The following is a 107,927-nucleotide window of genomic DNA, read 5'->3' as shown; positions in this document are numbered from 1 at the left end:
TTGGATTCTGTCATCACTCAGGCGTCTTTGGCCAGGCTCCAAAATGTGGCCCAAGTATTTAACAGTGGATTTACAAAACTGAAGCTTATTTGGTGATACCTTGTGGCCTTTGGCGGCTAGTGCAGAGAGTAAAATGATGGTGTCTTGAATACATGCTTCTGATGAGGCAGAGCATAAGAGTAAATCATCCACGTATATTAGAAGGGATGAAGAGTTAGGAAAAGTAACATCTTGCAAATCTTTGTGAAGAATTTGAGAAAAAATGCTGGGAGATTCTACATATCCTTGGGGTAACCTCGTCCAGGGTAGTTGAGAAGAACCCCAGGTGAAGGCAAAAAGATATTGGGATTCAGGGTGGATGGGGATGCTGAAGAAAGCAGAACAGAGGTCTATTACGGTATAAAAAGCAGTGTCAGGGGGTATTGCAGTTAAAATAGTATTGGGGTTAGGAACAACCGGGTGTCGAGGAATGACATACTTATTAATTTGTCTGAGATCTTGAACCAGACGATACACAGGTTTCCCGTCTGGACCAGGCTTGGGTTTCTTTACTGGAAGTATAGGTGTGTTACAGGGGGACTGACAGGGAATTAAAATTCCTTGTTTAGAAAAATCTTCAATTAAAGGCTTGAGTCCCTCAATAGCTTCTGCTTTCAAAGGATACTGGGGTACTTTAGGTGGCTCAAGATTGGTACGAATTAGAATTTTGACAGGATGTGCAGATTTTAGGAGTCCCACCGAGCTGGAGGTGAGGCCCCAAAGCTCTGGGGGTACCCTTTCTTTTAGAACAAGGGGAAGAGACTGCAAGCTCGAGTCTTCTGTAACTGCAAGTACTGTGGCTATCATTGGGACCAGGGAGGACGGAAACGTTAGAATAATTCCGTCAGGTGAGCACTGTATGGTGGCTTGTAGTTTGCAAAGAAGATCCCGTCCAAGAAGGTTAACAGGGCCAGTTGCTAGAAGAAAAGAGTGTTCTGCTGAGAGGGGGCCAATTTTTACATTCGTGGGTTGTGAAAATGAGCAACGGAAGGGTTTTCCCTCAATTCCCATAACAGTGACTTGTTTTTCACTTGGTGAAAGATGTCCTTTGGAAATACTGGAAAATGTTGCCCCTGTGTCTAGCAGGCACTTGTAGACGTGTTCTCCTATCTTTAAGGGTATTAGGGGATCTTGAGCACTGCAGTTTAGGGTGACTTCTTTAGGTTGGACAGAGGATAGTTGCAGAAAGTGGCATGTAGAATCTCCCTCATCACGTCAGTCGTCACATTGGTTTTGAGCAAGATCTGGGGTAACAGTAGAGAACTGAGGGTTCTTGAATTTTTGATTTTCAGGGTTATCACTTGGGGATCTTTTTGGTCTTAACTTGCACTCTCTTTTCCAGTGTCCTTCCTGTTTACAGTAATGACATACGTTGGGCCCATATGGTTGGTAGGTACGGCCCAGTTGCCTAGGCACAAAGGGCCTCGGGCCACGGGGCAGATTGGTTCTATAGGCATTTGTGGGCTGTATTACTGCTGCCAACATGCGAATGTTGGACTGATCTTCTTTTTGTTTTTCTTTCTTCTTTTTTTCTTCCCTTCCATTAAAAGTTTTAGTAGCAATGGCTAAGATTTCTGCCATGGATTTGCCCTCAACACCCTCAGTGTTATGTTGAAGCTTTTTTCTAATATCTTCGCTAGCCTGACTTATGAACACAAGTCTTAACACAGGCAAAGTGGCAGGTGTCTCGGGGTCCATGTTTCCATACTGACGTATAGCTTTACAGAGTCTTTCAAAATAGTCTGAAGGGTGTTCTTCGGGACCCTGAACAGTAGCTGTCACTTTGGACCAGTTTGTAGTTTTGTCTCCTGCTTTCTTTAATCCTTCTAAAATGCTGTCTTTCAGCATTCGTATTGAATTTTGCCCCCTTTCCTGATTGTAATTCCAATTCGGATTTTGCCTGGGCACGCCATTAGGCATGGGGTGGTTTTCATGGGGCTGATCGGCTAGAAATTGGTCAGCATGGTGTAGTACTTGAGTCTTCTCGTCCATAGTTAAGAGGCTTTCGAGAAGCTGCATGACATCTGACCAGGAGGGGTTATGAGTCATGAAAATGGTTTTGAAGCATCTTAGAACTACTTCGGGATCATCTCTGAGCCTGGGGGTGTTTTCTTGCCAGTTTAAGAGGTCTGTGGTGGAGAACGGAGCATGTGTCCAGTGACTGATAACTTCTCCACCCTCGCCAGGCACAGGGTATTCTCTTAGAGGTAACTGAAGTTCAGGCTTAGACAATTTTTGACGAGTGCGATTTGAAATCGGAGTAGAACTGGAATCTGGAGAGGGATCTCTGGACCCATCTCCAGATCCGGGACTCGGGGATTCTGAGAGAGACAATCGAGGTGATGCCTCCCGAAGACTTCCCAGTCCCTCGGCCGGCCCAGGGGCAATGTTTTGGGGTTCAAACATTTGGGGTGGTATCAATGGTAGGTTAGGGGGCCTAGGCATGGGTCTGTAATCATCTTCTGAATATGACGGTGGTACAGCAGGTTTTGGATATAGAAGGGGAGCTAACAGATTTGGAAAAGGTGCAGGGGTTTGGGAAGCTAAAGGTTTTAATTGCTTGCTAGCAACGTTGTCCCATAAATACCAATAACTAATTTGACCAGGGTGGAGGTCCTCCAAGATCTTTCGTAAGGCAGCCAGACGATTTAGGTCAAATGATCCATTTTCTGGCCATTGTCTTCCCAAATCTAACTGGGATGTATAAGACGTCCAATTAGTTAAACAGAGTTCTGCCATACGAGACTTGGACAGTTCCGCCCATCCCTCCAAATGTTTCCAATTCTTAATCATAAAATCAAGGGGTGAATCAGGAATAACTTTCCCTAGACCGGAACCCATGATTATATCCAAGCACAAGCAGTCTTATTTCCCTAAGTTCTACCTGCCTAGAAGCTGTTTCGTCCACGTACAACAACCGGTGTTCTCGGACCCCACTGGCTTTCTCCGTGAGGAGGGGCGTCTTGTGTCCGAGACCCTAGTCATTGGCCGTTATAACAGCATTTCTACCTTATATCTGTGTCTTTTGCCTTTCGGCGAGGCTGCTGGCTCTATCAGCGTTTAGATCAGCAGACAGATACCCTCAAAGACTGCTTCCAGAGACCTCTAGAGGTAAAACCAGAAAACCAGAAACCAGATAGAAACCAAAAACATACCTGACCTGAGGTACTCGCCGGTACCGTTCCTTTACCCGACTTGAGGATCCCGCCTTATTGGTCCTGAGGGGACCGTCCACCTCCCGAGACTAACCCAATAGGTGAACTCACCTGGTGCGCGCTGGGGTGTCGGGGGATGGAGGTCTCCAAAGGCGTCAAGCTAGACGGGTCCCATCTGGGGTGCCAAATTGTGGTGGGAGAAACCTCCCTAAGGTCCGTTGTCTAGCTGTAATTTGATTGACAGACAACGCGGGTAAAGAAAGACAGCTGTTTATTTGCTCGAGCAAAGACCATAAAGCCAGCAAAAGGCAAAATGGCCCCCCCTCAAGGGTGAGGCGATCTTTTATGCTTCTTACAACAAAGCAAGACTATATGGTTAACAAAAAGCAATACTTGGGGCGGTGCTCTACAAATCTTTGTAACAGCATATTTCTATTAAGCTGAACTAGCACTTTTTAAAAGCTAAAAGTTAAGTAACAGTAACATTATGTTAGCAAAACCTTACACAGTAGAAGATACTTCTCAAGGACACAACCAGTAAGCTCAAACAATGGTTTCTCTGTCTTATCTTACTTCTAGCTGTAGCTGATTTTTTTTTTAGCACACAGACACAGATTCACTTTTTAACTCAGAAAATGCTTGTTGCAGTTAAAATGATTACTTGACACAAGCAAAGGCCTAGCTATCATTCTGCCTTGTGGTCAGCTGCATTACTAGGCCACAGGTCATGCCTTGTATTCAGCTGTAAAGCTAATACTTCTTAAAAATCCAAATTATTGTAAACCTAACAGTATGCTTTCAGAAAACTATTCTATTTCAGGGCAATGACAAACCTGCGGACTACATCTGACTTGCTTGATGAGATTAAATTAAATATTTTGTACTGATTTATTTCAGAATGTGGTAATGCCTTGTCTGGGGAGATACAGGAAAGAGTTTATATTCAGGGCCAAATGCACCACACACATCTTTCTTTCTTTTATCCTTTTTCTTTCTAAACATGAGCCCAGACACGTTCTTTCTAAACAGGAGCTCTGTCTTTTTCCCAGTCTTGCCCAAATGAAATGTAGACAGGCCAGTCTCAAGATAAAAGTGAGATTTAATTCAAGATGAGCATAACCTACAAAACTCCACCTGGATCAACACAGTCCCAAGACTGAGGCTTTCCTCATTAGGGGATGGCAGACCTGGATCTGAGCTTTCTCAGAATTTTACAACCATTTGTAAAGCACTGATTCAAAGCTTTTCAGTCCTATGTGTCCAGCATGAGGGAGGTTGGTTTGGTTTATTAAGGGGAGAAGGGCTGGATGTAATCTGAATGGATCGGGTATATTTTATATTTGAATCCAGAGTTTTGGTGTAACTTCATCTTAGTCTTTCCCAGTAAGGCATAGAAGGGAAGACAGCAGAGACTCCCCATGCCTGAAGAAGGGGGATTGCACCCAAAAGCTTGCTAAGAACTTTTCACCCAACTATTCAGCTGGTCTAATAAAAGATCTACTCAAAGAACCTTGCCTGTAAATAGTTATAGCACCGAGTCCGTAGTATGAGTCAAACTGTAGTTTTGTAATTGGTCAGAAATGCAGTCGTTTTACCAAGTTACAAATCAGGCGGGTAAATTTGTGTACAGAGCGAATTTCATAGAATTGCAGAGAAGCCTGGCTGGAAGGGACCTCTAGGGGCCATCAAGTCCAACCCTGTCTGAGGCAGGATCATCCCTGTCCAAACCATCATAGTTCTGCCAGCGTCATCTCGATGGCAAGGCAGCACCTACTTGCTGCCTGCGTTTGTATTGCTGCATCCTGGGGAAATCAAGGCCACTGCTCCATGGCGATCCAGAAAGGGGATAAAGGGTCAGATGCCTCAAACCTGGACCAGCAGCGGTGGGTGTCACAGAGCAGGGAGCACTGGCAGGAAAGGAGATTGTCCCAGCCAGACCCACTGGGGGGGGCCCTTCCACACATAGCAGAGCAGTCACCTGCTGGCGGTGGTTACTGAAAGGCAGCACCACGCCAGGACAAAGGTGCAACGTGAGCCGCCGTAGCTGAAGCGACTGAACCACGGAGCAGCGCTTCTCAGCCCGTTTTTGACCTGCGGCCCCCACCTTGGGTAGCGCCAGGAGAGACGCTCACGCTGGCTTTTTTGACCCCGGGTCCCTGATCCCCTTTCAGCGGAGCCTGGACAGGGGCCAGGGGTGAGGCCTAACGCGTTTTGGGGCACTGACTTAACAACTGCTGGGCTCTTTTTATATAGTGGGCCAGTCACTTTTATCGCGGGGTAATTGCTGGGCATGTGTCCGGCCTAAATGTGTTCCGCGATTCACCAGTGACTTGTGTCAGCCACCTAAAGTGTAGCAAGGGCCACGGGACCATTCCGGGGGCACAAAGCAGCCCTGCTGACACGCCGTGCTTATGACGGGCTCGAGTCTGCCCCGGGCGGGGCGGGGCCGCACGCGCGGGAACCGCCCGCCCTGCAGCAGCGGAACAGGGTGCAGACTCCACCCCCTCCCGCCACGCGAGCGGGGAGCGCAGGCGCCAGGTTCGGCCCCGCCCCTCTGCGCTGTGGGCGAGCCGGAACCAAAGTGCTGCGGGCCGCGGCGCAGGGCGGGTTCTTGTGGGTAACGGACCGCCTAACCCGGAAGAGCTGGCAAGCAGGAGGTGCCTGGCCGCACCATGGCGGGGCTGCGGGGGAATATTACGCTGCGCTATGGCGTCCCCATGCTGGTGAGCAGCTGCGGGGGCAGGGCCGCCAACGGGCAGGCAGCCTTGCGTCACGGGAGGGGTGGGGCCTGCGGGCCTGTTTCCGGTGCAACCGTGAGGCCGTGCGCACCTCCCTCTCTCCACCCCCGCCCCGTAACGGGCTCCCCCCACCCCCCTCCGTACCCTGGGGGTGGGGCGGGGCCGGCGTGGGGTCACAGAGCCGGGAGCGGTGGGGCTAGAAGGGCCCTCGGGAGGTCACCTAGGACGCTCCTGTCACATGTATATGGCACCATTGGTCAGTCAAGTGCAATAAATTGAGATGCAGCCAGAGGTGCTGAGCAGTGATATCCCAGGACCAAAATGACTGCCCAACTGTCAAGGGTGCCAGCACTGCAGTTGTAGCGCTTGGACCAGCAAAGCGCCTCTGCAGCCAGTTGTCATCCCACTCTGCTTTGAACACGCAGTCGGGCCCCTAGTCCCACCAGCTGTCTGAGGCAGGATCATCCTCTTCCAAACCACCCCGCACAAACCAAGTGTGGGGCCTCTAGCAGAGCTAGTGGTCAGCCCCAGCACAGCATCACATATACACCCTGTCCTGCCACGGGGAAGGGGGGGCACAATGTCCTGCTGCCAGCATTGTTACTATGCACCCAGGCTCCCTGCTGCAGAGGAAGGCAGAAACCCCCTCAGTCCTTCCCAGTCTGAACCCGGGGTAAACTTCCTTCCTGACCCTATATACAGCAATCAGTTGAATCCTGAGTGGAGGGGCAGGACTCTCCAGTCAGGAACCTCTGGGTTTAGGTCCCACCAGAAGTGTTGGCACAGCCCAGTCACAGTCCCCAGCCTTGGGTGCAGCCAGCACCCAGTGTCTGTGAGGGAGACTTAAAAGTATCCCTGACACATGTAGCAGCTTCTCAGAGGGGAGGGAAGGGGTTGAATTTCCTTGTGGCTTCTTGTGGCAACCAGCAAAGTGCAGAAGCATGAGGAATACCCATAGTAGAACAAAGACATGGCTACACCTAGATCATCTCTGACCGTTCCTGGTCATCTCTGACCAATGGCTCTTCTTGAACACCTCCAGTGATGGAGAGTCCGCAAGCTCCCTGGGGCAGAGGTGTCAAACATGAGGCCTGTGGACTGGATATGGCCTTTAGAGCCTCATAATTTGGCCCCTTGTACTGCTCTGGTGACCCAGATGCTGCACTGGACCAGCCCCATATGCAGTGCCTGATGTACATGCTGGCTACAGCACTTGCTGGAGACGATTTTGGGCTGTGCCTCTTGTGGCACTTGTTTGGGCCATCATCTGGGGCAGCTGCTGCATGTGCTTTATCAGGCGTGCGGGTAGAGGGGTCCTTGGGCCTGATCCCTAGGCAGTGTATTTCACAGTCTCACTGTTCTAACAGTGAAGAAGTTTTTTGTGGATATCCAATCTAAGCCTACTTTGCTGCAACATTGGGCCATTAGTCTGTGTCCTGCTCTCTGCAAAAAGAGAGACAAGGTGTTTTCCATCTTCTTTATGGCAGCCCTTCAAGTACTTTAAGACTGCTATCATGTCCCCCTTAAGTACCTTTTCCACAAGCTGAGCATGTCTATTTTGTACAGCATCTTTTTGTAACGCTAGCCTTCCAAGCCCTTTATCGTTTTTGTCAACTGCTTCTGAACCCTCTGTAACATTTCCATGTCCTTTTTAAAATGTGGAGCCCAAAACTGCACACAATATTCTGGATGAGGCCTAACCAGTGCCAAGTAGAGAGGCACTGTCACTTCCTGTGTCTTGCACCTAATGCTTCTATTGATGGATCCCAAAACCTCATTCACTTTTTGTGCAGCTACATCACACTGCAGACTTGTGTATTGAGTCTGTGATACACCAAGAGTCCCAGATCCTTCTCTGTAGTACTGCCATCCAGTGAGGTGTCACCTATTTTGTACTTCTGTTTTTGATTATTCTCCATGAGGTATAGCGCCTTGCACCTGTCAGTATTGAACTTCGTCCTGTTAGCTCCAGCCCAGCTTTCCAATATGTCAGGATCCTTCTGAATTGCACGCCCATGCTCTAGCATGTTCAGAATCCTTCCCAGTTTCATGTCATCTACAAATTTACTCAAGAAGGTTTCTAGGTCAGCATTCAGATCCCTTGTATACATATTGAACAGCACTGGGATAGACCCATATGGGACTCTGCTCGAAACCTCTTGACATTCTGACATGCATCCATTTATAATTACACTTTGCTTGCAATTATTGAGACAGTTGTGTATCCACTTTATAGTAGTTTTGTGCAGCCCATATAGACGGTCATGTGGAACTTTGTCAAAAGCCTTGCTGAAGTCCAGATAGACTACTTCCTTAGCGTTCCCTTCATCTACCCAAGTAGTTACTTTGTAAGAGGAGGAGATCAGATTTGTTTGGCATGATTCATTGTTATTAAATCCATGGTGGCTGCTTGTGATCAGCTTTTCCTCCTCCAGATGCTTCCAAATGGACTTCCTTATGCTCCAGTAACTTGGGCACTTTAAATGGCGCTTTCTTAGAAACCTAAGCATTGTTAAATTAATCAGTTGGAAGGATAAATTGTGTAGACCAGGGGTGGCCAACTGGCAGAACACATGCCACAAGTGGCATGGGCAGCCTCTCTGTGTGGCACACAGCAGATTGGGCAGAGTAGCATATTTTGCAGAAAGAACAGGGCAGAGAGCCAAAAGCTGAGCAGCTGGGGAAGGGGATCGGAGTTGGGCACTAGGGGTTGAAGACTGGAGTGGCACTTGGGGCTTAATTTGTGGCATATGTGCCAGAAATTGGCCCTAACTGATGTAGACGAGTTCCTTCCAATCCTGATCATGGAGATTTGTGTGATTTCTTTTTCCTTGGCTTTTTTAGCTGCAGTTGAGCTGTGGCTCTGCAAAGGCTTGTCTCACATCCTGCCTATGCATTTAAATGGAGGAAGAAGGGGCTTTTGTTTTAGATGTGTCATGTATCAAAATTATAGATAATGCAACAGTTTAGTATAGTTGAGATAAGAGAAAGATCAATGAATGCCAGAGGGACCTAACAAAGTGATGCAATTGGACAACATAAAGCTAAATAAAGTTCAGTAGAGGATTCTGTGTAATGTGTAGTGGAAGAAATAATGGCTTGCTTATACACACTGTTTTAAGCATACACACAAGAAGATAGATTATGGTAACAAAGTGAACAGTTGTATGGAAAAGCTTGTACCCAGCTGTGGTTATAGAAGCAAACTGAACATTAAGGTGAGTGCTGAATGGAACAGGCATTCATTCTGATAATTCTAATATTATAAAAGCTTTAGTCTGTCTGTCTGTCTGTAATGCTTTATTCGCACTCTGATTTGTTGTCTCAGTAGCCAATCACAATGCTTACTGAAACAACCAGTTAGAGTGCTCTGCACAGACAGAAGCGTCGCCATGACAGTGGGAACTGAGGGGCCGGAGGGGGAGTGAGAGAAGCAGGCGGAGTGCGGAGCTGCTGGCCATGATAGGCAGGGCAGTCCCTTTAGGTAGATGAAAAACCAACACCAAGTACCCATTAAGCAGGTTGGCTTTTTCCTGGGTGTCGGATGTCAGTTGTCCCATTTGGTTTAACAGGGGTCCAGTGTTGTCCTTACATTTTCTTCCAATGCTTTTTGGAAGAAAAGTATAGTAAACATAGAGGGGTTCATGGGAAGGCAAGCAAATCCTAAAATCAAAGCACAGCTTCCTTGTGAGGATATTAAAAAGGATTAACTACTTAAAGAAGTGGCAAAGATTTAAAAAAGAGGCAAAGATTTGATCTGACAAAAATGTATATACACTAAAGAATGGTATGAAAAAGGTAAAGCAAGCGCTCTTAGTTATTCTTTCTCACAATGACCATTTAGGAATTTCAAAGAGGTTAAAATAGCAACCGTAAAACTAATAGGAATACTGGACTGGAAGAGGCGTCCAATGTTAGGTCTAGTGCTATTGCAGGCAACTGTCATTTAATCAGTTTAATAAACTGATGAGGCTCCCTCTCATATTTAGGTTTATTGTCTTCATTCATCCTATGGAAAGGCTCTTTCAAACCCTCACTCCGCTGATGATTAACTTCTAGCCTAATTTTCTTCATTGCCATTGTTCATTTACCAGCATTGTGTTTTTGTGTAGAAAGCTGTTTTCCCTCTCTGGTGCTTACCCTCCTGATGAATTCATAGACACCACTGCTACTAGTTTCTGCATCCCAGTGGATCTTAAGCAGGAGCTAGGTATTGATCTGCTCAGACTGGGGCAGTTCTGGGCATGCAGAAAAGATGTATGCAGGTGCCTCTGCAATTTTCAGGTCAGAGGGAGGTGCTTAGCAAGTTTGAGTGGCCAAAGAAACAGGGGTTTTTTTGGACTGCAGTCATGAACTTAGGTTTCTTAAGTATACTTATGTTACACTTGGGGTCACCTAAATCCTCCTTTGGATCTGGACTGTGGTCCTTAGATCTGTCAGCTTTTTCCTGAGTGCTGGAGTTGCTTAAGCAGGGCTGGAGTGTTGTAGCTGTTATGGGCCAAGAAATGTCTGAGAGGAAAGGTTTTTCCATGATATCTTTTCTTGGGCCAACAGTTGGGTATCAAGTGCCCTTTCTCAGGGCACAGGTCAAAGTTGCTTAAAGAATTTTAACTGCCTGGAAATGCATCCAATTTGTCCTTTGTTTGACAGCAAAGTGTGTGCCACTCTTTCTGAAGATCTCAAAGTGAAAAATACCAGGGTTGAAGCTGGTTAAGCATCTTTTTATACATACTGGGAGTGTCCAACACGTTCTAAGGGTCATAGCCGACCCATGGAGCTGTGTCAGCCAGCCTGCAGGGCTCCTGCAGGGCCAAGAATACATGCCTGGGGCCTTCTGTTGAATTCTCAGGTACACAGTCCTGACCGGCATATGTGTTAGTGGCAGGTAGGTGAGAAATGGCTGTGTTAATTCCTGCTGCTCAGCCCACGACTGCCACCAGACCTGGATCCTGCCCAGGAGCTTTGTTGCAGCCCAGATTCATCCCTGTGGCCTGGATCCGGTCTGGGAGTAGAGGTGAGTTTGACACACCCATGGTGTATATTAAAAGCCTTTATTCGAAATGATCTATTTGCCTCTTTTCAAGGTAAGTTTATATCTTTGATTCTCGCCATCCTCCCTGCATTACCTAGGGTTTGTTAAGGGCTGTTATGGTATTAGGAATTTGAAGAGGTTTTCTGAGTTTGGTGATGTTTAAAACTTCAAATTGGTAATTGGCCTCTTTTGGTATGTCTACAGAGCTCAGTGCTGTTCTATGTAGAAGTACAAAAGCTGGCTTCAGGACTAGCAGCAGCCTTAACATAACCTGCCCAGGCTAATTAGGGTGGAGAAACAGGGCTGCATAGTCTGGGCAGAGTGGTAAGCTTACACAGCTCTGCAGCTTCTAATAGTTGAACTACCTTTTGTATCACTTTTGCTGCTCGAGAGTGCATTGCCTACACTGTAGTCTTCAGTAAGACATTCCCTGCAGGGGGGAGTGTCTTCTTACCAATACCAGCAGACTGTAGAGTGGGAATTACTAAATCAATGGAATGAATAGGGATGGAATTCAATTTTCCCTCAAATTGGTGAGTTTCATTTTTTGTAAGTACAAACCTGACACATGATGTTATCAATGCATGGCATAAAGGAGTATGCTTGTAGGAGAGTGATGTAGTTTGGCATGAAACATTTAACAGCTTGAATGCTACAGGGTGTATAGGTCTGAAGCAGTAGGATGGTAACATCTGTGTAGATGTTGGGATAAACTCCAGTGACCTTTCAGATGTATCTTGTAAGACTTGCTATTCTGAGAAGGAAAGTTATACTGCACATGCAAGCAGGTACTCTACCTGTTTTTGTGTTTTTTTCTGTCCATCTATTTTCCTTTTCTCCCATAAAAGATACAGGGAATACTTACCTTACCACCTGCAGCTTATCTGTAGGATACTTGTGTGGCAGGGACAGGGTCCCAACCCCTACCACACTCCTATGGAAACAGTCCTGCGGGTGGGGAACTTACCCAACTGGGTCCATACACGCGGCATGGCTCAGACATCTGGGGGAGCACAGCTGCCAGCAATTCCAGGAGCACAAGAACCCATGCTTTGGGAAACTGGACCTGAATGGCTGGTAGCAAGAGGCCGGCAGTTTAAAGGGAGAATGCCAAGGAGAGTTCAGCATTTGGCATCCCCAGCAAGAAAACCTGACTGGAGGCTACAGGAGGGGGAATACCCTCGAAGAAGAAGCCCAGCATGCCTGACCCTCAGGATCTGTGGAGACTGGGACAAGCCCCGAGGACAGATTGATTTCTAGCCCTGGAAAAATAAGTTAACGGAGATAAGGGGAATGGACAGAGATCCCATCCCCACAGAAACCTGAGCTGATACCCCAGGGGAAGAATGCCTGTGAGAAGTGGTTGAGGTAAATCTGCTTAGGAAGGAAGGAGTAGGAGAGAACAAAAGCAAACTGGTTTGCTGGCAGAAATGGGGTATGAGGAGACCCCTGAAGCTGCCAGTATAAAGAAACACGAGTCTTGCTAGTGAATGAAGAACCAAGCAGAGACATGCTGCCTGTGGCAGAGTAGACCCAGGAAAGGGAGAAGAAACTTGGGGGAGGTACCTGTAAATTTTGAGTTATGAAGGAATAGAGGGAGAGAGGGACCCAGCTAAGGAGCACTACCTTTGATTTAAATCCTTATGCTCTGAGGAGGAGAATAATAGAAGAAAAAAAGGGGAGGGGAAGAACCACTTGCAGAAAGATTTGATTTAAAGTTAAGAGTGCAGCTGTCTCCAAGCCACTGAAAAGGATAATTGAAGAGGTCAGAGGTGGAAGTCCTGGGACCTTCAAGGGAAGAACTCTGAGGGATTTAATGGATTTAATTCTTATTTGATTTGATGAGAGCAATCATAGAGCAATGGGGCTAGTGAACAAAGAGAACAAGCTATTGCAAGCTGAAGAATGGAGAGAGAGAGAGGCCAGAATAGTCTCCGTTCACCACCTATGGAGAACGGTACCATCCACCTGAGAGGAAAGGGGCAGAGTGTAGCGGAGGTTGGAGCCCTGCAGAAGATCCACAATGGGATCAGACTGACTGGCAAGCCAGAACACTCATCCTCCTGTACATACATTTTCCATCAAGACGTGGCAGGAAATTGTAGGGGCTACATTGTGGTCTGAATAACCCACAATGGATTTCCATTGACCTTGGTGGATCTGGCTCCAAGTGAAGAAGGGAAACTCTGAAACTGAGTAAAGTTCTTGGTGGGGATAAAGAGACTTAAAAATTATCTCAGTGTCTCATACCAGCTCCCAAACTATTGCAACAAAAACCAATAGCATTTCCTCCATTTCTTAACGCTCATCTATATTGTCCCTCTAACAGTTCCCAAAATGTGAGCTGCAGAACCATTGAGGAAATTACTTTTTGCTTTATGTGACTTCGTTGTTCACAATAAAATGTATCTTATGAAACACAGTGATTGAAATGAATAGGACTTCATATCTACTGATGAGAAGCAAATTCCAGCTTCTCAGTTTTGTAGGCAAACCATTAGGTACATGTACTCACATATTCATGCTGCATAGAAAACATAAAAATAATTTAATGTTGCTGTCCTGTGATCAGTACTTCTAGGCATGGCTCTTCTAGCCTAATGAGATGTGCGGACACAGAGTCTCTGCTACTCTTCTGCTTCTGACCCTTTGTTCAGCTGTGTTCATTTGAACCCACAATGTAGTGTGAAGCTGCTTCATGCAAGACCATCATTGGAACAGCTGGTGCCAAACTAGAGGCTTATGTGTGTACATCTGAGTGGTGTGCTGTGGGTTCTGGCTTGTATAGGTCTGGTACAAGTCTGGTAAATTAACACAGCTGCCCAAATTAGCTGACCTACAGTGTTTTTCCTTAGTCCTTCATTATTTCAGATGTGGAATTTTTGGATATTTTTCTTGGAACTAAGTGTCCTGTCCTTTTTTGGACTTACATGTTTTTCTCTTTTTTATTCCTGGCTACTCTCTGTCAGTCTCTGCTCTTGTGTGTAGTATGAGTGTTTGAGGGAAAGGGGGAAGGAGACGGTTGCTGAAAGAGCCAATTCTCCAGGCTGGACTGAGCTTGCAACTCTTTTGAAATGCATGTATTGTATGGGTGAGTTTTTAAAGGTAATAGAATATTCCAGTCTGGCAGCTAAACTGAAGTTCTCTGCGTATTTTCAGAAGAGATACAGCCTCAATACCTGCAGCTTGGGCTTCCCCATTTTCACTCCTCATCCTTTGAGCCATACATTACATTTCAAACCTCTTTAGACAGGACCAGCTGCAGTGATAAGAGATTATTTCTGATTTGATAGTTCATTCAGGCTGCAGTCCCTATCTTAACATGGGCATGCATTTGATGACAGAGAGAGGTGTGTTTTTTTTTCTGTGTTTCCTAATATAGTTATCAATCTTGTGGTAACTGAATTGAAACTAACTTAAATCACATAGGGCCCCATCCACTGTCAGAATGATACAACCTCTGGTCACAGTAAATCTTACCTACATTTGAAACCATGATTTCAGGGTGGCAGAAGTCGATAGAAAGGTGCAAGGTTCAGTCTTGTCAAGAACAGAGTAATGCTATTTTTGACATAAAGCTGCATTAGACTTACGACAGCAAACAGCTGCAGCTGCTGAGTGAAATTCCCTTGTCAGCTGACCAGTTCAAGCACTGTATATAATGCAAAATGACAACAGTCTGGTTGAAAAAGCCCATTTTCGCTAATGCTCACACTACAGAAAATATGGGTTGTTGCCTTTTCAGTGTTGTTCTGAGGTTGACTCCTACTAAATTTCTTTCCTGAACTTCCCAGCCCATTTTGAAATGGATGTTTAATAAACGTCAGAATGTTTCCCAGTAGATAGGCCAGGGCATCCCAAGTGCCAGAGCTGTATTAAATGGCCTGCAGCCATTCACATGAATATGACGATACTTCCTGCATTACTTAAAAATCCCATCTTGCACAGCTCTGTATTGTCCAAGTGACCTGGTTGTTTGAGTTGAAATGGAATTTTTTGTTCTGGGACCAGTGATGCCTGCAAAGTGCACTGCTCTATTCAAGATGAGATTATTTCAGTAAATCTGATATCTTTTATTACACCAACTCAAATAGTTGGATAAAATTCTTCTTTGCAAGCTTTCGGGCACAAACACCCTTCGTCAGGCTGAAGGAAGGGTGTTTGTGCCCGAAAGCTTGCAAAGAAGAATTTTTTCCAATTATTTGAGTTGGTCTAATAAAAGATATCAGAGTTACCAAAAGAACCTTGTCTGCCCAAGGATACAGCCTATCCCCCTGTTCTATTCAAGGGTGTGTATGAAGAAGGCAGTAGCTGTGATCTATTAAATTTTATACCAGACTTCTACCCTAGATTTGCCTGAATGGCAGTGTGTTGGCCCTTTACCAGATGTATTTTGTCTGTTTTTGAACCAGATTTTTATGCAAATCCTGTTCTGTGTTGTTTATGGTTGTGTAAGCATGGTGAAGAGAAATGTGGCAGTGGCCTGAGGAGGTAGAAAGGTCAGAGAGGAGCAGGTTGTGATGGTTGCTAAGGAGTAAGGTTTACCAGATTTACTAGACTTTGTTCAGGGCTGGCCCACCATTTTTGGGGCCCCCCGCAAGAAATAGTTTTGGGGGCCCCGGCCCTGAAGAAGCCAGCAGGGGCAGGGATGGAGGGGGCTGGCGAGTGGCTGGAAGTGAAGCTGGCGGTGGTGAACAGCTGGACACATGGGCGCAGGCAGAGGAAGAAAACAAAATTTTGGAGGGGCTGAGTGTGCGTGCACGCATGTGCACACAGATGTCCCCCCCATGGAAAAGTCTGAGTGGGGAGGGCAAAGGGCCAAGGGTGGGAGTGACATTGTCTGGTGCCGCATTGCCCCAGCCACGTCCCATCCCCAGCCCTGGCCGCCTCCTGGCCCTGGCCACACCAGCCCTGCCAGCCTCCCAGCCACATTGGCACTGGCTGCGCCAGCCTCAGCTGCCTCCCGGCCTAGCACCTGCCTCAGTTGCCTCCCTACCCTGGCCCTGGCCACGCACTGGCCAGGGGGACCCAGAGCCAGGGGCCAGAGTGGAGCCAGCCTTGGCTGCACTGCTGGGCTGGAGGGGATGGAGCCCCAGGACCCCAACGCCCCCCTTGTTATGCAAATAGCATAAATACCAACATAAATACCAGCTTGATGGCTCACCAAAAGCATCCAGGAACATCTCAAAGCCAAAAAGGAGGCGTACGCCCAATGGAAGGGAGGGGCCATCACCAAGGAGGATTATACCTCCATTGCTCGAGATTGTAGGGGGGCTGTTAGGAAGGCCAAGGCAGAGATGGAACTGGGACTAGTGACCCGGATCAAGGACAACAAGAAGTCCTCTTTTAAATACATAGGGGGTATAAAGGTACCAAGTAACGTGGGGCCTCTGGAGGACATGCTTGGTAATCTGGTGGTAGCACCAGGCGACAAAGCTAATCTCTTTAACAGATTCTTTTCTTCCATTTTTCTGAGCAGGGACGGGGACATCCCCTCCACTGGGAATCCGGACGGACCCAAGGGAGGCGCAGCCAGGCCTAGGGTCAGTGAGGATCTACTCAGGGAACTTCTGGAGGGACTAGACGTGTTCAGATCAGCAGGTCCCGATGATCTCCTCCCCAGAGTGCTGAAGGAATTGGCAGAGGTTGTTGCAGGACCCCTGGCACAGCTTTACGACCACTCATGGTGCTCTGGCCAGGTGCCAGAGGACTAGAAAATGGCCAATGTGGTCTCCATTTTCAAAAAAGGGAGGAAAGAGGACCCAGGAAACTATAGACCTGTTAGTCTTACCTCGGTCCTGGGGAAGCTCTTTGAGAAAATTATTCAGGAGCACATCTGCAAGGGACCAGCAGGGAAGATTATGCTTAGAGGCAATCAACATGGGTTCATTAGGGGCAGGTCCTGTCAGACCAACTTGGTTGCCTTCTATGACCAGGTCACAAAAGCCTTGGACGCAGGTGTTGCGGTGGATGTAGTCTTTCTGGACTTTAGGAAGGCCTTTGACACTGTCTGTCACCCCATCCTCATTAAAAAATTAGATGGCTGTGGTGTCAACGCCTACACAGTCAGATGGGTTGCAAATTGGCTGGAGGGCTGCACCCAAAGAGTGGTGGTGGACGGGTCATTTTCGACCTGGAGGGATGTGGGCAGTGGGGTTCCCCAGGGCTCGGTCCTTGGGCCCCCACTGTTCAATATCTTCATTGGCGACTTGGATGGGGGGGTGAAAAGTACCTTGTTCAGGTTCACAGATGACACTAAGATGTGGGGAGAAGTGAGCACGCTAGAAGAGAGGGACAGGCTACAACTAGATCTGGACAGGTTACAGAGGTGGGCAGATGAGAATAGGATCGGTTTCAATATGGACAAGTGCAAGGTATTGCACCTGGGGAGGAAGAACCAGAAGCATACCTACAGGCTGGGGAACTCCCTTGTCTGCACAGGGGCATAAAAGGATCTTGGAGTCGCTATTGATTCCAAGATGAACGTGGGCCGACAATGTGGGGACACGCTCAAGAAGGCTAACCGCAGCTTGTCATGCATCCACAGATGCATCACAAGTAGGTCCAAGGAGGTGATCCTCCCCCTCTGTGACATTGGTCAGGCCCCAGTTGGAGTACTGCATCCAGTTCTGGGCGCCACACTTCAGGAGGGATGTGGATAGCATTGAGAGGGTCCAGAGGAGGACCACTCACACGATTGGGGGCAACAGGGTAGGCCTTATGAGGAGAGAGTACGGGACCTGAACCTGTTTAGCCTACACAAAAGAAGGCTGAGAGGAGATCTGGTGGCCGCCTACAAGCTTGCCAAGGGGGACCAGCAGGCAATGAGAGAGTCCCTGTTCCCCCGAGTACTACCGGGAGTTACAAGGAATAACGGCCATAAGCTGACTGAGAGTAGATTCAGGCTAGACATCAGGAGGCACTACTTCACAGTCAAGGTGGCTAGGAGCTGGAACCAGCTTCCTAGGAAAATGGTGCTCGCCCCTACCCTGGGGATCTTCAGAAGGAGGCTAGACAGTCACCTAGCCGGGGTCGTTTGACCCCAGCATCCTTGATGACCTGCTTAGGTCCCTTCCAGCCCTACCAACAATGAAACTATGATGTTAGGTAAATAATATGGAAATAGACTTTTCCCTGTTGCTTTTAATCTTATGTATTTTCTTGAGTTTTGCATTGCCTTAAGAAATTCCATTTTGTATCGCTCTGTAGCTTCACATAAATGCTCAACCTTTTATTCTTTTGGATGCTGTATAGATGAGAATGTGTTTGTGGAAAAGGAAAACATCAGCTGGTGACTGGCTAAAGGATGCAGACAGATAAAAGACCAAACAAGAAGAATCTGTCCCAGAACAGCGAGAGAACAATGGCAATCGACCTTCAAAAAAACCCCACAGTGATAACCCAGCAAAATCCCAGAGGACTGGGTGAATTGACAAGGTTATAAAAGATGGGATGAGATGTATTGATTTTGGGTCTTGTTGTGCATGGCATCCTGGAGCATCGGTTCATCTGACGGGATGGACTAGCAGGAGCCCGGGTCCCGCTCAGATCAACTTGGCTGGCCACTAAGTTGATCCAAGCACCGATAAGACTGGTAATGTATACCAGCGTAGAAAAAGAAATAGGGTATGAATGTGGTGCATGTGCGTATGTGTATTAAGTGCTTAATCAATAAATGTGGCACTTTGCCCTATTCCCCTCATAAGGTCTCGCTGATTTGAGCAATTAGCAATTTGTATAACACCTTTCTTGCCCCGTGTCATCCCGAGCAGCTCCTCCAGAGGTGCGTCGCTGGGCAGCCAAGGTGGGGAGAGCACGTGGCCCCCTGATCTTTGCATGGGTGAGGGCAGGCCACAACTATGAGCTGGACTCAGCTTCTGCTCTGTCTCCACGCCTCACCGCTGCCACTTCAAAAGCGGCAGGTGTCGCCATGTGCGTCCCATTGTTGGGCGGGCCAGGCATCGAGGCATATGGTGGTGCCCACTGTGGTGAGGCGTGAAGACAGAGCAGAGGCTGAGCCCAGCTCACAGCTGTGGCCCACCCATGCCTGTGCAAAGACTGGGGGGCCACATGCCCTCCCCCCTTGGCTGCCTGGCACCGGACCCATGGAGGAGCCATGAGACTCTGATTGTCCCACCACCTGCTCTGGCCGGGGCCCCAGTCACGGTGAATGGGGCCGAGCTGGGTTGTGAGACAATCTTATCACAATGCAGGAGGGAGCAGGCCAGGGTAGGGGTGAATGATTTGCCCTTCCCCTACCCTACTTCCTCCTGCACTGTGGGGGTCTCGATCTGCCCTCCCCCAAGCCCGTGGAAATAAAAAAAAAGATTAAAAGAAACTTACCTGCCTGTGGCTGGGCTGGCTGCGAGTGCGCAGGGTAACTCAGCATGCCTGTCCCCTCCGCACCTGCTGTAGGACCCTGCAGCTGGGCTGCCCTAAGACAATGCCTGCTGCTGCTCTGTGTTTGGGGGGGGCTGAGCCCTGTTAGCCCCCCACTTTTGCTCCCTATGCACAGGGGGCCCCTTAGCTGCGGGGCCCTCTGCAGCCACAGGTTTTGCAGTATAGGACAGGGCAGCCCTGACTTTGTTTTTAGTTTGGTTCTGTGGTAGCAGGAGAGGGTATTGCTGATCTTTAAGTTCTGGTGTTTCTATAATGTAGTATGGATCCCTTCTTTTGCTGGTGGTGATTTGCCAACCAAAAAAAGAAAAACCATAATTTTTTCCCCATAACTTGTCATTATTTGAATAAATTATATAAGGCACCACTTGACCAGTTTTCAAAAGAAGGCCTCTGACTAAATGAATGTTGCTTCCATCTCTTGCAGCCAAGAAAAAGTCCTGAATGAAAGGTCTGTCCTCTTTCTGTAGAGAGAAATTACTGTTTCCCCCTGTTATCTGCTCTAAAGAAAGATGAGTATGAATAGGGGTATGATGAGCAGGGGAAGATTTGTAAGGGGAGTTCAGTCCTAAACCATTCTCTTACATCACTTTTATTCGTAGGTAATAAAGGATGCAAAGATGGGGTGGACCACCTCATGTGTCTCTCTCTTAATTTTACTGAACGCAGTAGAGCTTGCATAAGGCTTAGGGTCCTTACATTTGCAAACCAACTGGAGGTTAGATGCGGCAGCAGCAGATAGCTGCATAGGACTGCTTATGTGTTCTAGCTGTGTGCAGAAGTAGTGCTCTTTGAAGTTAAAGCCACAGCAATCAGCTGAGCAGCTTCTCCTCAGTTCCGCAGTCTGCTGTGAATGAAGCAAGTTATGAGCCACCCCAGATGAAAAATTTGGTTTCTATTGTTTTGCCTTTGTTATTATTGCAACTTACCTACATGGTAGTGCAACTTACCTGCTGGAAGTTTGTGACAAACGTTTGTCAGTAATTCCTAGGCGTGTAGTTATAGTATCCCCTTTGAACCATATTTATGTTCAGAGTTCACAAATGTTTATCATCTGATGGCTATTTGTTGTTTCCACTGAAGTGAATGGAGAAACTGGTTGTCATTACACTTCCCATTGGCCAGCTATTCTGATTACAAAACCATGACTACAGCCAGTGTTGTTGGTTTCACTTATCAGTGGTGATGTGTAGGGGGTGCAGGGGGATGCACGTGTACCCCCTGACAGGCTGTGCTTCCTGCTTAAGTGACAGGCAGGGGGGCAGGCAGGAGCGCTGGTACCCCCACCCTGTGAACACCCGCCAGAGAGTGGGACCACTGGATAAAGTGCCGCGGCCACATCTGGGAGTGCCATGGCTGCTTCATGGTTGGCACAATCAGCCACAGGGGACTCTCCCTCCCCGGGTCAGCAAGATTGACCGTGGGGCAACCTCCCTCCCTGGCCGGCATGATCGACCGTGGGGGGGGCCTCGCCCCCTGGTCGCTGACTAATCGCTGGGTGGGGCATGTGTCCCCCAACTAAGGTGGCACTAGCCACCCATGTCACTTATTAACAAAATGTAGCAGCCAAGAATTGAAAGGGCCATGGAGCCTAATCTCTCCTTAGAGGTAGGTCCCTCCAAGTCAGAGTTGAACCACCTTGGGTTTTTTGATAGGATGAGAAGCTTGCAATACTGATGCCCAAACTGTACCTGGTCAGTGAATAAAGAAAGGATTTCAGTCTTTTTAGCTATCAAGTGGGTGTTTCTCACTGCTATTGAATTGTGCACACGGCAGTTTTTGGTTTTTTTTAAAAGGAAACCCCCAAAAGCTTTTAACTGTGATCTCTGTAAACGAAGAAGAAAATATTTAATTTGACTATTCTAGTTTTACAGCTGCCTGGCGCATAGCTGGAGGCTTCTGCTTCAGCCGTCTTGGAGAAGGCTAGAAAATTATCATGTTCCCTCTCCAGTAATACATTTCATAACATTTTCCTGCTTTCTTCTCACCAGTGCATGATTTGAGTTGCCAGCACTGAATATTGTGATGTGATTAATTTAGGGATTTATGACAAAGGGAATGTAATTTTGTAATCTGGCTTTCACAATCGGTGCTACAGCAGGAATGAGTTTCTCTAGCAACGGGGATGCTATAATACAGCAAATTGCTAGGCGATGCCAGGGAAATTGCTTCTTGTTATTTTTCTAACCCAAGAGACAAAGGATGTTGCTTTAGATTTTGCAAGATAATGCAGGGAAGTTAGACTCTACAGTGTGTCAGGGAGTTCTCCAGCCAGGGTGGCCCCTCAGTGAACAGCTCAATTTTGATTGGTGACAAGCACCACTATTCTCCATCTGAATCGCAGCCCTAGCAGTCAGCTTAACGAAGTCCCAAACTGACTGTAAAGCACACTTCCCAATGGAGAAGTGAACACACAGAATTTTCTAGCAAATGTTATTTAGTAGAATTTAATGTCAATTTTTTGCATTAAACCCTTGACGAAGTTGCTGAATATGTGTGACAGATGGTGCTCTTATGTCACATCCTATATTCCATTCTGTTTTGCAACATGTTAGTCTTCAGTGCATGCATAATTATATTAAGATATTGGGGTTTATTTCTGTGTATTTTTTGAAACAAAGGAATAATTCAGTATGGGATATTTAATAAGATATTTTTGGTAACAGGGCTACTAGGCTGTTTCTGTAATAGTACAGGGAAAAGCTATGTAAGAGACAAGTATTATTTTAAAAAGTGACTATTAGGTGTGAAAAAATTAGACTGTATCATGGTTGGTTGGATCCATGTGCCAGATGCAGAGGCATAGTAAGCTTATTGAGGAGGCACCAGTTGCCCATGCCTGGGGGCTGGGGTTGAGTGGGGCAAACAGAATGGTGCCACCCTTCCCCCCCAACTCTAGGAGCCTTTGATGGATTATGGACAGCCCTGTACCCAGCATCTCTCTCTCTCTCCACATGCGCACACACACACATCTATCTATCTATCTATCGATGGATGGATGGATGGATGGATGGATGCTGGGTGCACAGCTGTGCATAATCCTGCAAAGGCTCCTGGAGTTGGGAGGCACCATTTTGTTTGCCCCACTCAACCCCAGGTGCCTTCTGAGTCTGGGGGGGCAGGGGTAGGAGAGGGGCACAATTTGTGGGCAGGCCTGGGGGTGGGCCAAAAGCCCCATATCCACTCCTATACTTCTGTGACAATAAATTGAGTAACAGAAACATATCAAAACATTCTGTTGCAAGGCACTAAGGTGTTCCTGCTCCTTTAAGGGCAGAAACTGCCTAGAGAGAAGACCATAGGAGCCAGGCAGAGCGCCCCCCCCGGTGCAGGTTGCTGTGGCATAATAATTCCATCATTAGCCTGGACTTGCACGCGGTCAGTTGTCTAGAAGAAGGCAGGGCCCTGGGCACATATAAGCCCCAGGCCTGGGACTGGAGGCTGTTAGTTCCCCAGCAGCTGCCAGGGGAAGGAGCTCCTGCAGGGAAGAACTGCCCAGAGATGCTGTGGCCGCCTGATAGGCTGCTTACAGGACTAATGGGGCTCCAGGAGCTCATCAGGTATCCTGGGCTATGAGGCACTTAATGCTTGGGGAGAAGTTTGCCTCTTTTACAGGGACAGAGTGCACCCTGTGCTGTTTGTAATATGTTATAGCCCAGGGACTCCTATTTTTGTTGTTGTTTGTATACTGATGGACCAGCATGAGGCTATTTCGGGAGGAGGAGGCCTCGTTAGGGCCGCAGCAAGCCCAGCGCCAGTGGGGGCATGGCTATATAGTCACAGCAAGCCCAGTGCCGGTGAGGGCGTAGCAATAGAGCCGCAGCGAGCCCAGTGCCAGTGAGGGCACGGCGATAGGGCTGCAGGGAGCCCAGCGCCAGAGAAGGCACAGCAACCAAGTGTGGAGACCCCAGTGCTGGAGAGGGCGCTGCTGCAGGGGATGTGGAGACCCCAGTGCTGGAGAGGGCACCACTACAAGGGCCCAGGGCCTACTGACAACAGGTGGCCAAGCTAGATTGAGGCCTCATAAAAAACGACAGTTTTAATTACCACCTATGGGGCATGGTAAAGGGGAGGTTTTGGAGCCACACATCTAGCCCATAAGGCTTGGGGAGTCCTGTGAGTCACCAACTGAAAGAAGGGCCCATCAAGGGGTCCAGTAACCCGCAGGCTTTAGGGGGGTCCATTAGGACCGTGTCTGAGCTGTAACTCGAGGGCAGCCTCCCTATTTATTATTTATACCAGCAAGACGTGGCAGATGAGATTAGAAGGCGCCCATAGGGCAGAGCCAGCACGGTCATGAAGCCCTAGGGACATCACAGCCATCCATGGGGACCCTGTATCGTGACAATTCACACAAGTCATCCTATCTGCATGGGGCAGATTTGTGTGTTGGATCAGGTGAACGCAGGTGTTCCCTGGATCTCCCTGACCACTTTGCTGTTGCTGCTAGGGGTGGGACATGGATCCACTAACAGGAACCCTGGATCTCCAGGCAGCTGGACCACAGGGTCCTGGCTATGTTTGTAGAGTCACACTCACAAATCAAATTCAAACCAAACTGAATTAAGAGCATGTATTTAGCTTTGTGCCCTGGGAAGCTCTGTTGAGACCTTCTTTCTTCTCTTCGTGCTCTTCATCTGCATCATTGGGGGAGTGGGCAAATTACCTAGGAAACATAAGCAAAACAGAAACTGAATCTGAGGCAGTGGCATGGTCCTTGCCATCCAGCAGCTGCTTTGACTGGCTGGTTCCACTGACCTGATGAGCAGCCATGTACAGGCTGCCATGCAACTGCCTGCTGTATCTTAAATTGACAGGACACTTAGCACTCCTGCCACGGACCCTGTCCCCCCTTTCACCTCCCATACTTAAGGAGTCAGCCCCCTGTTACTTACCTTGTTAGAAGAATTGTAGGCGTTGGTCCTTTCTGCTGGCAAACTGTGCAGTGATGTCAGGTATGTTGATAGCTTGTTTTTCAATCTGTAGTATTCCCAAATTAGAAACACGAGCATCTGTCATCATAGTCCTCAGGTAAGTTTTCAGCTGCTGCAATGAAGTGCCCCCCCCATGGGCCCATGTGGCCCAAAACCTTTCTTGGGGGCCAGAGGGGCATAGCCCCACACGCTGCTCTCCACCCCCAACATGCCACCAGCCTGCTGGGCCGGCAGCGGGGGGGGGGAGGGAGGGGAGAGGGGAGGGAGGGAGGGAGGGAGGGAATGAGGGAATGGGCAGGGGAACGGACAGCACACCCCCTGCCCCTCCCTGGGCTGCTTCCTCTCCCACCAAGAGCCTCAGGCTTACCTTTCTCTAGAACAGCACCTCTGCTGGGGGATCGGAATCATCAGAGCATGCTCTACAGGTAGGGAGGGGCCGCGGGGGAGACGGAGGTAGGGCAGTGCCCTGGTTGACCGGACTTGGGGCAGAAGGGCATGTGCCCCACGTGCGTGCCCCCCCCCATGCCCCCAGGTTTACTGCTTAGTGCTGCACTGTCTGGTTCCTATGGCCAGGCCCCTGCCATAGCAAAGACTCCTGGCAGGAGGAATTCTGGTGCCCACTCACAGCCAGCAGCTGGGGCTGGTGCCCCATTCGCCTCACCATAGCTACACTACTGGCTGCATGTTTCAGAATAATTAGTGAGAGGGACAGTGTATAATTAAAACATTTTTTATTTCTTTTGCACTCGGTTGCATATAAAATATTATCAGTTCCTTTGCATTAAAAAGACAAAACAAGCTTATTAAAGCTTCTAGACTTATTTAGTTTTCTTGGTGACTTGTCCACAGTATAATATATGTTGGGTACAGTGCTCTCAAAAGTAGGAACCAGCAGGACAAGTCAAGTTCAGGACCATGTCAACTAGCCATTATTAAACTCTGTTGTCAAACATAATGCTGAATGTTTCTTCTGTTCTGTGCTTATTATAGTTACAGTGATCATTCTGTCAGCTAATTCAGTTTTTAACTGTATTTAAATAAGCCTTTATACATTTAATTTCTATTCGTCTTTTGACAGTCACACTGCCAAAGACAGCCTGATCTTTGAACACTACAGTATTTGATATGATGATATTTATAATGTTTCTGTTACAATTTTAGTATGGTTTAAGTGCCATGTTTGTCACACCCATAGCTTTGAAGTTGCTATAACACCTGTATGACACCATCACCTGTTCTAGAATTGGAAACATAAGTGTGACTACTTTTGGTAATACCTGGAAATTGAAAAATAAAATTAACCAGTTTTGATCACTTTTTGCACATTACACATCTTGGATGTTAAACCAGACTTTAAATATTCTTTAGTTTAACGATATTAAGACAAGTGTCAGTAGCACTAGGACAATAAAGGTCTGGGCCTGAACGGTGGGGATGGGCCAGAATTAAATTATTTGTATCAGCTGAGTTCTGGCCTTTCCAGTTCAGGGATGGTGGGTAGTGATCTTGTGTTCTGAATAAACATATAAAGCAGTTTCCCAAATGTAAATTTATACAGTGCCAACCATTTACAGCTGTGATTCACATCCATTGTGAGGTGCACCCCACACTTTGAGAAATGCTGATCTATATGCTGGGGACAGACATTACATGTAAACTGGTTTAAGTGATCAGAAACTGGTTTAAACCAATAACAGAACAGACATTCAGTGCACATAAACCAGTTTCAAAATGGCCAAAACTTGTTTGAGATAAACTTGGTTGAATGTAGTATCAGAATTAACTGATCTGGCTCAAACTGGTTTATGCAATGTCTGTCCCAGACCCCTTCCTGGTTTAAATTAAAACAGAGTTCCCCAGCATCCTGGCATGCTCTCTGGGCTGGGCTCCCTGCTCCAGCCCAGCAGGGCTGGCCCTGCCCCTCTGCTCCCCAGCCAGAGCAGGGACAGGCAGCAGCGGGGGTCTGGCCAAAGAGGAGTTTAACTGCCCATTCCCTGTCCTGCCAGCAGGGACCGGAGCCGGGTCTGCCGGGTGCTCCCCCCTCGTTGCTGCAGCAGTGGGCCAGCGTGGCCCCTTGGGCAGAGGGGTCACGCTGTAGGGGGGGGTTGTTCTCCCCCTCTAACTCGACTGCCCCTGGGTGTCTGCAGCTGGGTCTGCCTGCCCTGGCCACCATTGCTGCCAAGCAGTGGAATAAGCTACCTCTCCTGTCCCCTGTGCCAGATGCTGGAGGGAGGGGGAATAACCCTGTCCCTGCACCCACCAAAGGGCCCTGCCAGCTGGGGAGCTGGCTGGGGAGCGGGCTTCCCTGGCCAGCTCAGAGGTGACAGCAGACCCTGAACCTGGCAGCCACCGCTGCTGCCCCCCCGGCGTGTGCAACACCTGGGGCTGTAGCTGCATGGCTGGCCAGGGTTGGGGGCTGTTCTGTTCCCAGCTGCCACTGCCATGGCCATACCCGCACCACTCTGGGTAGGAGGGGCAGGAAGCTTCTGCCCCGTGCGTAGAGCTCCGGTTTCAGCTCCTGGATGCCTTGGACGGTGGAAGGTGCCCGGGTGGAAGGCTTCAGTCTGGGGGCTGCAGCCAGAGTTCCACGCACTGGGCAGAAGCCACTGGGCTGAAGCCCCCTCCCCCCCCCCTCCACTGCCTCCCAGAACGGCTCAGGAGAAGCAGGAATGGGAGAGGGAGTAACTGCTGCAGGTGAGGGGGAGCTGGCTTGGCCCAGCAGGGCTGTTATTATTATTGTTAATAATCGGCTATTGGTATCAGCCCAAAAATCTTTATCAATGCACCCCTAGTTCCATGGTTATGATGCAGTCAAAAGGATGATGAAATAATATAGGGTTCAGTAGTGTTTTAGATGCAGCAAAGTAGAAATGTGATGTTATTTCCTCTTGGTTGAAGAGTAGCTTCACTAGGTACAGAATATCAGCTGCTTCCCATTTAATAGGGGTTATCTTATGAGGAATAGGCTAGCCAAAGGTCTTTGTGAATAAGATGCAAACTGAACACATACAATATAGTACAGTTTGAGAGTTCCTTGCTGGGTCAGCTAATGCTTAATGAATATAACAAGACTAATTATTGCCTTTGACTGCTTTGACAATCAGATATCAAGTACCTTTTTAGTATAGCTGTTTCAACCCTGTCACATCTGTTTTGTATATGATATTAGTGTAGCTTCAGTCAGTGGACAATAGTATATGCTAGTAATACATTTTGTCAAAATAATTTTCTGTCTGTTGGCTAGAGCTTCAAATATAGGAGGTAAATCCTTGGTCTGTTAATTAATACAGTAGTCACTTCATTAAAGTGGTTGTTTTATGAAGATATGTCATTGCTTCTCTTAGTGGCGGTGTCGCAAATCTAGCCCAGTTGGGTTCATAATGGTCTAGATCATGTTAAACTCAAGGAACTCCTTGATACACTAAAGACAGCCTTAGAAAATGTCAGCTCTTAGTTTTCACTCATTTCTTGACTACAGAAAAATAGGGTAGTTCTGTTGCAAAGAACTCAACACAACAGGTCAGAGCATAAGCGACTGGTGCCTCCTGATTCGGGGGGGCACAATTTGTGGGCATCAGTGGAGTGGCGGCCACCTGAAGAAGCTGGTGGCGGGGGAGTGGGATGTAGTGATCAACGATCAGCGACTGCCCACAGAAGCTGGCGGTGGCAGTGAGCAGTGAGTGGCAACCACCCGCAGAAGCCAGCAGCAGTGGTGAGTGGCAGTTGGCAACCACAGAAGTCGGTGGTGAGCAGCGATCGTCAACTGCCCGCAGAAGCCGGCAGCGGCTAGTCTCAGGGGTTGCATGTGCTCCCCTGTACCCTCACATGTCGCCTGTGGGTCAGAGTGTTTTTAACACTGTGGATTCCTATTTGAAATCTCTGGGTTTATTTTGTGAATCCCATTTGCACACCTAACAGTGCTAATAATGAGTGGCACTCCATGGCACCCTTGAAAGGATCTCAAGGCACCCCAGAGGGCTGCAGTACTCTGGATGAGAATTTCTGGTCTATGTTCTGTATTACTACCATGTGAAGATCCTTGCACTGGCTTTGTGAAATGAGTTGTGATTCTAGGCATTAGCAGCTAGGTGTCCGTGACACAGAACTCGCTACTATATTTGGGTCTCGTCATGCTCACTCTCAGTTTCATCAGAAAGACGAAGCCAGAATAGGACTGTGAAACCTTAAGTCCTGTAGAGTTTATTGCCACTGGCCAAGGATTACCTGTTTCTGTGAATACATACAGGCAACCCTCACCATTTGCGGGGGATATGTTCCTGTGATCCCCTTGAATGAACACAGTGCCCCCAGCGGCTGGGGGTGCGGCACGACTCCAGCATCAATGGCAAGAGCGCAGCGGCAACAGTGGGAGTCCAACAGTGGCAGTGGGAGCAAATGCTGAACCCGTGAATACCGAGGGTTTCCTGTAGAAGGATTTAGTCTGCAGTGCTACTGATCCAGCACCTGTCACCTTCTGAGGGGAGATATTATAACTATTACTGTTTCTGTGGCAGACCTTCATTTTCCTGATGAAAAATGAAATATGACTGCACCTTTCAGAAGGAATACACTCAGAACTTTTTTTAAACACAGCACATGCTGCTTTGTGGTATCCCTGAAATAATCTCAGGCGTAGCATGCTGATTAGGAAGGGCATGCTATTTAACTGCTCTATGTGGCACAACATAACAGCTGTGAGACTCAGAATATTGTTAAAGCTGTGTCATGAGCCTGATATATTTCAGTAGATCAGTCAGTATTGTGTGGAAAACTGCCGCCACATTAATTGGAGAAGTAGTTGGCAGGGAAAGGAGTTAACAGCACAGGAGAGAAAGTACAAGGACATTTTTTTGCTCATGTCCTTAAAGCCTCCTTTTTTTCCCCTCTCCTTCCACTTCTCAGACATGCCTTTCCATGAATTCCGCTTGCAAGCCTTTTGTACATCTGCCAGTGGGCCTTTACAGAAAAGCAGAAATTTGTCAGGCTAGAACAAGAGTCAGTGATTCTTCTGTGTGGCAACTTAGGCAGGACTTAATGGTATGCATTAACAATATTTGATCTGTTTGCCAAGCTATGGCAGGGCTCTGAGGCACTGGAGTCATAAAAGTATTTTTGCACGTGTGTTTGTCTACCATAAGAAATCATTTTATGATTTTCTTCATGTAGATGTGAGACATTACATTGCCAGTTTCTCCCTTTTTTATTCCTTTTCATAAACTTCAGCGGTATGGTGAATACTCTAACAGCTAATGAGGTGGTAATGAAGACACAGATACACTGGATTTGATTTCTTCAGCTACCAGTAATGTACAGTGGAACCATGGTTCCAACCTGCTACTTTGTTTCAGAACTTTATTAACTAGATCCTTTATGCACAGACATCAGAATAAGTCAGCTGGATGCTTCTCACCATTTTCAAACTCAGATGGGGAAGTAATAAGTTTTTGCAGTGATGTTAAGGCCTCTCTGTGTTTATGATAAATCAAGAAACTATTTGAAAAAATGTATATGAAAATGGTGAGGACTGGAGTAGAGGGAATGGACTCTCAGTAAATCCCAGTGCCATTACAGTCCTTTCCACATAGATGAGAAAATTTGTGAGAGCCATAGAGAGACTGAAGCAGACAAAAGCTCTGATACCCGCTGTTCACCTTGAGGCCTGCCTTGTGGTAGATTGCAAAGCATCATAATATGTGCGGTGCATTTGGTTAATGTGCTTTCTTGTCATAATCCATAGATAGTGCTTTTCATTGTGCTGTGCCTCTAATAGTTGTTGCTACTCTGATTATTTTTTCTCTGTTTAATATTTCAGCTGCTTGTTATTGGAGGATCATTTGGTCTCCGTGAGTTTGCTCAGATTCGATATGATTATCAAAAACTCCATAGGAAGGTATGTTGTGTTTTTGTTTTTCACTTCCCTCTGTATCTATTGTACACCACAGAACTGTGAGGCCTAGAGAAATGGTAGGGTTTGGGATGTGCTCAGCATGCGTCTGATACGTGGTTGGGCTTATAGGCAGCACTGTAATGCAGATGATGATGATGAAACTGTAAACTTTGAATAGCAATGAGGTTGGAGAACATAAATACTATGAGTGATATAGTTTGAATGGCTGAACAGCAACTCCTTGGATTGCCTAAGGAGTGGCAGAATAGGTTTCTAAAGAAAAAAAAATGACTCAGCTGGAAGAATAGAGACTGTAATGACCCATTGTCTGGATTAGGAAAATAACGAATGTCTTGAAAGGTATTTTAACCAGCATGTCTTCTGACATTTTTAACATCATTTGGTGTCTTGTCCAGACAAGCCTTATCTTTATTTGGGCAAAGTCAGCCCTTTCTGTGAGGTGGTGATGCTTAGCCACAGGGGACAGCCTGTGTTGACTATGATAAGCTAACACACTTGAATTTGATAAATCCTGTTCTTTAGACTCCATGGCCACATCCACATGAGCCTGGACATTTGTTTCCCCGGGGAATGCCTGTGCCACACGCCTTCTGGTGTGTGGCAGGTTACCCCACGTGGGGCAAGGGAGACTGGGGCCAGCACTGGGCTGGCCCTAGCAGCTTTACCTGGGGGCCTCCCAGGGCTGCAGCAGTGGTGATCCAGTGGCTTAGAGCCTGGCCGGCAGCTAGAGGATGACTCCGGCTGGCCAGGCTCCGGTTTTGGATGGCGCATGGTTCCCCCATGCGCTGCTCTTTTTTTGTGCAGGTTTTTTTGACCTGGGGATCTCCTGGGGTCAACCCACCACCACCACCTTGCACCACGGAGAACAGCTGAATGTGCAGCATGTGGTGCCACAGACATGTCAGCGGTGCCACAATACAGCTCATTTGCACGTGGCTCATGGGGGCATCCTTCTACCTTTCCTCAAGCCTTTCTTCATGTTCCTTAAGTTAAAATCTCTCAACTCAGAAGCTGCTAGCTCAGGCGTGAGATACGGGACCTTTAAGCACTAATACTCTAGTTCTAATTCTGGACAGGTTGTAGTGACTGAGCATGCTCAAGTGCTATCGCCATCTTTTAATATTCAGTATCCAGTATGAGATGACCTATAAGAACCTGCACACATACTGCTGCAAGTGATGGTGGTGATTAAAAGAAAATGCACCACATAGTTAAGGTTGTCCTGAACCAGTGCCTCAGTTTAGTCCATGGAGGTATTCATTGGTGCTGCTGGGTGAGATTCTGTGCTGTACTCGTGAGAGAGGTAAAAGGAGGAGTTTAAATAGCTAAAGTAGCTCCATGTTAGTGCCTTTTTCATCCTGGAATTGTTCTTGGGGCTGATGAGACTCATGCTGTAATGTAGACAAACATAGGGGCAGTCCTTTGGGATGCAGCACTGTTCAGAATCTCTGCAGCATTGTGGGACATACATTTGCCCCCAGCCCCATCCTCGGTATGCCCCCCAAGGCTTACACAGGGTTCTTGGAAGGTGGCCTTAGAGCTGCCTTCCACATTTTCATCAAGGAATCTTTCTGGCCTGGGCTACTGGGGTCCCTCAACACCACTCTAGCCCTTTAACCAAACATAAAGGGATCATACGAAGACTGAAAAACTCACCTGTTGTGTTTATTTCACTCTTCATCCAGAGTTTGACATTTGGCTTATGTGTTGTGCAGGGGTCTTGTCTCTCTTCTTTCCATAAATCGCATTGAAACTTTCTAACCGCTTAACCCTGGGCTAACAGATTGCATGACTAACTGCATGGTTTGGATTGTGTTATTATATACATCATAGTGGCGTACTTAGATAGCTACCATGTGCAGGGTCCTGTATTGTCTTCCAAATCTACAAAGGCATGTAGTAACCAGCATTTTTAACATTTTCGCAATAAAACTCTAAATGAGTTGTGTGACCCATAGAACAGGAGAGTGGTATACTTGTTTGTGAACAACCCTGTTGTTCAACTAGACAGTGGTATAAGATGGCTCAAACACAAAGCTTGCACACAGAAGATTTGTTTCATGAGATCAGAGATTCTAAAAGGGGGCAACTTGCTTCAGTTGAAGTCTGTATTACTTAAAGCAGCTGCATCTTTTAGCATTTTTTCCAGTATAATTTTATGTAGAAATAGACGATAGTTAAACAGAACAATATAGTCTCTATAGAGAGCTACAAACATAGACATTGTACTGGTTATAGACTGATCAGAACAATGTACTCCAGCAGTTTTTGTTTTTATGTCCATACAAATAGCTATAAGAAACATATAAACTAAAGCAGGGACAAGAGATGAGAATTTATTTTAAACAATAAAAAGGAAACAATCCTGGTTTAGATAGAACACAAATTCTAAGCAGAGAACGTTACATTTACATAATGCAAAACCTGTTGAAAAGCCTGATGATCTATTTCATTTGTCAGGCATTAATGTATTTTGTATTGGAGCAGAATATGCTGTTGTTTTTATAGAGCCTAGCTGTAGCACAAATCTTAATCAGAAGAACAAGGATAGGCACTCTTTTTGGTGGATGAGTGACCATCTACAAATAGAAATAAATACAATAATTAGGATTTTTGTATTTTGGAATTATAATAAATTCCACTACTTTCATATGAAGATCTCAGAACACTAGCAAAACATTTCAAATGAATTGAGCGTCCAAGTCTTTCTGTCACGCTGGTCAGCATTATTTTACAGATTGGCAAATTGAAGGTTAGATCATTGAAATTATTTTTTTCAGGTTTAGGCAGGGATTGTGGAAGAGTTGGGAATACAAACCAAGGCCCCTGTTCTGCCCATCTTCAACATGAAGGTGCATGCAGCCAGGGTACACTGAATGAGATGAGAGCTTTGCCTAAAAGAGGGGTGCTCAACTCTTGGCCTGTGGACCAGATCTGGCCCCCAGCAATGTCATCCAACCTGCAGAGCTCCCCACAGGTCCCTAAATTTGGTGGCAGGGGTGTACAAGCATTGTTCCCCTGCTGCCAGGTTTCTGGACCTGTGGGGAGCCCTGGGCCCTGCTCACTAGATCAGATGCCTGATCCCAGCATGCAGGGGCAGTCTGGGACTGTTAGGGCCTAATCCTGGCATATGGAGCTGAGATAGGGTAGCACCATGTCCTCCCAGCATGTGGGGTTGGGAGGGGGTGGTACTAGGACCCAGAGTCCAATCTCAGCATGCAGAATCAGGGAGTGGCGCCAGGCCTTCCCTGTACATGGAGCTGGGAGGAGATGGGTCCCAGAGCTTGATTCCTATGTGTGGGGACAGGAGGAGGAGATTTCATAGACATTTGGGCTGGAAGGGACCCTGGAGGATCATCGAGTCCAGCCCCCTGCCCAGGGGCAGGAAGTCAGCAGGGATCATAGGATCCCAGCAAGATAAACATGCAAAAGTGTCTTGAAGGTGTTCAAAGTGGGTGCTTGAACCACCTCCGGTGGCAGTCTTCTCCAAACCTTGGCGGCTCGGACAGTGAAGAAGTTCTTCCTTATGTCCAGCCTGAAACGGTCGCAGAGGAGTTTGTGACCATTCGATCTTGTCATCCCTTGGGGTGCTCTGGTGAACAGTTGTTCTTCCAGCTCCTGGTGAACACCCCTAATAAGCTTATAGGTGGCTACCAGATCACCCCTGAGCCTGCACTTTTCCAGGCTGAAGAGTCCCATGGCTCTCAGCCTCTCTTCATAAGGTCCGTTATCCTGACCTCTGATCATGCACATGGCTCTCCTCTGCACCCTCTCAAGCTTCTCCACATCCTTTTTGAATTGTAGAACCCAAAACTGGACACAGTACTCCAGCTGCGGCCTCACCAAGGCCGAGTACAATGGGAGAATGGGCCCCAGATCCTAATCCCAACATGTGGAGCCAGCCAGGGCTGCGCAGATCCTGATTTTGGTGCGTGGGGCTCAATCTTCTCAGTACACTGGCCCTGTGCTACTCATTTGGCCCATGGGACCAAAAGCTTGAGCACCACTTACCTAGTAAGATCTGCAGTTTCTCTGTCCCTTTCCTTCGGGCTGCATTCAAAATGGGGAAGCTACAATCTGCTCCATTTTGTGACCTTTAGTACTATAATGTGTTTTCTTTGCAATTTGCTAATACTAATGCCCTTTGTTAGGCAACATTGAACACACATTTCTAGGGTATCTCTCTGTATTGCGTAGTAATTTTGTAATCCTAAACCATAGTACCAGGGTAGTCTTCTGACCCTGAATAGTTTTTGCCTGCTTGTTTTCTCTTATTGTGACCACAGCTGTTGAGTTAAAGGGAAAATCAGATCAGTGAGAGAGCATTTACTTACACAGTAACTTTTGGAAGGAGGAATTGTAGTAAAGCTACTGGCCTTTGAACAATGAAGAATTAGAGTAGTCACTGCTTTTTCTCATTCGTGTGGCTTAATGTACAAAAGCCCTGTTAATGACATTCCCTAAGTTATTAATACCCATCTGGCTTGACAAAGAGATGGTAAAGATAACATGATATGATTCACATTTGATAATACAAATGTATAGACATACAATACAAACTAAAATGTGGCTTGGATGGTAGGGTGAGTGGGTAGTTTTAGTTTAGTGAATGCTGACATCTTAAGAACAGATGTTATATCCATTTTGAGGAAATTCTTTGGGTTTTTGCAAGTCCATCTTTTCCTTAAAATGTTTTAAAAGGTGTTTTAGAGGGTGTTTAGTTATTTTGGCTGCTGACAGCAGTAAAAAAAACACCTCACTTTACCAGAAGAAGCAGCATGTTAGTTCAACCCAGCTCTGCAGCATATGTATAGACTGGGGCTTCAGTGGGTTTTTTGGCACTTTTATTTAATAGCTGAGCCTAAAAAGCTCCACTAAAGCTCTCGATCTATACAGATGTTGGGCATACCAGGTCCAGCTAGCACAGTGTTTCTTCTGGGCATTTGCTGGGCTCCATGCAGAAGTACACCGAGTTTAAAGTAAAGCACATTTTGTTTTAGGGGGTTTTTTCCACGTCTGCAAGCAGCCTTAAATTATCTAGAACTCAAGTACTTAAATTATTCACGTTCATTGAGTACATTGAAAAGTCCAGTCTATTTACCTGTTTGATGCTGGTTTGGGGGTTTTTTTTTTGGTTGGTTTGTTTTTTTGGGGGTTTTGTTTGTTTGTTTTTACTGAGGGCTATATTTAGAGGGCCTTAATAATGGAAACACCTTTTTTGGGGGGCCTGAATAGAAATTGAGCAAGGACCTGAGTATTTAATCTCCAGAAAAAAATCTCAGTCAGTGCAAGTCAGTTTTGCAATAAAAGCCCAAATAACAGCGCATTAAACAGAGCTCTGTTGGGATCCTAATTGTTTCATTTTATGAGAAGGTTCATTGCAAAGGAAAATACCTTATAGATAAAATAAATATGCTTATACAAAAATCCTGTAAAATTTAATGGGAACAAAACAAACAGCTTTGCTTAGAAAAATATTCTAAAAATTGATAGACTTGATAGACTTCTTACACATTTTTTAATGTAAGCTATAGAAATACAGGTTCCTGCTGTAGAATTCTGACAATTAGGTTTAAATAAAAAATTATAGACAAATATTATCCTAAAAAATTTCTAAAACCTTTTCCATAAGGACAGGGTTTTGAATTGAATGTTATATCATCATCAGACGGATATTGTAGCCAGCCAGACCATAGCAAATACTTGTCTTTTCTGAAGATCAGACACAAGGTGTCTTTCTGGACTGTCCGATTGGCTTGTATTTCCTGCAGCGTGCAATGAGTGGGGGATGAAGTGATTAGCTGTACTGCTGGAAGTCTTCAGCTCTTGTGGGAGTGTTAGTGCTTTGAGTACATCAGCAGACTCTTCTGACCCACTGAATACCATCTTCAACTCTGAAGGAAGTTTAATTTAGTTCTGTTTGGGTGAACGAATGATCACTGCAAAGCAAGATCACAAAGAGAGGTGGAATGGGTAAGGCTAAATAAGCGAAAACGTATAAGGCAAACCAAGATCCTGAGGGCTGTGTATGGTTGGACAGTTATCGAGAAATAAGAATCTGTAGGTTTTTATGGCAGGAAGCAAAGCACCCGAGCTACTGTCTGCAAGTATTTACCTACTGAGACATATACCCCCAAATTATTGTTACTGTACTAGCCCTTTCAGCATTTATAAAATAAGTAGTTCCTAATCTTCTCTGCTTTGTACAGTGTGTGCAAACTAGGTGTAAAATGCTACCAGATGAGAAGGATAGTGTTTAGTGTTTTAGATCTTTTATACATGTAAACAGATACCCAACTGACCGTGAAGGATCAAACTGCAATATTCACTTAACAAGTATAAGCCTATTCTTTTATATGATACCCACCCTCAGTTGCCCTGCATTAAAGTGTGTGGCCTCAGTGTAGGACTCTGGAGATTAAAATTCAAATGGTGTACAGTGAATACAAATTAAGGCTTGACCTCTTCTTTCAGGACTTAATCTTTTGTGAGTATTAAAACTGCAAACCTAGAAAGATTACAAAGGGACACAACAAAAGCCTGTTCCCAGTATAGTGCAGTGACAGTGAAGTTGAGAAGGAAACCATTAGTAAGTGAGTTTAGAGAGTAAACCCTCTTTTATACAGTGAAAGCAGATTGCTGTAATAAATTGCTGTAGGGGAATGGCAGGGATCTGAAACTACCAGCAAACCTTTGCAAACAGCAGAGTGATATTCAGCTGCTTGTGAGAGACAGCTTGTAGGCTTCTCCAGTGAATTAGTGTAGCTGTGGCCAACCAATTCTCATGTATTTATTGTGTGTGTCTCAGTAATTGGTATCTTAAAACTCTCTCTCAGAATCATTTAATTAATATGAGGATTGCCTTTCCTAAAAGATCACAGTGCTATCCCTTATCATGAGCTGAAGAAAAGCTGGAAAATGTGGTGAATGGAGGATTGTTTTGAAGACCTTATGTTCTCTATCATTCTTCCAGAGCAAAGCAGATTAGGGAAAAAAAAAAAGATTAAAAAAATCAAAAGGCAAATACAAGGACCTAATATTTCTTATAATATAAAATCATATGATTTTTTTTATCTGAGCTTATGGGGGGGGGGTTGGGTTTTTTTTGACACAGCTGTGATTTTTGTGTCTGTGGAGTTAGCGGTATTGCAATGTGTATATTTTAAAGTATATTTTAAGATATAACAGTATATTTTATAAAGTATATTTTAAGAAGGGCACTTTGTGACCAAACACTTGTTCAACAGATCTCTAAACTGTACATTTGGTCCAATAAAAGATATAACAAAAAGACCTCCCTTTGTCTTAACATAGACCTGGTCAATTTTAGGGCTTCAATATGTTATAATGGGTCCCTGGTTTGACCTTTAAGCTGGTTGTTGACACACAGCCCCCATTCCCATCCCATTCCTGTCCCCTCTCTCCCCCAGCCTGGCTGAATTTCAGTAACTTTCACTGATTTCAACAAAGTTTATTAGCATCTTGTTCATAAAACATTGGGTTCCTGGCCTATGTTCTCGGTTCTGCCTCAGAGCTCTTTTATGAAATTACATAGGCAGACAAGGTTCTTTGGGTAAATGTGATATATTTTTTTAAACCAACCAAATAGTTGGAAAAAAATGTTCTTTGCAAGCTTTTTTGAAATTTTATTTTATTTTTAAAATTTAAAAAAATATTTTTTTATTTTAATGTTATGAAATTAGTTAATTCTGGGAGTCTCTATTTCTCTATCTGTAAAATGGAGTTAATAATGTTCTCTAACCTCATACTGGGGATTGGAGACTATTTAAATTAATTAACATGTCTTTTTATTTGTAATGTTGCTTATAGCCGTGTTGGTCTAAGGACATAGGCAGACAAGGTTCTTTGGGCAGATGTGATATCTTTTATTGGAGTAACTAAATAGTTGGAAAAATTGTTCTTTGCAAGCTTTTGGGCACAAACACTTTCCCTGTACCTGAAAAAGGGCATTTGTGCCCAAAAACTTGCAAAGAACAATTTTTCCAACTGTTTAGCTGGTTTAATAAAAGATATCACATCTACGCAAAGAACTTTGTCTTTTTATTTGGAAGGCATTGTTTTAGTGCAGGGGTGGGCAAAATGTGGCCCAGGGGCCAGATGCGGCCCGCCAGGCCATTCCGGCCTGCAGGGCCCCTAAAAAAATTTAAAAATTAATATTTGTCTGCCCCTGGCTGCCTGTCATGTGACCCTTGATGGCTTGCCATAACTCAGTAAGTGGCCCTCTGCCCGAAATAATTGCCTACCCCTGTCTCAGTTCAAATTATTTAAAAGAGAAATTGCCCTAGTGATCTCCATCCAAATGGTGATTTGGGTTAGAAAGAGGAAGATCAGGAAAAAAATGTCAGCATGACACTGTCTAGTCCCTTCAACTTTGTAGATCAGGACTACAGTTTAATCTGAATTTCTCTTAGATGTAAAATTTATTCCATCTCACATGCTTTAAAGAAAAAACTGAAGTGGGGAAAGTTTTGCTTCATGAGCTGCTGTTTGCTAATTATTCCGTACTGATTGCCCATGCAAAGTGTGACCTTCAAAGCCTCATCAGTCGCTTCACTTAGGCCTGCCAAGAGTTTGGTCTTATAATCAGCATCAAGAAGACCAATATTATAAGCCAGAACATTGATTCATCACTAGCAATCACAACAAGTGAAAATGTATTGGATATTGTAAATAAATTTACGTACTTTGGCTCCCTTGTTATCAAGTCTGTCACTTGAGGCTGAGCTGAATACTCATTGGCAAAGCATCAGGTGTCATGAGCATGATGAGCAAATGAGTGTGGAACAACAAACTGACTGTTAAGACCATGGTCAAAGTATATCATGCTTGTGGCGTCTGTCGGGACCCAGGGCAGCCGGCCAGCAGCTCTCCCTGGCTCTCACCCGGGCAGTTAAGGGTCCGGGGCCTTAGAAGGCCATTAGGCGGGTATTTGTGACGCTTGGAGTGGAATTAATTAGGCGGACGCTTATCGGTTGTAAAGCAAGATTATTTACTCATGCTGTCAAGGTGGTGAAAGACAGAGGTCAAAGATATTTGGTTAGTTATAGCTTAGAGTTTGTAGGTCATAGGTCGGTCTGTATAAAAGTTTGTCGGTCGGGCAGATAAATAGAGAAAAAGGTCAGGCCGGCAGGTCCTTGATTTACATTTGATAAGGTCGAGACGGGGGAGACTGACAAGTGATCAATTTGCCAGTTATTTTCACGCATACGTTCAGAGGTTTTTTAGGTGTGTGTACGGAGGTCTCCTGTTCTTCACGGAAGTGAAGACGGGTTTTATTTGTGTAATAGCCAATTGCTTTTCGCCATGTCATAAATTTAATTAGAATCGCCAATTATTTAGCGGTCTTTGCTAGGGTGTCATCATAGGGACACTCCCGGACACTCCCCTGTCATTCCGACCAATTATAATGATTTATGTACAGCACAGAAGGCTAAGTTCTATTTTATGTTGGTGTCGCAGTTATAAATTTCTTTTTGATATGCGCAGCAAAAAAGCGGTTACTATCATTATTGTTAACCCTTAGTTAACCTAGTGCAGAAAAAAACTATTTTGAATGGTTTTATTTGTTTGTGACATGGGCACTACTTAATTTGGTTGTGACAGCGTCAATACCCGTTTGTATGGCAGTGAATCCTGGACCACACAACTACCTGAGAAAAGCACCTCAACCGCTGCCACTTATGCTGTTTAGGAATTTCCTGGCAGAAACTAAGTTGCCTATGCTGTGGTCTTTGAATATGCTAACATTCCCAGCATCCATTCTCTTCTCAGTCAGCATTGACTTGATCATATGCAGAGAATGCAATGGGTATATACCCTAGGATCTCTTGTATAGAGAACTCTATAGGAGGAAGGCCATGTGGGCATCCTTATCTCCATTTCAGAGATATTTGCAAGAGAGAGATGAAGGCAGTGAATATTGAACAAAATGACTGGGAGAAGATTGTTGAGGATCAGAGCTCTTGGAAACAAGTCTATTATACATAGAATGTTGGTCTAATAAAAGATATCAAATTCACCCAAGGAACCTTGTCTGCATAGAATGAAGGCTTTTAAAGGAAAGAAGAGCCTAACAGGCAGAGAAAAGAATACATTTCAGGAAGAGCCCTGCACCACATTCAGGACTGTTCAATATAAATTTCACATGTGATAAGTGTGGAAGGGACTGTCATTCAAGAATTCAGCTCTACAGCCTCACTCACAAATGTTTAATAAACTGATGCCTCACTCGGTGCATATCTATTGTCTCACAAGACAGACAGATGCCTGTTGTCTTTTAGGGGAGCCCAGGATTCCAATCTAACATTTTCTCATTATCTTGCGCAAATCACCCAAATGCCAACAGTGCCTTCCCAATTGGGTATGTGTACACTGCAGTCCAACAACAGTTCTTGAAACTAGCTAACACAGGTACTGCAGTGTAGACATTGCACTGTAAAGTTAGGTAAATACCCAGAGGGTTAGCTGATGTTGGGTGCTGTGTTGGCATGGCTATACTTCTTTCAGTACTTGAGCTAAGATGTTCAAATCTGTCTCAAATATGTCTTCAAATATTGCAGTCACACCTTGGACTACAGCATGGACACCCTTACATTCTATTGCAAGCTTTAGCTACTAGTTACTGTTTTTGTCATAGGCAGCCATACATATCTTCTGGATTCTCTCAATGGAGAAGTAGCATTCCCAGGAATGCATAGTGCTGAATAGGGCTGTGTGAAGCTTCACTGACTGTTTCGTTTCAACACTGTTTCGACTCATTTTGAGCTTGAAACAGTGAAACTGAAACAAAATGAAGGGCTTCGAAACAGTCTCGAAACTAAACGAGGCCAGTCTAAATGTGTTGAATTTTGAAGCAGCTGGCAGGGGAGAGCCAGGGCTGTGCTCTGAGCGGCTCTGCAGCCCCATGTGGCTCAGTCCAGCAGGAAGCGCAGTCCTAGCTCTCCCCGCCTCCTTGGATCGGCTCTGGTGTGCAGCCCAAGACAAATCAGCTCGTGCACAGACCTGCCACCACCCCGATCCCAAGGTGGCGGTGGGTCCCCACACAAGCTGATTTTCCCTGGGCCCCACACCAGAGCCAATTGGAAGAAGATGTGGTGCCCGGAGCAGATCAGCTCCTGCAGGGATCCTGGGGCAGTCTGTATCCCTGCATGAACTAATTTGCCCCAGGCCTGCCTGCCGCTGGCTCCAGGCGGCAGCACCAGCCTCCTGTAATCTGGGAGGCAGATCAGGGCCTTCACCCCTGGGAGCAGTTCATTACAGCCCCCACAACCCTCCTGGGGGGTGCAGGTGAGCCTCTGGTCTGTCTACTAGATGACAGGAGGCTGGCACTGTCAGCTGGGCGTAGCCTGTGCTGGGAAGATCGGTGCTGCCACTGGCCCCAGCCATCCGGCAGGCAGATCAGAGGCTTGCCTGCACCCCTGGGAAGGCTGTGAGGGGTGTGCTGGCCTGCTCCTGGGGGTGCAGGTCCCAATCTGCCTCCCAGATCACAGGAGGCTGGTGCTGCTGCCTGGGGCCAGTGGCAGCACCGATCTTCCTGGCGCTGGCTACAGGTGAAATGTTAAAACAGCATTGAAACAACCATAGAGTTTCGATGAAACGAAATGGAACAGTGCTTTCAAAATGAAATGAATCTTGAAACGCAACACTGTTCTGTCGAAACGGAAGTCAAAGCACAACGATGCTGTTTCACACAGCCCTAGTGCTGCATATAGGTTAGAGTTTCACATTTACTTTTTGGAAAAGTATGTTCATTTCCTACATATTCTTTTGTAATGCCTACATAATTTTATTGGCTTTTCTATAAAGAAAATATGGAAATGAAGTTAAGATGTCACATTTCTAATTACAGATTCTCAACAATGCTGCATAAAACATTCCTCCCCCCTCCCACCCAGTTGCAGAGTTTTAGAATGTCAGCAAGTTATTGAGATGTGAAATATGTTTGAGTGCATCAGTGTTTTAAAAAAATTAGGTTTTTCTGCCAGCAGAAGGATTCCTAGCTGTAGTGCTAGCTATAACTAACTGTCTTTCTCCATGCCATCTTTGTTTGCTTGCTTGCTTTCAAGACCTTCCAGTGTGTTAGAAAATGCACCTTGCACATTTTTATGTAAAATAAAATTACGGAAGGTACAAGAATCTGGCTCTAAATGTTTCTCATCTACACATTTAGTAACCTAATGAATTATATTAGTGTACCAATGGGTTATGACAAATGTATACAATTGGACTAGCTCATTGGATGATAATAGTATGTGGGAACTTTTTGTCTCCTAGATCAGTGATTGAAAACTGCTATAAATTTGTTGTTGCTTTTCCTAATGGATAGATATCCACAGCTTAGAAAACACATCACATTGTGGGCAAATCTTGTATGGCCAACATCTTGAATGATTCCCCTGCCTCTAGAAGGAGTTTTATCTACTCCAGGGTGTAGGTGGATGGTTAGTTTAGGTTGTTGAAGCTCACATTGCTATAACTTTATTCTTTGAAGCTACTGACCTTATACGCTTCTTTGATTCCTGCTTTATTTTTCCCTTCCCTTGCAGTCAGTAGTCTTCTGAGTTCTGTGGCCCCTCTCTGGCTCCCAGGGGTTTAGGTCCACCTTCTGGAGTTTACAAAGGCCAAACTTCTTCACCAATGTTGATTCTGTCACAACCCAAAGTTGTGATTTTTGTTTTGTGTGTGCTTTGGCACTGCTAAATTATTTTCCTGCTAAATTGCAGCTTCTTTGCACGGTAGTTTTCTGCTGCAGAAGAGAACCCCGGAGCAACGGAGAATTTCCCGCCAATTTGTAGCTTTCTTTGCATGGTGCATTTCTTTTTGCATCTAAGAAATGCTCGGTGCAAAGAGTTCCCGCCATTTGTATTCAAATTCGAACCACATTATTGGTTCACGTGAAATTATGCACACGTGGCGGCTAGCGATTGGCTTGTTAGCCGTATAAACAGCTTGGGTAGTTTCCGCCCAAGCTGGAGAGAAATTGGAGTTAGAGAGAGAAAAACCTTCGCCTTGTGTGAAGATCTCTAAGCGCTGCGGATCCTTACGGACCCAAAGTATTTCTTAAAAGGCAACAGGGGCCTAAACAGCCTCTGGCCTCTCCCCATCAACTATAGATTCCTAGACGTATCCCTTCCTGGAACAAAAGAAACGAACCCACGGAGCTTCATCAACTCCGTTGGAGAGAGCGAATTTGTCGTAATCCTCAAATGAGGATTTAAGTGGAGCTGTGCCTGGAAAACTGTCCAGCCTACACCACGACCATCTTTGGTGTAAGTAAACAATCTTTAAATCAACCACTATGCATCCGTGACTAATTCTAGCTCGCCCCCGGTCTTCTCCTACCCCGCATGCCCGGGCTGCTGGCCACAGCCCGCATGCGCAAAGATGGGCCGTGCCTCGCGCCTGGCCCGCACAGATTCATTAAAATTAAATGGGATAATATTTTCACATTCCCCATGCATAGCTCTAATAACACAAAAATAACAAAGATTCAATTAGTGCTTGACTAAATCTACACTTTATTGATACATTCAGTGGTATTGTATGTTCAATATTCTTTTGAGGGAACAATCAGCAAACTACTGTTGATGGAAAATAGGGAGATAGAAGTAGAGAAGCTCTTTGAATTAATCCATTATCTGTTGTTTTCTTCTCAGGCCCATTGAGATTTTAGAAGGGAATTTTTCATTCTTGTCCATCCCATAATTTTATAGTAGGTAATTTAAAAGGATTCTATGCATTTTTGTTTGAATTAACCTCCTTTGTGTGCAAGTATATGTTTTAAAGGAAGATATCTGCTTTTTAAATTTGTCAGCAAGGGAACATGGAGTCACTGAAATGTCTGTCACTGAAATTTGAAGAATAATTAAGTCTTCTCGTCTAGGCAAGCTTTATGCATTTAATTGGTTTTCAGCAAGCTAATCACAGTAAAGCTGTGTGGCAGGGGATTGATGATGATTACTGCTCTTTTTTTTTTTTCTTCTCCTTAAGCAGGTCAGGTTAGCCTGAGTCTCAAGTCTAATGAAGACAAACTTTAGCTAATTTCCTTCTGTAAGTTGATTTTCAGAGACTAAATTCATTAATGAGCTTGGCTCCGAGTCATCCAAAAATTGAAAAAAAATGTTGTTTGGTGCTTTAAAAGGCTTGTGAGAAGCATAAATTTATGAGTGCTATAAAAAACCCAAAGCTTTGTCAGACGTTCATTTGGATTTAATGAGAGAAGCATTTTACTGGATTAAAACAGACTTTGTTTTTGAGCATTACATGGCCTGTTTGGTAAAGGATTTTAAGTAGATGGATACAAAGTACAAAAGTCTTGCTCTTAATAGGCAGGGAACCAGGTGCCCTTAAACTATCTGAGCTTCTGTTGGCAGAAGGAGATTTGACCCCATTACCTCATTTTGACCACGAGTCTGAATCTTGCAAATTAGTCATTTCAGGCTTCCAGCCTGGTATGGGATGAAAGGAGGTTTTTGTAGACTGTATGTTGGTACTACCAGGTGTTTAAACATTAGCTCTTATGATTCAGTTCGGTCTAAAAGGACTATCTGGATGGAAAGCTTATTTATTCCCTCTTCTGTTCTTTAAGGAGTCTGGGGCCCAGCTACTAATGCTGGAGTGACACACTTTTCCACTGGGTCCTGCTGCTACTGCAACCTCCTACCCATTTTCCTTGCTTTTAGTGGCTTCAAATGGCAAACTCACTTTCTCTCTGGATACTTCTTTCATGAATTTTCCATGCTATGAGTGTAGCAGATTATAGGTCAGCCAAGGCAGTGTCCCACAAGTTGTAGTACATTAGCCCCCAAATACCATTTGTTCCTCACTCTTCCTCCCCCTCCGCCCCTCAAACCATGCTGGCGGGGATAGGATTCAGGGACTCTTTGGGAAGCCAACACTCCTCTGCTACAAAAGGGAGTTTTGGTGTCAAGCATATGTGGACTCATTAGCCATTGCCCCCCATGAAGTAGGTACAGGGGCTGAGGCACTACAGGGCAGTTTGGACAAAGGATTTTGTTTTATTTCTGTCCTTGTGGTATTTGTGTGTGCCAGGCTTGACTACTAATGGATGCTGGAGTGGAAGTATTTGTCTCACAGGGGCATGTGGATATAAGTGCAAAAGAACACCAGTGAAGAGAGGAAAATATGAGTCGGAACCACCTGGTCAGGTCTATTAAAACTGGAATGAAACTTTGATACATAAATGAAAAGACTAAAGTTTCTTATCAATACCTAAATAGATACAAGCATTCTGGACCATAGCCCTGTAATTAAATGGGGGTATACAATAGTCCTGCATGTATAAAATATATATATATATATATATATATATATATAAAATTAATTGTAATGTGGGATAGAGTTAAGGGGGTTGAATAAACCTTAACTTGGCCATATGTTGTTTTTGTAGGTATGACACACTAATATTTTAAGGCTGTGCCAGTGTATTTTTTTGTCATTTAATATAGAATATGATGTTAATCATTTTGAATATGACTAAAGTTCCTACATAACAATCTTCAGGCTTGTCCTAATAATACCCTTCATTGCTTCTCTCTCAGATATTTACGATGAGTCTGGGGCTTGCCTTCATAAAACATCTGTGCAAGTTCTGCTGTAAGTAGAGGTTATTACACATAATGACAATTTTTCTTCCACCTTCCATGCATAGTTGTCAGAGAGCTTTACCAATATTATTGGATGAAATATTGTAAGCCCTTGTAAGATATGGAGGTATCAGATAGGAAACTGAGACCCAGAATGAATACAGGCTTTGTGGCTAGAGCCAGGACTTAGGTACATTATTTCCACCCAAATCCAAAATTGCAATCCTAAAGTTTAGTTGTTAACTAATCTCAAACAAAGTTAAATTTTGTACCCTTGATTAAATTGTATACGATATGAGCAGTCATATTGGTTGCTAGTAATCATGATATACTTCCAAAATTAATCACTAGTATTTTCCCATTGCATTGAAATGAACCACTAGCATGTAATTTACCTCCAAATAAACTTTTGCCCAAGCATAATGGAGTATTCAGTAACGTTTTATTTGGCCTCCCTCAAGCACTTTTTGTTCTTAGTCTGTCCTCACACACTGGAACCTTCACCAGAATACCTCATTTGACAGACCAGTGACAACAGCATCAGATACCAGAAAGTAGCCCTCAGTGTTCAAAAGTATAAGGGCTCTAAATATAGAGCTAGTGTACCGATCCCTAGAGTGTCAACTGTTTTTAAGAGTGATTGGTGTCTTGTTGACCTTTCCTGACTGCTTCTTGTTCCTTGGGGATAGAAGGGCTCCCAAGTAGATGGGGTTCTCATTTGGGTTCTGTGGTTGACTGAAATACTGCAAAAATTTGAAAAAGCAGAACTGAAACTCATTGGAAACGTAATGGCAAATGAGAGGTGAAAACAGAATGGTCTGTCTTCAAATATCTGTCACTATACCAGGCATTTACAGCTTCACTGATGATTCAGTAGGTGACACATTCCCCCTGGGGTCCATGTTGAACCACTGCCCTGGCATGAGATGTCAGGCAATGCTAAATTGCTTCTTTTTGATGAGATGTAAAAATGTTACTTCTCTTTCATGATGTTAAAGTCTCTTGAAGCTAATTTTTTTTGGTGGCTGGTGCAGCGTCACTTCTCACCTCCCTAGTAAGTAGCCTGGAGAGGCTGGAACACTGTGTAACATGTCTTCTCTTTTCATGGATGGTGGTGTTGGGGTGGAGCCCTTAGCAGCAACTCTTTCTACCAAATTCCACCTTTAATCCCCAAGAGGGTGAAGAGGATTCAGAATGCCCCATAGATATTTAAGGCTTGTGAGTGAAGTCCTTTTTTGGTTCAAAACTCCCACTGAATTCAAGAGAAGTTAGTTAGGAATATTGGGATTTTGTGCTCACAAGTAATGTGGTGGCAAGCATAGGGAGGATCAGCTGTCAGCAGGGCTTTTCTGTTGTGTAGTAATATTGTGTGCTGTAATACTACCATTTTTTAAAATACTGTAAGCATGATATTTGTTTCTTTGTATTATTTTCCTTTCATTTTTATATACATCCATTTAAAAAACAAAACAAAACTGCACAATCCAAGCATGATCCAATTAATCAGAATACCTACCAGTAATATGTGGAGAAGCTAGAATTTTTACTATGTGAATTTAAATTATTTAACTCTAATCTGATCCCTTTAGATAGATCCACTATTCCCATCTGATTGTTGGAGATATTCATAATATAAACGTTATTTTAATTTAAAAAATAGTATTCAAAATACAGGTGTAACTTTGGTAAGGGAATTATACTTCAGTTTTCAAAAACACAAACATGCAGCATTTCACGAATTAACTAATTAGGTTCCACATTAACTAATTAGGTGTTATAACAGGTTTGTAATATAGAAACATTTTGAAGATGGAAAGCTTTATGTTAATGCTAAGTATTGGAAAAATGGTGATTTTTTTTTTTTCCTGTTACTGAAAAACTTCACTAGATGTCAGTATAGAAGCCATTTTTACATAGACATTGTGCAGTTAACTTGGTAGATTGTGAGTTTTCTTATTTTTATAACAGGATAAAAGTGAGCACCTTTTACAAAATGTCTAATTCTTTAAACACATACTAATTTAGGAAGGCAGAATAATAACCGGATTTTTTTTTTTTTTTTGGCAAATTAATTGATTTTTAAAAAAATGCAGTTTGGGGCCAAATTCAGATTGAATTCAGCATATGTTCACAATTGAAAAAAAATTCAGAGTACTGGCAACCCTCGCTTAGCGCTCCTAATTGGTTCCAGAAAAGCCGAGCGGTAAGCGAAACAGTGTTAGCGAAACCCATTTTTCCATAGGATTTAATGTAAATAAATATAATTGGTTCCTGTGCTCCTGCCACTCTTGGCAAGGCACTGCACGGGCTCTGCTAAGGAAGGCATCGGCTCCTCCTGGCCTCATTGTTCCGCCACCATGATGGCCCCTGCCAGCCCGCACCTGCTGGCCACCAGTGCACCTGTACACTGCCCCAGCTGCCCCACCTGCAGGGCCTGAGTCGGGGACCCACTCGCCCAGGGATTAACAGCGAGTAGCCGGGCTCCAGCAGGTGAGTGCATGACCAGAGCAGAATGGGTCACAGACTGCAGCCCAGGAATGGGGGGGGCTCCGCGGGCTTGGCTCCACTGTGGCCTAGGGCAGGGGACACTGCACACGTGTCCTTGAGCATTGGCTCACATCGGCCCAGGCCCCGCACTCCTGCCAGCCCTGGCCTCAGGCCCTGTGCTCCTGCTGGTCCTGGCCCTGGGCACCAACCCAGGCCCTACGCTCACTCCCCCAGCCTCCCCTTCTTGCCGTCACCACCGCTCCTCCACACCCGCCAGTTGCTCCAGCACCACGTGCCGGAGTGGACGACGGGCTCCTGGCACCCTGCCCTGGGCCCCACTGGCCCAGGCTCCATGCTTACGTTGCCTGGCCCCCTGCCTGCTGCTTCTCCCCACCGCTTCTCCCCACCTGCTCCAGCACCATGTGCCGGAGTGGACCCTGGGCTCCTGCTACCCCACCCTGGGCCCTGCCAACTGCCACTCACTGCTTCACTTGTCCTCGCTACCACTGCCACCACTGTTTCCCCACCCCCAGCACCAAGCATTATAACGAAACCGCTGAGCACTAAGTGAAATGAGGTAGGTATTTTTAATGAGCACTACAGTGAAACTGCAGTAAGTGAAACCGCGTTCAGCAGCCTGTAGAACACTTTCTTCAGTGTTTACAGGACATTTTTATTTGTTTTTTTTAAATACCCATCTTAGTTTTAAAACCAACCTACTTAAAAATTTTAATTTAAAAAGGTATTCTAATTGAACTATGTTTCAGGTCTCCCTTTTTAAAAAAATCTTTTTTGGTTTGGCTGAGAGAACTGGAAAATATTTATAATGTTAATTTTGCATCAAACTAAAACTGTTTTTTTTAATTTAATATGTTGGTTCAACCAGCAAACTGAAAATTGCTCTAGCAACTATGTTTATTATGTGTTTCAGCATATCACAGAAAATTACTATTTTAAGATATTTATTCTTTGAAAAAAAAATAACTTCCTTTTTAAGGAAGTTAAAATTTCCTGTTTCAGAAAACTAAATAATAAGAATTTTTTTAAGTGTTTTTTTTTTTTTTTCCCCACTTCCTGGGACTGTTTTTACCAATGTTAATTAATTAGACAAGTCTTTAGGTTTCGCTGCCTTGGCACAAGGAGACAATTCTGCCACAGCTCTGTACAGGAACAAAGAGGCTAGGGACAGACATTACACATAAACTGAATTAAGTGATCAGAAACTGGTTTAAACCTGTAACAGAACAGATGTTCAGTGCACATAATCCAGTTTCAAAATGGCTGAAACTGGATTGAGATAAACCTGGTTGAATGTAGTATCAGACTTAACTGATTTGACTCAAACCAGTTTATGCAATGTCTGTCCCAGACCCCTTGCTGATTTAAAATAAACCTGACATCCCCAGCATCCTGGCATGCTCTGTGGGCTGGGTGGGGCTCTCTGCTCCACAGCAGGGCTGGCCCCTCCCCTTTGCTCTGAATGGAGCTCCAGAGACTGCGAACTGCTTCCCTCCTCCCCTCACCACTCCCTGCTAAACAAGAATCCCCCCTTCCCCTCTGCCTTGCTGAGGAGGTGCCTGTGTATTAACTAGCAGACCAGATGCTGGCTACAGTCGGTGCTGAATCAACAGGTAGAATCAACAAGTAGCTGGTAATTTCCCTCTGTTGTTTTCTTAATTGGGTGATAAACACTGTTATCAATTCCCTGCTGGGCTAATTAGAGCTCTTGCGGAGCCTGGCCACACCCTTTCTGCTCCATGCTGTGGAAGGAAAGGAGGGATGCCTCCCCGGCTTCTAGCCTGGGCCAATGCAGCCTTGTGCCTGTAGTTCCAGGATGTCTGTCTGGTTACAAAACTGATTAGCCTAGTCAGGTTAGATTAACCTGCAAAGATTGAATCAGTTCAGGCTCAGGCTTTTTGAACATCTGTCCCTAGCCAGGGAGTGAAAAGCTGACGTGTAGTCCATATGTAGGCATTCACTTCTTCCTGGAACTCCATCTGGGGGGGGGCACGGTTGCTGCACACACCTTTCCAGATTCAGATGACCCCAGTTTTGGGAAGACACAGGAGCCTTTTCCCCCAGATCAACTCCTAGGCCCCAGGAGGAGTTAAGCAGGAGGAAAGTGTGCAGACATTCAGTCTCCCAGGAGAAACTCTCCCAGAGGGGATTTAACTCTGGTTGTTCCCATGTTATTTTTCTCTTGGAGGGGCCACTTTTGCTCTGGGAGAAAAGGCATGAACCTCTGTACACTTCTGTTTTCTACTGGGAGAATGGCAATTCTCTGGGTAGGAACTGAATATCTGTACATGGCCTGAGCAATGCTTGCACTCTGTACTCACCCTGGACTTGCACTGTATGCTTTAGTAGTAGCCAGGAACTAAATACATATTTTACCATTAAATCTTGTAAAATTCTGCAAAATTATTTTGGACAAATGGCACGCAAAGGACTCTGTTTCCTGTTGCTTCCAATCTTTTCTGCATCAAATGTGTTAATTTTACAGACAACAAGATATTTTCTCTTTTAGAAATAATTCTGCTACTGATGTACAAGAAGAAAAGGAATTTTAGCTTGCTTTTATTTGCATTTACTCTGCAGCTTTTAACAAGAGTAAAGACTAACATTTTGTCGTTAATAGCTAGATATGACTCTGAACAGATAGTTTTGCAGTCACTTTTCAAAGTGGAACTGGACATTATGTAGGTTGTTTCCCAGTCAAATGTTCTAGCAATGTTAACCACATACCAACATGATGGGCAGATTAGGAATGTATAGAAAACAATCCTGCAATTGTCAGACACAAAATCCACAGGAAAAATAGGTAAAAGAATTTTTAAAGAGGTTTGTTTAGATCAACAGGGAGTAACTGCAGATAAAACTGTTATGGAAAGATTGGTATTTAAGGATTTACAATCTTTTAGCAGGAAATATCAATTAACTTTTCATAAATTATACCCACTTTGAGAAAAGAGGGAGAGAAAAGAGAGGAAGTTCTAAAACACTGCCTTAGATAATATTTCTCTTTTCTGACCTGATACCCTATGGGCTTGTAGTGTAAATACTGTACTTCAGGCTATTTAAGTAGTTTGTAAAAGGATAGGTACAGCATAATAAAAAGGCTTTACTTAAGAAATTCTCTTTTAGTCTTACTTTGTCTTACTTTGTTCCGTTCCTATCTCACCCTCCTCACTGCTTTTATCATAGCCAAGTCAGCAAATTCTGCAGCAACAGAGTTCCAGAGTAAACTCCTTGCTGTAGGTGAACAGCAGTCCACTTTTTGGATCAGAGTAAACCACATGTTTCATCTTATATTTTCTCTATATTGAAATAATCTGAAAGAACTCCAGGTCTCTTACCAAAAGAGGCAGGCTGAGCAACTTGTGCTTTTCTCAAGATGGTTAACATCACAATCTTGAGAAAATGTGATGCGCATGGCCAGTTCTGTCTATCCCAGTGAGGTCATACGCTGTCTGCAAGGGAGACAAGTTAATTTGAAGGGGCAAAAATGCAGGGAAAAGAGCCCAGAAATACACAGCAAGTTGCTTCTTCTATATCACTGAAAATACCTTAAGAACAAGATATAGTAAAGCTCATGGAGTTTTGGCTTTGAAATATCGTTTCGGAGAGCTCAATCCTCTTACGTCTGATCTGGGAAATAGGAATGATATTTTAGGAAAAGTAACTAAATCACTAGTTTTTGGACAGAAACACCTTCTGACAAACTTCCGGAAACGTTTGTTGAAAAGAAAGGTTTGCAAACTGTAGTTTTGAAGCACAAATATTTGAACAGTGCTTGCCAATCTCTGGGTGCAAAATGGACCAGTTTACCAGGCTGAGGTCTGGTCTAGATTATGGCTTTTTTTGTTAAAGGAGCTGGTTACAGCATAGTAATCATCTGACATAGTTTCATTTTGTGGTACTGGTGGGACTTTAACCTTATCCCCAAACTGTACTAACGTCTAGTCTATCCCTGAATCCTGACTTAAAATAGTACCTCTCAGATAAATTGCTACAGTGATTCCTGGAAGAGAGAGCACTGCTTCTGTGAACGTGCGTTCTTAAAACCACAGTTCCAGACCTGTGTTTATTGTTGATGACTGGGATGCTACTCTGAAAATTAGAGGGGAAAAAAGTCTCCCTCCATTCTAAATGATAAATAGGACTGATGCTGCCAGTTTGCTTTGGATTCCTGCATCCAGTGTGAAGAGATTTTGGAAAGCTATTCAGATCATAGCTCTTGGGGAAAATTTAGTGGATTCACAAATTTCAGTCATCTGTCTGGGGCTATATGATTTATTAGGCCTGTGCGAAGCGGCTAGTATTTGCTTCAGATTTGGCCGAATCGGGGGACAGTGATTCAATTTGGTGATTCGAATCACTGTCCTGAATCGATTCAGCCAAATCTGATTCAGAGATTTAGCCGCCGCCATATCGGCTGAATCTCTGAATCGGCCTCATCCCCCGCCTGACCCCAGCTCCCGGCTCTTTGGAAAAAAAAAACCTGGCACGCACCAGGCAGTGGGGCGATCCCCAGTGCCCCACGCTGCATGGGGGGCTCTGCCACAAGCCCCCAGAAGCCCCAAGGCCATTGCAGCAGCCGGTGAGACTGGGGCTTTTTTTTTTTTTTTAAGAGCCAGGAGCTGGGGCAGGTGGGGCAGCTGTGTGGGGTGGGAGGGGGGGAGCCAGGAGGCACTCAGGGAGGCTGGGGGAGCAGGCAGGGAATGGGACCTGGCAGGGGTCCTCCCATGGTCATCTCCCCCACCCCCTACTTACCAGCATGGAGTCCAGGTCCAGCTCCCTGCAGCAGCCAGCAGGGACTGCCCAAATCTCTGAAGCTCTCTGAATCTTTTCTGAATCAATTTGGACCTTTTAATTGGTCTCCTGATTTGATTCGGATTCGGAGATTCGGCTGCCAAATCGGGCCGAATCTCCTGTGAATTGAATCAGCACCTGAAGCTTCACACAGCCCTATTATTTATTACTAGACCAAAATGAGTCACGATGGTCACGGGTGGATAACATAAAATTGTCAGCAAGGGAGTGTTTTTATGGCAGCAGATTTAGGTTTGTACCTATGCCAAACAGTTTGGTGTCACAAACAAAAATTTCCCTTGACATGAAAGTATGTAAAGAAGCCAGTTGTCTTAGTGGCAGCATGTTGCTGGCATCCCTGGGCTGACAGGGGCTGCAAGCAAAGAAATGCTTCACATTGTACTTGAGTGACAACCTTTTACCACCACTAAAATCCTGGCTGGCAGTTGGAAGGGGATTTATCAGCTTGCTCCATTTGAAACAGCTGAGCAAAAACTTGAAGCTAGATTGTGGAGGCCAAATTTTTATGTGTATTTGGATACATAAGATGCAGATAGCTGCTTACTGAGATTTTTCAAACACACCCAGGTATTTAACTCTCAGTGATTTTTAAGCATTTCAGCATTTTTGAACTCCTCCTTACTTAGACACCTAAATGCCCTTGAAACATTTTCCCAGAATTGCTGCTGGGAGATTTGGGAAAATAAACCTGAAAAAAAATGAAACGATAGGAAAGGAAGTGGTATTCCAGATAAATACATTGCTCTTAACTATTGCATTTTTCAGTATTTTTGTGCTTAAATAGTTGGAATGGGCCTGTACCATTCCTGGCAAATAATGTTCATAATTTGAACAGGTCTTATCTGTGAACAGGCATTTTAAAATAAATTTATCCCAAAAGAAATAAAGTACAACACCTTGAAAAAGGGGCATGTGCAGTTATAAGATCCAGACTATACACAGCCATTTTTGGAGCCTCTCAAATAATCATTTTAAAGTTCACCATTTTCTCAGTAAGGCCTTTAACATGCAATTAAAGCTACAGACAAAGAAAAGATACACAAGCAAAAATAATTATATCTTTAAATACTGTATTTGGGGCCAGAGCCTGCACTTTACAGGATCTTAAAGAAACTCTTTGAGGATTTGCCCAGCTTGAAAGAATCCTCCTTTAAAGTAGGCACAGTTGATTTTTCGCAGTCCCCTGTTGTTCAGTGGTAGAATCCTTGTCTGTCACACTGGAGACCTGGGTTCAGTTCCCGGAAGCTTATATAAATACAGCCATGAGGACACCAGATGTTTGGACTCAGTCTGACCTTTGGATTCTGTCTCAGTAACCTAAAGCAGGGATGGAAGGTCTGGGCAGCCTCCACTTCTCAAAAAAATCCAAAAAACCCTCCTGTCTAGGCATACGCATTGAAGGCCTAGATAACCTCTCATGCATGCATGATTCAGAAGGATCAACAGTTGCCAGAAACAAACTAACGTTGATTTTCCTCTCAACCATCCCTCCTAAGCAATAGTGCATGAGACATGTCTGTGGTGTTTCTGCATTCTGACAGTCCCTAAGTGGCAGAGCAGCCCTTTAGAACCTGTTATCCCAGCTAGTGTAATCAGAGCAGTCTCCCAAAAAGTTTGCTGGACAATCCTGGGATGAAGAGAGCAAAAGTGGCATAAAATCACTTTGGTGCATATGGCTTTTCTCAGCCAGGTGCTGAAAGGATGGAGCCAAGGACCTAGCCCACTTATTCTTAACCAGGGTGCCACAGCACTCTGGAGTGCCTTGAGATCCTGCCAAATTTGCCATGGGACACCACATATCATTGGCACTGTTAAGGGTGCAAACATGGTTCACAAGATAAACTTAGAGATTTCAAATAGGAATCTGTAGCATTACCAACTTTCTGAGCTGTGGTCTTCCTGAGTTCATTGCAATGGAAGAATTGCTCTATTATTTTTCCATAATCAAAAAATGAATAAAAACAAAGAGCTGACTTTTCCAAAGGGTGCCTTGAGTCTCATAAGGGTAAGAACCACTGACCTAGTCTTACTTTATCTCATTAATTCCATATCAAATTTGCCCAGTCTGGAAACGAGATATTTATATTTTTAATTTGTAGGCCAATGCTGCAAATTGCACCTGGGATCTGAGGAACAACTGGAGTCAGTTGACTTCCTATGTTGTTTCCAGGAATGAAGATTTGATTTCATAGATCGGAAGGGACCACAATGGATCATCGTGTCCGATCCCCTGCCCCTGGCAGGAAAGAGGACCGAGGTCAGATGACCCCAGCCAGGTGACTATCTAGCCTCCTCTTGAAGACCTCCAAGCTAGGTGATAGCACCACCTGTCTTGGAAGCCCATTCCAGATCCTGGCCACCCTTACTGCATCGGTGTTCAAAAGCTAACTGATGATTCTTGTACCATTGGGTGCAGCAACACAGAATCTAGTTCACTCTACTGTAGCTGTGGTGACAGCAGGGATAACGGAATACAAAATGTGCATGTCTGTGAAAAGAAATTACATCTGGCTTCTCACTTGGAGGAGATCTGTAGAGCTAGGGATTGTCATTTTAACATGGTCTCTCCCCTAGAATCATAGAAAAACAGGGCTGGGAGGACCCTCAAGTGGTCATCTAATCCCACCCATTGCTTAAGGCAGGATCATCCCTGTCTATACCATTTTACCCAGGTGAGATTGGATTAAAATTTCCAAAGATGGAGATTCTACCACCTCTCAATGTAGTCTGATCCAGTGCTTATCACCTTAAGAGTGATAAAGTTATTTATAGTATCCAACCTAAATTTCCCTTGTTGCAACTTAAGACATTAATGTATTGACTTGTCCTCATCAACCATAGAGAATAATCTATCACAGTCCTCTTTTATAACCACTCTGTGGGTGTTTAAAAACTGTTATCAGATCCCTCCTCCATCTCTTCTTTTCCAGACTAAGTGATACTTGTTCTTCCAACCTTTCCTTGGAAGTCATGTTTCCTAGACTTCTAATCATTTCTGTTGCTCTTCACTGGACTCCTTCCAATTTTCCTCACTCTTTCTTGGAGTGTGGTGTCCAAAACTGAATTGGGGGAGGGCAGAATAGAGCAGAAGAATCACTTCCTTGGCCTGCAAGCTGAGTTCTCTTAATACAACCCTATATACTATTTGTCTGTTTTTCAGCAAGAGCATGCTGCTGATTCATTTTCTTTTTATACTCCACTATAACTCCCATGTCCATCTCTGCAGTTCTGCAGCCTAGCCAGTTGTTCTTCAGTCTATATTTGTGCATATGGTTGTTCCATACCAAGAGAGTACCAAATTGAGAAGAACTTCCTCCATAGTTGACTTATCAACTGCCTGTAGCAAAACATTATGCCTAACACACTCCACAAAGTTTGGACTGCCTATATGCTCTTGCATTACATTCTGAGCAGATGCCATGGTTATTAAAGCCCTACATCAGCAAGTCCTTTGATGCAGATACGTCAGTTTATTGCTTGAAAAAAATATCATCCACTTCCTGCTCTTGGTTTGGTGGTCTATAGCCAAATGTTGATCTCCAGGTTGCATCTCTTGCTGCATGAGTCTTTACCCTGGACTAGAAGGATTAACAGAAACTCAATCTGAGCCCCTGTTCCCTTCACCTTTGTACCCAGAGCCATTTAGTCACTTTTGATCTACTCAGGGTCACCCCTGTCAGTATAGTTAATGTCCACATGGGTTAGCAACATAAGGGTATTAGTCAGAGGGCTGGGTGAGTCTTGGCAACCCTTCCAAAACATCTTGGAGTTGTGCTCCTGGCAGGTAGCAGACCTCCTGAGGCAACAGGTCCAGCCAGTAGATGGATGCTTCTGTGCCCTGCAGAAGAAAGACACCATAGACACTAACAACTATCACCACCTTGGTGGCAGCAGTTTCAGTCCTCTTAACTGTGGAGAGGCATGACTTGTCCTCTTTTACCAAAGGAGTAGGTTCTTTTTCTAAAGCCCTACTTCTCTTACTTTCTAACACCACCTCTGGCTGGCCCTCTGGCACAGACTTGGAGGTTTCCTTGCATATCATAGTAACTAAGTTCTCATGTTCATGGGTGCTTTTCAGCCTAGTCACCTCCTTTTGCAACTTCCTTACCTGGTGCCTAAGAGAATCTGTCAGAAGGCACACCTCATACCTTCAGCACTGCTCCTCCTAGCTGCCTTTGGCAGGAATGTGCAGGCCATATTCCCCACAAAGCCAAACCAGAACCTGGGTAGGAGTTTTGTAGGTCAGTGGGCTCCTCCAAACTACAGAGGTACAGGAAGAGGAGGGAGCTGGTAGTGATGCCGTTGGTGTTTTGACATCCAGCTGTTTCACTGCTGCATCCTAGAAATACTGTCTTTTCTCCTTACCTGAGGTTGCTCAGCAAGCTCACAGTGAGGAAGTGCTAAAATGCAGCTGGGGCAAACTGCCTACAAATTCTCCCAGTGCCACTCACATCTTGTGTCAGTCGGATTTGGTCAGCTTAGCCTTTCTGCCCAGGCAAGCGGTCTCCTTGTTCACACCACTATTAACTGCATGGGCGACTGGTGTCTCCTGAGTCTTGGGGAGCACCAGCAGCTGATCGCTAACCCAGGGGGGGAGCGTCCTGCAGCAGCTGATCGCTGACCCTGCCAGCAGCAAAACCAGAAGTGCCGCCAATGCTTCTCTTAGTGCCCCCACTCCCTGGCTCTGGCACCAATCTTTGGGGGGGGATATGGTACTGGCAGTTCTGCAGCATAGCAGCAGGAACACCACTTCTCTTGATGCCCCCACTCCCCAGCTGGTGAGGGCCAGTCTCAGGGGGGCACATGTCCCCCTCTGCCTCCTCCCTACGCATTGCCATTTGATTCAACTACTAGGCTCAACAGCTGGGAACAGTTCATTGCTCGCTGCTCCAAAATGGTGATTAAACTGAACTCAGACCATAAGGTCAAAACCAAGCAGGCACATCACTCACTAGCACTCACAAATCTCTCTCGCAGAAAACAAAACCTTTTGCTCCTCTCCCAAGCCAGGAGTCTATTCAAACTCCCCTGTTAACTGGCCTTTTGCTTGGCTCCTGTTGTTGTTCTGTTCTTGTTTCTTGTACGCACTCTCACAACATTTGAGTATGGCTGTTATACCATTTATAATTGTACCGACTGCTGTACTAATTAATGCTATGTTAACCTTCACTAGAGCAAAAATATCACTCTTTTTTCCCCTTCCTTTCTGTAATGTTGCAAGGTGAGGTATTGATGCTTGGGGTTATGGGATAGCAGTTTTGTAAAAGACTTCTTTTTCCTGCTGTATTTGTTCTGAGAGGAACCTAGTTTAACTTCTCTGACTGGATCTTATGCAGAAACCCAAAGTCTTGCCAGCTTAGGGACGGAATCACTGAAGTCAAGTATACCTCAATTTTGTTGGGTTAGGTAAACATGTAGAAGACTAAAAAGGAAAAACGAGAATATTGACTTTATTGGCATTGTTGGGACATCTTACTGAGATTAAAGCATTCTAAAGCCTGGATTCCTCTATCTCCCATGCGTAGAGCTTCCAGGCGTCATGAGCTCTTCAGAAGCTGCGCACAGTTTGCGCTTAAACAACATCTAGCCAACCACCCCTGTAATTTACTGAGTAAAATTGTTGTTTCTAATAAAGAAGCATTTTTGTGCACCTGTCAGTGTGAATTAACAAAATAATATCTGCTTGAGCAATTTCAACTGGCTTCTTCAACAGCCCAGGCTCATTTTGGTCATCAGTGCTGTTATAGAGCTTAGCTACTTAGAAATATGCAGGGCTTCTGCATCTTAGGCTTGGATGTGCCTCTCCAATCCCTTCTCCTTACAGCAGTGGAGGGGAATTAATACACAGGGAAGTGGGCTGAGGACAGAAGGGCCTGGAGGGGAGAAGGAGGAGCAGTAGCAACAGCAGCTCCACTACATGTTTCCCCTGAGCTCACACAAGCTTAACCATGTGAACACCGCGCATTGGGTAGGCATTCTAGAAATTAGTAAACTAAATCTTGAAAAATGGGGGGATATAGAAATGTTTTTCTCTTAACTGTTGAAACAAAAATAATCTTATATTTATTTCCACCTGTGGCAAAATAAAAATGCTGATTTACTTGCATAGTACTCCAGTGCCATGTTATCTGAGTGCTTTCCAATTAAAGGAAGGAGCAACAAAGCAAGCATCTGGAGGAGGAGGTAGAAAAGTAGCTGTTTATTTCTCCTTTCAGTATTATGTACTGATATTGTAGAACGCTATTGTGAGAATGCTAGATCTCCTGTCTAATTTGTTGCTGTGCTTTCTGCTCCCTGCCCTATTCTCCTTGCCCAATCTGTTGCTGTTTTCTGCTTTCTGCCCTGAGCTCCCTGCCTGACCTGTTGTTCTGTTGCTGCTTCCTGCCCTATCTGTCATTATGTTCCCTGCTCCCTCCCCAGTTTCTACATGACACACATACAGGCTACTCGTGCCACTTGTGGCATGTGTGCTGCAGGTTGGCCATCTCATTCTAGTGTAACACAGCTGTCATTGGAGGACATGGCCATTATAGGCATGGAGATGAAATGGGGGCCCTAAATTGAAGCGGTGGGTTTTAAAAAACACCGCTTCAATTTAGGGCTAATTAAACCCCTGTGTCATACACACAACTTGCTGACTTACCTGCCTCTCCGGTGGGGAGGAGAGGGCGAGCTGCTGGCAGGCGAAGTGGTCCCTGGGCTGTAGAGGGGGCTGGTGCTTTCCTCTGCAGCAGTGGTGGGCCACCTGCAGGTGGCACCTGCCTGCAGGCACTTGGCTTGGGTGGTCCTGGGGGGCACCACAGCCACAGAGGGAAGCACCGGGCCCCCACGCAGCTCAGGCAGGCAGGCAGGCTCCAGGGAGGGTGGGGTGGGAATCAGGCTTGCTGCTTTTCTTGGGCAGAGCCTGCTTTCCCGGGCTGCTGTCAGGCTGCCTGCAGGGCTTGCTGCAGAGCCACGGAGCTGCACAGAGCCCAGCGCTTCAATCCGTGGAAGAAGAGTTTTAGTTTGCTGCACCTCAAGTCATTTAAGGTGTGTTATGCCACTGAATTTCCTACAGGGACTAGAATTAACGTGCAGTACACCACCAAGGCGTGCAAACACCGACCACCATTAAAATGGTGCAAAAGCATTTAGCCTGCTTTAAAGTGTTGTGCATGCATGCCCCTCATTTCATCTACACATGGCCTATGTCTCTGATGGCTAAGGCAAATACCACTGAAAACTTTGAATGTCAGGACACAGACCTTGAATTTCACTCTGATAAGGAACCAATTAAGAAAATGGTGCTGGGCAGATTGAGCTGCTGCATTTTGTACCACTTTACACTTTTTTTTTTTTTTTTTTTTTTTTAGGCTTGGCCTAATACCCAGCTGTAATGAGCTGCAGTCTTAGTCTAGGGACAGACATTAATGGAGCCTAAACTGATTTAATCTTTGTGGGTTAGGCTAACCTGCATAAATTGAACCAATTTGCAAGTGATCAGACATTCGCTTTTGACTCTGGAAATACAGGCACATGCCTGCAGTGGCTCAGGCCAGAAGCCGGGGAGCACTACAGCAGCCCTTGGCTGCAGGGCCTGGTGAGTGTGGCCCCTGCTGGCAGTAGCCTGGAGTGAACTGGCCAGGGAGGGGGTTTAATTCCCCCCTCCCTGTCCCACCAGCACGGACCCAAGCCAGGGTCTGTCTGGCGCTCCCCCCTCGCTGCTGCAGTGGCAGGGGTAGGAGCAGAGCTAGAGGCTGGCTGGCATGGCCCCCTTAGGCACATGGGGTAGGGAAGGGTTTATTTACCCCCTCCCTCCGGCATCTGGTGAAGGGGGCAGAGATGGGGCTTATTCTGCCACTTGCCCCTTGCAGAGAGCAATCAGCGGAGGTGGCAGTCAGGGCTAACAGACCCCAGCTGCAGTCTCCCAGGGGCAGAGGAGAAAATAAGCCCCCTCCTTGCCCCCTTCACCTCAGGGGGGCCATATCAGCCAGCACCTGGCTCTGCCCCTGCCCCTGAAGCAGTGAGGGGGAGGGACCATGACAAGCTGCTGTGCCCCGGCCAGGCAGAACCCGGCTGGGGTCTGTGCCACTGGGACAGGGAACAGAGGGGGATTTAAACTCCCATCTCCATTTGCTTCACGCTGCTGTGGGGGCTGGCAACACCCCTGCCGCTGGAGCAGCAAGCAGAGAAATGCCTGGCACACCCTGGCTGCGTTCTGTGCTCGTGGGACAGGGGAGGGAGGGAGGAATAAACCTGTTTCCTGACCCCTTCACCTTAGAGGGGCAGATGTCTGGCCATGCCCCCACCTCTGCTCTGTCTCGAGAGCAGAGGGACAGGGCTAACCCAGCCCTGCTGTGCCCAGCCCAGCCAAGGGCTGCAGAACATGCTGGGATGCTAAGGGACTCTGATTTAGCTTAAACCAGGAAGGGGTCTGGGACAGGCATTGCATAATTTGAGTCAAATCAGTTCAGTCTGACTCAAATCAATTCAGTCTGATACTACATTCAACCAGGCTTATTTCAAACTGATTTCAGCCATTTTGAAACTGGTTTATGTGCAGTGAACTTATGTTCTGTTACAGGTTTAAACCAGTTTCTGCTCACTTAAACCAGTTTACGTGTAACTTCTGTCCCTAGCCTTAAGGTCACAAATAGGCATGTTGCTGTGGTTAGCGCTGTCTCGGAGAGGAAGGGAATAATTTTTGTGGTCATTTACAGGTGGTAACAGGTATTTTTCACAGCACTGGCTCTGAACACCTTTAGGAATTGAGATGTGCAGGGGACTGTGCCTCGCAGGTTGTACGCTGACCTTATAATCAGGAGGTGCATTTAAGCAAAGGGAATATTATTGAAAACAGAATTTCCTCAGAGCACTTTCTTCCTCTTGTGTGTGCTACTTCTGTCACTCCTGGGTTAAGTATTAGCCAGCTGCACTTCATCCAGGTATTGATCTGTGCTAAGTGTTAGTATTATAGGGAGAGGATACTGTTTACATCTGATGTGAAGATGTAGAACGAGGCATCGTCTGCATATTGATGACATTTTTTCAGTTCATGTTATCAGGTCAGTTCCTCCAATGTCTTTGTAAAACCTTGTAAATATCCTTCATATAGGACAGAGTTATGTTTTATATGGGATAGAGCCTTGTGGGACTCAGAAGGAGAATACTGCAGGTGCGGATGAATATCCCATTGCATCTCTCTAGATAAGGCACAAGAGAAAAACTTTGAACCATATCCTTGGACATGTGCAGTTTCATGTTACCTGTTAGGATGATCAGCCTGACAATCAATAAGGGTGACTTCTAAGTTTAAAAATGATAAAAAAATGAAAAATAATTTAGCAATATTAAAGGATGTACTGTTAACAGCAATAAAGTCCCCAAACCCCTCTCCTCCGATCTGAATCACAGCCTTGTTCATAATGCAGATATAAACCAGAGAACATATCCCCATAATTTCTCTTTTTCCTGACGTTGCTGTATTATTAAAACATTATGTTCTTGGCTCTTCTGATTGCAAGGAGTACCTTAAAATGTGAATTGAATGTTTCTGACACAGTCATTTCTGCCTGAGTCTGAAGATAGCCTGATTATCAGAAGCACAACCTGGATGTAGGGTCTCAGGATTCAGGGGTAAATCCTGGTGCAAACCTAGAAGTCCACAGGCTGTTGGTCAAGCCAGGAGGTCCAAGGCAGGAGGGTCCAAGGTGGGAACTAGGTACAGGGGGCCAAAGCAGGAGAAAGCCAGGAGGGCCCAAGTAGCAAGGCCTACAAACACTGGTGCTAGGACAAGCCCCCAGGGGAAGTAGGGGAATGATTTTAAAGCTCTCCCATCAAGGGCTTGTGGTTTCTATTGGTTCCCCCAGGTCACTTGGTGCTGCGGCCCAGACATCGTCTTATGAGAATGAAAGATTCAGGTTTGAGTCCTTGGGGTCTTGACACTCTGGCAGTTTCCCTGAGAGGTGTGACCTGATCCTGTTAATCAATGAAGACAAGCGAAAAGGCCTGCACTGAAAGTGGAATAATCATGTGGACAAATACGGACTGACGAACAATTAGCTAGGCTGCAGTACTGCAGAAAAAGACCCTGGATTTATAGTGGACGATAATATGAATATGAGTCAGCAGCATGCTCTTGACACAAAGAAAAATGAATAGCATAGTGGATTGTATTAACAGGACTGTCGCTTATAAGTCAAACAGAGTGATTCTTCTGCTTTAGTGAGCCCTCACCTGGATAACTTTATCCAGATTTGGCCACCATGCTTCAACAAAGATATAGACAAAGTAGCAAACTGTCCATTAAGAATGATGGGGGGGGGCAGCAGGGATGGAGCCCAGCCTCCGGCCCTGCGCCTCTGCTCCCCACGCCCTCATCCAGCCCAGCCCCCCTCCTTCAGGCCAGACCCTGTCCTGTCCCATCCCGTCCCGTCCCCCCCCCCCCCCCCGTGTCACTTCAGGCCCGACCCTGTTCCCCCCAGTGGTTTGGGGCCGGGCTTGCTCCCCATTGTCCTTCCTCTGCCATGGTGGGCCCAACCCCATCCCTCCCACTGCAGCTGGCCAAACCCTGTTCCCTCTGCCATGGCGGGCCCCACCACATTCCCCCCTGGCACAGCAGGCACGACCCCATTTCCACCCCCGCCTCGTGCCACCGCTGCCTCCAAAGAGCAGGGGGGCAGGGGGAAGCTTGCCCTGCTATTCCCTCCATCCCCTTTGGCCAGCACCCCGTGCTGTCACCACCTCCAGGGAATAAGGACAGGGGGCAGGGATGTGAGGCCAGCAGTCTCGCCCCCCCCCCCCAATCCCCTCTGTCCCCGCCATCATGGCGGCACTTTGCCGCCTCCTGTCCGGAACACTCTTGGAGCACTTCGATTGGCTGCTGAGACGACCAATCAGAGTGCGAATAAAGCGTTACAGACAGACAGACTAAGGCTTCTCTCTCTCTCTCTCTCTCTCTCTCTCTCTCTCTCTCTCTCTATATATATAGAATTGGAAAAAGTCCAGCATAGAGCAACAAAAATGATTGGAAGTCTAGGAAGCATGACTTCCAAGGAAAGGTTGGAAAAACAATGATTATTTAGTCTGAAGGAAAGACTGATGGGGATTTGATACCAGTCTTCAGACACCTGAAGGCTGGTTGTAGAGAACTCTGATACACTGTTCTCTATGGTTGCAGGGGACATGACAAGAAATAATGGTCCTTAATTGCAACAAGAGAAGTTTAGGTTGGATATCAGGAAGAACTTTCTCACTCTGATGGTGATTAAGCATTGCACTGGCTACTTACGAAAGCTGTGGCATTTCATCCTTAAAAGTGTATAAGAGCTGGTTAGGCAGACACTTGGGTGGGATGGTATAGACAGGGATGACTGTGCTTTGATGGGGAGGTGGGGGGATGGGATTAAACAACTTTTGAGATCCTTCCAGCCCTGTTTTTCTATTTTTCTATGATTTTGTGATTCTTTCTCAGTTGGATATTAGCACTGAAGCTTTACAAGGACAATGGAATGCCAATGTTCACTGTTTCATTGCTTATCATTTTGGTGGAAATGTTAATGCATTTCCACTGTTGTTAGACATAGACACAGATGTATAAATGGGTGAAGAAGGAGAGTGGAACAGCTGTTCAGTTTTGCTGAACTGAAAAAGAAGAATTTACCTCTTTTGCATCAAAGCCCTTGCTTGCCTCCTGTGTCCCAAAACTATTGACACCCATTTTCCACAAAAAACCCATAATATTGTACTAGCAACATCAATGGTACATTGACAGTTTGGGAGCAAAATAAAGTAATATAAAAGTAAAATAAAACTACATATCAAAGGATTACCTTATTGTATTAGAGAGCTGTCCCACATAATCCCAGGATCTTTGCTGCACAATGTAAATCTTGTGAAGCACATAAGACATCAGGTCTTGATTCAAGGTAAAGCATGGGCAATAACAGTGAGAGTTTCACTTCCTTACACTGTCTCATAATCTATTTTAACCTGTTTTTCTTTGACTCAGTCTTTATTATTTAATCTACTTGTGATTCTTATGTTGATTTTACCATTTTAGTAACTGAGCATCTCACAATCTTTAATGTATTTATCCTCTCAACACTCCCTGTGAGAGAGAGAAGTGTTATCAGACCTATTTTATAGATGGAGAACTGAGGCCCAGATCCTCTCTATTCAGCACCAAGGATAACTTACTCTTGGTGAATACATCAATGTTCCTCATCACCAGGGATCCTGGTTTTGTCTGATTTTTTAAAAATTGCCAATTTTTGGTTTAAAAAAAAAGTAACCCCAAATTCACATTTTTCCATGATTTAAATGAAACACTGATATAAAGATATCTACATATTAATGGTGTTTCATTTTAATCACAGAAAAATGTGGATTTGAGGTTACTTTTTTTCAACCAAAAATTGGGGTTTTTTTTAAATCAGAGAAAACCAGGATCCCTGCAGTAATCACTTTGTTCTCTTCTAGATGCTTTACAATAAATTCCTTAGTTTGAAGGCTTAATTCCCAGTGATTTCGATGGCAGTTAAGAACCTATGCACCTTTGAAGAGTTGAAACGTAGCGAGTTGCCCATGGTCACACAGGCTGCTTGTAGATGTTAAAAAACAAATTAAAACAAAATGGTGCTTTACTTCAAACTCATTGTGCTTCCGTGCCAAGCCTAGCACATGCCCAGATGAGGCAGCATGTTAGTTGGACCCAGCTCACCCAGCATCTCTATAGATGGGGCAGTTTAATGGGGCTTTTTTGCTGTCTTTATCTAATAACTGATTGACTCAGCTGTTAGGTTAAAGCACCAATAAGCCCTGCTGAAGCACCCAATCTATAGACACTGCAAAGCTGAGTTAAAGTAACGCGCTGTTTCTTCCAGTAAAATGTGTTTTTTGGGCTTTTTTAAATGTCTACAAGTAGCCATAGTGTATTTACAGTGGGGCAAGATGTGAAACCAAGTCATACATAGCTGAGACTTCTTTTCTAACTGGTGGGAATTTATTTTTAGTTTTGTAACACTGACTACAAGGAGAGCATTCAAGGCTAATGGTGATTGTGGACATGTGACCCCTAGAAATTGAATTAGGTTAACCAGCTGTTTTCATACAGGTTGCTAAACATTTACTTGGGAATAACTGCTTTTGATATGAACTGGATCACTTTTGGACTACAGCTCTATAAATGAAAGACTCAACACATTACCAATCCCCTTAAGCACCCAGGCCATTTATGTTAATGTATTTTAAGGATTAAAAATAGATGGGTAGAAAATACGGTCTCTGATGATGTAATTGTGTGCTATTTAATTGATCAGGCTAAAAAATGCATCTGAATAGTATGTGTTTGGGGAAGGAAAATGGTTCCTCTCCCAGGGGGACTCTCTGACTGTGGGGAATGCCAGCTGCTTTTCATTTCTTCTTCTACTCTCTGGCCATTGTTATCATTCTACTTTTGCAGGGGAAGAATACATGTAGCTTTCTCCATGGGTTTGAGTGTTGCAAAATTTAGCTGCTATGGTTCACTGGAGTTCATGTTCTTTGATTTGTTTTTGAGTGCCCAGACTCCACTAGCTGCTGTCACCAGTTTTACTGGGTTTGAGGTCAAAACTAGGCAAACACAAGTTTCTCTTGGTTTCTACCCGTAACAAAATGAGCAAAAAAAAATTCAAATTTGACCAAAGTTTTGGCTTTGCAGACCAAAATGCACTGCATTCATCTTCAGAGAGCGCCCCTCTTGACCACCATAAACCTTACTATGGTAACTTAGTGTTTTTTCTTTCTCTTGACTGAGATTAAACAGGAAATTGATCTGAACATTTTTAGATTTTAAACATTTGGGGGCTGAAGCCAGAGCATTCCCAGTGAGGAGCTATCTAATTTACAGTTTTCTTTCCTGGTTGTATAGCAAGAGCTGGAATCTGTTGAACTTTATTTTGATTTGTTCTGGCTGTTGTTACACTTACACCCATCACCACTTTATCTGAGTGGATAATGCAGGAACTGATTCTTCTTCCAGTTTTTGTCTGAGAAGAGGGATCTCAAGGGTCAGTCAGCATTTAGTTTGTTGGGGGTTTTTTGCACAGGGGGCAAAGGGGAGAGTTCTTCTTTATAAAAGAGATTTTGTTTCTTTAACATTTGAATGTATTTTATAAAAAAAATAACATTTGGGTTATCTTTCGTTTTTGTCTTACAGATGGATCCAGCTTTGAAAGCAAAACTTGAAAAGAGTACCACGCTGGAATCTGAATATGAGGTTCACTCTGCTTTTTTCTTAGGATTCATAGCCTTGTCTTGACTACCCTGGCTTATGGTGGGGCATGTCTGCCCATAACTAAAATTAGATCAACCATCTGCCTTTGATTCTCTGTGCTCCTGTAAAACCAGTTTTGCGGAAAAGGTTCTGAACATTCAGTGTTTCTCTCTAAACACAGTCCTGCTTTGATGTCCTGTTGCCAAATACAGCCCTGCAAATGGAAGTTGGCTGTTTCCGTGACTGGTGTACAAAAGTAGAGTTAGTGCTGAACTTTGTGTGTGTGAGTGAACATTTACACTATGAATGTTGCAGTGAGCTCCATGTGATAAATTGCAAAACCATGTTAGCTTCCTACTGAAACCACCCACTGATCCATCCATTACGACTGTGGCTTGCCAAGCCTCTGCAGCTTGCAAGCAGCTCCTATTCCCTCTTCCCCTCCCCAAAAAACTACATAGAGGATTCTTGCCTCCCTTTCTCAAAATCCATTTCCTTCTAGAATTACTTTACTTTGAATTGGGGGCCTCAGCCAGTGACAGGTTTAATGTCCAAAATTGCATAAATCTTTAGAACTGGAAATCAATGTGTTGTTCCCTGTGAGAGGAAATACACTATTCCCACACCTTTTCAGGGATAACAGATATTAATTTTCAGGTCCAATCCTTTGCAGAATATCAGACTGTAACATTGTGAAACTGATCTATAAGAAAAGTATTTTAGACAATTTTTAGAAGTTTTTTTTATCAAATGAATTGGATCCAGTTTTTAATTTACTCGACATTGGGCCTTTCTTTTTGTGCCCTGTGGGTTGGAAGGGAGGTGAAAGGAGGAAAGTTATTTGGGTCTCTTTTTCATCCTGATGTTATTTGCAAGTGAAATTTCTATTACATGTTAAAGATTTGATTGTGCCTGCAAGTCTGCTACTTAGATGTTCAAATGACTGGACTTTACTATCAAATCACTACATGGTGAATTTTCTCTGTGATGATGATAATACCTGATCTTTTATGCTTCTGATATATGAAATCTCACACAGAGGTTTTCCTATCCCCAGAAATATTAAATTAAAAAAAATGGAAATAAATTTAGGGCATCATGCTGCTAACAAATAACTTTTGTCCTGTGATGTTCAGGAGCAGAAAGCTTCATTCTCTGTGTATCAATGAAAAATCCCAGTTGGAAATTCATAATTTACAAGTGCATTAATGCACAGTTCTGTTTGCCTTCTGGGAGCCTTTTGTCTTGTGTGCTTCCATCTATGTATTGTAACTCTTCTCTGATTTATTTATGTGAAAGAACCACAGTGCAATGAAAAGAACAGTCTCTATCCTTTTAACTAAACACACAACCTCGAAACAAACTGTATGTGTTTCGTTATGCTGCACTTTCTCCCTGCCAAGCTTAAGTAGATGGCTGAAGGACAATATTTAAACAGCCATAATTGCATTGACTTTTGTGAGGAAATCAATGGTAATAAAATAAAGGTGGTATAATGAAATGCTAAAAATGAGTCCAGGTTATTCTTGTGAAGCTCATTCCTGATGGAAAGTAGTGGCTGAAACATTCCTAATTTTTGTTTTAATCTAAAATGTAGATGAGCCCCAAACCACAGAATCTGTCCCAAATCCAATTTTCTCCCAAAGTACAAGTCATTCAGATCTCATACTTCATTTTGGTTGTTATGAAGAGAGGACTTTTTTTTAAGTGTGGATTGCCAATGGATATGTATGCCATCATAAATTAAGATGGATTCAGCTCACTTTAGGACCTATCTTAGCATGCAAGTATAGTATCATCATACAGGTACGTTACAAATATACACAGAAGTAAAACTTCACTGTGGACCCTGACCTGCAAGGTGCCAGGCAACTACTCACTGGGCATGTCTACACAAGCACATTTAATGCACGTTGGCCTGATTTAAGGCACATTAAGGGCACATGCCTTAAAAATGTTGATTTAAGACTATTTGAGCCTAAATTTGATACCTGCATAAAGTAGGTATCAAATTTATGCATGGATAGTTAAATTTCATTAGTGAATATGTAGATGCACTAATGCTCATGAACACAGTATGTGTTCATTGACTTGGGACTAACTTTAGTCCCAAGGTTAGCTCCAAGTCAGTCTGCATACCCACGTTAGTGGATGCATGCCTAAATCGCCTTAATACACATTAGGCTAAAAGCACATGTAGACACGCTCACTGTCCTGAAATTTTAGAGAATCCAGCAGGTCTATGGATATGTGCAGCACCTTTGCTAAGCATTTTGTTTAATTCTCTGGCCCAGCTGATAAAATTCTCTTTGATTCCTTGGTCATATCTCCTTTAGTAGAGTTATTTCCATCTTCCTGGCTCCTGTTCCATTTTTTTAATACTATTCCTGTGTCAGTCTAAAATATGGCTAGTGTTGGAGTGATGTAGCTGCTATGGTCCAGGAAATATGAGAGAAGCAAGGATTTTTTTTGGTGATAGCTTTTATGGGACCAAATGTATAGTTAGTATGGTTGCTCCAGTAAAAAAAATGTCACCCGAAAAAACCTTTTCTCTAAATTATGGCTACTAAAAAATCTTGGAATTTTATATGTCGAATTACATGGAGAAATATTAGAATGCCTGTTATTAAAGACAGTAACAGCAAAATTCCAAAAGCTATTAAAAGGTTGCTTATGTTATTATGTAATGCCAGAGGTGAAGGACATGATTTTACAGTCTCACTCTCCTAATGGCATTATTTTACACAGTTGTTGCTGAAACCCAGAGCCCCATTTGAATTTGAGTATCTGATGTGTGCAAACCTTCCACTGACATGAAGATTTTGATGATTCTTATTCTTGTGATAGAACTTTATATACATAAGTCTTTCGAATCCCAAGACTTCCACTTAAAGTTTACCACTTCTTGGATCTCATCCTACAAGACAATACAATGGGGGGGGGAGGAGGGATGAGATCTTATATTGGGCCAGTTGTATAGTTGGAAGAGATATTAGATATCTTTTTGGGCACCAAGTGCCAAGACAACAACCTTTCTCATATAATGTTACATAAGATCATGACTCAGTATGAAAATGTTGAGTAGAGAGATTATCAAGTTATGACAGAGGCATACCTAGGAATTTTGGTATTTGGGTGCCAAGCGCTTACTTTTTAACACGGTGATGCAGCTGCTACAGTGGCAAGCTCTGCAGATATGGGCGGTTGCGGAGGCAGCGCCTGCTCTCAGGGCTGTCATTCTGGCACCCCATCTAACTTGACACCCTGGAGCTGGTACTCCACTCGCCCACCTCTAGTGATGCTGTTGAGTTACGATTTCATATGAACAGATTCATGCAAAGTCTATTTTTCCTTCCCCCTAATTTAGCTTAGTAAATGCTGTAGCCCCAAGCTGTGTAAGATTTAGTTTATTTCACAAAGGAACACTGTCGGTATTGACATTTTTTCAGACTGCAGCAATGGCCCCAATTTGTATGTGTAATTTATACCAAGATTCTAATCTCTCCTGTCTATCATTGGTTTCATTCATCCTGTGTTTTGAGACATGCCACAGGAGTGATCAGCCTTTACACTTTCCCCATTGTTTATGCATTCCTCAAACATGCTTACATGTTTTTATATACCTGGCCAGCTTTGTTGCTTCCATTTATTTAATAAATCATTGCTCTTTCCACAGCTGGCACTGGTACTAATATGCATGTAAATCCACTGCTCAGCTGGGCCATGTAGAACACATTGTAAACCAGACTATTTTGACTAAGGTTGAGGCAGAAGTCTGGAGCATTTTGTTTTACACGTGACATTAAAAAAATGAAGGAAGGAGCAGAATGATTTTCATGATTTGCACATTTTCCCTGTCAGATAATTTAATTTAAGCAGACAAAGACAGATTTCTTTATACTCATAATTTTAATTTCTACCATATCATTCTTGCTCAAGCAGTCTGAAATGCTCCAGAAATTGAAAGGGCCAATGCAAGTTTTAATTGTAGTTCAGTCTGAAATTGTTTAGCTGTTAAAGTTGCAAATAAACTGTAGGATTACTACAGCTGAAAGAGATAGGAGGGTGTCATGACCCAGAGGTCTGATTTTGTGTGTGCTTCGGCACTAGAATTATCCCTGTGGGATTACAGCTTCATCGCACGGTGGAGTTTTGCTGCACAGAGAACCTGCATGCAAAGGAGAGAGTTCCCGCCACTTTGCAGCTGTCTTTGCAGGGTGCGTTTTCTTTGCAGCACAGAAATGCACGGTGCAAAGAGTTCCCGCTCTTAGAATGCAAATTTGTTCCCCTCTATTGGCTAGTTCTAAATTATTCCCACGTGGCGGCTAGCGATTGGCCTGCTAGCCATATAAGAGGCTTGAGTGGTTTCCGCCCAAGCCGAAGAGGACTCCACATCCATCTCGTGGGGACTCTGGGTACGCGGCAGGGTAATAGAAACCCTGTGTGAGATCCAGAGGAGTTTGGCGGCCTGATCCACCGCCCACCTCTTCCCGTCTTTGTGCGGTAACCTTTTATAGGACGTATCTATGAGTTTTGAGGCGCGCTTGTCCTGGACATCCGGAGTTCTGTTTGCGTGGAGCCTAGCAAACTCCACGTGACTGTTCTTGTTTTTCTGTTTGTAACCGCAACTCAAACAAGTTTTCAGCCTGCACCGCGACCATCTTGGTGTAAGTAAACAATCTTAAAATCAACCATTAAGCGTTTGTGCCTAATTCTAGCTCGGCGCCCTCCCTCTCCAACCCGGCGTGCCCGGGCTGCCGGCCACAGCCCGCATGCAGCGCAACAAGGGCCGCGGGTTCGCACCCGGCCCGCACATGGCGACGAGGATGGGATCAGGAGAGGGCTCACTAGAGTTAGAATTAGTTGAAAACTGCCCTTGGAAAAGTGGGAGACGCAACGTAGCAAGTGTTGCGGAACTGGAGGCGCACATCGCGTACCACCAGGTGGGCGGAACGGGTAAGAGATGTATCAGTGGACGCCTTTCGCTAAAGGGAGAAGAGGGAGCTCCCGAAGACGGAGCCCTAGAAGGGAGAGAAGTGTATCTTCACCCTGCGGCGTTCGGGTGTATCATGAGCGACAAGCGGGTCCTGTACAGGCCCCTCGATGCTGTGTCCCTCGCCGAAGTCAACCCGGCGAGCGAAGTGGGCCTGACCCTCACCCGGGAGTGTGTCTGTTGCTCGCGATGTGCCCGGGAGATGGGAGAGCCGATGCCGATCGGCTGGCTCTCCCCTTGCATGGTAATACCTAGACTGAGGGGTCGCGATCTTCCGTCCAAGCTCCGTGAAAACCCGGAGACGGAGGACCGCGCCGTAGATGAGAGAGTGGTCCTACGGTGTGACAAGGGGGGGGAAATTGAATGCAACTTTTCAAACCATGACGGATCTAATGAATAAAACTTTAAGTTTGAAGACCGAGCTGCGTATGGCCGTTCGGGCGGTCGGAGAAGCAGCTGAGAGAGGGGATCTTAAAACGCCACGACAAGATGGCGCCGAGCAGAAGGAAGACCGCGTGGAGGAGCCGGAAAAGAGGGATGGAGCTTCGGGAGAGCCCGCGAGGGTTCGGCCGGTGACTCTGCCCAGTGACGCAACACTGCTTCTGCCGACCACACCCCTCTGCCGACGGGAAGGGGAGTCAAGCGGAGGAGTGCATCTGCCCCTCCCGCCTGAAACAGCAACAACCCCCACTGTAACAATAACTACAGCTCCAACGGAAACAACAACAACGACTCGTGAAGAAATTGATCAGCCTGCAGCATCAAGCAGCCAAGTCATCAATCCGCAGAGTGCAGTTCATGCTACTTACCTATTACTCTCGCTCCAGAGCCGAACTGCAGAATTTGTGTAGAGAATCCAGGATCCGACCCGAGGAAACTCTGGCTGTGTGGTTGGGACGTCTGGTCGTGGAGCTTGGTTCCGACCTCCTGGACCAGGAAGAAGCAAGCTTCTTGGTGAGACAAGCTTCATGGAGTAGGGGACATGTCACCGACATCGACATGGTGGCGTTTAGTGTCCACTGGCCTATTCCAATTCCAGCGCTTGTGGCAGGAGTGATCAAACAAAAGGCCCACGCATGGCACGATGGACGACCCGAGCACACTGGTGCAGAACAGCTTGTACTGGCTATCATAGGAGTCTCGTACTGTGCCTGGAACCCAAGAGTATGTACGCTGGGACTGACACCGCTACAGCGAATGTGACCATGGCCTCGTTGTCACCTGCGAGACCCTGGAACCGTTCCAGTGACCCTCGACAGCATAGACAGTTGTCTTAAGGTCTATGGGCAGAGGAACATAGTGGTTTTGCAAATTGTGCTTGACCCAGTGGTCGACCACCCTGTAAGTAGTCTCCTTCATCAGTTGCCAAGACTGCGCGTCCTAATGGAGCCAAGACTGTCCAGTGATCGGGAATGTCAACGCCCAACTGAGGCTCAGAACGCAAGACACCACGAATCCGAACGTCCAGTATTACGCCAGAGAATGCAAGAGGAGCGATACATGTTTGGATTCCTCCTGCAGCGTTCTGGACTTAATAAGCGACAGCTTCGGATTTTGGGGGACGCGGGACAATGGCAACTAGCCTACGAGTTAGGTTTTCATTACCTAGAAGAAGGTGACGACGACTCCTCGACGATTTCGTCGAGTTGTTGAGTGTGAAAAGAGAAACGGGGCTGTCCAGTATAGAATCGTGTTTACATATCTGTATTTAATAGTGATAATAAGTTTAATCGACTGCATTATCGTGCGGTCCCGTGTAATTTTGTAAATATTAGTAAAATAACCATTTTAAGAAAGTTCTTTTATAGATCCGGGATTCGGAGTGCGTGGTGGAGAGAGGCCCCGAGAGGGACAACATCACCGAAAGGAGCGAGGGCCTGACACGCGATTCCACCATGACTCCCACTGAAGCCCTGATCGTCCAGTTTTTTGTTACGAATGTAATTATGTGTATATGTGTGTGTGCCGGCTATTATTTGATTCGATCCCTTGAGGACGAACTTTTATTGTTAGCTAATTTTGTATTTGTTCGTTTAGTTTCACGAACCATTAACAGAGCTACTGATGATCCAGATGAGGAACATATAGTATAATTCTATTGTGCCTTCAGCAAGGGGGGATGTCATGACCCAAAGGTCTGATTTTGTGTGTGCTTCGGCACTAGAATTATCCCTGTGGGATTACAGCTTCATTGCACGGTGGAGTTTTGCTGCACAGAGAACCCGCGTGCAAAGGAGAGAGTTCCCGTCACTTCGCAGCTGTCTTTGCAGGGTGCATTTTCTTTGCAGCACAGAAATGCACGGTGCAAAGAGTTCCCGCTCTTCGAATGCAAATTTGTTCCCCGCTATTGGCTAGTTCTAAATTATTCCCACGTGGCAGCTAGCGATTGTCCTGCTAGCCGTATAAGAGGCTTGAGTGGTTTCCGCCCAAGCCGAAGAGGACTCCACATCGATCTCATGGGGACTCTTGGTACGTGGCAGGGTAATAGAAACCCTGTGTGAGATCCAGAGGAGTTTGGTGGCCTGATCCACCGCCCTCCTCTTCCCGTCTTCGTGCGGTAACCTTTTATAAGACGTATCTACGAGTTTTGAGGCGCGCTTGTGTGGAGTTTTGAGGCGCGCTTGGACATCCGGAGTTCTGTTTGCGTGGAGCCTAGCAAACTCCACGTGACTGTTCTTGTTTTTCTGTTTGTAACCGCAACTCAAGCAAGTTTTCAGCCTGCTCTGCGACCATCTCGGTGTAAGTAAACAATCTTAAAATCAACCATTAAGCGTTTGTGCCTAATTCTAGCCTCTCCGACCCGGTGTGCCCGGGCTGCCAGCCACAGCCTGCATGCAGCACGACAAGGGCCGCGGGTTCGCACCCGGCCCGCACAGAGGGAAAAATAGATTTTTTCAGAGTTTGTACATCGTGCATTCAACAGTACTTTCTGTACCATCACTTTCATTGGTCCCTATGTGTATTAATTTAATTCTCTAAGAATAAAGCACATGTTAAATGAATTAAGAACAAACTACTCAACAAATCTCCACTAGTAGTTGTCAGCGGGGAATCATCATTATGTGGGAGCTGTCTCTAATGGTGTTTTTCAGGGATCAGTACTAAGCCAGACATTATTCTACATTGTCATCAGTGGTCTGGAAGTAGATGTAAAATCACTGTTGATAAAATTTGCAAATGTTGGCACAGTGGTAAATAATGAGGAGAACAGGTCAGGCATACAGAGCGATCTGGATCACTTGGGAAGCTAGGTCCATTGAACAAAATGGACTTTAGAACATCCCAGTGATGCAAAGTTATAATAGGAAGAAGGAATATAGGTCATAGGACCCAGACCCTCATTCTGTGACTGGAAGGCTTTTACTTTGAAAAGGGTTTAGGGGGTATGGTGGACAAGCATCCCAACCTCAGCTCCCACTGCAAGGTGCAGTAAAAAGAGCCACTGTGATGCCCAGACATATAAACATGGGGGTAATGAGTAGGAACAGGGAAGTGATTTTATCTCTGGGTCTGGCCCCAGTAAGATCAGTAGTGGAGTCTTGCCTCCGATTCAAGGGTTCACATTTTAATCTGGAAGCTGAAAAATTAGAAAGGGTACAGGAAAAATCCATAAAAATTATTTGAGGGTTAGAAAAAATGCTTTACAGTGAGAGACTAAAGGGGCTTGATTTGTTTAATTTACCGCAAAAGAAGATTGAGAGATGGCTTGATTAGAGTGTGTAAGTAGTTTCACAGGGAGAAAATGCTAGATAGCAAAGGACTCTTTAATAGAGAAAGGCATAACAGGAACCTGGATGCTAAAGGCAGACAAATTCAAATGTGAAATTAGGTTAGAATTGTTAATTGGGTGATTAGTAATTGGAAGGGAAATAGATTATTTATGTCTTGATATCTTCAAGTCAGGACTGGATTCCTGTTTTGCAGTTATACTTTAGCCAAACAGAAATTATTGGGCTCAAAGCAGGGGACATGGGGGGAAATTAAACCCAATATTGACCCACTTTTTGTTTAGGTTGATAGACCAAACAAAAGGACGCATGAGGAAATATGATTGAACTCCACAACTTACTGGGAATGCACACATCTCCCTCCCCAGAGCCCATAGAAATACAGGCCCCTACTCCACACAGGGGAACAGAATCAGTTTTGCTGCATTTTTGCAGCCTTAGAAAGTGGCAAGATTTGCACATGGGCAAGAAATATTTAACCCTTTTCTTGTCCTATATTATTTCTAGCAGACATCTTAAAATGGTTTTTGACACTGTTCAGAGCAGATGAAGAGATGTGGGAATGTGGTTTAAGACGGCCCCTTCCTACACAAGGTGCTCTTGGGATGCAAGTATACAGTACCACTCTTTTGAACCGATGTTGGGGATTGGCTGCTCAGTGGGATAGGGAAAAATGTTTGGCTCTAAGTAGCAATGCAACAATATTGTCAAATGCTGTGCAGGGTGTAATGCATTGGTGCATTAGCCCATATGAACACCAGACAAATGAATGTTGTTAAACTTTTAACATCAAGGAGTTAGAATTTCCTGACAAGACCATTTTGATGCAGTTGTCCACATGAGAGGGTTTTTGTTTTGGCTTGCTTTTCTCTAATAACTGATGATAACTGTTAAGGGATGGGGTATAAAATAGATTTGCTCCAGTATCTCAACTTTGAGGACAACATTGGCAAAACAATGCAAGCTATTTGTTATGTGATATAGATGCTAGGAGAATATCCCTCTTACATAGATGTTTTGGTGTTTACAGCCAATGGGAATGCAGTTAAAGATGTTCTTTCCTGCTTTGATCACTCTGCTCCTCCCATGCTGTTTTTCTCCTCTTTATCTCTGTGCAACTGTGAAATACCTCCCGCTGGGCCATTAGGTTTCCTTCCTAACTGGGATACATATTCACAGTTCTGTTTCAGCATGCACTACAAACTTCAGCCTGGACAGGCCTCCCATAGCCCTTTGCAGTTCAGTTTCCTCTTCTGTAAAAGAGAGATAATAATTATGAACTTGTCATGAGGCTTCATTAGGTAATGTTTGTGCAGGACTTTGAGACTTACAGAAGAAAGGTGATAAAAGAGCAGCAAAGTGGTATTAGTGTATCACAAACCAACACTATCTGTTAGTATGACAGGGAGCAAATTTTAATGAGAACAGTTTCTTTGTCTATGTATTCTATTTGCTCAATGGATGTACGGTATAATATCAGTCTCTATACAGTGTATGCAAGTTATCTCATTCCCTTCTCCAAAATCTTCAGATTTTAAGATTCAGGGCACAGGGAGAAGTCAGAGAATTACAAGAAGGTGGAGTTCACCAGCAGTCTTGGCACAGGATCCTAGAAAGAGTTCTCGCAGGAGAGCCATAGGAGAGGCAGGTAGGATTTTTTTCTTTATGGAAGATCTCATCTCACCTGAGCCTTTACTGCTGTGGTATATTCTAACTGGGATGATAAAAGAAGGCCATTAGTAGAGAAAACAGCTGTATATATTAAGAATAAATTGGGTATGCCAGCACGTACTTAACAGAGTTTTACTTCACATGACTGCCAAGATACTAGTCACTGTCTACAAAGACTGAAATGACCTAGAAGCCAACTAATGTAAGGTCTTTCTTGTACTGTCCTGCCACATGACATGTCTTTGTCTTGAACATGTAAATCCATCATCCTACGAGTTGAGGTGTGCGAGAGCTGGGTCCAGGACATTCTCGGTGGCTGACCCTCACCTCTGGATTTCCTTACTTCTAGATATTCTTCCTAAGACCCAGGTTGGCCTCATTCATTTCCATAAATACCTGTTCTGTTTCCTCATGTGCAAAATTACATCACATTGTTTGTCTCTATCCTTGGTGCTAGGAGGGTTATTGGCTTCCAACAGAGAAATGAGAAGCAAAAATCCTAAGCCGTGTGTGTGTGTGTGTGCGTGTGTGTGTATGACTGCATCTGGATACTACTGTACTCAGGACCTCCTCTTTCTCCCCACCCTTTCCAATTGAAGCTTTCCATAATTGTTTGCAGTCCATCCACTCTTTATGTTGTCTTTTGTTAGTGTGCTGGAGGAGCTAACCAGCTGTTACTGTGTCTCTGTACCAGTTATCTCAGTCTCCAGAGGCCAACAGAGGCTATCAACAGATGTAATAAGTATGCGGATTTAAAGGGGAGTGGGGTGGGATTCGCTGCTCATCAGGCTGATCTGTTTTAATTGTTCCATGTGTCTGTTCTACCCCTGAATGAAACAGAGGTAAGTTAGTGCAGTTTTTCTTGTTTACTGTAGCATAGAGCAGATACAACAGATTAGCTGATGCACATTTACAAACATTAAGTCCCCTTTCCCCCAATTTTAATTTGGTATAATTGTTTTGTCAGCCCATACTCAGAAAAGAAAAAAGAAAAACCCTGGCACCTCTACATCACTCTTGAGTGATGAGGTGCTGCTTTCAGCCTATACCAAGCAGTGCTAGAAGCCATTTCTTGTTCAACTGCCTACACAATAATTTTAAGCATACATTATATTAATGGACCCCTGGGGGGTAGGGGTAGCACTAAATACTTTGGTATAAAATTATTTGCAGGTAAATTTTCAAGACAGTGTATAGGGATTTAGCCACAGAGCTAAATCTCTAGTCATCTCCCTCTGACTGCCCTTAAAGAGAGCAAACAAGAGCAGCTAGTTTTGAAGGTTGCTGTCATTTCTGCAGCACTTTTTGCAGTTATGTCCTCCTACTGTGTTCAGTCTTAACTCTCTCTTGTGTGTGATCTCACTAGGCATCGCTTTGAAAAGATATTCCAGTGAATCTCCATGCTAATGGATAGTTTGGCCATGTCTACCTAAGAAACTATAGCTGCATTAGCAATGTTTTTTGAGATGATAAAAAGAAACATAGTTTGTTGCAACATGATTTGTAATCTGTGTATCAGTGGAGGTTTAGTAGTGCTCTGAGTGTATGTAGCACTTTGCACTAGTACATTGGTGGCAAACAGTGCACCAGTTCCTGCCCTCAAAAGCTTACTGTCTGCCAGCAAGAGGGAAAACAGTAAAAAACATACAAGACAGTGCTCGGGATTGGCCATTAGAGCTTAGTTGTTGTGTGACAGTTAGCTGAAGGAAACTGAAGGGGGTTGGCCCACAGTGGTATGGAGACTATATAAAATATTGGGACAGCATTTAAGATATTATAAGGCTGAAAGGGTCAGGGAAGAAGGAATATCAGGAGTGGGCATGGTTGTGGGTGTAGGCAAAATATATGCAAGGACATTGTTGAAGAGAAGTGAGAATTGTGATATAAAAAAGAATACCTGATGCAGGGATTAATGGATAGGAAAAATATAGTCACCGTGGAAGGAAGTAAAAACTAACCTGTTTAAAAAAAAACAAAAAACCTTCAAAGCATTTAATAGGCTTGCTAATCGAATATACATATGTATACATAAGTATGGCTGGAAGGGACCTTGAAATCATCGAGTCCAACCTGGGAAATATAAACTATAATGCATTTTTTTGCATTATAACCCCTATTCTCGCTGGGTGCTGAAACAGTTTTAGCTAGAGCCAGAAGGGATGAGGGGGCAGGAGACATGAGAGCTGTTATGACTCTGCCACAGCCTTGCTTCATAGTTCTCTGCAGTTCACTTCATCTGTCTCTGCCTCATTTTACCCATATAAAAAAACCCCATATTATTTACCTGCTGTGTAACATGCTTTGAACTCAGCATTTAAATTATGCATAACAGCTGTTTTGGAAGATGGTTGAACATGCTTTTTGAGATCTGGCAGTGACCAAAAGGTTCATACTTGCAATAAAGAATGTTCCACAGCACTATTAGAATGGCACAGAGATTGCTTGCTTGTTTTGCTCCTCCCCCAGATTAATCCTACTGCTTTTTAAACTGAATGTTAACATACTCTGGTTTTAGTCTATTACCTTGTCATGTCAGAAAATAATTCAGTTTGATAGGTGCCTGGTGAAAGACTTTTCTGGTGGAAAAGTCCAAGTACTTCTAGGGTGCATGTACATGTGCTATTCAGGCGATGTGATAAACTCCGACACAGTTTGTGCTGAAGTCAACTGCTCCTGGGCACAGCATCCACATGTGTGCCCGGGACCACAGCAATTAGAGCTGGAGCAGAGCAGCCCTGGGCTGGCAGGGGGTGCCGGGGGTCAGTTCCAGGCTCCAGGTGGTGGAATTGGGCAGCAGAGGGGCCAGCAGGAGCCGTGAGTCTGGTCCCCAGCTGACAGGGCATGATTAACATGCCCAGTCAGCATCTACACATGCTTTTTGGTGCAGAAAAGTACTCTGCTGTAGGTTAGTACTGTTGGGGTTAGTTTATATGGAATTAATTTACTGCACCCTAATACCAACTTGTATATAGACTGATGCTTTACTGCAGAGCTCATTAGTCAGCGCTGCAGTAAAGTACATGTGTAGATGCACACGTAGAAATGTTGTTTGTGAGAGTCCTCAGCACTCTTCCTTGTGAGTCAGTACAGAGACAGTGCTTCATTGTGGTACTCAGTAGCACTGCAGTGTTAAGACTGCAGTCTTAAAATTTCCACGTAAAAAGTCAAGGCTCAGACTACTTTTCCTAGGAAAAGGTACTTAAACTATGATGACCTGACAAAGTTCAACTTGAGAAATAACTATATTCTGTCTGCTAACATTACTTTTGGAATTCCAGTTTTAAACATGTGCCTTGTTCTACTCTTGAAGTGAAAGCAGTGATGATTTGATTACAAAGCCCTTTTGAATGTTTTTAAATGAAAGGTGCAGTTTATTTGCAAGTTAAATGCTTGCAAATGCTGCCCAGAAATCAACCACCAAAAAGAATATCTTGGATACTAGAGACTGGGGTTACCAGCCTTCTCAGATAAAAAGAGGATTTTAGCTGCAGAGGAGACATACAAGGGTCCACATATATTTTTCCTCAGATATTTGCCCAGCAACACAACGCAAAATGTGGGTATTGATATCAGTTAATTTATAGCTGAAGGAATGTAAGCTGTTCTGTTGTATCCAGCCAAAATCATAGTTACTGAGACGCAATCTTTCTGTTTTGGGATTAAAAATTGATAGTCAGGCTCCTGTAAGAGATACCAATGGAAAATCTTCAGGAAAGTGTGGTTAAGAGGCCGTGAACTAGAAATAATCTGTGAGATTGCTGCCTAAACTAACTCAGCTGGCCTGTAAGTAATAACAGTTAAGGAACTAAAAATGCACCTTACAGAAGCATGGACTGATTTTGTAAGCTGGTTCTATTATGGGAGTTTTTGAAACCATGGGTAGATAGTTGTGGTATTAAAGCCTTTCATGGCCTAGTCTTGGGCTATATTCGAGAGCTGTTCCTTGAGCCATACCTGGGTGTGGACAGACGTAACGCTTTGTCACTATTCCCTCGATATGAGGATGACAGTCTTTCATAGAGATTTCATAGACGTTAGGGCTGGAAGGGACCTCAGAAGATCATTGAGTCCAGGCCCCTGTCCCCCTGTCCCAGGGGCAGGAAGTTAGCACGTATCATAGGATCCCAGCAAGATAAACATCCAAATGTCTCTTGAAGGCGTTCAAAGTAGGTGCTTGAACCACCTCTGGCAGCAGTCTATTCCAAACCTTGGGGGCTCGGACAGTAAAGACGTTCTTCCTTATGTCCAGCCTGAAACGGTCATGGAAGAGTTTGTGACTGTTCAGCCTCGTCATCCCTTGAGGCGCTCTGGTGAACAGATGTTCCCCCAGATCCTGGAGGCAGGAAAGTCATTGGTGAGTTTGGAAATGACTGAAAAGGCCAATTTGAGATCTGCATGTTAGACTGCAGACACGACATACAGTTATAGAAGGAGGGAGTGAATCCTGGTGATGTTGGGTCACAGACTTTGTCTCTCCTATTTGCCTCCACAGTGGAACAAGTTTGTTTGAGATACATAATGCCTTGTCATACTTCACAGCACCATTGGGAACAATTTAGTGCTTGAGTCTCCCAGGTATTGATGTTAATATTGCATTTCTTCTAATTGGCCTTTGAGGTATACTTGAACCTTCTCTTTGGCCCATCTCTAGAGCAGTAACCAATGGCAAGTTAGGAGTCTAGGACCTGTTTTGGGAGACATTTGTCAGGCATCCTTATGATGTGCCCTATCCAATGGAGCTGGTGCTGTATAAAAATAGCTTTGATGCTGGTGGTATTGGCTTGAGCCAAAATGCTGGCATTTTTTCTTTTGTCCTTCCAAATGATATGAAAGATTTTCGGAAGACATTTTGAAGATGGTAATGTTCCAAGGTTTTGAGGTGTTTGTGATATGTTGTCCAAGTTTCACACCCATGCAACAGGGTAGGATTGACAACAGCCTGGTAGATGAGAAGTTTAGCTTGGGTCCTGATATCATGATCGTTGAAAACACTATTTGGAGACATCCAAAGGCAGCACTGACAGATTTTATTTGGTGCTGAATATCAACCCAAAGAAAATTAAATGCAAAGGCTGCTTACAGATGTAAAAAAACAAAAATAAATTGGTACATTACTTTTAACTTGGTGCACCCCTGTGCCAAGTCCAGCGCATGCCCAATAGAGGCATTGTGTTAGTTGGACCCAGCTTGCCCAACATCTGTATAGATCAGGTGCTTCAGTGGGAGTTGTTTGGTGCTTTGATCTTATAGCTAATTGAGTCAGCTCTAGATAAAAATGCCAAAAAGCCCTGGTAAAGCACGCAGTCTATACAGATTTTGCAGCGCTGGGTCAAACTAACGCTCTGTCTCTTCTGGTAAAGCGTATGGGTTATTTTCCCCACATTTGTCAGCAACCAAAGAGTCTAGATGTACACACCACTTTAGACTGGTATAAAATTCCTGGAAAAACCAGGTACTCTTTTGAGCCAGTCCTCCTTGAACCTGTTCAGCATTATGTGTGCGCACAGAGCATTCTGTGCCTAGGGTCTGGTCAGTCCTCCAGGTATCCCAAACTGCACTGCTCCTCAGCCCTCCAAACCCATGCAAGGCAGTGCTCTGGGATTCAATCTGGACTGTACTGCCCAAAGATCTGTTTCCTACAGAGACCACAGTCTTTAGGGGTGGGAAAGCATAAAACCTCTGTGTCCATTTTGCTTCCCTGCTAGGAACCCTTAAATATTAAGTGTTTCTTGCCCTCTGTATTGCAGTCTTGCAGCCAGCCCTGCCCTATAGGTTCCACCCTGCACACATATTGCTAGGCAATTGTTGGGAATACAAGGTACTTTAGCAGTACCTTGCACTGAGTGTTGAGTGACTTTGTAGCAGTGATTGTCCAGAAATTATGCGAGCAGCAAGGATTTCTTAGGGTCATATCTTCTAGTGGACAAACTTTGTAGTTGGGATAAAGTTAGGCAAACTTTTGAATGCAAAACATTCCTTCATCCAGTTAAAGTAGGAGTGGTTTTACTACTTCTGAATCATTCTCAGAATGTTCATATTGCTACATCTGAATCCTTCTCAGCTCATTCATACATAACAATTAGGATGTACCAGCTGCTGCCCTCTTGAAACATTCCTGTTTTGAAAGGGCTTCATATATTTATATGTTCACACCCTAAGAAACCAGCAGAAACTTGTTTTTCAAAGCTGTTCAAAAGGAAAAATATTCCTATATTTCCCTTTCTTCTTCAGCTCTTGGTGCTCCTCCTTTATATTTTAGTTTAAAAGTCTGAGGGTATGTGTTCCTAATGCAGCATTGCCTAGAGGGACTGATTGTGCTGGGCATATATATACATAAAAAAAAGATGTTCCATACCCAAATTGCTGCTGGTTTAAATAAAATAAGGTGCATGTCTTTTCCGTGGTGCCAGCCTAAGGAATTCAGGTGGCTACTAGTGATCTCCATGGAGGGAAGTACTAAATGAGTCCATTTTCCCCTCCTTCCCATGAGCATTGAGGATTGGAAGTGCTCTACACATGCAGTTTAATGCTGTGTATGTGTATTCCCTACAGTACTAACATATTCTGTCTGCAATGTGTGTGCAGGGGTTGGGGAGACCAGACAAGCTGTACAGCAAAAGGTTCTCAAGCCCCAACACTTTCCCATCTTCCCCCTGCCAAAATGTCACTGTGGCAGGGCTTGGAGCTGGCAGCCGCCAGGTGCCTGATGAGGGCAGCCATGTTGAATCAGGGGCCTCCCATATAAACAGGGCATTTCGCTGCTGGAGGCCAGGCAGCAACACCGCCTGGCCGGAGGGCTGCTGGTATCAACTGGAGGTGAGGGAGGAGCTGTCGGGGATGATCAGGAGGCTCCTGGTCCTGGGTACAACCTAAAACTGCACCCTGCCAGGGGTGGGTGGCCTGGTGGGGCTCTCAGTGGCGTGGGAGCCCCCAGGAAATGCCAGGCCAGTTACCACCCTGGTAAAAGGTAGGTCGGGGCGCCTTAACCCCTAGCCCCCACAGCCGGGTGGGTTACCCCCTTTGACAGAGGGTCTGGAAGGTGGACCCCATAGAGAAAGAGTGAGGCCATAGACTCAGGCCTGTCTGGACTTCCCCGACTGGTCCATGCTGGGGCCAGGACCGGAAGGGTCGAAGGGCTGGGGGCCCACTGTGAGGAATGCCCAAGAGCTGCACACCTGGGGTTTTGGCTGGCCTGGAGGTGGGCCAGGGCTAGTGAGCCAAAGGTCCTGGGGGGATCACACCCGAAGGGGAACCAGTTCAGGGAGCTATGCTGCCCAGTATGAAGGTGGATGAGACCTCCTGAAGAGAGGAATCCAGGCAGGGTTCAGTTAGTAGGATTCCGGGGCCCAGTGTGGGGGCCGGTGATGTTGAGAACAGCTAGATGCCATCTGTGAGGCTTGGGCTGTGGTGTAGGGAAGGAACGGAACCGCAGATAGCGCCCCCTGGCATCCGGGCAGGAAATGGGCAGCCTCTCGCTTTATTAAGATCAATTAAATAATTACCAACAAGGCATGGCAGGCGAGAAGGTGGGCGGTTAGCCCAGAAACAGGTGGGCTGGCCACTGGGAAGGCAGTCCCAAGAAGGCCCCCCATTATAGTCACACTACACATTATGCAGAGAGAGCCCAACTCGAGACACAAAGCAAACCAGTTCCAAAATCCTACTTTTGCCGGTTCTGCTGAAAGGGGCCTATAGTAGGGGGTTAAGATTTACCTCTAAAATCTTCAATGAAAGATTAAAGTGGCAAAATCAAGCACCCAAGTCAGGAAATTCTTTAGCCCCATTATTTTGGCTAGGTCGCAAGTGATGTAAGGCTTAATGCACAACTTCATGAAGGAGAGCAATACTGCTTTCTAAGGGGCATAAACCAAATGTTCTTAATATGCAATGGCACGTACAGATAATGGAATGAGGAATAAAGAATGCTACATACCTTATTTTCCAGCATACATGGTGTTTTGGTGTATAACACACCCCCTTCCAAAAAAAATTGTGCTGTCATAACAGCACTGCCCCCTTCCCACCCCACCCCTTTTCTAGTGCTTTGGAGGGCAATCCCTTGAGGGTCAGTCTGTGTTGCACACAGGGAAGAAGAGTCATGGGGCTACTTCAGCTTCAGTCCCTCTGCTTCCTGCTCTGAACTACAGACTCTTACTGGTGTCTCCAAGCTCTTCTTCAGGATACAGATAGATAATCTCAGTTAGACTGAGCACCAGTTACTTAGCGTCAGTGTCTAGGAGCACTGTCTTTAAGAGATCCTTTTGGGGGTGAGGACGACATGTTTTATACACCAGAAAATATGGTACAGTATAAATTATATCCTTTGCAGTCTTAAATTCTACCCCCTGTGAAGAGGGGGGCCTGTGAAGTAACCAAGGTTATACCAAACTGATGCACAAGACCGCTGAGGTACTCCAGCTGATTGTTGCAGCTTCTACTTCAAATGGTTCTGCTTCTCCAAGCAGCTGAGCAGCTTGTTTTTAATTCGGCAGCCTGCTGCAAACTAAGCTGGTTCTGAACCCACCTGGATAGGGCATGATCTGGGTTGTACTGTAAATGTATTATAGCTTTATTATGGTTAGAGTTTATTGAACTGTGAGGATTTGATCTCAAACCCAGCATTGTGTCAATACTGTTATTTTTGCACTGAATTTTTCAAATGTTTTTGTTCAAAGACAGATGATAAACCAAAAGTAAATGACTCATAAAATTTACAAGTTCTTTTAGCTTTACAAGCGGAGCAACCAGTAAGCGCACAAATAACTAGATGTGAATATTTATGTAGTGCATGACTGGCCCTATACTTCTGCTGGTCTCTGGAAATATGCATGGATTTTGGAATGCATCTGGGTTTAGTGGTGATACCTTTGGCCAGTACAGTGGAAGGATAGCCTACCCCGTGTTCCAGCTGGAAGAATTCCAGTTAAGCCCTCTGAGTCCATTCTGATTGCCTATTATATCCTTTCCAGGTTACTTTAAAAATGTAATTTTGCAGGTATAACTGAGAGCACAAGGGGTGCTGTCTATTAAACAATTTGCTGAACAATAGCAATTTCCATCTAAGGGTCTTGGAGCACTTTGCAGACATTACCTAAGCTTTACAGTGCCTATGTGAAGGAGGGAAGTGTGCGGGCCGGGGGCGAGCCGTGCCTGTCTTTGTGCACGTGGGCTGTGGCCAGCAGCCCGGGCACGCGGGGAGAAGACCGGGGGCGAGCTAGAATTAGTCACAGACGCGTAGTGGTTGATTTAAAGATTGTTTACTTACACCAAAGATGGTTGTGGTATAGGCTGGACAGTTTCCAGGTTCAGCTCCACTTAAATCCTCGTTAGAGGACTATGACAATTCATTCTTTGCCCCGGAGTTATTGAAGCGCCGCGGGTTCGGTAGTTTCTCGTACAGAAAGGGATACGTCTAGGATTTCGCTCGGCGACGGGGAGAGGCTAGAGGCTGTTCGTTCTTTTCCCCGGAGTTGTTGAAGCTCCGCGGGTTCGGTTATCAGGCCTCTATTGCCTTTTAAGAAAAGCGTTGGGTCCGTAAGGATCCGCAGTGCTTAGAGATCTTCACACTCTTCCTCTGGAACTCCAATTGCTCTCTCTCCAACTTGGGCGGAAACCACCCAAGCTCTTTATACGGCTAGCAAGCCAATCGCTAGCTGCCACGTGTGGATGTATTAGAATCGGCCAATAATGTGGCACGAATCTTCATACAAATGGCGGGAACTCCTTGCACCGTGCATTTCTTGGATGCAAAAGAAATGCACCATGCAAAGAAAGCTACAAATTTGGCGGGAATACTTCGTTGCACCGGGGTTCTCTTCTGCAGCAGAAAACTCCACCGTGCAAAGAAGCTGCAATTTAGCGGGAAAATAATTTAGCAGTGCCGAAGCACACGCAAACAAAAAATCACAACTTTGGGTTGTGACATCCCCCCTTGCTGAGAGCATAAGTAAATTATGCTATACGCTCATCATTCTAGAACTTTGTTGTGAGTCGTCAAACGAACAAATAAGCAAACAAACAAATAAACAAACATAAGATTCGCTGTCCTGGAATTGAGTTACATAATAATCAAGAAACAATAATCAACACAAACACATAATCTGATTCATAACAAAATTGCACGATCAGGGCTTCAGTGGGCGTCATGGCGAAGTCGTACATCAGGCCCTCACTTCTTTCGGCGATGTCATCCCTCTCAGGGCTCCTCTTCGCCACGCATTCTGAATCTCAGATCTGTAAAAAGAAAACTCTAAAAAAAAATAGATTAATGATCTTATTCAACAGATTTAAACAATTTTTATGGCTCAATTGGATGAAATCGTTGAGGATCCATCATCTGGCTCTTCTGAATAACGAAAACCTAACTCATAGGCCAGTTGCCATTGACCTGCTTCCCCTAAAATCCGAAGCTGCCGCTTATTGAGTCCGGAACGCTGTAGGAGAAATCCAAACATGTATCGCTCCTCTAGGGTTCTCGGTGGCAGTGGTGGAAGATCGGATTCACGATGTTTGGTGCCTTGAAGTCCAGTCGGGTGTTGACAGTCCCGATCAAGAGATAATCTTGGCTCCATCAGGATACACAGTCGTGACAACTGACAAAGAAAATTATTTTTAGTCACGTTTAAATTCCATGGCCATGAGATCTAGCCATGAGATTATAGCTTCATCAGATTCCATCTCAGATTCTTTGTACAGCTGTTGTAACTCTGTCCAAGCACGAATGCGACTGGTGATGACATCTCACTCATCAGTTGCTTGGTTGACCATGGCTGTAGGGCAAGTGGTTTTTTCCGGAGTCGAAGTTGTTATAGGCTGAACTGCTGCCGCGGGAGTCACTGCTGCTGTTGCTGCTTCAGGCAGGAGGGGCGGATGCACTCCTCCGCTTGACTCTCTCCTTTGTCGGCAGGAAGGCGTGGTCGTCAGAGGCGTCGCTGCATCGCTAGGCGGGGTTGCCAGAGACGATGCTGCGTCGATGGGCGGAGTCGCTGACCGAACTCTCGCGGTTCTTCAGAAGCTCCACCCTTCTTTTCCGGTTCTTCCACGCGGCCTCCCTTTTGCTCGGCGCCATCTTGGACCGGCGTTTCAGGTTCCCTTCTCTCAGCCGCTTCTTTGACTGCTTGGATAGCCATCTGCAGCTGGGCTTTTAAACTTAAATTCTTGTACATTAGATTAGTAAATGTACGAAAAGTTGCACTGCATTCTCCCCCCTTGTCATACCGAGGGGCCACCCTCTCATCTGCGGCTCGTTCCCCCGTTTCCAGGTCTTCGTGGAGCTCAGATGGTAGCTCGCAACCCCTTAATCTAGCCGCCATGAGGGGAGGGAACCGGCGGGAACTCCTTGCACTGTGCATTTCTTGGATGCAAAAGAAATGCACCATGCAAAGAAAGCTACAAATTTGGCAGGAATACTTCGTTACACCAGGGTTCTCTTCTGCAGCAGAAAACTCCACTGTGCAAAGAAGCTGCAATTTAGCGGGAAAATAATTTAGCAGTGCCGAAGCACACACAAACAAAAAATCACAACTTTGGGTTGTGACAGGAAGCACAGCTCCCACTTTTCAAATGGGAAGGGTGATGCACAGGGAGATTAAGAGACATCAGTGACTGGGGAAGCATCTAAATAGTTTTGTGGATCTGGCCTAAAGTGGCTGAGGCAGAACACACTGAGGGTGAAATCCTGGTTCCATTGAAATGAATTGTAACAATTCCTTTGACCAGTTATCAGGATTTCACCCCAATATTTAGCAGAGCCAAGCAGAGATCCCAGATTTCTTGTTGTTAAACCCTGTCCTCCAACCACAAGGCCATTCTTGCTTTGTTAAATAAAAAAATCCATACTTTAGATTTTGCATTCTAGTTCCTCAGAAGTTTTTCAGCCCTTGTCAACTTGCATTACATAATAACAACATAAAAACCACAAAAAAACCCCCTCTGGTTAAAAAGAATTACTGTACGCAGCTTTCCAGTCTAAGCAGGATTAATCACAGATAATTAAATATAAAGTGATAATGCATAATCAGTTAACAAATGTTGTGGCAGCAAATTTTTACATGGCAAGAATAAGAAAGGCAAAGATACTGGGTTGGGAAAGATTTCATGCAAAAAATAAGCTTCATTAGTGCAAAAACAGAGGGAAGATTTTAATCACATACAAGATAGCCAACTCAGTTAACCTTGACTCTGCATCCCTCCATATATGCATTATGAGAGCGAATTAAAGTAATTTGATCCTCTCACATACAGACTGGTTTGATGCATTTCCTTATTGCTCCTTTCATCCATGCAAATACTCTTCACTTTCTAATTTCTTCTTTTTCTGAAAATTTACATGGTTACCATAGCAATGGGTTGTAATTGCCCCTTTGATAGGGACATACCAAAATTTGCATGGAAACTGCAATTTCAGGTGGACTCTGTGAAAAAGCGCAGGCTCTCTGAGGAAAAAAAAACACACTTCCCAACATACCCCCATGCTCCAAGACTACAGGACTTCCCACAAACTTTTCTCTGCTTGCTGGTAAGTTGTTGGGGGGTGGCTTGCAGCGAGCCCAATGTTTGGGGATGGCCCAAAGCCATGGCATAATTACCTTGATTAAGTCTGGGGAAGCCATTAATCCATGCTTAATAACGCATGGATTAATGGCTTCCCCAGGCGTAATCAGGGTAATTAAGCTGTGGTTTCAGGCCATGTGGCAATCTACAGGGTGGGATGGGACTGCTGGGACCCCTTGGCCAATCAGAGGCATGGGGGGAAAAGGAGGGCCTGCCATGCTCAGCCCACAAAAATGGCGGACGGCCCCAGGATCTGCCTGCAAAATCAGTTGGCTGCCTCCTCGAGTTCAGTAGATCCCTAACCTTTCATTTCTGTGGCACTCATCATAGATCTTAATTAAATAAACCTCCAAATATCCCTTTAAGACAGGGAAGACTTTATTCTCTCCATGTTATGGATGGAAAATTGAGGAAGAGAATGCCTAAAGCCAAAGTTTTCGTTAGCGTCTTTTTTTTTGTGGCCAACTTGAATAAACTTGGCCAAATTTTATTGAGGTGCTGAAAAGTTGCATGAATTTTCCCCAGCTTCTGTTTGCTCACTCTGGTATGGGAGGCCTGTCCTCTAGGAACAGTGCATGTAGCCTAAATCACTTTATTCAGGCCAGCTCCAGCTAATGACATTTACCTTTCGTCCAGCTGGACCACATGATCCAGCAGTCCGAAAGTGAGCGTCTCCATGTTGCATTGTATCCCTTTTGCCATTTGGTTCCCCTTATATTGCAGCAGGGGTGTTGAAGCAGAAAAATGTGGGGTAAGCAGTGAAATGTTCTTTGAACCACAGTTTCTGCTCTCAGCCTCAGTTTCCTTCTAGAGCTGTGGTTCCCAACTTTTTCAGAGTCAGGGCAGCCCTCCACAATTTTTCTGAATGTGGTTGAGAACCATATTTTTGTGCTGAATTTACCTCAGTGCTTCTCAACTGGATGATTCTGCTTCCTGGTAAAACTGCCCCATGCACCTGCTGCACAGCTGGCCCAGGAAGGGCTTCTGCATGCATATGTGCCCTCCCCCTGCATTGGGGCTCTCTGATCACCCTAAAGCTGGCAGGAAAGCAAGCTCATGCTCCAGCCATTCCCAGTCCAACCCCGCACAGTGTTTTCCAGAAATGGGGAGGCAGGGCAGAGAAGTGTGCTGCGTGCCCCTATTTCCTGAAGAAGTGTGTAGAGTAGGGGTTGAACTGGGTAGAGCTACAAGTCAGGCCAGCTCTCCCTAATGCAAGATGAGTGCACACATGCCTCAACCCTGGACAGATCATTTTTACCTAGCTGCTGCTGTGCTGGTGGCAGTGCTTGTCATAGTATCCCTGCAAGGGGTCTCGCAGCACCCTGGTTGAGAACCACTGTCCTAGAGAGAGGCACGTAGCTATGTTAATCTGAAGATTGGCAGAAGGCAGGACAGGGTGGCACCTTGCTTCTCTGAATGAGTTAGTCTATAAAGTCTTACTCCACTCTCCCTTCTGCCTAGTTTCCTTCTAGTTATAGCCTATGTCAGTCAAAGACTTTTAAGAGGCAGTTTAGCTGATTTAGGGAGAGAATCGGTAGGCTTAATGGACTACACTAATATAATTTGAAACAACTAATTTTCAGTGTCCTTTGGGCTATTTGAGACAAGTAGCAAAAGTAGCATCAGTCTGATCTGGTTAAATCTCATTGTGGCCATCAACGATTGACTGTTCAGAGCATTGGATTTGAACCTAGATAGTTTTACACCTTGAGGCTGCCAGTTTTTATAGATATCAAGTTAGCGGTGGTTTAAAATAGTTTGCTTTCTATATGTGGAGCCCTTGTGAAAATTGGTGGTCTCAGCTCAGGTGTTACAGTCAGGCATCTGCATTATAGCTAGGATTAACTGATATTCCTGTAGAAAGAACAGAAAATGATTGAACTTGGGGAACAGGATTTTTCTCACCCAAAGGTGCCTCTATAGTGATCATGCAGCAATCTGAGGAAGGCTTGTAATTCTGCCTCCTGTGCTATATCTGTTCAGTAAACAGGAGGGGTACTTTTCTTCCATTAGTTTTCAGGATGGCACCAGTCACAAGAAAAACATCTACTTTAAAATATAGCAGTAAGAAGGTAGGGTAAGATAGCACCTTAAAGACTAACTAATTCAGAGAGCCATACATTTTTGTAAATGACAGCCTACTTGGTCAGATGCTATGAATGGACTTGCAGAGACAATGAATACTAAACAGAAAGGACTGAAGTAATTTAAAAATAAAGGATGAGGGAAGGATAGGAGGGGGCACTGAGAGAGGCAAAGATAGGTTGAAGGGATCAAAAGGAATCAAAGCAGTTGATCCATTGAGGGACCTTGGGGTTATAAAAGCTAGTTCAGGTAATGGGATAAGAATTCAGAGTCTCTGCTGAGACCATGCTTATACAGTCCAGGATGTGGATCATTTCTCATTCTGCAATTTTGCATATAAGTTTTTTAATTTCTGTTGTTTATGAACAGCTACTCTGAGGTCAGTGATAGATGTCCAGAGAGGTTAAAGTGTTCTGTCACAGGCTTGTGTGTCTTCTGGAATTGATGTCAGATTGGAATCCATGTATTCTTTTACGTAGGGTTCACCTTTACCTGAAATATTTAAATACATGTAAAATATAGCAGACATTTAAAAAATGCACTGACAGTGCACAAACCCTTATTCTCCATTGCCTTGCATGTGGTGTAATCATTTACCCTGTGCCAAGCCAGTGCAAAATATTTGCACCACTGTGTTGAATAGGAGAGTTCTGGTTTTGCAGAGTTATCCCCCTACCCTACTTAGGTACTAATGGTTACTGTGAACTAAATAATCAGAGCTTTCAGGTCCTCTTTCAAATCTGGTATTTATCTATCTGAATTCAAAGCACCACACGCTTAACAAAAATCTTTGATGACATTGATCTTGGAAAATCACTAGTCGTTCCAAAAGCGTGCCTGGACAGACACACATCCCTTCTCAGCTGCCAATAGGTGCAGATTCTGCCACATGTCATTTAGAATATCAATTATTACCATTGTGGATGTCACAGAATTGTAATGATCTCCATAAAATAACACACAAGCAAACAAACATTTGGTATCCTTGGACTTTGGCTAGAACATGTGACTCCTTAAATTTTAATTGATGGAGATAAACTGAATTAGTAGGCTCTTTGACTCTCTAATTTGACTCATTCAAACTGATTTAGATATCCCTTGGATGATAGCCCTTTTAATAATTTAGAATGTTTTTTCAGGACCTCCGATATAACTACATCTGGAACCATTGCTGCCAAAAGGTGTTCTTGCCTTAGTTTCTTCCAGTATGGCATTTATTTGAATGCACTTCTGCTGCAGAAAATTCATTATCTTGAGATTGATCTTTGCAACAGTTTCCTAAGGCTTCCAGTACAAATTAGTATGACCTTTGGTTCAAGACCATTCTCTATGAGGCATCTTACTTCTGTTGCTCCTTTACACAGTCTATGGAGTCTTGCTGTTTCAGTGCAAATATTTTAATTGCAATAACTGTTCATCAAAAATAACTCTGAACATTTCCAGAGTTAAAGAACCAGATGTTAAGGCTAAGAGCATCTAAACCTACAGCTGCATTGTATCTGCATATTTAATAAAATCAGGATGCTTTCCCTCTGAGAAAGCACAAGGCTCTTTTCAATGTTTTTTCCTTGAAACTTCGATTTGATTCAGGTGTTAAATTCTGTCTTTGATAATTACAGTTGATGGCATTTAATTCATGGTATGATGGGTCACCTTCTCTAAACTCCACCCCTCCTCTTCCCTGTGTCAATTCAGATCCCTTCCAGTTGAAATGAAGGGCCAGCTAATCATCATATGAATAAAGTAGCAAAGACAGTTTTCAGAAAATGCTCATGTTAACTCACTCTGCTACATGAAAAATTCATCTGCCTCCTACTTTGTGTCAGAAGTCTGGTGGGTCTGTATATGTGTTGTCTTTGCAATCTTGATTAATTTCTTTTGAAATCTGACTAATCTCATTGAGACTTCCTCAAGTTATAGAAGTGGCAAAAACGTTCTATGTAGCATAAACTAATAGTACCAGGCCTGTCCTGCTACAGCTGTTGAATTATTCTGTGATTGTTATTCTAGTCCCTCAGTGTTTGTTATTTGTTTGGATGATTCATTAATGGGCAAATTAGATCACAGGCTCAGGACAGGTGTTGTGCCTTCTGGCATATGTCTATGGCACTTGCTGAAATTAAATTCTGATTGTGAATCAGGCATTTGGGTCTCACAACAAAATATATGCTTTAACTAATAGGCAGTATTTGCTACTTTAGTAACACCTGGAATGCCCATATTCCCATCAGTGTGAAACTGTTGGGTAATGTTACAGACTCCTTCATAAGTCCGTTGGCAAAGGTCTGTAGTACTGGCTGTCAAGAGTTTCTGAGTTTGCACCTGATGGAAAACTATAGTGCCATTCCTCAGCCATCCTCACTCTAAAGACAGAGTGTGTGAGTAGGACTCATGGTTTTCAGTAGGAGAAATGCCTGAACATAACACTGTGAAACTTAGTCTAGAATCTAACATCTCCACAATGAAGGGGAGAGAGTTGAAGGCAGAGAGGAGCAGTAATCCAGACTCAAGCTGGTGGGTGGGAAAAATTTTAGGGATAGGGCTGTATATTGTATTTCTCAGCCATTCTTGTACATTAAAAGAAAGCAGGAGTCAGAAGAGCATGCATCAAGTTGTTTGAAGTAACTTTGCATTAAAATGCAACTGCATTGAAATGTACTGGATATAGACAAGCTTTCCTTGGCTCCTTTTGAATGGGAGCCAAACAGCTTTAATAACTAGACTGCAAAATGTGTGTAGCTTCTCCATAGCTACAACTACAGTATCATGGGCCAATATGTTTCTACAGCCACATCCTCGGAGAATCAAAACATTCCTCTTATCTTCTGCAGCAGGTGTACCTTGCAGGTGAGGTCAGAAGAATAGCCATTTCTTCTCTTTTTCCCAGTCACAGAACTGTATGAGGAACCCAATTGAGGGGCCAAAGTCTAGACATTCTTTGTCTAGTAGTACAAGCTATGTGTTCCTTACCCCTATGAGGAACAGGCCAAGTGAGTTGGGAACATGGCCATGATGCCACTTCCCTTATCTGGGAAGATTCTAGGAAGTAATGCATACTTTTCTTTTAAACAAGAGTATCAGAGTACTTAGAGAAGGCATCGCTTTATTCCTAATGCTCCCAACTCTAAATCTGTCTTCCATAACAGGCCCATTCTGTATGGGCAGAATACCTCTTGCCATCAATCCTAAGGCTGTACCTTTTGCCTCCCACCCATCTCCTGAAATAAAGAACTTGGCTGGAGGAGTGTGTATGTGAATACAGAACTTGTTTATGTCATACTTTGTTGCTGTAATGTTCTCTTCCTTGAATACCAACAAGCAGTTGCAGTCATTGTCACGCTGAATTAGAACTTCTACTGGGATTATTTTACTACATGATAATTCCCAATTCTTTTTTTCTTATGGCTGTAGAATTTTTTCTTACAGAATTTCATTTAGTCTCAGATGAAAGTTTAAAGGAAAAGATGAAAGCTAATAAAGGAAAGGATTATATCAAATTCCTTGTATAGAAAGCAAATGAATTTGAAAACTTCACCATATAAAACACTAGAGTTTTCTCACTAACAGCATTTGTTTTCTGTTGTTTATCTACAGAAAATAAAAAACTCTTCCTTTGATGACTGGAAGAACATCAGAGGACCTCGTCCATGGGAAGACTCCATATCTGTCCAGGCACAACAGAAGGAGGCTCTTAGTTCCAAGTCATCCTGACTGAGCCTGCTCACTCTGATGTCCATGGGATCAAAGTCTCTTAATGGCAGTGACTGGACTTTTCAGTTTTCCAGTTCAGTGTCGAGGACAGGCATGGGTAGGTGGAGGATAAGAGATATCATCAATGAACAATCCAAGTCAATGGATAAGTGATTCACTTAAAATAAATCTGAGACCTATGGTGAAATAAAGAACTTAGTGCAAGTTTTTATGGAAGCCCAAAGACTGTGTATATTACATCTCAATAAAGATTAGTTCATTCTCCACTGAGGATGTCAGAGTCTCGCTTCTATGGTATTTTTCAGTGTCCACTGTTCAAAATTTTGATGACATCTAGCAACTCAGCCTGTCAGTACCACAAGTTGTCACCCTAATGTGACAATGCCACAGTCTAGACATGTGTGACCAGATGCATGCTGGCCCAGAGCTGCAGTGTAATCTCAGGCTCAGGGCCTTTCCATTTTGGAGTGACTCCACAGAATTATGAGCTGTTAGGGAACAGTGGACATGGTTTTGGATACGTAATGCTCTTTTGTTTCATTTCCAGCACCTTGCCTCTAGCAGCGTCAGCAGGTAATTGTTTTAATAATGTTCATTTAGCTGCAGTCAGATTTCTGTAATCATATTATCAATATGCTGGTGCAGGCAGCAGTTTTCCTAGTGGAACACCTCAGTTTAATTTGGCAGTTACTCTCCTTGAAGAGCATTGCTAGTTTTATATGAACTAGCAAAATGGTAGAATCTTCTTCATCCAGTATGTGAGGTGCAATTCTTCCTCCTAATATCATAACATGCATGTATGTACAAATTTAAGGAGACAGTTTTAACTGGCTACTGTTTAAATCCTTTTTTTGTGATTTTTCTGCTTCCAGTGGGTTTTTCAGCCAAAATGAACGTTTCTGTTTTGGTGCAACCGATTTATGAAACTCCCAGGGAGCTGGGTACTTGAGTATGGATCAACAGAAAATGCTACTTTCACAGCATTTACAGAGACATACTGCAGTTCCCTCCCCTTCTCCAAGTGATGTGCCTGTTGAAACCTGAATGGCTTCCCTGGTACTGCCTACCAGGCAGCCTCTCTCCCTCTGTGCAGATTTTGCCTCAAAACTCACATTTTCACTTTCTGTCCACCAGTGAGCTCTGCTCGCTCCTGTGCTCAACTAATAAAATTTACATTAATTCCAAATAGGAATTAACTGGATCCATGCTGCATGAAATCAAACATCTTGTTTTTTATAGACTTCTTTGCTTTATGTCCTCCCTGACATGTCAGATTGTATCTAATCTGAATGTGGTCTGAAACTGTTGTTCCTTTCTTTCCCTCCTCCTCCCCCCCTACACACACAAATTTTAGCAAAGTACATTATCCAAGAGAGAATAAAATGTTCAATACAGAGGCAAGAAAACTAAAAAATATTTTAATAATAGATGCAGTTAATTAGAATGTGGAGACATATAGGACACGAACAGATGATCACCAGCCCCACAGTACACCAATGTATATTACACTCGGGCTTGTACGAGACAGATCGGGGGAGGCTGCTATTACTGGGCCTTTCCACTGGGTGGCAGAGGAGCAGGTAATAACCTGGTTTTTCTGTTCACCTTAAGGACATTACAAATGGAGCATGATTATTTTTCTTCTAGACCCCAGTTCACAACACAGCTCCACAGTTTGGTGCAATTGGCATCACAGCACAAGGGAGGTACTGCACTAGCACACCAAGTCTGGCATCTTAGTCACAGCTGGTACTATAATGGCAGGGGGAGCTGTAGGTCAGGGCTGAGTGATATTAGTAGAACTTTTAGAGAAATACTTTATGGTGGGGTTTAGCCAATCCTGTGGCAGGTCAGAATGACCCAGCTCAGACCCAATTGAGGCTGGTACTAGGACCTGGCCACTGCCACAGCTACTGCTTCTTCCTGCCACAGCTTCTCTCCACCACCCAGCCGCAGTTCAGCATGGGTGAAGTACCTTGCCATGGTATGGAGCAGTGCAGCCCATGCAACCTCCCTGCCCCCTCCCCCCCACTCCCCCTGCCACAGTCACCAAAGCTCCTGCACTGTAGGCTGGATCTAATGGTTCTGTGGGCCATAGGTAACCAACCCCTGCCTTATTGCATTTTTCTGCACTCTGATTAGGTCTGGCCAGTGTTTTTAGTCCATTATGTTCACGAGCATTGTTTTCAACCCAGGTTTTGGGAAGCAGTTTTTGCTATGCATTCTATGCTATTACTATAAACATGCAGAGGTTGTCTAGAAACTTGACTATATTGTGCCTGGGGACTGGGTATATCCTTCTTTGTGATGGGATGCAGGCATGCGGCCATCTTATGTGGCAAGTTCCATTGGGAGAAGCAAAAAGTTCTAGATTCATAGATTCATAGATGTTAGGGTCAGAAGGGACCTCAATAGATCATCGAGTCCGACCCCCTGCATAGGCAGGAAAGAGTGCTGGGTCTAGATGACCCCAGCTAGATGCATATCCAGCCTCCTCTTGAAGACCCCCAGGGTAGGGGAAAGCACCACCTCCCTTGGGAGCCCGTTCCAGACCCTGGCCACTCTAACTGTGAAGAAGTTCTTCCTAATGTCCAGTCTAATGTCCAGTCCTAGCCTTTTCTTAGACAGGAGCCTCTAACTATGCCTATAATCTGTTTATGGTAGATGCATGGTAGATACTCTTCCATGCTAACTGTGTTTGTAATAGGTGCTCACCAAAAGCATCGTGTTTCCTGCCACTAATGTCATTTGGTGTGCAAGTCTTTCAAGCATGCTAACACTTAGCAATGAGACAATTGGCCAGAGAGTCTCAAAACATACAACTACAAACCCCATTGGGCAATATGATAGTTATAGATACATGTATCATCTGATTGTCATTGTGTGTGGTGGGGGAAACCCTCTTGTTGCTATTACAAAGACACAATTTGTTCTGTACCTTCCAGATGGGTTTCAAGCAGGTTATAAAAGACTTCAGTCCTTTTTCAGGAAACTGAAACATGGAGAGGGTGATCTAATATTTTCAAAAGTGGCCTTTAATCATGAGTGCCTTCAGTGTTGTGTGTCCAACCTGAGACATGGGTTTGACTTTTCTCACCCAACTGATATCAATGGAAGATGCAGGTGCTTGGACCCTTAGCAGCTGAAGCTGAAAAACAAGTAAGGAGGTATCCAAGATTAAAAGTTACTTAAGTACCTTGCCTATTGCTAATTATGCCTAAGAATGGATTGGAACTCACGTCCTCTCCTTGCTGTTCCCTGCTGTGGTCTCCATACCGTGAAGTTTCACAGGATATTTATGTGAGCTTGCCTCAGTTGCTGAAAATGTGAGCATCAAATAATTTGTAACGTTGGATTCTCCCTTAGTTTCATAGATTTCATAGACATTAGGGCTGGAAGGGACCTCGGAAGATCATCGAGTCCAGCCCCCTGCCCAAAGGGCAGGAAGTCAGCTGGGTTCATAGGATCCCAGCAAGATAAGCATCCAGTTTGCTCTTGAAGGTGTTCATTGTAGGTGCTTGAACCACCTCCGGTGGCAGGCTGTTCCAGACCTTGGGGGCTTGGACAGTAAAGAAATTCTTCCTTATGTCCAGCCTGAAACGGTCTTGTAGTAGTTTATGACCATTCAACCTAGTTGTCATCCCTTGGGGCACTCTGGTGAACAAACATTCCCCCAGATACTGGTGGTCACCCCTGATAAACTTCTAGGTGGCCATCAGATCACCCCTGAGCCTGCGCTTTTCCAGGCTAAACAGCCCCAGGGCTCTCAGCCTGTCATCATAGGGTCTGCTTCCCTGACCTCTGATCATGCGCGTGGCTCTTCTCTGGACTCTCTCAAGCTTCTCCACATCCTTTTTGAATTGTGGAGCCCAAAACTGGACGCAGTTGTGTTTAGATGCTTTTGTAGTTTTCACATTCTGTGATTGCATGGATCATTCACAAAGGAAACACACCAGCACAGGCCACAGGCTCAGCATGGGGTATTGATGAGTAGGGTGTTACATCTGTTGTCTCCTTTCACCCAGAGGGAAATGTTTCTGTGTAGCTTTATCCCTTTTTTGCTGTGACATGGTTCTGGAAATGTGCCCAACTGATTTTGTATATCACATTTTTATCATTTGATCATTAATAGGAATACAAATATAAAGCTGTGTTTTCTTTTTTTCATAAGCCTCAGATGAAGAATCCAATTCAGTAGGAGTTGCTTTGTTAATGCTTAGATTGCAACTCATATTGTCACAGACTGAGGAAAGAGAAACAGGCTGTGGCCAGGCTACCACGTGGAAAAGTCGCTGCTACCAACACTGAATTCTAAATAACTCTGCAGCCTTAATTTCTGGCTTTTCCTTAGGATTTAGTCCTTATGGAAAGTACTTGCTTTACATTCCTAGACAGATCAAAAGTTTATAGAAACAGAAGAGACACAGCATAGTCTGGCATTGCAAACTACCCCACAAGCCCCATTAATATGCCTGAGAGCTGACCTGGTGAGATCACTTTACCAGCAAAAGGGTAGGTCAAGGTCCAGGCCCATTCAATCCTTTGGTTTCTCTGCTGACACTAGCAATAATTATGCAGCCACTTATCTGGTAGTAACCAGACTGAGCCTCTCACTCCACACCTGTGACTGAGGTAAGTTTTTGTTGTGGCTAACTCAGACTGTATTTTTAACAGCTGACCTGTTAAAAATGAAAAGGTCTGTTCCCTATGACCTCATTCCCTGAGTCATCTGGCTTCTACCCATCACAAATACAGTTGCCATACCAGGCAACTGGAGAATATTCATATAAGACCAAACTATCATCCCCTGCCGTTAGAAAGCAAAGCATAGCTGCTAGGCCTGTTAATGCCTCATCTGATGTTGGATACTTCAGTTTACTTGGTGCAACCAGGAGAGGAATTTGACCTACTATTCTCTGCATCTTCACTCCTGCCCTTTTTACCTTTCCTACCTTAAGTCTCCTCTCATTTTATTATTGCATTGGATGTAATGTTCATTTCATAGGTGTTTAGAGGAGCTGGCAGTTAAGCTTTTTGCTTTTTCTGTGTCTGTTTGAGAGCTTGCACACCAGTTTAAGTAAGTGCATCTTGTGCATTGAGCTGTGGCTGGAAACAATGTTTTAATTATAGATGGTGTTTGAAATGAAAGGTTTAAAACCCTCTGTGCTGGTTTGCCTCAGGTCTTGAAGTTGGCAGACTAGAGCACATAATTAACATGAGCCTAAAAAGATAAAAATCCCATCCTAACAGAAGTGGAACCTTGGGACAGTTATTGGATGCTTCCCTTAACCTCACTACTTTGCAAGGGACTGATTTGCCTGCACACAACTGCTATTGCCTCATGGAAAGCTTTGAAAACAATTCTGCTGGCATGTTGAAAGTAAGAAACCACTCCTGTTGTAGCCAGCATCTAAAGGAAGCAGAGGATGACATCACAATGTTAGGGAGATCAGCAAACCTCAAATGGTTCAGGGTTTGTATTTAAATATGGTTGCTTATTTGAACTAACTTTTTAAGGATCCTTCCACAGAGCTTAAACTGTTCCTAAAATACTTTGGGACAACTTAATAAATCCCTGACCTAGGGGGAAAAAAAAGGTGTAGAAGTTTCAAAAAGCATGATGTTTGTTATTATCATCAATGTCAATATGGTTGGTGACAATACCATGGAATCATGGTGAAAACTTGCTAAACAGTGAAGAGATAAGATAGAAATAATATGATCAACAAAAGTAGCTCCATTAAGAACTCTGAGCAGTAGTGCAGTGTGTTAGCTGCAGTACCTGTAGAGATTGGGAGATCAGAAGATAATGAATTTCAATAATCAGGCTGAGAGAGACACTGATAAACACTTCCGTGGTCTTGTTATTAAGCAGAACAACATAATGAAAGGGATGAAAATAAGGTGAAAGATTTGAATTCAGAGAGATTTGAATACAAGGAATAAAGGAGGGGACAGGGAAATGCCAAGGGGCTCTTTGCTAGCCAAGGCTAAGGGAAAGTATGGAGATAAAAAAAAAAAACTCACAAGCCAAAACTTGGTGAGGAGTACATGTATGCAAGGACTATACAACCAGCTTAAAACAATGAACACAGATGTGACTGTTTACCTCTGAAAAATGATAGGTTGATTTGTGGGTCTTCTGTGAGAAGAGACTGATTAAGGCATAATAGGGATTAATTAAGGAGAGAAAGCCTTGTAGATGCACATGAATATCATGGATTCAGTGATCTGGACCAGTGGCTTTTATTCACAGCCACCAGGCAACTTATTCCTACTTGTACCAAGAACAGAATAGTATGAATGTACCTAGCAGGTGAGAACAGAGCTGATTTCAGTGAGGGATTAGGCTATAACAGATCTGTGGCCTGCAACACTCCACACTCATCCATATACCAAACAATAGCTATCCAGCACATCACAGTCGTAAAGGCTTTGAGTCTTTTGAATAGGGTGGGATATAAATATAAAAAATAAACTGAATTAAAACTCAGTCTTTGCTCTGAAAGCACAAGCCATCCCTGCTCTACAACATAGCTGAAGTACATGCTGGGCATGTCTACACATGCACTTTAATGCACAGTAACCTATTTCAGGGGTTGTCAACTGGGGGTACGTGTACCCCTGAGGATACTTGGATTGGTCCTAGGGGGTACATGTGGGCAGGTGGGGATGGAGCACTGCTACCTCCCAGGAACAAGGGTGGGGCAAGGGCAGCAGCACCCTTCTGCGGGGTGGGGAAGCTTGCACATGGCAGCCACTGCCACCACACACCAGCCCGTGAGCTTCCGCATCGCGCAGAGGGGCGCTGCTGCCCTTACCCCAGCCTGTTGAGCTTCCCCACCCCGGCCATGCTCCTGGAAGGCAACAGTGCTCCGTCCCCGCCCACGCACTATCCCCGCCTCCCTGCTTGGCGTCCAGCCACACGCTTCTCCCTACCCCCCCCGCTTGGTGTCTGACTGTGCACCACCTGCCTGCCTCCACTCAGTGTCCGGACATTGGGTGTACTTAGACTAAAAAAGGTTTAAAACCCCTAGCCTATTTTATTGTGCATTAAAGCAGCATGTAATACTCTATGCTATTACACTAATGTGCTGTAAAATAGGCTACTGTGCATTAAACATCACCTAAAAAGTGTGTGCTTGTGCTACTGCGCATTAGGGCAGCCTAATGTGCATTCATGCATGCGTAGATATGCCCGCTTAGTGCTAGCATCCCATCCAATACAGGATAGTCTTCAACATGCTAGTCAATACATTAAAGAATACCTAATATTGCTTTTCATGCATTATTACTTATTTTACAGGGGGTGGAAATAGAGGCCTACCCCAAAACTCTGCCACTTCTATTTAAAAGAAGGTACAAAAAAACCCCAAACCCAACAAAATCCTAAAAGCCCATTTCTTTCAGTGAGGAACAAAAACAGGAAGAACCAGAATTAATACTTTTCACTATTTTTGCTCTTCATTTATATTTAATAACATTATCCCTTTTAACCTAAGCAGTTAATCAAAGTCCAAGGTCCCTGCGGGCTGTTCCTGTTAGAAGAAGAAATTGACAACAGAATCGTGTATTTTCAAAGCAATTCTTGTTTCTTTACAAGGAGTGTACAAAGTACCTGTTATCAAAGAGGAGATGAAGCTGGGAACAAAGAAACTAAGCCCTTTCAACTAGCACTCATCCCTAATGTGCTCTTTAGGCTTCTCAGAAGGCTATGGACTCAGTGTTTGTTCAAGCTGTGCCTGGTTTTCTGCACTTTTGCGTTTCTGAGATGTTTCTCCTTCACACACATGTACACACAGGTCTCTGCTACAGCAATACATAGTCAGCTTGCTCTCCCACAAATCCCTGAGTAGCCCCCATATATTTTTTCTTTGTGTAGTGATATGTACTCAGAGTGGTGACTCCTGTTGGTTCATAAAGGAGTCCAACTGTTTCTTATAGCTATCTTCGCATGAAGGATAAATGTTACACCCACCAGTTTCAATGATAGTTCATTCAAACCACAACAGTACCTTAGTCAATTTAGACAGGGAAGCCCTCTACATGAACACATTCTTGGGTAAACCACGTTACATCATTTTATAAAGCTGCACCCACATGAAAAAATGTTTGCATTGCAGTCACTGCTGGTGCTCCAACCAGAAGAACATCTTATGTGAGAGCAATGTTTGTGAGCACACCTCTATTCCAAAGTATTGTAGGGGCTAGAGGATTACTCTAATCAGTAATTAGATTATTTTAAGGTCAAAGGGACAGTATATTAGCTCCCTGTTTAAATGGTGGCATCTGGCCAGGTGTTTCCTCTTTGCACTCAGATGCTCTAGGAGTCAGCAGTTTGGTAGACTTCTCATCACCAGATCCACATTCCCCCCACCCCACCCCTCGGTTTCTCACCCATTTACTGCCTCAGTTTACATTTTTACTGACTGGCTTTCTTGCATGCATACTGGCCTCTGGCTTCTATTCCATCCAGGAAGAGCACAGACCAACTGCAGATGCTTCCTCAGCCTGATGAAGGGTATTTGTAGCTGAAAGCTTGCAAAGGGGAATTTTTCCTACTATTTTAGTTGGTCCAATAAAAGATAGCTGATTTACCCAAAGAACCTTCTCTGCCTGTGTCCTTAGACCAACACAGCTACAACCTATACCCCTGAAACAGTTTGGTAGGACATTCACAGCTTCTACATGGTTAATCTTCTGCCATGCCTGCTTGTCTTGCCCTGCACAGGTTGAGTTGCAAGTTGCTGGGCCTTTTCATGCTGAGGGGGCAGTGGTAAACCTAGGAAATTACCAGGAGCAGTCACAAAAACGAGAAGGTCTGAAGGCACTTCTGTGGAGGAAGTGGTGAGACACCATGCGGTCCTCTAGCAAAACTAGGGATTTGAAGGTGGCCTACAATCAGGGGAGGGACCAAAATTGTACTCCCAGCTACACTTAATATTTTGGGCTCATCCTATTGCTGTGCTACCTCTGCAGCTTTAGGACAGATTCCCAGGAAGCATGCTTTGCCATTCTGTGGTGTGCAGTCAGTACTGGTCACCCTCATAGTCCTCTCCCACCTGGGCATGCTTATTTCTCAGTCCCAGGAAGAATGCTGCACAGACTGAAGTTGTTTAAACAAAAGTCCCTTCCAATTATTTTTAGATCCAATTGCATGTGGAGAAAGGGAAGCTAAACTTTCTGCTGCTCCAGAAACCACTTCCAAAACTGCTTGGCAATATGGTAAATGGCTTGCAAAGCTGCAGCCCTCCTGCAGCAGCATGCTAGATGCATTGGCACAAATGCCTTGTTATGCAGAACTCCCACGTTCAGAATGATCTAGGAGTTTGCAGATGGTGCCAACTACTTAAAAAGAAGTGGATCATGGGACTGCAAAAGAGGAACCAAGGGATTTTTAGAGTTTGAAACCTGGAAACAGACTTCTGGGTGCCTTTCTGTACCTATCCCACCATGTACTGTGGAAACAGCCCCTCAATGCAGGGGCATGGCAGCAGTATAAAGAATTGTGGGTCACCTACCCACAGTGCTAAGTGCCTACTTTGAGGGAAATTCTCCTTATGCGAGCAGTGAACTGGAGAGAAGATAAGGCTTGCTGTTTATTTGGACCCATTTGCCCTGAAGTGGTTACACGAAAACTTTTCTGTTTCACAGTGGCATAAATCCCTGCATGTGAACAAGCCATCAGTGGGTAAGCCTCAGTTTTCTTTCTTACACCAATGTTCATTTTTTGGTGGTTCTGCATGCACATCAAGTTGGGGGCTTCAGGTTGCAGCCCTGAAGGCAACGGTAACTGCTTTGACCCCAAACCTTTTTCAATGATTTTTTGGTACATTAAAACATTTCTTTTTTAAATAGATTTGTATTAAAAGCTTGATAGAATGTGTCCTTCAAAGGATCAGAAACAAGACCTTACTTCACAGACATCAAAGGCCAATCAATACAGTAATGTTCTAGTTTTTCTAACATTCTTCATCCTTCAGGCCTGCACGTCCCTCGCACAATCATTGAAAAACAATAGTAGCACGGACTGAAGTTGGTGGGAGTGCTTACAAATCTGAGTTTAATTGGTTTAGTAGTAAAACATTAGCACACATTTTATGATTCTTCATAAGTACACAGTGTTCTGCAGTCCAGCATTTCCCCCCCCCCCCCCCAGATTTATAGTTGTAAATTGGAGTCAGGGAAAATATGCAGGCACCTTTTTGGTATCAGCCTAATAGGATACCTTGCTGCTTCTTTCTCTTTTTTCCCTTCCTTTTTTTTGGCAGGTGGAGTAGAGGAGTCAGTAACTTTTAAAGCCTCTGCACAACTTGTGGTTCTGTGCTAGGTTGTCATTCAGTTACAATAACAAATGGACCTTAAAGATATCTATCTATGTAATGTTTGTTTGGCCATCCCTTTGGAAAACCATTAACATTTTTGACCAGCTCAATGGGGCTGCATCAGGAACCAGAGAGATGATCATGATTCTGGGACTGAAGTGGTTGAAAAGTAACAGTATTTTTCCACTTGACATATTGAAAAATCTCTTTTAAATGTCCGGGGGGGGCGTAATTTTTCTTTCCGTGAAAAACTGAAACTAAATAACCTAAACGTTTCTGATGTTTTATTCCTCCATTAATTTTTATTCCCCTCCCTCTCTCTCCCCCCCTCTCCCCCCCCCCCCCAGGTAAAATAGAGTGAAGGAGGAAGGGGGAAGAAAAGCAATGAAGGGGTGAATGGAAAACCAGTTTTATCAAAAAATAGAAAAAGAAGCTAATTTTGTATTAAAGTGTTTGCAGAATTCTCCGTGAATTATATTTTAAACTGGCCATTTGCTGTCAAAACATTTTCAGTTGAATATATCTGTTCATGTCTACTGTGGTGTGAGGCTGGGAAAAGAGAACTGCCCATTTATTTAAATCAACTAATCAAGGGTTATTGCTCAGAGGTAGGTCTTCTCATCCCAAAAAGTTACAATCAGCCTCTACAACATTGCAATGGTCAAACCATCGCTGTATTAATTTAAACAAAACCCCCATACACATTCTATCCCCAGATCAGATTTTTCCTCACCTCGAGGGAGTAGACAACCTTTCATACAGCCTGAATTGGACCTACCACATTTTCTTGATGAACATGTTCATTTTTAGTCATGCTTCCCACAGACAAGTACTTAGAATTCGACCCCCACCCCAGCCTGATTGTGGAGATGTTGGGGAGGTGTGTTAAAAGCAAACTGATAATGGCAAACTAGCTTCAGCCTGAACTGGAAAGCAGCTACCACTATTTACAGGCAACACATAAAGTAATAATATACAGTGTTGTGGATGAGTATGAAAAGAAATCTAGTCAATGTGGCCCAAGCCACAATGTCCAGTGATTGGAGAGGGAGCAAACAAGGACATGAATGAGGAAATACTGTGCCCTGCCAATTTAAAGACCCCCTACAGAGACTGTTTGTCTAATGTACAGGAAGTCTGTCTTTTTTCAAGTATGTTGTTTTGCTTTCACTGTTTTTAAACCAAAGTTGATGTGCTTCAGCCTGGGGAAAAAAGTCAAACAAGCACTAAGTCTGGATGTCTTCTGTAACTGTAGCAAGGTGCTCACTTTGCCATTGGCTCCTTGGTTTGTGGTTGAGGCTGGGCGTGTGTAATTCTTAACCCTGCTGGGTTGGGGAAAAGAAGGAATGAGAAGCCTTCCAGTTCTGATCCAGAATTCTGGTCAACTTTCCTGTTAACCTTCTGCATTCACTCTGTTATGTACATCCCAGCTCAAGCTTTTCTAATCACATAAATATGTATTTTCCCCCTATTCCCACAT

General features: G+C 44.5%; 1 protein-coding gene across 1 annotated transcript; it reads left to right on the top strand.

Annotated features, from left to right (window-relative positions):
• The first annotated feature begins 5,745 nt into the window (after positions 1–5,745).
• LOC102576688 (cytochrome c oxidase assembly protein COX16 homolog, mitochondrial) lies at positions 5,746–96,388 on the top strand. Its single transcript, XM_006263982.4, has 4 exons — positions 5,746–5,917; positions 30,108–30,185; positions 67,326–67,385; positions 96,006–96,388. The coding sequence occupies exons 1-4, from the start codon at positions 5,867–5,869 to the stop codon at positions 96,120–96,122; spliced, it is 306 nt and encodes a 101-aa protein (XP_006264044.1). The 5' UTR covers positions 5,746–5,866; the 3' UTR covers positions 96,123–96,388.
• The last annotated feature ends 11,539 nt before the right edge of the window (positions 96,389–107,927 follow it).

Source organism: Alligator mississippiensis, chromosome 2, assembly GCF_030867095.1.
Source record: "Alligator mississippiensis isolate rAllMis1 chromosome 2, rAllMis1, whole genome shotgun sequence".
NCBI lineage: Eukaryota > Metazoa > Chordata > Crocodylia > Alligatoridae > Alligator > Alligator mississippiensis.
The sequence above is the reverse complement of the archived record's forward strand: the minus strand, read 5'-3'. Positions and strand labels throughout refer to the sequence as shown.

What these genes read in the sequence shown, in the direction of transcription:
- LOC102576688 (XM_006263982.4), top strand. Translation starts at nt 5,867, where the DNA reads ATGGCGGGGCTGCGGGGGAATATTACGCTGCGCTATGGCGTCCCCATG. An exon ending in GCTATGGCGTCCCCATGCTG is followed by an intron (nt 5,918 to 30,107) that starts GTGAGCAGCTGC and finishes TTAATATTTCAG; the next exon opens with CTGCTTGTTATTGGAGGATC. An exon ending in CGCTGGAATCTGAATATGAG is followed by an intron (nt 67,386 to 96,005) that starts GTTCACTCTGCT and finishes GTTTATCTACAG; the next exon opens with AAAATAAAAAACTCTTCCTT.